At 38.9% G+C, this 108,756-nt stretch overlaps 3 protein-coding genes and 2 long non-coding RNA genes across 13 annotated transcripts; 2 read left to right on the top strand and 3 right to left on the bottom strand.

Moving 5' to 3' along the window:
- Positions 1 to 6,186: 6,186 nt before the first annotated feature.
- On the bottom strand, positions 6,187 to 8,785 carry LOC134494839 (uncharacterized). Its single transcript, XR_010067707.1, has 2 exons — positions 7,419 to 8,785; positions 6,187 to 6,597 (listed from the first exon to the last, which is right to left on the bottom strand). It is a non-coding gene; the product is annotated as an uncharacterized LOC134494839 (long non-coding RNA).
- Positions 8,786 to 11,797: 3,012 nt separating this feature from the next.
- C3H1orf116 (chromosome 3 C1orf116 homolog) lies at positions 11,798 to 25,993 on the bottom strand. 3 transcript variants are annotated; one of them, XM_063297467.1, is made up of 4 exons: positions 25,882 to 25,993; positions 16,533 to 16,687; positions 14,994 to 15,168; positions 11,798 to 14,094 (listed from the first exon to the last, which is right to left on the bottom strand). In XM_063297467.1, exons 2-4 carry the CDS (start codon positions 16,644 to 16,646, stop codon positions 12,638 to 12,640), a joined length of 1,746 nt encoding a protein of 581 aa, XP_063153537.1. In that variant the 5' UTR covers positions 16,647 to 16,687; positions 25,882 to 25,993; the 3' UTR covers positions 11,798 to 12,637. The 3 variants fall into 3 exon arrangements, with proteins under 3 accessions (XP_063153537.1, XP_063153540.1, XP_063153538.1); XM_063297470.1 differs by lacking the exon at positions 25,882 to 25,993 and adding an exon at positions 25,737 to 25,758; XM_063297468.1 differs by lacking the exon at positions 25,882 to 25,993 and adding an exon at positions 17,892 to 17,948.
- Positions 25,994 to 37,724: 11,731 nt separating this feature from the next.
- YOD1 (YOD1 deubiquitinase) lies at positions 37,725 to 45,427 on the bottom strand. The gene is made up of 2 exons (XM_063297463.1): positions 44,884 to 45,427; positions 37,725 to 43,683 (listed from the first exon to the last, which is right to left on the bottom strand). Exons 1-2 carry the CDS (start codon positions 45,089 to 45,091, stop codon positions 42,977 to 42,979), a joined length of 915 nt encoding a protein of 304 aa, XP_063153533.1. The 5' UTR covers positions 45,092 to 45,427; the 3' UTR covers positions 37,725 to 42,976.
- A 593-nt stretch (positions 45,428 to 46,020) lies between these two features.
- Positions 46,021 to 85,492, top strand: PFKFB2 (6-phosphofructo-2-kinase/fructose-2,6-biphosphatase 2). 5 transcript variants are annotated; one of them, XR_010067558.1, is made up of 16 exons: positions 46,155 to 46,291; positions 46,770 to 46,912; positions 50,177 to 50,302; positions 51,702 to 51,798; positions 57,000 to 57,066; positions 57,500 to 57,574; positions 58,098 to 58,154; positions 60,283 to 60,407; positions 62,099 to 62,306; positions 63,675 to 63,821; positions 64,202 to 64,306; positions 64,901 to 65,030; positions 66,824 to 66,886; positions 67,370 to 67,440; positions 69,272 to 69,406; positions 74,254 to 74,439. XR_010067558.1 is itself a non-coding variant. In XM_063297458.1 (16 exons), exons 2-16 carry the CDS (start codon positions 46,813 to 46,815, stop codon positions 82,172 to 82,174), a joined length of 1,581 nt encoding a protein of 526 aa, XP_063153528.1. In that variant the 5' UTR covers positions 46,155 to 46,291; positions 46,770 to 46,812; the 3' UTR covers positions 82,175 to 85,492. The 5 variants fall into 5 exon arrangements, 4 of the variants coding, with proteins under 4 accessions (XP_063153532.1, XP_063153528.1, XP_063153531.1 ...); XM_063297458.1 differs by lacking the exon at positions 69,272 to 69,406 and adding an exon at positions 82,151 to 85,492; XM_063297462.1 differs by lacking the exons at positions 46,770 to 46,912; positions 69,272 to 69,406 and adding an exon at positions 82,151 to 85,492 and having other exon boundaries at positions 46,021 to 46,291.
- A 7,653-nt stretch (positions 85,493 to 93,145) lies between these two features.
- On the top strand, positions 93,146 to 107,917 carry LOC134493153 (uncharacterized). Of its 3 annotated transcripts, none has more exons than XR_010067556.1 (6): positions 93,146 to 93,288; positions 98,832 to 99,003; positions 104,086 to 104,868; positions 105,028 to 105,229; positions 105,364 to 105,477; positions 105,612 to 107,917. It is a non-coding gene; the product is annotated as an uncharacterized LOC134493153 (long non-coding RNA). The 3 variants fall into 3 exon arrangements; XR_010067557.1 differs by having other exon boundaries at positions 105,364 to 106,326; positions 106,771 to 107,917; XR_010067555.1 differs by having other exon boundaries at positions 105,364 to 107,917.
- The last annotated feature ends 839 nt before the right edge of the window (positions 107,918 to 108,756 follow it).

Genomic DNA, 108,756 nt, shown 5'->3' with positions numbered 1-108,756 from the left:
GGCTTTTGCTGTAAAAACTGCTTTAGAGACTTGGCGACACTTATTAAAAGGGACTTCAAACCCTTTTGAAGTCTGGACTGACCATAAGAACCTGGAGGCACTAAGCACCAGTCGTAAACTCAGCCCCAAACAGCTTCGCTGGGCTGAGTTTTTCAGCCGCTTTGACTTCACCCTTAAATTCATACCAGGCAAGAAAAACTTCTTAGCTGATGCGCTCTCCCGCCGACCCCAAGATGCTGGCCCAGGGCCAACAATCCAAGGTACCGTCTGGACCGAAAAACAATTGAGTTTGGCAGCGGTGACGTGCAGCCAGGCGCAAGTGCATCAAACGCAAACTCCAGCCGCCCCGCCTCCCAGCCGCTCGCCGCGCTTGCCAGTTCCATCCGATTTGCAACAACAGTTGCTCCTCCACCTTAAAACTGACACTTGGTTACAAACAAATCAAAACATTGTAACTTTCACCGACGATTTTGCTTGGCACAACGATCGTCTCTATGTGCCTGAGGCTTTGCGTAAAACAATCCTCCAGCGCTGCCACGATGACAAACTGGCTGGACATTTCGGTTACTTAAAGACACTCCACCTCGTGCAGCGGCAATTCTGGTGGCCAACATTGCTCAAAGACCTTAAAGCCTATGTCACAGCATGCCCTGTTTGTGCAGCAACTAAGCGCAAACCAGGCAAACCTCAGGGTCTCCTTCAACTTGTCGCCACCCCATCAGTCCCCTGGCAAGACATATCCATGGACTTTATCGTTGACCTACCCCCCAGTCAACGAAAAACCGTCATTTGGGTGGTCAAAGATTTTTTCTCGAAACAAGCCCATTTCATTCCATGCGCTTCTATCCCCACCGCGCAACAACTGGCACGCCTCTTCCTCGTTCACGTGTACTGCCTTCACGGTATCCCCGCCCATTTGGTGAGTGACAGAGGCACACAATTTACGTCACAATTTTGGCAGGCATTTTTAAAACTACTGGGCACCAAGCAAGCCCTCTCCACCGCGTGGCATCCGCAGACGGACGGCTCTACAGAGGCGATTAATTCTACACTGGAACAATACTTGTGAGCTTTTGTCAATTACCAACAAGACAACTGGGTCGACCTACTTCCTTTTGCAGAAGTCGCTTATAATAATGCCTTACATCAGAGCACTGGCCAGGTTCCTTTTAAAACTGTCTTCGGTCGGGACTTCGTCCCAATCCCTGAACTCCCTCATCCACAACCCCTACCAGCCTCCCTCACTGACTGGGCTGACTCTCTCAAAGACTCATGGCTAAACATTCAGCAAGCTCTGCTCCATGCCCAAACCACTTACAAACGTCATGCTGATGCAAAGCGCTCATCTGAACCTGCTTTTACTGTAGGGGACAAAGTCTACTTGTCCACCAAGTTTATCAAGTCACCACAACCTTCCAAGAAACTTGGCCCTAAGTTTGTGAGTCCTTTTCCTATTGTGGCACAAATTAACCCTGTTACTTTTAAACTTGACTTGCCCCACAACCTAAAACGTTTACATCCTGTTTTCCATTGTAGTTTACTCAAGCCCTACCTGCCATCGGACCGCTGGCATCCCCAACCCATTCCACCACCTCCTCTCATGATTGACAACCAGCAACACTTCGAGGTGACAGACGTCCTGGACTCTCGCCGCCAGCGCTCCACTTTACAGTACCTCGTTCATTGGAAGCATTTCCCTCATCCTGAATGGGTGGCTGCCCCTGATGTAAGCTCCCCTCGTCTAGTGGCACACTTTCACTCTGCTTACCCCGACAAACCGGCTCCATAGCATTGCTTTGGGGGGGGGCGATATGTCATGTTTCCCATTTCAATGTTCTGTTAACATTGTAATGTTTCACATGTCAACTCCTTTCCCGTGTTCATTCGCCCATTCAGGCTTTTTCCATTCCTCCGCCCTCCGTTGTTTTGGAGCCTTGGAATGTGTGTTTGGGTTTGCGCTCCTGTTCAAGGTTACTTTCCCAGGCGCATGTAACGGTTCCTAGCACCTGGGAGGGGGTGCGCACTGACGGGTGATTGGGGCGGGACTGGCTCACAGGCAAACCTTTAAGTTTGTAATTGGCGCGCTTTTGCTCATTCTCAGCTTTCTCTGTATTTGCATACTATTCCTTTAATAAATCAGTTATCTTTAAGCCCGAGCTTGTGAGACTGAGTATTTGGGATTAGGCAACCATTACAATAGCTCCTTCCAATTCTATAATTCTACATAGTTTTTCCTTACATCACATTCAAAGCTACCATTTGACAACAACTTTTGGAGGTTTCTAGAACCACACCCAAGGGTTTCAGCCTACATGCAGCTTCCGGGCCTCAGATTTCAAGCAGGTACCTTTCCAGCATAATCAAGGATGACAGGCATGGAAACTGTCATGCAAAGCAGTTTTCTATATTCATACCTATGAATAGATATTATTCTTTGTTTGATTGATATCTACTTTTCCACTCAAGAGGGTATTCAATTTTTTTAAAATGTTGAAGTTAATCCTAAAGTTAATTAACAACTAAAAACTTGGCCAAAACAAGTGTCTTTACACATCTCTAAGCATGAAGAGAATGGAGCCAAAAGCAACTCACAAGGAATTGCAATGTATAACCTGAGTGCAGCCCAGCAAGCATTGTCTCATGTGCTGGATAGATTGTCATCTCCAAAAAGATCTCTCCTACAGATCTTAATTGCCAGACAAGTTCATAATGGCAGAGGCGCTTATGAATTATAAATTATTATATGAATTATAAAAAGCTATGAATTTTTATGGTCTTGTATTTGCCTTATGTATCTATGATACCGAGCTATCCGCAACTATTATAGAGAGTGAATGAAGTAATGAGTGGAAACTTTATAAAATGGATAAAGCAAATATTTTCCATAAAAACATGAGTAGCAGTAAAGTCTCCACAGGAGTCTGATAAATACAAAGACTGGGAAAGAGACTTCCAGATAAATGGGGATGTGCCACATGGAATGACAACAAACAGAAATTGTCTTAGACCGCTGTGAGAAACTGATACTACTTGGAATGGACCTGGATACATTGCAAAGAAGATGGCAGGGTTCTTGTAACAAAGATGAGTCTCAGTGCTCTAAAACAAAGTTCCTTTCACATCATCACTAGGTTCCTGGAAATCTGCTAACCAACTGATTGACCAGAAGACAAGAGAGAGAGAGACAGTGAACAAGCTGGAGAAGAATGGCATTTTTCAAAGCTAGAAGCTGTAAGATAAGATAGATGAGACCTCCGTATCTGGGAGCTGACCCACAGCAAACGAAACCACCTACTGTAGATATAGCTGAACAACAGCATGGTTCCCTATCTCCTCTTTTCTTCAAAAAACACCTTTTGTGCAGGATGTCTTATTCTTTTCTTTCCCAGTTCAATTTCCCATTCTCCATTTCCATTCAATTGTTCCTCCCCTTTCCTTCCTTTCCTTTCTTCATATCCCATTTCTATCCTTCTTTTAAAAAAAATGTGTTGAAGATAAAATCAATTAAATAAAACTGTATCTCTCTTCCCTAGGTACATAACATGGTACCACACTGTCAGACTCTAAAGCTAAATATAGGGCTTTATATAGTTAATATCAGAATCTTAAATTGTGTCCTGTAAGCAACTGGCAATAATTCAGAATTTTCACGGCAGACATCACCTTGACCAGTTAACAGCCTAGTTGTTTTATGTCGTGTCAGTTGCAATTTTTCATTACACATCAAGGGTATCCCAGGTAGAACATTTAACAACTGAGCTACAACTGTTTCCCACAGACAAAAAAAGGTGACCTGGTAAGTTTTGAACTCACAGCCTTGAGGTTAATAAAAAAACACACTTATCCACTGACTGAACTGTCTACATTATGTTTCATTTTAATTATACTAGGTAAAGGTAAAGGTTTCCCTTGACGTAAAGTCCAGTCGTGTCCGACTCTAGGGGGCGGTGCTCATCTCCATTTCTAAGCCGTTAGAGCCGGCGTCCGTAGACCCGTCCATGGTCATGTGGCCGGCATGACGACACAAAACGCCGTTACCTTCCCGCCGAAGCGGTACCTATTGATCTACTCACATTTGCATGTTTTCGAACTGCTAGGTTGGCAGGAGCTGGGACTAGCAACGGGAGCTCACCCCGTCGCGCGGATTCAAACCGCCGACCTTCCGATCAGCAAGCTCAGCAGCACAGCGGTTTAACCCGCAGCGCCACCGCGTCCCTTAATTATACTAGCATTAGAAATATGTTTCTCTTTCATCATTTTCATTAAAAGTGAATCTTTTTAAATACTTTCTAAACATATTTAATGTTTGCTGCTGTCCTGGTTGTTCCTGTGCCCAAAAAGTCTAGCTATCAATATTTGTTTTCAGAGAAAGCACAGATGATAAACTTTTGTACACTCTAATGCTCTCCTTCTTCCCTCCCCTGTTTCTCTCTTGAAACTAAAATTAAGAAATTCAAGGAGACTTTCTCCCTCTTGAAAGAGAGTGTCCTTGAATTTCTGAAATTTGTTTTATTTTTTGGAAAAATGACCTGTGGGTATGTAAAGGTAGAAATAGCTTCAGAAATCAACCAAAAATGTAGACCTTTGCCTTCACCTTAGAAATAATAGTTCCATTCAACTTCAAACACTCTTGTTTTATGTCCATACTACTACCATTAAATTACTAGGGTTTTTTTTCCTGGTAAGACTCCTATCAAATGAGCATTCAACTGGAATAGCTTTCCATTGTATGGAAGTTCAGTGAAAGAAAAAATAGTTTTGTTATGCAGTTATTAAAGTTATAGATGAAAGTGAATCAGAAAAAAGGCACTTATACCTGGTACAAGTCTAAGACTTCAGTTCTTTGGTTCTAAGAGGCATAAACTCAACGGATTTATGCAACATTTTTTAAAATCAAGACAGACAATTGAGAAGTTTGACACTTTGGTTTTGAAGAAATGCTTGATTTCATTGTATTATCTTTGCTGGCGGTTAATTTATCTGCAATCAATTTCAATAAAAGAAATATGGGTTGGTTTAACTGACCACTTTCCAGCAAGAAATAATGCCTTTGTTCTGCCAGACCACTTACGTCCAGTTTCTTGACAGAATTTTAATTCCACAGTCTGATTAAATGACCTAAAAGAGTTACTGAGCTGATATTAAGAGGTTTATGTTAGATTAAATTCTAAATGCTGAAATATATAAATGCAATGCATTGATAGCAACCAAAGTCGTATTTCTCCTTTTCACACAGACACACATATATACATAGTGTTTTTCCCCCCACAACAAACCTAAAAGACAGGATTAGGTTGAAAACAAGTCATTGCAAAGCAAAGCTCTTGGCTGAGTATGCATTTAAAGCTGGCTCAAATTAGACATTAATGAAATAACAGCTCTAAGGATGTAAGAAACCTGAAGTATAAATCACTGTGCAGCCATTCAACTCACTGATCAGCATTCCTAAAAGTGTTGCAAGATTAAAACTCTGAAATCATCGAAGGGAGGGTTGCATATTAGAAAATGGAACACACCTAAACACTTTATCTTATCATGCTGTTTGAAACCTAGGAAGTAGTAAGACTAAGATTTCATGAAAAGTCCAGTCACTGTCGAAACAATCCCCCACTGGATAATTATAGCTGCCTGGAAACAAATGCAATAGTAATTTTGATCACATCACTGTTATTTCAGAAAAACCAAAGAGGTACTTGATCAAGCACAGCTAGATTTATTTTCTGTGTAATTCTCCTGCCCCAGCCTAACACCCTCACAACACAAGCATGGAGAATTCAGAAATTAAGATTGGAGGATCTCTAGACTAAGGGCGCTTGTGGATTCTCTCCACCCACATAAACAGGTCCCTGTAGGCCAGGCTTGTGAGGTAACATACCACACGTGCTTCAGTTTAAGACTCTACACAACCCAACCTTGTTCCATAAAGTATGTTGGCGGGTGCATTCCTTCTGACAAGTGAAGGTAGCTCAAGTTGCAAATTATGCCAGCTCATTTTAAAAGTATTATTTCATCAGATGGGAGTAACTTCCCTAACAGTCCATGTCCTACACACATTATTCTGATACAGGCAGACTCCAGATTTAGCCTCAAATGAATGATGGTGTGCTCAACACAGTCTGAATCACAAGAGGGATGGCATTTAGATGTTGAAGAAGTAAAAAAAAGGGAGTTTAAAAAAAGCATAGGTCCAGAAATAGCTAGTTTATTTTCAATGAGAACACATTGCCTTGTTTCAATTATATCATACGCCCAAGTGTGACTAAAGGAGGAACATATGAAAGATGACATTGCACATTCAAATACAGGATATACTAGACATTAATTTTATGGTTAACAACAACATCAGGCTTTAGGGCTTCCATAAATGAATAAAATCACTGAGCACCTAACAAGAGAATTATTTCCCCACAGGACCCACTAGTACTGCTCCTTCTTCAGGATTCGTTGCTTGTTCATCTGGTGTTTGGAACATGTGATTATGATGAGGCCAAGTATGTCAAACTCTCAAGTTAAGCTGCTTCCATCTTGACTCATCCTTAGAATCTTCTCAAAATAATGACAGTTTGATTCTGATGGGTGAATTAAGCACATCATGGCCTGTGAAATAATGAATTCATTATAATTAATGGGACTGCCATAGATTTTTATTTATTTGATTTACATCCTATCTTTCTACTCCATTATGTACTCAAGGGAGCTAATAAACATTAAAATATAAATGCAAAATAAAGATTTTAGAGACCTAAAATTAATACTGATATTAATTAACACTTAAAAGCCTGGCAAAAGAAAAGAACCTTTGCTACTCTTGTCGAGGCCGAACACAATTTTCTTGGAAGACATTCTTCAGCCTGAAGGTGACATTGGAGAAACTCATGCTCTATATGCCAGTTAAAGGAGTAGGAGAATCTTTAAAAAGGCCTCCCTTGCATGAGTTATCTAAAAAATAATAAAGGCAGGATAAAAATTAATTAATTAATTAATGATCATATAGACTTGTAAGAGGAAAGGTATGCCTGAGATAGATGCACTCTAAATAGTTTAATTTTTTACAGTTAACAGCAACATCATAAATTACGTTTGATAAACAATTGTCAACCAGTGCAGCTCTTTCAGTATAAGCATTGTATCTTGAAGAAATATATAACTTTAACTTCTATTATTGTATCAACTGCAGCTTCTGGGCAATCCAGGAATGGTTTTCTAAGGATTGTTTGGCGAATAGTATAAATGTGTCTTCAAGTAAGCAATTATCATTGTTAGTCATGGGTTGTATAACCCTCCATACATAGCCATGTATTTTAACATCAATGGAAATTTTAGTCATAGCTTCATTAAATCACACTTACTTTGGAGACCATGCCCAGCCCATTCAGGTCAAAGTAGGAGCTTCACATATTTTCCCTCCCTTCCATTACTTTGATGATGTAACTAAATCAGTTTAACTGCTCACTGAAACATCCTGTGTCACATCAAACAATCATCATCATCATTTTTTTCCTCTTCCTCTGTTGCTTGGTAGCAGAGAATCAGCATTTGTCCCATCCTCCATTCTTTTTCTTTTCTTTCAAATTTCATACTCTTTCTCTTGCTCCAATGACCCAATTCTTGAAGGATGATTAGACATGCAGTTCCTTTTTTTGGCCTTGGTCTTGGTTGCGTTCTACCCTGCCTGGAGAAGGTTACAAGTCTCATATTTTCTCCTATTTTAGCACAGCACAAATGAGCCAAGAATGATGTGAAGTCATAAGTGAAGTGAGACTTGAAGGAACCTTTATTTTTTTTTACTGACGGATGAAAAACTAGGATCAGAACCTTTGTATGTCCTGTTTCCATCTCTTGTTCCAAGTAATTATTAGAGGTCTGGGATAAACCCAGTTATCATAAGACTTTAGCTTCCTTCATAAATTCAGCTGGTGAAGTGCAAGAGGACAGTAGTAGATAGAACTGAACTGTGAATTAAAACTAATAATGTTGAAAATAGTAATATCCAAATGGTGTTATTTCCAGTTTTTTTTATTTAAAGCACTGCTACTAATACAAGAAAAGGTTAGTGAACTGCCACATTTAGACAGAGAAATCAAAACTTTTTTTTTACACAAAATAAAAAAAAATAGATGTGATATGATTCATATATTTAAAATTAATATGGGACTAAAAATCTGTCCGTTGGATGTTTTGATTCAGAACTGTTTAGATCCAGTAAGTCTTTTAATGACATTTGTGTTGTCTCACATCATACCTAAGCCAAGAATAAGTTGTGCCATGTTAAAGAAAACCTCTGTACTAGAAAGTCACATGCATGGGCCTGTCACAATCCAGACTTCAGAATGAGGTGGCTGCATCTACTTGCAAAGCTGATCCATTATTTTTCATCTACTTTTTTGCATAGTAAATGCAAAAATGTGACATTCAAGTGGAAGTGATTCAAATAAAAACCTTGCTTGCGTTTTGTACAGAAAGGTTATGTACAGCTGAATTGGTAATTTTGATTAATAAAAGGATGAAAGAAAAATTTAATTTAAACTAATGTTTACCCGACCCAATCCATTATAGAGATCTGCATGAGACTTGCACTCATATATCACTTGTTGAATCAGGAACTCTTGAAAATGAGCATCCAAGCATAGATGTGTTTAATCAAGTCTACATGGGTGTTCCCACAAAAGCAGTCTCTCACAAATTTAATAGGAATGAACGTTATTTAGAACACGAAAGAAGGCAAAATTCTCTACAACTAGTTTCTGTAATTCTTTAATCCAGAGACACAGAAGCCTATTTACAATTTGAAATACTATGGCTAGAAACAGCTAGCACTAGGTATAGCATCCATTTGTTTAAACCTCTTCCTTTATTGAAACTTCATCATGAAGGAGTACCCCTTTTGGAAGGTACATCGTTCAGTGACAAGTTATATTATTTTACATTGCAGAAAGTCCCAGGAGGTGCAGATAGGAAAGCTTCCATCTGAAATTCCAGAGAGTTCCTACAAATTAGTACATGTATGGAGCTGGATGAACCAAAGGCTTCACTTGGTGTAGAGGAGATTCCTATATTGCACAGACTCTACAGATTATTTTCCAATTGAATTAAAACTTCCAGGCTTAATGCAATAGATTTTGCATGCACTTGAGCAAATTCACTTATAATTTGTCATTTCTATAATGATATCATGATATGAATTATGTCATTGTTTCAATGATGTACTCTTCCATTTGTTGTATTTTGGGAATAATGCAAACCTCTCCTTCAAATCAGTCCATTAATATGAGTTTTCACCATAGCAATTTTGTACCCTAATTATTGAAAAATATCTTTCGGTTTCCTCTGTCATTTATTTACAGTTATTATATTTGGAGTAGGGATCTTCATCAAAAGCATTTAATAATATTGCATAAATTAGATTGCTGGAATGGCAGAAAAATCCACTTTCCTTCTGGACACTATAAATCTAATAGTACTAATTTAAATGACGTAATTATCAGCTAACCATTGTCACTGTTCCTTCAAAGGGAATGTGGCCATCTATATATATAATTGGGGAGGGGGGATTATTGGAAAAAATGTAACATGTATTAACTTAATAGCCATATCCTAACTTTTCAATAACTTTTCTAAGGTAAAGCAATGAATTATTTTAATGAACTATTAAAAGAAGCCTACATGCAAGAATTAAGTAAGCAAATTCAGCTGCAATTGGATTGTGTTGTCAGTTCCTAATAGGAACCATTCCCTGAGTTCCATTTGAAATGGGTTTTACTCTCTTTAAGGTTAAAAATTATTCGGTACTAGTACACTGTTTGTATTTGCTTTTCCATAGGAAAATACCAGAATGCAATAGAAAAAAAACAAATCTAAAACCCATTAACTGACATCTGTTAAATTAGTCTTCTGAGCTCACACAGGCAAGCAATACATTTATTTATGCTGGACCTAAGAATACCAGTGGGTACTAAACTTAATTGAGACACATGGCTGGTAAAATTCCTCTCCAATGAAGTTCTAGTAAAAATTTGTCTCTAACCTAGAAATGATTGAACAGATTAAAAAAAAAATCATAGACTCAGTATCAATTGTAAACAATTTTACTCACATTTTTTTCTAACTGATTTAGAAAAGTGGACTTCGAACTTAAGATAAATTAGCCATTTCACTTTTGACAGACATCAATCTGGACCCAGATTTACTCATATGTAAATTATTGAGAAAAAAATGGGCCATATATATTTATCTATATTTATCTATAAAAATATATAAAAATATAAAAACCCAAGTCCAGATACAACCCATGGTATGTGTATTTACTGAGATTGGGTGGTCCCTCCACTCCTAATTCAGAAATACATTCGTAGTCATGAATTTGATCCAAAACCTCATGGACAATAGGATAATTTGGGGGTGATTAAAACTTATTTGAGGCCTGACAGACTCACCATGTTTTGACTGAAAATCTCCATGGTGCTCAGTATGTTAGAAAATTGTGTGCCAAAAAGTTAGATTCTTAAAAACCATGCATATAGCAAAGATATAGCAAAGAGAAGCCTCATGGAGTGCAGAGTGGTAGGTGGCAGTATTGCAACCAAAACTCTCCCCACGACCCGAGTTCCATCCCAGCAGAAGCTGAATTCTCAGGTAGCTGGCTCAGGTCGACTCAGCCTTCCATCCTTCCGAGGTCAGTAAAATGAGTACCCAGCTTGCTGGGGAAGGTGACAACTGGGGAAGGCAATGGCAAACCACCCCTCTATTGTCTGCCAAGAAAACATCGCGAAAGCAGCATCCCCCCAAAAGGGTCAGACATAACTCGCTGCTTGCACAGGGGACCTTTCACTTCTTTTTTTCATAGCAAAGATATACTTCACTTCCATGTACTGTCAAGATATAAATGTTTAGAAATTAAGAAAAATCACCCATTTTTTAAAAGAAAGATTTGAGCTAGACATATTGCAGACTTACGGTTTTTCTTCTACTCTTTTGGGACAGATTGCTACCCAAACAATGCTACACCAAATTCTTAGATTTCAGAATTGTGGTGTTCTTCTTGCTCTTGAATAGTAATTGAGGTAGTAATCAATTCACACTAGGAAAGATTTTTAAAAAGCTTCCTTTCTTTAGACAGTGTGTAGATCATAGTTAGAGCTGTTATTCATTGGCTAAAAACACTGAAGATAGGATCAGATTTTTCTTACAATATAGGCAGCATAATAGCCCCAGGTTGTCTTGTAGGGTGGCTTTTAGAAAGGCTAGAACAGTGTTTCTCAACCTTGGCAACTTTAAGAAGTGTGGACTTCAACTCCCAGAATTCCCTAGCCTGCATGGCTGGCTGGGGAATTCTGGGAGTTGAAGTCCACACATCTTAAAGTTTATTTATTTATTTTTCAAATTTCTATTACCGCCCATCTCTCCCAAAAAGTTGCTAAGGTTGAGAAACACTGGGCTAGAAAGTAAAAAAAAATGAAGGCTGGAATTCTGGGGATTGTAGCTCCTGAAAGGGTGGGGTGCTGAACTTTTGCTGTCCCACTCTTCCCTTCCTGCTGTCAATGCCCATGTCCAGAATTCTATGCAAGGCTTTGGAGGACAAACTTCCATAGCAGCTGAATGAAGGAAAAATACGGCAATTCCGTTGCAGGATATCTAATATTTAATCTTAGTCTTTTAACATAACTGCCACCACTTTCATAGGAAAAGGAAAGGTTGAGTTACAAAGCTTTATACTAAGATTTTTGTAGCTTATATCCCCTGACATATTTGTATTTCATTCTTGCAAGAAGATATTTTACTAACCAGATAGAAGCCGAACCTTTTTCCATGTAAAAGTTTATTACTCAATCTTTTAAAAGCATGCACACATACTTCCATTCTATACAGCTGCATGATTTTAAATTGGAATATGGCAATAATTGATTCATATAAAATAGGTGCAGCAAACTAAAGTGGATCAAATCAACTTTACTTCTAGCATCTATATTTTATCAATTGTTAATCCAGAATTTGAAGCCAAATTATAGATGAATTGTCAAATTCTTCATTTTTCACATTTATATCCAATGTATTCTTTATTCATTTATTAAGCAGACACTGAATGATCTACATATACCAGTCATACTGTTTTTGCTGGTTTCACTGTATGTGAGAAGTTATATCAGGCACAGTCATTTAAAAGGGAACAAATATACTATTATTGCAACTCAATATTGACTAAAGATTTCTAGCCATACCGCTATTGTCATGATACAAGTCTGTACAATAGTTCCAAAGGTCATGGTTTGCCCCATGCAGTTACACTAAAAGCTTAGATTATCCCTTCTGATCAAACATACTTACCACATACAGTTACATATTTACACATTACAACACTCATATCTTTGCACATATTTACAGAAATGCATTCTATACAGGTAGAATGGAGGACTTCTTAGTTGATGGGAAGTGTACTGTACAGTAAATGGCAGAATGGAAGGAAACTTTTGATCCAGATGCTAATCCACCCATCAATAACCACACGTAAGACAAAATCTTGATAGACATAATGTAAGCTTCAATTTCTCCATTTGGATGAAGAAGAGAGAAAAGTATGCAAGTGAGTATATTAACCAAAACTGAACATACAGTTTATGCATTATGCCAGCTATTATTCAGTTTATTCCTTCAACAGGCCAAGCTTTTTTAACGCTTCCCTTCTGTGCTCTTCTGTGGCCCCTTTAGGGGTGATTTTTACACTAACACATGGTGGCCTAGGAAGCTTGGAGGGGTGCTGAAGTGGGTAAGATCTTCGCTCATAATTTTTGTCCTGCTCAACATTATGTAGTTTGTTTTCCTTCAGATCAACAAAGTCTTTTCCCGTGCCAAGAGAAGCTGGGCGCATCCGGTTATTCCTGAGAAAATTTGGAGTGATCTTGTTGAGAAAAGATGTTTTGTTGTTCTTAAAGTTCTGTCCCTCACTTCCGGAAGAGATGTAACTACTCAGACCCACACCTGATCGTTCCAGTGTGTTGGATTTGAAATTTGCCTGTTTGACACTTGGGATGCTGATCTCAGTTGGTTGAACTTCTTTGCCATCAATTTGGTCAGATTGCTGGACAGATTTCTTATTAAGGGTAATGTCATCCATGTTTAAATTTTCCCTACTGCCAGTGCAGGAAGTCTCTCTTGGTTTTGAGTAAATAGAAGTTTTGATCACTTGGTCATCTGGATTTATCTCACTATCCAAAGGGAGTCCCAGTTTTGCAAGAGCCTCCCTCCTTGCCCTCCCTTGTTCTTTTTGGAGGGCATATGATTTCTCCATGGAAAAGTCACCAGTTGCAGCTCTAGGCCTCCCACTGGATGGCAGTGATACTTTTATCTTATGGATTGGATCTACATTGAGTGACACAACATTACTTTTGCTGGTTTTGAGGATGATATTGGGGGGCAATTTTCTGGGCTTTGGGGCAGTAGGAGGGCCTTGCTTGAAACTGGAATCTAATTGAGATTCTTCCAGTATATGTTTATGATCAGTTTCTTGATGACTAATAATTTGTTCAGAACTTTTCTTGTTACATTTAGGAGAGAAAGATTTCAAAAAGGATTCCTTTCCAGTTGCTGTCTCCACTGCCTCTGGTGAGAGTTCTTGCTGGAGAGCTCTTGCCTCATAGTCTTCCATTATACCTCGGTTCCTCTTAAATTCATAATGAGATGTTGCCCCACTTTCAGCATGTCTCCAAGAATCAGTAAGCATTGGGTCATGTCCTATTATGAGATGGCTCTGCCTCTGGTCTTGGAATGGTTCAGGGGGTGGAATTACTACTGATTCCAACTCAGGGACCCTTCCCTGAGTACTTATCTCAGGCAGCTTATTCGGTATGTCCAATGTCCCATGCTTAGAAGACCCCCATGAAGTTGGATGTAATTGAGAAAGAGTTTTTAGATCATCAGCATTAGTCTCTGCTGCTTCAGCAACAAAGATCTTGGAAGCCTGGACAGTATTTTTTGCAGTAATATTTTTTGGAAGGCTGTGATGGCCTGGACTTAAGGTGACAGCAGGTATTGAACCAGACAGAGATGTGTTGGCTTTTGTGTCAGTTTGCTTATGCTTTCCAAGATATTCAGGATTCAGTTCTGCAACAATGAAAAAATAAGGGTGGGAGAAAGAGAAGATAATAAGTAATATATCTTATTTTTTGAGCAAGGAGAAAAGTGGTACCCAAACAAGAGGAAGGAAAGTGGTCAGCAGAGGAAATGTAAGCTAAGGAGGAACAGAAGCAAATATTCATTCTGATATTGCACAATCATTACATTAATTTGATAATCTTTCAATGAAATAATAAAACATGAATAAGAGATGAGTGAGTTTGAACACATTCTCCAAGAGCTTGAACATTTCCTCAGAGAGATGTAGCTGAGAGAAACTATACAAATGCTGGTTTACTAGAGCAAATTCAAGTGCTTATATTGTTCAGTCATAGAATACCATCTTTATGCAGGAATATATGTTCAAAGTGCAACTGTATAAAAAAGCTATTGCAAATTTTCCAGGTGTATATTAAGCATATTTTTAAAAAATGAGAACCAGGTCTGATTAGACAGATTAGATATTTTTGAGTGAAGAGCTAAAGAGTGTAACCTGCCTTATTTTGATGATGTGAATTTTGACTAAAGAATCTGCTTCCTGAAACTTAATTCTTTACATGTTAAATCAACATATAATTTTATCTCAATGCATTTTATTTTGTAAATTATCAGAACTAAAGACATTATTCAAGATCATTTGTACTATATTAGAGCCTTTTCAGATACTCTGGATGGCAGACTAAGAAGATCAACTATTTTGTGACCTTATTCATACTTAATATTGAGGGTTTGTATGTACAGTTCTATAATACAGAAGGAATGTTTCTACTAACAGGAAACTAAACCTGTATCTTGTTTCCTCAAAACTGCTTACACTGAGCCAAGAATTACTGTTCAGCCAAAGTATTCCCACTGCAAATCACTTACAGAACAATTCACAAACTTACCTTTGGGAACATCTCTTGTAGGCCATGTCCTTGGAAGTTTGGAAGGCTCAACAGCTTCGGCCTCATCAACAGAAATTCCACTGTCTGCTTCAGTGTCTAAAGAATGTAATGTTTCTTCAAGAAACATAAGACATTCTTTTTCTTCCACTGACAGATAATCATAGCCACTGTCGCTCTTCAAGACAAAAACAAAGAACAAAAAACTCCTGAGCAAAGAAGGAGTCATAAAAGCTTGCTGTTAAGAACAGTGAATTTCATTTCTTGTCTTCCATTCAAACCTACCTAGGCAATTCCTGAGAAACATTTCCCAATCTTTCTAACCAAGGTCAATAAAACCTCTAACCTTTTGTCAAAACAGAACTTTATTTATTTTTGTTTGTTTATTTCCTGCCACCACCATTGCTGAAAATATTTCAATTAGACAAACTACAAATTGATTGAAACAAAATGATTAAGTGTCAATTCTGGTTTGATCTAGATTGGTTCAGTTCTGTAGTTGAAACTGATTCAGAAATTACATCTGAGGGTCAACAATAAACAAAAACCCCACATTTATATACAACTCATTAATTTTAATTTTAATACAGGATTGTAAGAAAGCACCAACAGATACAGTACATCACATATTTCTGACAGTCATTCCTTAACATCTGGAATAATATTACTTTTCTAATTTCTCAGTATGATCCTTTTAGCCCCTCCCCCCTCCCCCATGCTCAATACAACCATTATTTATTTATTTATTTATCAAATTTGTCACCACCCATCTCCTCTGACTGGAGGGACTCTGGGCGGTTTAATTCCTGATAAACAGTCAGATTCCAAACTTTTGGCATGCAGTTTAACATCGCATTAACATCTCTAACATTTAAAGATTTTCCCATAAATCTACTTATATACTTTAACACATTATTCCAAAAAGATATCAAATGATCACATGACCATATCATATGGGTCAGTGAACCCTCAAATTTTTTACATCTCCAACATAGAAAATGTGATATCCATCCTTTCAAATACATTCTTTGGGGAGTCCAATACTCCCTAAATACATTTTTTTTCATGAATCATCTTTAATCACAGGTCTGTAGATACTATTTTAACATTTTTAAGGATATGAATCCATTGATGGGGCATTATTGGTTATTCCAATTCTTAGTCCATGTTTAAAATATCCAAGAAATGTCCACTTTAAAAATATTATTGACCTTTTGATAGATATATGTTACAGGTAAGTATTATTTCAATGGGCTAGAAACCAGGAGATTGAGAGTTCTAGTCCCGCCTTAGGCATGAAAGCTGGCTGAGTGACCTTGGGCCAGTCACTCTCTCTCAGCCCAACTCACCTCACAGGGTGGTTGTTGTGGGGAAAAGAGGAGGAGGAAGGAGTATTAGGTATGTTCGCTGCTTTGAGTTATTCATAAAAATAATAAAGGTGGGATAGAAAAATAAATAAATAAATAAAGTTGCCCACTGCCATTAAAGGATTAGGTAGCACACAAATTTTCAAAATTAATACATAAATCAATAAAATGATACCATTTCCGAAGAACTGGAGTTGTTGCTGATCACACTGTCACAGCTGCTTGCACTGTCAACAATTGGTGTGGGATCTGGCTCAGCTATCCCTACCCATAAATCCTTTTTAGGCATATCAAGTTAGAAAAGAGAGCAATTCATATGATTCAAGAGCCCTGGGATAGAAAGAAAACAAAATCATAAATATTCTGCAATTTCAAAACATATTCAGGACAAGGTTAAAAAATATTAAATGCTTTATTTTTTACAAAAAATCTTCATTTTTGGATAACTTTTTTTAAAAAAATACTTACTGAATACATTTATACAATGCCTGTTTTCTTCTTGCAGCTGCTCATAACTATGTATACCATGGTGTCCAAATTCACACCACTGAAATTCTCTGGAATTATGGGTATGTTCTCTTCATCATGATTATATAATTAATAAAGATTTCCTTAACTTGAAAGCATTTACTCCTACAAACCTCATTCATATGGTGTGTTGAAGGTCATTATGCACCATAAAATTAGTGTCCACTCTTAGCAACCACACAGATACACCTTCTCCAGTATGATCTGTCCCTGACCTGGTCCTTCATGTCTTCCAATCACCACTGTAATTGAATCTACCCACCTTTCTGCTAGCCATCTTCTTAACTTTTCTTCCACCTTTCCCAACATTATAGATTTCTCAAGAGAGCTAGGCCTTCACATTATGTGTTCAGAATATGACAATTTGAGACTGATCATTTGTGCCTCAAGTGATAACTCTGAATTAATTTGTTCTATGATCCATTTGATTGCTTTCTTGGCTATACATGGTATTCTTAGGAGTCAACCAACAACAAAGTTCAAAGGCATTAATACTCTTTCTATCCTTCTTCGAAGTCCAACTTTTGCTTCCATAGAGTGTCATAAGGAAAACCATGGCTTGCATGACTCTCATCTTTCTAGGTCACGGCATCTGAATAACTTTCCAAGGCTTCATTGCTACCAAGTGCTAGTCTTCAGTGTATTTCTTGATTTTTGGCTCCTTTACTGTTGGTAATCAATCCTAAAAGGCAGAAGTTATCCACCATTTCAATATCTCTATTCTCAAATGTTGAAGGTATTTGCAAAATCATCTAAACATTATTTTCTACAATTTTACTATTAGATGTAATACTACCCTGTGAAGTCAGATATGGAGGTTAGAATGCAGCAGTACCCAGTATTTGTAAGCGTATTTCTTTGATAAAAGGAGTTTATCATATATGTTACGTATTTCCACACAGGTAAATTTTTAAGCATTTCATTCCCTAAATTTGAACACCACCCCACAAAATAACATATAAATGTATGGCAACTCCATTCTTGTCATTGCTAAATTATAAATCACCTGGAGAAATTGAGACATCATCAAATCACAGAAGGCAGTAGCTTACTCTTTCATGCACTCTGGCTCTATTTTTTCCAAAATATAGTCTGATTCTAGCAATATTTCAAAATACCATATTAAAGGTTATTACATCTCCCGGATGCAGTTTCAGTGTCTGGGAGCAGTTTCAGTTCAGAAACAAGTCAGTCATGGAAGAAATAACTTCCTTTGGACTGCTGAGGAAGATCCACATGAAACTGCCTCACCAGCAATCTTTGAAGCAAGTTTCACTTTTTAGCACATTACTGGATATAATCAGTATCTGCATCTGCAACAGCTACAAAGAGAGAGGAAGGGAGATTTTAGTGGTCTCAGTCAAAACAGAAGATCTAGTCATTCAAAAGCCATTAACCAGGACCAATATTCCAAACTATCCATTAGCTATTCCAAACCTGGTGCTCTCCAGGTATGTTGAAAATTGTAAGCCATTTCCCACAACTTCCAATAGGCATGACCAATCCCTTATCTTTTTATGAACAGTTGGCCATGCTGTCTGAGGATTATGTCCAAAGGGCACCAGGTTAATGAATACTGCTATAGACTTTGACCCGATTTCATTGCTGTAAAGATAAAGTTTCCAAGGAGAGTTCAACCCTGGGCACTTCATAAGCATGCTGATGCGGTTTTCTTGGAAAAACCATGGAAGCAATTCTTCCAAGATATTTCATGATTTCCCAGTTCAGCTCATAGCCCTGGTATTTGCTGGTGGTCTCCCAACCAAGTACTAACCAGATTTGACTCTGCTTAGCCTCTGAGCCAGGGTCAGTCAGGTGCTAAGTCTTAATCAGTGCGGTGAAAATCTTTAATTATTGTTTACTTCTCCAAGATGACTGAAGGTCATTGTTAAATGGAAAAATGTATAAGAGAAGCACATTTTATTTTGCTTTGTGAAGACAATGGGTTTTTTCCCACATAAAACCATAGGCAAGGAACATGAGAGTGGTCTCTCATAAGAATGTATTGCTTTATTAAATAATAGTTATAATACCTATTCGCTAACAATACTGAAGAAATGAAGATTAGCATTAACTAATTCAAAGTTGTCAGCAGTCATAGGTAATGTACCTATTTACTTAGGGCAGAGGCCAGGGTGTGTGTTTACCTGGTACATACTTAACATTCCTTACAGAAGGAGAATGCCTTAAAGAGACAGGGAAACACACAATGCAGCCACTTTTAACAACAGAAGCCTTTTAAACTGGGGTCATCTAGATAGTGCCATCTTTCTATTGTGAATAGCATGTAATTTTTCTTGGAGGAAAGAGGTGTCTTTCATTCTACACACACTACAAATAAACCAGGGGATTAGTGAGGAGTGAAATGAATTGCAGTCCAGATTACGAAGAGGAAATTCTAAAATATTATGCTTGAAAGACTAGAATGTTGCCATATAGAGAAATGCTAGACTTAATGGCAAGAGAAAATTCAGACTAGACTCCATCAGGGTCTAAAACAACAACAGAGTCAGACCGGGCCTTTTGCTAAGGAGAATCCTCTTTATAATAATCCTGACCCTGCACCTCCTGCATTACCAGTTAGGAAAATTTTATTTATATCCCAATTTTCTTTGAAGGACCTTAGGCAGGATATATGTAGTATCCTCTTTTACTTTGAGTAAATCTGGTTGAGAGCTAGTCATTCATCTCAGGGCACTTGGTAAACTTTGTGCTTGAATGGAATTTAACCCCTCACAGGGGTATTGTTGTGGGGAAAATAGGAGGCAGGAACATTAGGTATGTTTGCCACCTTGAGTTATATATAAAAAGGCACAATAATAATAATACAATATTATTAATAATAATTTATTATTTATTGTTAAATATATTAATAATGATATAATAAAATAATAAGAATAATAATTTATTAATTATTGTAATATATATTAACAACAGCAAAAACAACAACAACTTAAACCTGTCCATCACTGTCCCTAATCACTGTGTCATGACAGTATGCTTTCCCTTATTTTAGTAGATTTGTCTGGACTGAAAATTATGTAACAGAATATAAAGAAATTAATATATTTTATCCCCAAGGCACCTGTTGTCACTTCCTTGAAAAGCAGGAACCTTTGGAGGCTATCTGCTAATATTCAATTTTCACATAATACACTAGCAAAACTCTGAGGAAGGCTGAATGGCTGAATCTAGTTGCCATCCTAAATTTCCCATAAGGTTCCAGAATGTGATAGGTCTAGCACCAGCATGGAAAAATCTATAAAAGAGAGCACAGGTTAGGTCCCAATAGAACACCATGTCAAGGTCTTGGCAGCTATTCAAAGGTGCTAAATACCTGCCAGTCCTGATTTACAAGTGGCTGCCTAGGTCCAGGTTCAACACAGCATCTTTATCAATACTAATCCCGATTCCTCTTGTCATAGACAGGCAGCTGTCCGATCAAGTTACTTGTCTTGGGTTACAACATTCAATAGTTACAATAGAGAAGTTGAGTAACACAACTTGCCATCAGTTTTGGATCTCTAATGTATGAAAAGGCCAGACACAGATAATTTAGATTTAGAGAAGAGTGTGTCAACCATAACATTAGTTTAGATTGATTTGGAGCCTGCCCACCCTCATCTTAACTTTAGTTCAGAAATCCAGATCTCTTTGCCTCCTGCCCTATCGAGTATAATTGGAAATCAACAAATGGCTTTAACTGTGTTTCTGTTTCAGAGAACAGAATGAAATCTCAAGAATTATAGTGTTATGTAAGGTACCAGATCTTTTTTTAAAAGTGCAGGGTTTTTGCATTAGGCATCTTCAAAATATGTGGGTGTAGTTTTTTGTTTTGTTTTCTTTTTAATTCAGTTTAGGCACTGGCCAACTCCAAATCAACTCTGGGTGGCTCACAATATAATAAAAAATAAAAACATAATACAGAATTTAAAAAATGGGATCCTGTCACTCTGTACAAAAACAGACAAAAAACATATCCAACTTTCATTTTTCATTAATAAAGGAACTACCAAAAACATTTTATTTCATGCAGGAATTACAGCTGTTTGTACAGGTTGGGGACCTGTTTTTCAAAAGGAGACTTATTCCCATCATGTTGGGGTGGGGTAAAATTGTTACGAAAATTACATACGGTACATCCCTAGTTCTAACCATACCAAGGGGAAGAGGCCCAGCATAGGGGTTATAATGAGGAAAAAAAAGCTGTTTAAGGCTGTTGTGTGTTTTTCTGAATTGCAATAGAGATAGAAGGTAGAGCACCTAATGGCAGAAGGATATGAACAACAAGCATTTTGCATATACACACCCAACATTCCACCTTTCAAGCACCCACAGACTCTACCAAGCTTTTTTTTTTTTTAGTATTTTTGCTTCTGGGAATGATAATTAATAAACATTGAACTATGCTATATTACATTAGTTCAACATCGCTTCCCATAGCATTTTGCCTCGAAGCCCAATTAAAACCATTCCCTGCATTTCAAAATTTTAAACTTCAATAAACTAAAAAATTGAGATATCCCTCAATTTTTGTAGATCTGTGCTGTCTTTGAACCTTCATGATCCTTCTTTGGTAATTCAGAATCACAAATCACAAATACCTCTGTAATATTCAGGAGCAAATTTCAGTGTTTGTGTTTATTTATGGATGATTTATGAACACCTTACATTTGCCTTAATGTAATACGAAACCATGACTCTCATAACTGAATATTCTCTATCTTGATCATCAGTGATACAGAATACTATCATTAACTGGAAGGAAGGAAGCAGAGATGACTTTGTAGATTTACAAAGCCTTTGTGTTAGGAAGTACTCCAAAATAATGTGAACTCACCACACAGTATAATTACAATGAATTTGATCGGTAAAACAGTCATCTCACACTTAAAACTCTAAATGTGTAAAGGTAAAGCTCTTGAATTGTATCCTGGGTGACCATAAGTGTTTTTTCCTCTCTAAAATCTTTCCTCAAACTCTTAAAGGAGGCATGACAGGAGTCAGATTGGGAAGCATTGAAGACTGAAAGTTCCCATCCATCCATCACACTTCTATATGGAACAAACATTTTGACAAGCTACAGAGTTGGCCTAAATGCTTTCCCATTACGTACTGGGAACAAGTTAGTATGTTATGAGGATGGGGGTGATGACTACTAAAAGCTTCTTTCCATCAAGTTAACCAGGCCAGCAAAGAGATCCTGTCTTCACTACTGTGACTTGAACACTTCCTGGCATAGTCCTTGTTTACTTAAGAATGCCTTTGGCCTCCTTTCCTTTATTGTATTTATCAGGTATTCAGTTTCAGTGCATAAGTTCAGAATAACTTTTTAATATATACAGACTAGTATTCCTGCAGGGTCTTGATGCAGAACGCTTTCTTGCACTCCATTAACTTCATGACAACTGGTTCCTAGAGCTGATTGCAAAGATAGAGTTTCTTTATCATTTGTTTATTGTAAAAATCTCTATCGTGTCCTTCTAAAGCATACACAACCACAAGTAAGACATAGATAGAGCAACCTAGTGGTGCAACGCCTGTGCAGATCATGAATGAATACAACAGTATAAAGTGAGCTCTAATCTTCCTTTTCCAGAGCTTAGTTTTTTTTAAAAAAAAGTTTTAATAAGATACAGCAGAGAAATGAAGAGTAAAAGAAGCAACTGAGTATAATTCTTTTCTCTGAAATAGCCATAGTGCAGGCTTGCACACACACTTTGAACTCAGGATCTTAAATTGGCTTGCCTCGTTTTATTTTTCTCTGCAATGGGGTTTGTGTCATTCAATTGCCAGAATAAAAATATTTGCATCCAAATAATGCTTTTGAATCTGTGGGTCACCCAAGTCTGCATTTTTAGTGCCATGTATAGTTGCTGTGGATCCAAATTGCTTTCTGTACTGAGTTGTTCTGTCTCCCAAAAAGATTTGATTTGCTCCAAATACCAACAACTCTAAACAGCTTTTTCAAGACTGAGTTTTATGGAGAGGTCAAAGTCCAGTGTCTGAACAAGCTATGTTTGAGAAAAATTCTGAGTTCAAATTCCCTTTTTTAAGAACAGTGAAGCTCAAAGGTTAGGGCAGCAGGCTGCAGGGTGTGACAAAGGCCACACCCTTGTTTTCAGTGCATTGAATATGTGTGACTACACTTAACTTTAATGGACTGTTAGTGTGGCACTATTCCTCTGCTTAATTAAATTCATTCCACTTCACTTAATTGCTTAAAGATCCTTAGGAGTTTTCAAAAGAAAGATGAGAGATAACTACTGTAGATCTAGCTGACTCTTAGTGTGACCCCTTTATTCTGCTGAGTATTTGCTGCTGCCTACCTTATCAGACCCTGAATGGGAGAGATTATTTCTCCAGAAAAAAGAAAGGGAGGGTGAATTTAATATTGTTACTTCAGGCTCCCACCCCAACAGGTCCTTCTTACCAGCAGGGTATTTGGAGAGATCAGACAGCTTGCTATCATAGTGCTATAACCAGCTAATAGGATTGCTCTATCCAAACAGAAATATGCCTTAGAAAAGAGTGTGATAGTTTGATTGCAATTTTCTCTAACATGTGCAAGACATGGCATTATTATGGTGGCAAGGTTATAAAAATCAGTTTCACTTGTAAAGAAATTTGAACGGCACAGAATTCTGAGTTAACAAAAGTAGTTATTTATAGCTCTAAAATCAGATATACTGTATTAAATATTAACTAATATCCTTGAATACTTGGTCTCAGAGTATCAAACTGTGAACACAGGACACAGCTGTAATTTTTTTTCTGGATACATATTTGAGGAAATGAAACTAGGTGTGCCCACACTTAAGGTATCAACACTACATACGTGAGCTAACCGAAGGAGGGAAGTGTTATCAGTCCTTCTCATGTGACCTTCATACATGGGCTAACATTTTTAAATAGTGAATTGTAAAGCAGAGCCATAGGAGACATATCATATCACCTGAGGAAATCCTATCACTCATGGAACTATCGTTTATCCTCCATGCCATTTTATTTTAACATAAGACATTTGCAGAGTTGCCTTTTATATAAATTTGCTTTTAATTGTTGTGCAGCTATACATTCAAACTTTTATAATTAGAATTAGCTTGTTTTACAGCAAACCATTTTATTGCAGATTTTTAAACAAATTGCTTTATTAATGATGGCTCAGTGTCCTACAGAATGAAACATTAGTAATGTAGAAAAAGAACAATAAAATAATCACCAAAAGGTTTCATAAATATATTCATAATCTCTAGTGAAACTAAATGCAAGCTTAGATATATTTGGAGAAATAGATTTATATACTAATTGCAGAACTATAAGATGGCAGTAAGTGTGGCAGTTGTCCTCAAATTTTCACTTATTTATTTGCCATTCAATTTAATTTGAATGCTTATATCCAATCTTTCCTTGAAGATATCCCTGAATGAACATTTAAATCTATGTTTCTATAGTTCCTAGTGAAATACCAACTTTATCACCAACACCAACTGTATTGAAATTTAAGCAAATTAAAGAAAAAGTTTACCAATAATTTAAATTATCAACAATTCTTTCATAGGAAGTTGGAAGCTCATATGAGTAATTAAGCCTTGTTCCTCCAATAATGGTTTCTAATAATTAGCTAAGCAAATCAGTCAGAGACCTGCCTTATTTCTGACCCACCCAAATGAACATAGCCAGCAGCAGCTTGATATCACTCTTATTTTTATTGTGTGTTAAAAAAAATAAAAAGTTGGCAATCCAAGTTAAAAAGACTATATTCAGCTCATTCTGCAGTAAGTTGTAGAAGGCTGTTCTACCATCAACTACCCTTCTGCTATACTTCCCAATAATTTGAGTCATTATTATGAAGTCAGCATCTCTTGATTACATTATTTTGCTTATATGTAGTCTGTAATAATACAACATCTAGTGTCAGAAATATCTCATTTTGCTAGAATTTAGCATGCAAGAAGACAAACACCAAGAATCCTCCTATACTTTATTGTATAGTCCACTTGAAGTCCCATGAAGTCCCTTAGAACACCTTCTGCACTGAATTTCAGTCACATGGTTTCTTGCTATTTTGAAGCACAAAAGACACATACATTCTAAAAGACACTGAACAACAGTTAAGAATATAATTTCCAAAATACTGAGAAAAATGGTAAATCCTATGCAACTCTGCCCATTCGCATCATTTCCCTTCTCACTACAATACCTACTAAAAAATTTTTTGCCTGTCCCTGAAATAGAATGAAAGCTGAGAATAGACTTTTGAGTGCATCTATACTGCTGAATTGTATTTCATGTTTGCTGAACCACCCCAGAACAAGACAGAGTTCCAACATGTATGCACAAGTCTTTTGACCCTATACGCACAAAAGACATGTCTCTAATCATCACCCAATTACAGCTGCATATCTGCACAGTCCCAAATATCTAATATCTAATTAAAATCATTCACAGTTCCACTTGTTTAATTACATTCAACTTACAAATTGTAAATTTCCTCCCTCATGCCATGTTAAAAATAAATTCAGTCAAATCTCTTCTAATTACAGCTGAATTAATATAACCTTTGTTTGCTATTGCTGATACAATAAATAGCTATTTTATAGCAAAAAAGCCTTTCTACTCAGCTCCATCTTTTTTAAACTAATACCTGTTCTTCTTAGTATAGAAGTGATTTCCATTGTTTTGTAATTTTGAGTAGTAAGCATAAGAAAGTCTTAGTTATTCCGTATACAGTATGTAGTTCTAGAGACGGGAATCAGCTTAATGCAGTAAGAATTGTTCTCGTAATGCTATCAGCACAATTATCTCTAGTTTCTGTAAAGAAAAGTTTGTAGTACTGGGTATGACTTACATTCATAAGGAGAAGTTAGCCTTTCCACAATCGTTTAGTAGCAACTCAAAGGTATAAGTGAGAATAAAACCAAGAATGAACAAATAAATCTAGTAATGCTCCTTATCCTTTTAAGCAAACATAGTTTAGTTAGAGTTTAACTCACCTTCACTGGGAAACGAAAACAATTCCACGTACTCTGCTATTCACTAACACATCAAACAGGCTATACCACCTCCTCTGTTCTGTTCTTGACCTCCCACTGACTTACCTAGACAGGTAAATTCCTCCTTTGTCTTTCTTCTCTCCACCCTGAAGCTGACTCCTCCCCTAAGCTCTTCATTCCAGCTGTTTCCTAAAGGAAGGGGAGGCAGGATTACAGAGTTCTTGGCTAACCACATTTTTTTTTTCTGTTCTAAACTGTAGCACCCAGAAATGAAGCAAAACAGCTGAACATTTCTTAAAAACTGAGTGTTATTAAGGTTAAATGATTTGGAACTAAAATGTTGCTTAGGGCTGAGTGGGAAATGCAGGAAATAGGTGAAATTTTTTTCCCCCAATTTTGGGAGCAAGGGGTAGAACAAAAAGGAAACCATGAAAGGTTAAATCTACATGTGGTAAAATCCATTAAAGTATATTATATTAATCATAACTTAAGTTCCATTGATGTCAGTAGATCTAAGTTAGCAATAAATGTGCATGGATCCAATCCTATTTACCTGGCACAGGAAGATGGAAAAAGTGCAAGTATTTATATTCATATCTGTGGCTTTTTTGGTAAAAAAAAATAATTTGAATCCAGTCAATAAATAATAAATCATAACCACTGATACATAGTGCTTTATTCTCTACAGAATAGGCAATCTGTAATCTCCAGATGTTTTGGACATGTTAAATGGAGTTGACTCAACTTGAAGATCAAAGAGCAAGTGGCAGCTGTGGCCAGGTGGGCCTTTCCTTACGTTCATCTTGTGCGCCAGTTGCATGCTTTCCTCAATTGGGAGGCCCTTCAGACAGTTACTCATACCATGGTTACCTCCCAATTGGATTATTGCAATGTGCTCTCCATCAGGCTGCTCTTGAAGAACACCCAGAAGTTACAGCTGATTCAAAATACAGTGGTGTGAGCAGTAATGGCACCTTTTGGTATGCCCATGTGTCACCACTGCTACACAGGCTGCATTGATTGCCAGTCAGCTTCCAAGTGCAATTCAAGGTGCAGGTTATTACCTATGAAGCTCTGTATGGCAATAGGCCTGCATATCTGAGGGAGGGCTTGTCACCAGTTGTTTCTGCCCTCCTGGTACATTCCAGCAGAGGGGGTACACTCCAGGTCCCCTTCTATTAAATGTTGTCATCTTATGGGGCTTTGGAAACATGCTGTAATGATTGCCTTACTCAAATAAAATGCTCAGACTCCAAATCTAGGTTTAAGGTCTGGTTTTATTTAGAATAAAGTGCAAACAGAGAGAAAGCTGAGAATGAGAAAAGCGCGCCTAAACTCAAACTAAATAGCTCCGTTTCCAACAACGACCCCCCCCCCTTGCATACAGAACAATCCCACATTCCCAGGTGCTCCTAACGAGCTCTGCTGATCGACGAGCAAAAAGACCTTGACATTTAAGAGATAACCCAAACACATTCCTTCCTGGCACAGCCCCACACATCTCCCCATACAAGGTTTATCAGCAGCACCCTCCCAGCCAGGAACATGCATCAACACTCTGGCATGCGAACCGTTATGATGGAGCGAATATCGCAATGGTGACCATGACATACTGCCCCCCCAACAAAAATTATGCAGAAGGCTTAGAAGGATAGGCAACATGAAAATCGTGGATCAAATCAGAAGCCAGGACATCGTGCGCAGCGACCCATTCAGGATGGGGAAAATGCTTCCAGCGAACTAAATATTGAAGAGACCTCCGAAGCCTGTGAGAGTTGAGAATCTCCTTGACCTCAAAGTGCTGCTGGCCATCAATCATGACAGGCGGAGGGGGAGGAGGCCGTGGATGCCAACGAGAGGAGTCATGGGCAGGCTTGGGCAAGCTGCAGTGAAAAACAGGGTGCAAACGCTTCAAATTATGAGGCAGATCCAAACAGACAGTGACAGGATTCACAACAGCAGTAACAGGAAAGGGGCCAATAAACTTAGGGGCCAGCTTCTTGGAAGGCTGAGGAGACTTGATAAATCTGGTAGAGAGATAGACCAAGTCCCCAACGCGAAAAGACGGTTGTTAGCGCCGATGCCTGTCAGCATGGAGCTTACAGGAAGCCTGAACTTCCTTGAGAGCGGTCTTAATGACGGGCCAGGAATCAGCGAGCTTAGAACCCCAATCACAGGCCGCCACAGCCGGGGCAGGAGGTTGGGGAAACTCAGGGATGGGAACAAAATCCCGACCCGAAACAACCCGAAAGGGGTTTTGACCAGTGCTTTGGTGCACCTCATTATTGTAAGTGACCTCAGCAAAAGGGAGCAAATCAACCCAGTCATCCTGGTGATAATTGATGTAAGATCTAAGAAATTGTTCCAGGGTGGCATTAAGGACCTCAGTAGATCTGTCAGTCTGGGGATGCCAAGAGGTTGACAATGCCTGTTTGGTGCCAATGAGCTTCAAAAAAGCCCACCAAAATCGTGAGGTAAATTGTGTGCCCCTATCGGTCACCAAACGAGAGGGGCAGCCATGGGGGTGGTACACGTGCACCAAAAAGAGTTTTGCCAGCTGCTGTGCCAATGGAATGGACGCACAGGGAACAAAATGGGCCTGCTTAGAAAAATAGTCTTTGACCACCCAAATGACAGTTTTCTTTTGACTGGGGGGCAAGTCAACAATAAAATCCATGGTGATTTCTTCCCAAGGGCGAGAAGGGTCAGCCACAGGCTGCAAAAGCCCCTGAGGTTTACCTGACGGTCGCTTAGCCATAGCACAGACAGGGCAGGAAGCGACATAAGCCTTGACATCCTTTCTCAATGAGGGCCACCAAAATTGTTGCCGAAGCAAATGGAGGGATTTGAGAAAACCAAAATGACCAGCTTGCTTGCTGTCATGAGAATGGGCAAGTATTGTAGCTCGTTGAGAGTCAGGCATGTATAAACGCCCCCCCACCCAAGCCAGGTCGTGCTCAAGCGAAACCTTGTCAGGGTTAGCCAGGAGCCAGGGATCAGATTTCAAAGCTGAGACAAAATCTGCATGCAACCCACCAGGCATTTGCGGTTGCCTGCGGGCACGAGAGCGTTGTACCGGAGCCGTTTGCGAGGGGGGGGGAGGCTGCCCCCGAGCGCGGCTCTGGGTGACAGCGACCAAACCTAATTGTGGCTCTGTTAGCACAGTCCCAATAACATCGGAGATAGGCTCCACGTCTTGTGGCAATTGGGAAAGTGCATCAGCCAAAAAATTCTTTTTCCCTGGGATAAACTTAAGTTGGAAATTAAAACGGCTAAAAAACTGAGCCCAGTGTATCTGCTTTGGGCTGAGACGCCTGGGCGTGCGGAGTGCCTCTAGGTTGCGGTGATCCGTCCAAACCTCAAAAGGGCAAGTAGCCCCCTCCAAAAGGTGACGCCAAGCCTCCAACGCAGCCTTAACCTCAAAAGCCTCCTTTTCCCAAACATGCCAGCGCCTCTCCGTTTCAGAAAACTTTCAGGAGAGATACGCACAAGGCTTTAAAAGCCCAGCAGAATCTCTTTGCAACAAAATAGCTCCAATAGAAAAATCAGATGCATCAACCTGAACAACAAAAGGCCATTCAGAGTCAGGGTGGGATAAAATGGGCTCCGCTGTAAAAAGGGTTTTCAATTGATCAAAGGCAGCCTGACAGGCAGGAGTCCAATTGAGCACGGCCCCCAGGTTTTTTACTTTGCGCATCTCCCCGACCCCCTTGGTCAGGGGCAGAGCAATCTCCGCGAACCCCTGGACAAAGGACCTGTAAAAGTTAGCGAACCCCAAAAAACTTTGAAGTTGGCGACAGGTGCGCGGGCGCTCCCAGTTGAAAACTGCCTGAACCTTCACAGAATCCATTTCAATGCCTTTGTCAGAAACCCTGTAGCCCAAGTAATCTAAGCGAGACTTATGGAATTCACACTTAGAAAGTTTAGCGTAAAGCTTAGCTTTCCTGAGCTTGGTGAGAACCTGTGTAACGAGCCTTTCATGCTCCTTCTCAGTTTTGGTATAGATGAAAACATCATCCAAATAAACCAAACCCCCCTTAAACAAATGTTCATGTAACACCTCATTGATCAGCTGCATGAAAACCCCTGGGGCTCCTGCTAGGCCAAAAGGAAGAACCGTATATTGAAACGAACCCAAGGGGCAATTAAAAGCCATTTTCCATTCATCCCCCTCCCAGATGCAAATGCGATAGTATGCTTCACGAAGGTCCAGCTTGGAAAAAATCCCACCAGTGGACAAATGAGCTAACATGTCTTTTACGAGAGGCAGAGGGTATTTGTTCAAAAGTGAGGCGGAATTTAACCCCCGATAGTCCGTGCACAGTCTTAGGGTGCCATCCTTTTTCTCACGGAATAAAACGGGAGCCCCAACCGGGGAGTTTGCCGGTTCAATGAAACCCCTAGCCAGGTTTTTATCAATGAACTCCCCGCAACGCCTCTAGTTCTTCCTTGGTCGTAGGATAAATCTTCGGCTTGGGCAAGGGAACGTCTGGAAGAAGCTCAATGGCACAGTCAGTCTTGCGATGGGGGGGTAATTGGTCAGCCTCCACCTCCCCGAAGACGTCAGCAAAGTCAGAGTACCTTGCTGGCGGCCTGTCCATGGGAAGAGTGGGAGCTCAAGGGTTGACAATTTCAGCCCTCCCTGCAGCCAAAGTGAGGGATCTTCCCACAACAGGAGCCTGGTAGAACCCATCCTCAAACGTTAGAGTAGGGTTTTCCAATTGATGTATGGGTTGTGCCCGGTTAGCCAGGGAATCCTCAAAACCACCAAAGGATTGCCCACTGGGGTAACTATGAACTGGATCAGTTCAATGTGCATGCCCATTCGCAATGTAACCTCCCCAGTAAACTGAGTGGCCGGACCCCCTCCCACCGTGGAACCATCGAGCTGCTGAAAAATCAGCGGTTTTGGGAGAGGGAAGCAGGGCAAGTCCAAAGCAGCGACCAGGTCGGGATGGATCAAACATCTGGAACACCCTGAATCGATCAAAGCCCAGACGTCGACGGTCTTGGATCGGCAGGCCAACTGGATCTTTACAGCTAGGATGGGGCAATCAGCACTCACCATGTTGGTATCGCACCCATTCTCCACCACCTGCCCAGCAGCGCTGTTTAAGGCAGGTGGAAGGCGTTTCCCGCCGGCTGCTCCAGGGCGGCCAAAGCGTCTCCTGTAAGGTATACATCATCCTCTTCATCTGCGGTCGCCAGCGCCCCCACCAGCCGGCGAGGAGGGTTAGGTGCCTTTTGTGGTATCTTTTGGGTTGGTTTAGAGGGGCGATCCGCCATCTTAGCTCTTTGACATTCCGCTGCGCAGTGACCCGCTTTGCCACACTTGATGCACTGGCCCCAGGCGAAACGGCGTTGCCTTTCCTCAGCCCAGCTTGAGTCAGACCGCATCCTCGGCCCCTTCCCAATGGAGGGGGGCTTGTCTCCTTTTGTAGCTTGCATAAAGGTGTGCTGGGCACGCTCAGCCTTCCCAGCCAGACAGATCCAATCATGCAGTGAATCTGGATCATCTCTGCACAGCACCCACCGCAACACCTCCCAATTGAGGCCATCCTTAAATCTATCAATCAAGGTAGCCTCCGACCATTCAGGAACTTTCCCTGCCAAAACTTTGAATTCTAGGGCATAATCAGCAACCAACTTTTGTCCCTGAACCAGTTCCTTCAGAGCATCTTTAGCCCTTTCCTTAGCAAGGGGATCCTCAAAATACCGTTTCAAATGGCTAGAAAGGTATCGAAGGCAGCCAGCGCTGGGGCTCTTGATTCGGATAACTGTACATACCAGTCAGCAGCTCTGCCCTTCAGTTTTGTGGCAATAGCCGTGATTTTAGCCCCTTCCGAGGTAAAACAATGTCCATATTGTTGCATATAATTCGTCGCGTTGGTAAGGAAGAATGACAAGTTTGTGGAGTCGCCATCAAACTTCACTGAAAAGTCTTTAGCTACCCTGCCACTCGGAGGTGCCCCAACTGGTGGATGAGCCAGGGTAACTACCACTGGAGGGGAACCATGGAGAGCCGGGGAAAAGTCCCGTGCCCGGCCCCTTCCCCTCGAAGCCAGCGATGGAGTAGGTGGGATGCTGGGACCTCCTGCTGCCCCCGGACCAGTAACAACCTTTACCAGGTCACTCACTGCAGTTGAAAGGGAGCGTAGCATGTACTCCATGGATTCGATTTTGGACTCAAGGACTCTGATCCTATCCGGCATGGTGGAGTCCTCCAGCCCTGGCACTTCAGGTTGCTGACTCCCCGACACTTTTATGGACTCTCTCTCGGGAGTCTGTGGGCATCGTAGTTTCCATTATGTCATAGTGTTATATGTAAACTAGGACGCTATGGCTTATTCAACAAATACATGCTACTAGAATGCTTTTAATAAACTTGAAGGGGGTGAATCCAAGTGTCTAGAATTAAAGCCTGGCCATTTAAACAGGCCATGGGGTCTGACTGTGATTTTTTTCTCCCTCAAGTTATTGAAGTAAATTGTTTTGCTGTTTGTGCTTCATGCCTAAGTCTTATATAGATGATTTTTATTGATTATGTTAAATGATGGCATTTTTCTTCCGTATCTTTTTATCCCACCTTACAGAAGGTCAATAGTATGCTGCTCAGAGTCACTACTTAACTTAGGCAGGGGACTTAACAGAACAAAAGTGAATGACCTTTTTCTCAATCAAATCTATCGAAAATCTAGTAAACTTTAACCTAACCTAAAATATGAATCAAACAGAAATTTGAAAAAGTCCAATAATGATCTATTGGGAATATTCATTAAACACAACACTGTTCCTTTTGCCTAAAAACAAAATATATGCAGATGTCAAATGTGGAGATCAGACCAAAGCAAACCCATTATCCTGTTTGCCTGAGAGAATCCAGACATTTGCCTGGTTGTAAATAAATAGAATGTTGGTTAGAAAATACAGCTTTGCCTTCATTCAGCAATATTTTTTTGCAAAAAAGGTACCCAGCTACAGTAGATGGAACTACTTTAAAAAGTTGATTACATATCCATGTTTTTTCTTCTTTCATTCTGTCACTTTCTTCCATTCTCTCTACCATACAGCCCAAATGAATCATTCCCATCAACTGAAGATCAATGGAGTAACAAAAAGGAAGTTCCTCCTTACACTCCAGCTTTTAACAAGATACCATCCTGCCCATTTTTCCAATTGTAAAAGTATGTATTTTTTCTTAAGATGTCTCATAAGCATTAGCAGGCACCACCTTCATTTGGCATGTTGTTCTTCTGCATAGTTTGCTAGTGATATCTTCAAAGGAGAAACCCACAGCGTTGACTCCAATATGTTCCTGCCTATTAAGCTGTTCTTTCTAGCATGTGGTTTGGAATATATATGAGTTCATCACAGATTCACTATTCTAGGTGACTAACATACCATGCTTTAAAGATCAGGGGGTGGCAGAGGTTGATTTTTTTTCCTCTCCACTAAAACATTCAGAATAGTCACAAATGCATTTGGCATTACTAACTCAATCCCAAAATAAATCGTATATAGAATTTCAACTTCAGCAAACAGGATGTACAAAACATACTGTCATCCTTCAAGGTGGTGTCTAATGGTTTTATTAACATTATATAGTGAAATTATAACTCTTGCCTGAGCTATATACTTTTTAAAAAAGAATATGGTAACTGTTAGAAAATTTATATCTATTTTATTGAATTTAACAAATTGATAAAGATTGCAATTTTATGATGTTCTATTAGGATTCCAATAGATTTATTCCAATTTGGAACATTATAGAACAAAGATCAAGCAATCTGCACTGTTATCTGGGGAAGTGGACTTTCTCTACTTAATTTCACTATGATTTCTGTTTTATTCCACATAAGGGCTTACATATTCTCAAAACAAAATTGAATGTGATTGCTATGAATCTTTGAGTATATTTGGTATGTTATGCTGACCATGGGTTTTATAGACTTATCTTACTTGTTCAGTCCAATCCTTCCACTTCCAGATATAAAATACAATCTACCAATACCTTGTCCTATGCAAGTCCCACTTAATGAATGGGAACAGATCAAGATTATGTTTGCGTATTGTGTTTTCTGAGACAACTGCAAATGGTAAAAGGGAAATCATGTCACTAGCTGTTAACAGGAATATTTAGCAAACATTTCAGTGTTAACACAAGGAAATTTCTTTTAGAATTTTTAAAAAAAAAATCTCTGTACCATCTTGTCCTTTCCAGTTCACTGAAGTAATATTGTCTTGGCAGAGAGATGTCATTACTGCATGCTGCCAAGTTTAGCATTCCATTCTCTTAACAATTAACTAAAAATTGCCTTGACTGGTTGGGGAGGGGACGCTGACAAGTTTTGGCATCAGACCAATACATTACTGAGTGCAATAGGTTACCAAACATGAATGAGGAGCATTCAAATATTTGAATCAATGCATCTCTTGGGCAAGGTACTTTTGTGCCATTAACTATTTTTTTCTGTCCTGTCAGAAAGTCATACCTTCTCCAGACTTATGCAACTTCAATAGCTTTTGACGTTTTGTAATTCAAACAATGTATTTAGGTCAGAGCCCTGTTTTGTAAAACTCAGTGCACACCAATAATGCTAAGATCCAACTTAAATAATCCATACCAAGTCACTGTTATTATTTTCTTTACACTATTTGCTGCTTTGAAAGGACATTTGGACATTCAGTTGGAATTGTCACTAAAATGTACAATCGTTATATAAGTGCATCCACGAAATGTATGTTGCAAAGACATACATGGCTTTATTTATATATTTTACAGCACGCCAAATGTGAGAAGACTGCAGCATTTAAAAGACACAAGCAATATTGACGAATGTAAAACTTCTGTCCAACTCCAAAGCTACAGTGGTACTTAAAAATTTGTGAACCCTTTTGAATTTTCAGTATTTCTGCATGAATATGACCTAAAAGATCTGTTCTCCACACAAGTCCTAAAACTAGGTACAGGTACTCCTCATTTAGCAACTACAATTGGGACCAGCAACTAGGTTGCTAACTGATGCAGTTGCTAAGTATAAAATCATGAGACTGTCAACGTACTTATGATTTTACTTCAGCATCCCCTTTTCTCCACTCCTCTGGCTGTTGGGATAGTTAGCAAGAAGGGAATTAATGTTTGTACTTACGTTCATTGGAGAGGAAGGGATTACAAGAGAATAAGCAGGCACACAGTGGGAAATACACATGGAAAGGAATGCACTAGCACTGGCTGTTTGCCTACTGTGCCCCTGGCTCCCAGCCCCTGTAGCTTTGGATCATTTTCCTCAATAAATCAAATTACAAGTATAATGCTTTGGCTCATGTATTTAATTGAGTTCTCTTTATCTAGTTTTAGGACTTGTGTGAACAGATGTTTTAGGTCATATTTATCCAGAAAAATTGAAAATTAAAAGGGTTCACAAATTTTTAAGCACTACTGTATAGTCACCCAGACATCTGCACAGCCTGTCACCTTTGTAGCCTAAGGGCTAATCAGGGTAATAATGTTTCTAATTTTAGATAAATGGTAGTTGCATTACACGTAGGACTCTTTATCAATCACTCTCTGCAGAGATACAAAAGAGATATAGAAAGACAGAAGATTAATGTATAGTACTACTGACTATACATTTATATCAAGATGCAAAAAGCAGGGCATGAGCTAAAAGCCTGGAATTCCAAATGTAACTGAACTTAAACAACTTACTGCTTTCTTGTACAGAGGCTTGATTTAGCAAGTGGTGCTAGTGAATGGCTATGTGTATTCTATTTCTTTTTCTACCTTTTCTACTTTTTTCACTATTCACTATTTTTATTATTTTTATTTTATGGTTATTTTGCTAAAATTTTCTTCAATAAAAATATTATATATATACTGTATATGAATGAAACCATTTTATTTCTATTTAATTAAATCCAATTTTAAAGTTCTGTAAAATAACAAATACAATAAAAGTAAAACAGTATCTATAACGAACACTTAGTGTCTCATTTTGAAAAGGAAATTTTTAGTTCTTTTCTGAACAAATAGGTAATTACAACATGGCTGTTTCAGGAGAGGAACTCCAACAACAAAATGCCTCATTCGTATAAGCTCCACCTATTGCCCTGCGCTTTCTCAGATAATATTCGAAACAGGCCTCTTCTGAAGATTAAAATGCACCATTGAGTTGATTTAAGGACCTCCCCTTTCAAAAATGGGGTTTAGTCGTGCTTATGAAATCAGAGCATATGCTCAGGATCTCATAAAACTTAAAATTTCTGTTAAGTGATTCCAAATATCAACTGTTTAAGATAAAGACCATACTGAACCAAACCAAAATTCTTACTTTTTCTCCCAAGAATCCCTACTATCAATAGCTGCTGTATGTCATCTATAAAGAGGCCTTTTACACATTGATTTGCCATAACGTAAAAGGGAACTTCATCTCATGACACTTGGCTATTTATTACTTTACCCACATCTATAGACACGTTAAACATAAGGAGGAGAGCCAGTTGGGTGTAGTGGTTAAGGCACCAGGCTAGAAACTGGGAGACCTAGTCCTGCCTGAGGCACAAAGCCAGCTGGGTAACCTTGAGCCAGTCACTCTCCCCAAGCCCTAGGAAGGAAAATGGCAAACCACTTCTGAAAAACCTTGGCAAGAAAGCTGCTGGGACTTGTCCAGGCAGTCTCCAAGAATCAGACACGATCAAACGGATTAAAAAAAAACACAAGGAAAACAATCAACAGGCATAAAAGAAAGACTGCATGGCTGCATTTGCTCAGTGATAAAAAATGAATCTGATCTGCAGATCAAATTGATGCAAAAAAGAAGCTGTTGCCTTTGAAACCAACGTGTATATTTTTCTACCATTCAGTTCTTCAAAATGAGGATATGTATGGACATCACATACATCCTCACTTTATTTTGTGCACAAAATACTCCATTATTACATCTAAAATCTAAAGAGCAACTTCCCATAAAATGCAAATGATACTGGATTTAGGATACAAGATTGCTTTCAGTAAGATTTTTAAGTTACATGGAAAATATCATTTTTACCAGTTAAATTACATACAGTTGAAAGCTGTACAATGCAGATGAATTCTAGATAAATGCAATCTGACTAGATGTTGATAATTGAAAAATATATGCCCTGGGTATCTGAGTGAGTTGAAAATAGAGAGTTAAGAAAAAGTTCAAATATCTTATAGGCAGATTTATTTTGAGAGAAGTAACCAGACTTTAGATACTAAAGTTAATGATCTTCCACATTTTCAGACCAATAGCTCTCCCATCAGTCAATTGGATCCAAAATTAGCTCCATAAAAGATGACCCACTGAAATAAATGAGACCTCACTTAAGTGTATGAGTAACACCATCCCACTGATTTTAATGAATATATACCAAATGTAGCTAATTCTCAATCTAAACTTTTAGCTAGTTTATCTCTTTTCTAAAACTAATTACTTTTAAATACTTTATAATGTTTTACTATTACATTGTGGTCATCCATTCCTGCACATTATACAAGCATGCCACATTCTATTAATATGGTTGATGCCCTTTTGCTCAGAGACCATAGATCATGGTGGTTGACTGTATGCTTTGAATGCAGAAGATCCAGGCTCAATCCTTTTCACTGGAGAAACCCGATGGGAACAACCTCTGCCTGAGACTTCAGAGGAGCAGAGTACATGGTCAGAAGAGCAGAGACAATACAAAGCAGTTTCATCATGTTCAAACCAATTTAAATCCATAGACAACTCAAAAACTAAACAAGTATACAGTCCAGTTCCATCAGAAGAGAAACTGAGTTTTTAGTAGTAAGAATTTGTAATACATTTTGCAATAGCTCTTATACTTTATGTATATGTTCCAGCATCAATTTTTATTAAAGATAGAAAGCAGAAGTACAAGCGAATACAATGTGGGACATATATGCATAATGTTACATTTTAGTGCTGCTATAATTAAACTCAAGAGAATATATTAAACAGAAGATATCTATATCTATATCTATATATAGATATATAGATATACATACACATACACATACATACATACACACACACATACATACTTCTATGAAATAGCAATATGTGGTATCACCAAAAAATACTATATTAAATGTTTTAAAAATGTGATATGCCAGTTTACAAACAAACAAACAAAAATTCATAATGCACTCATTCTAACTCCTTGGCAAATCACACTAAACGGATAAAACCGTGATTGACAAGCTTTTAAAGTGCTGTACTTGATACACTGATCTCATCTAAAAGTGTGCAAAAGGCCATCTGCTTAAGTATACATAAAGTCCCTTCACACTTTTGAATTTTAACGCTGGTGATATTGCCAGGTATGCCAATTTTGGAACAGATCTTCCAGTCAAGTAATACTACAGAACTAAGTTTCATTATCATTTAAGTATTCAGTCTTCAAATTGCACTCTGGTCTCAATATATACTGAGAATTTTAAAGTCAGTGATAGTTTTAAGGATATTAAAATGTATCAGATTACAGTTATGTTGCAATGTAGAGAAATTGGCACTAGAACAAAAAATGAAGATGATATTCATCTACTCCGATTGAAGGAGTCCATATGAATTATTTCTGTATCCATAAAAAGGAGGGTGCAAATAATAGCTTTTAAAGATAATGCAAACATAGATTCTTTTACAAAGTAAGTGATGTTAATTTGCCATAGGAAAGTTCATCTCCAGGCTGACTGTAGATATGAAGGACTAGAGGTTTTTTTCTTACAAGGAAAATATTAATTTTAGCACTGTCTAGAAAAAAACTAAAAAGTGACATGAGAGATTGTTCGGATTATGACACATGGCTCTTTTAGCTGTCATCCAATGTAGTTTTATAGCCACTTTAAAACAGGAGAGAAAACCATAATGTTTAAGTATTAGAACCACTACTGCAAAGTATGTTTACCAGTTTAGAGGACATTTTTTTTTTCTAGCTATCAATGATGAAAAGTAATCCAAGTCTTCAAGTACATGGCAAAATCTCTCATACCCAGATGCTTGAACAAAAGGAGATAATAATCTTTATGTCCAAATTTACAAGCTTTCAGATTCTAATAACCACCAATTAGATAAAACAAATATCAGGTTACATTTGTTTTCTTCTGAATCCACAAGATAGTTTTTATTTTATTTTATATATTTTAACTCTCAAATGCACTGACCTGCAACTAATGTTTTGTGTGTGTGTGTGTGTGTGTGTGGACATACTTATAACATAACAATAGTTCAATAAAAACAAGTTCTGTATTTTTAAAATTATATTAAAAATTATAATACTGATAGTAAACTAGGTCTGCTGTGATTTAAACCCATGTCAAGTTTCTCCAGACAAACCTTAAAGTAAAAATGCAAAATGTACATACTCTAAAATTAAAAATATTTAATAGAAAACAATATACAAAATAAGCTTCCCTTAGCACCTTTGTTTAAATGGAATATAATAGGTCAGCTTCTCATCATCTGTATGATAGGTGCATTTAATCAATTCTAAAGCAAACAAAGTGAGATTAGTATTTAGGTTTGTCTGTAATCTCGGCCAGTCTGTGAACAAATATGATCCTTCTCCCAAAGCACAAGGTTTAAAGGCTTTAACTGTATTTAATTAATATATTAAAGTCTGAGAATAGTTTACAACTTTTCTTCAAAGTCATCTGAAAGTCTTACTAATTTTAATTATCTGTTTTTCCAAGTAAATTTAGATACATGGTTACAGCTTAAATGCTTAATATATTACACTTCCATATTTTGTATAAATTGCACCCTATTTTTCGAACCATTTTTGGCAAATGAGCCTGTAAAAAAATTACTGGAAGAGGTTTAACAAAAAGTATCTTAAACGGCTTAACTAACATATAGAGAGAGAGAAACAGAAAGACAAGTAATCTCCAGTGTCTACTTATGTCCAAGTATGTATGTATAGGATTTTAAGATCAACTAATCTGACTTTAAAGAGATCAGTACCAATATTAATTGTAAAATATTTTCATTTGCTATACTCTTAATTTCCATTATTTAAAACAGAACTTTAAATAATTCACTATAATTTGATATTATCTAATGTCCCTTTTGGCCAATAAAAGCATGCAGCTTAGTGAGTTTGGTAACACTTTTCCTATAAGTACAATTGCAGTTGGTCTGTTTAAGGCTTTTGGCAAAAGTATCATGTTATAAGTCTTAACTGAGTTACCCTTAATAACTCTAAACTAGCTAGAGTTAGTTGTGACTTGGGTTGCAACCTAACACACTTCCATGGGAGTCCACTCTTTTGGGATTAACTTCTGAGCAGACATGCATAAGATTGCCTTTCATGTCCTATGAACTTAAAATCAACAGCACTTAAGTTAGTAATTAATGTTTTCCATTTGTTTAAGACCCACAACTATCTTTAGCTAGATTATTTTAGCCCACCAAATATGGGGCAATGATTGCAGATCTCTTTGATGTTTCTAGATTTGAGAACTTTCACTTCAATATATACAAGCAGAAACTGTGAAGAAATACAACTCAAAAATATCTGACTCAAATATGAAAAAAGTCTTTGAACTAAATTGAGTCAGTGTTACAAGTCACTGAAGAAATCTAAAACACCCCAAGTACAGCATGCCAGTCTTTGTCAGTTGCAAGTAAGGATATACAAATCATTCTTGATTCAATTCAAATCTCTGAATGATTTTAAAAAGTGCATTTTCACACTAACTGTCAGCTCTCTGAATTGGATCCAAATCTTTTAACATTTCAAATCAATCTGGAACTTCAAATCAAATCTGAATATTGAAAATTTACATAGCCTAGCTGTAATCACATTAAATTATCTTAGCCTTCCTGACCCATCTATGTTTCACATCTTTAAAAAGCTATTTTTTTAAATGGGAGCCTGACATACTGCAAAGCAATATGCCGTTATAAGCTTTCTTAAAATTTTATTTAAAATAATGTGCTGCTGCAGCCTAGATCCTACTTTGGAAGGATGTCTATCTGCCTAGAAAAAAACCACAAACAATTTAAGCACATATTACATGGAATATTGTTTGGGGGGAGGACTGGTGTACGTGTGTGTCAGTTAACTCAGGTAAACTGGTGCTTTGTAACAAGTTATATTCCCCATAGCTACCATTCTGTAAATTGGAGACCCCTCCCTGGCAGCCATTTTCCAAATGTACCAACATGTTCTCAAGATTCCAAATACATCCATAAGCCCCACAGAGTTGGGGATCCCTGCACTAAGGCATAACTTAGTTGAGATATGTCACCCAGCCTATGCCTGCTTGAAATTTCATAGGTCACATTTCTTTAAAAATAAATGGGGAAAGCAATTAACCATGCATACATTTGGGACCTTAAAAAGGTACAAACAAGTCCTTTGGGGCAAGGAAAATTAGATGTTTACACCCAAATTACTGTGCCTGCTCAACTGTGGTTGCACAATATTACTCATTTCCTAATACCTATCTCATTAATGGCCACTAATACTGCTATACCACTGCCATTTTCTGACAACTTGAGTTATTTCTAAGTCAGAACGCATAAAGTCAGTTTTGATCACCACACACCAACATTACCATCTCACACATCAATTATATTTCCCCCTTTCTCTCAAACGCTAAACCCTTTTCTTTTAAATTTACTTGTAAGTTACTGTTAATTCAGATAGCCCCAAAATAAATTTTCTACTGCCTACAAAGGCCCCTCAGATTAAGTATAACTTCTCTACCACCACATGCAAACCATGATTATTCATGAAACATGTCTTATTAGCAAACAGTATTTGAGTAAACAAATGTATTTAGCCTGCCAAAACATAACACTTGTGTCAATACCAAAGCAGCTCCCCAAAACCCTTTTTAATATACACGTATATAAAGCTTGTAAGAGCTTCAGCAGTGAAAGGATGTGTCACTTAAGCTATGTGATGAATCAAGCATTATATTAGAGTGCAATGCTTTCCAATAGCAACCACTTATTTATAGTTCGTGATTTCGATGCAGGTCACTAAGTTTTGTTCTTAACGTGAAGCACCAGCCCATTTGGCAGCAATGTACAGTAAGAACAGCCTAGCTTCTCCTCCCTTCCTCTTCCTCCAACATATCCACATCTGAGGGCTTTTTTCTATGTTAAATGTACTGCTTTCAAGGGGACTCAACTGACAGTTTTCAAGGACAGTGCCATACTTAAGAAAAGTGGATAATTTAGAAACTTACCACTCAGTCCCCCCCTCCAAGGTTTGACATTAAATATAACAATTTGATGTTATGAAACAGCCTCCCCTTGAAATATTACAGCTGAGTATATTATTTATCCATATGATGAAGGTACTGATTCATACTGCTGGAATTTCTAATTCTGAAGGTCCTATTACTTATGCATATCAACACCCCAACAGATCACACCTTTTAAAAATATAATTAATGTATACTGATATATTAGGCACTATGGAAATATGCAAACTTATTAGTAGCTTTACCTTCTAAGGCTACTGAAGATGAAACCAGCATCCCTTATTTTTACACATATGGTTTTTCAAATCAGCAATTTCAAATAAAACAGCTTTGGGATTACTGCTTTAAGTTACAAAAACATACACAACATTTCAAATGAAAAAAACTGAGATGGAGGTAATCTTGCCAGATTTGAATGGAACCAACTTAACTATTTGATAGATTCCAGAATCAAGAATCCAGTAATGGAGCTGAGATTTTTATTCCATCAGTGATTCTAAAATCCTACATGCAGGTCTAGCTAGCTACAGCAATGTATATATTCAGTTGTGTTAGAGGGATTCCTTCAGCAGCTGCTCAGATTTTTTTCAAGAGTTGATACAGCTGTTGGTATCAGTTGCTATCTCTAGTTCTTAGATGTGCAAAAGAATACTCCAAGATCCTTGGAAAACATGACACCACTCTTGTAAACATTTTACACTATCAACTGCAAACCTGTGCATATCAGCCATAATTAAATTTAGGGCTTTCAAACTTTGAATGGATCTATAACATTACATATAGCTTATTTAAAAACCTGGAGGCTTGTTCTGGATCAGTGAGGTAGTAGATATGACCAACCTCACAGAAAATTCACACTTCTCCAAAGTTGGTGTGTCCCGTCTCCTTGGCATGTTCTCTGGCTTCCACTTGCCCTGTTAATCCTTTCTGACAAACCATACATCTCAATGTAAACCGATTTACATCAGTAAACTGTCTTTTTCTTCTGGCTTCATCTGCTAACTCCAAAGCCTGTGCAAGGACAACGTCATCAGTTGTGGAAAAAATTGTCTGGGGAGGAATGTCTGAGCTGGGTATTTTACGCTCAAGTGGATCATAGTGAATACCATCATAAATTAAAAGCACCCGTTTAGCATAGCCAGCATCTTCCCCAAAACGATCAATTCTGACTGTCTGAGTGTCAACTACACAAATTTCACACTGATAGAATTTAGACAAAATAGAAACCTCAATTGCACCTCCCCATGTATCTTCTCTTCTGATCCATTCACAGTATTCCTGATTACTTTTCCCTAGGACTGCCTCACTATAGGATTCCAAGTCACTTGCTACAATTTGGGCAATGAGATTTCTCATTTCTGGGGCACAGCCTGGATCATAAACCCCACCTTCTACTACATAATATATGCTAGTAAAAAGACATGAGTTGTCGGCTGGAACAACCTTTCGGGCAAGCACAGGGACAGCTTCTCTAACTGAATTAGAAACAGTTCGTTTTGTAACTATAGATGAATCAGTCTTGGGCTTGGTTGCATCTTCTTCAACTATTAGTGTATCACCTGTCAAGAAAAAAACAGAACAAAGCAATAACATGAATATTTAGCACAGCAGTAAAAAACATATCACAGCTCAATCATGGTTCTTTCAGATACCTCTCTTCCCCAGTATGTCATAGAGCTATAATATTCCCTTTGCTGCAGTGGTAAGTTCACTCCTCAAAGAAAATACTATGAAATTGTTCATACATAACTAGATGTAATTCAGGTGTGATTATTAAAATAAATTAGAGATAGCTGGAGCCAAACAATAGAAAAATTCTTTGTAAGGATTCCAGAAGGAAGAAAAAAACAGCTAATGAGTAATTATTCTTATATATTTCCTTCCGTAGCCAATAGATGTATTGTGAATAAGGAATACATCTTACAGAATTTCAAAACACAACAAATTTCTTTACCAAATTCTATGTAGCCCATTCCATCATGAAAAAAATACCTGTGACATGAACAAGAAGTTATTCAGTTAATCTAGACAGCATATTTTCCATATTAAAAATTTCACATTCATTAGAAACATGCAGGAGACTAGAAGTTACACCAATCCCCTTATCTCAAAGACAGGGAAGCCATATTTCACACAAAAGCAAAATTTCAAAATGTAATTGATGGGTGCTGCCAAATGTAGGCAATTACAGGATGTCAAAACATTTGTGTCATGGCTTTGCAATTTCCTGTTCTAATGAGGAGAAAACATGCAACGTTGAAAATAGCTTTCCTCTTGAGAAGCACATCTTTAAATATATCTGTAAAAAAGAGGATTACTACCAAGCAGGAGGACTTTTTCTAAGGGAAAAGATAATCGGCATCAATTATCATTACCAGTCCTGAGCCTGCATTCAATGCGTATCAACTGCAAGTAGCATAAGCAAGGAAGAAGAGATTTCTACTGACTTAAAATAGCTTCTTCTTACCTCTTATGTGTTTTACATTTTTCTCCTTTTTTATTTTAAGGTCACCACTCACTCCCATGCCTTTCATCCAGAAAACACCGACCAGTAAGCTGGACTGAAAGGATTTCATCCCATGACTGTCTTGTAAGTGGCGAACTAGTTCGACTCCCAAAAGCACAACAGCAGCGCCACAGGCCGAGCAGGACCCGAAGCCATTTCCAAATCTCCCCACTAGAGAGGCATCCTGATGGGAATGCAGGCCCAGCACTCACCGGGAGCGGCCTAGGCGCCCCGGACAAGCCCCTTCGCTTACCCGAATGAATGCCCAGCTCTCCGAGGCGCTGCTCTCCATCGCTGAGGTCAAGGCCCGAGGGGGGGAAGCCGAGCAGCAGGCGCTGGGCCTGGATGGGGACACCGGTGAGGGCAGCGATCACGGCCTGGAGTTCGTGCAGACGGGAATGTGCCGTGAGGCCGGGAAGCGGAAAAGAGCCACTCCGCGCTTTACAACGCAGCCGCAACATGATCGCCGCCCGATCTGTGGGAGTCCTCCCGGCGGCGGCGTCCGGGTTTCATTTAACAGCCCCCCCACTCCCGGCAGCAAAATGGCTGCAACTACCGGCAGCCAAGCAACCCTCGCATCCCTTCCCTTTGGCCTTCCTATTGGTCGCTTCCACATCTTCCTGACATGCACAATTGGCAGAGTGGCCAATCAGAACCGTGGGCGGACTCTCAAAGCAAGATCAGGAAAAACATCCGTTCGGGCCGCTCTAACCCCCTTTTCTCAGTGCGCTTGCGCGGGAAACTGGCGGTAGTGCTGTGACGCCGTCTTGGCTCCGTCTCTGCCCACCCACTTTCCTGAAGCTTTCCTGTTGGGATCTATAGCTGCTGCTGAGAGGCGAACCTCTTTGCGCATGCGTAAAATTAAAGCCTTCTTCCAATGGCACTTGACTTCTGATGGCTGCATCGGAACATTTCTCTTGGCAGTAGTACGGAAGTACTTCGCAATTGCCTTCTTCCGGGGTGTTTTCGCAACTTCCCAGCCTAGTCGACCGCTTTGAGTTTTTCTGGTGGTCTCCTATCCAAGGACAACGAAACAATGTCGCTTTGACTTTGCGTTTCTAAGCATTCAAACTCATGAATAATGTACCTGTCCATATCTGCCTACTGTCTCCACTGATCGGTTTTTCAGTTCAAACTAGGAAGCGAATATTACCGAAGGGTGCAAGAGGCGTCAGTGTCGCATAGTCAATTAGCGCCAATGCGTCACACGCGCGCGCGCGCACACACACACACACACACACACCTGTATGCTTAAACCCTGCGCGGGGGGTGGGGAGGTGGCTTCTCCCGTACAGAATTTCCCTCGGAAATACATTTGCAATCTGCGTTCACGCAACCTTGAATATGAATCTGGTTCCCATTGACCTAGGATTCTTTCCCCTTTTTCTGAGTTCCTTTGCGTCACTTGTTCGAATCGCATCTTGGCGTATCCGGCATTGTTCTGTTTGGCCTTCACGCCACTGGGCATAGCCGCATCTCCGGAGAACTGCCATCCTCTTCCCGCCCACCACCTGGGAGGAGACAAGGTCACCTGTGCCCGGGTACCTGGCCGTGGCTGGGCTGCGCTCTCTGGAGGGATCTTTTGCGGACTGCGTCGGCTCCGCTCGCGCGCCAGGACTCTGGCCTTGCTGTCCCCGGCGCGGGCGTGCTGAATTCCGCGGGTATGCCTGCAGGGGCGGGGAGAAAGGGCTGGAGCCGAACTGACCGAAGGGTGGGTGGCGATCTCGCTCAACAGCCTCCGTGGCATCTCCGCTGCGGTCCTTCGTGTCGAGTTTGAAGGGGAACATCCCCCCCGCCCAAGAGAATAAGCCTGAAAACGATGTAGGGCATCATTATTCATCCCCTTTGAGGACGGCATGCTTCTTGCTTTTCTTATTTAGGAATTTTGCTTCATGTTCATATTAATATTCATGCAAAATTATATATTGCTTTGTGGGGAAATAATAATAATAATTAATAATAATAATAGAAGATTCTCTCTTGTGTTGACCTTGAACTTTTTCATAGCTTCCTTTCTTTTCCCCAGCCCCAAATCCAGCCAGAAGGAACCTCACAGACCATGCCTATTTCTTCTTTTCTCTCTTGAAGAGAGTTTAGCATTTCACAACCTCCTCTTTTTTTTCTGTGTGTCTTTGGAAGGAATTTGGCAATCCAAAATTGAGGAATTGTGTGCCTTGCAGCAATGTCAGCAGATGCTGTTGCCATCCCAGAGCATATAAATGGTAACAATTACAGCCAAGATAGCAAGCCTTCAAATCTACGAGTTTCAGAGAAGAAGTGTTGTGAGTATTTGTGATGCTTTTGTGATGTTATTTGGAAGAGAGAAAGATTGACAGAGGATCAGTTTGATCACAGCGTTGAACAGAGGGGTAATTTCTTTTCTGAGACAAAACTATTGATATCTGGAGACTATGGTACATGGTATATTTAAATCCTGGTTCAGTACCCAAAACCTTTTGGTCTGGATGCATTCCATTTTACAAAAGGCTCATGCAGAATAAAGGTTTACTATATTAAAACTGGGAGATCCTGGTTTGAATCCTCATATAGAGTTGGCTCCCACTGAGTGACTTTCAGCAAGTCATTCATTTAAGCTCGCCTATTTCTTGGAGTTGATCTGAGAATGAAAGCATCATAGATGGGATAAGACTCATATAGGCTGCTGGATGGACAGCAAGTTTGGTGTAGTGGCTATGGCACCAGGCTAGAAACCAGGAGACGGTGAGTTCTATTCCCGCTTTAGGCATGAAAGCCGGCTGGGTGACCTTGGGCCAGTCACTCTCAGCCCTAGGAAGGAGGCAAGGGCAAACCACTTCCGAAAACCCTTGCCAAGAAAACTGCAGGGACTAGTCCAGGTAGTCACCAGGAGTCAAAAACTGACTTGAAGGGACTTGAAGGGACACACAGTCAGGCTGCTGGGTATGCCATGAAAAAGAAAATGTTACCAGGTTAATATGTACAGATTCACTGGTAGCATTTTGAAGGAATTATGAAGTGGAAACAGAGTGGGAAACATTTACTTGTGAAGCTGCGTGTCTGTAGAAATTGTTAGAGCCTTCCTCCCTACTTTGAAGAGTCAATACCTGCCAAAGGCTTTTTAATATGCTGTGGAGCTAAAACATCCAGGAGATTTTTAATGATTGTGACAAACACTTGGATAGTACTTTGATGAAAAAGTATGAATAGCCTCAGTGTCAGGATTCTTTAACTTAGATTTTTTCAGGATTTTAATATGTCTTAATTGCCGTAGGTCCTCTTGGAAAGAACTAGGGAAGAAGTAATGTGCTGGACGCACATAAACCATAATGATTTATTAAACAGTTTATTAAACCCAGCTAATGTCACGGGGAATGTCTTCAATTAATTATCTTGTTAACCAAATGCATAGCAGTCTTGTGATTAGATGAAATGCTCACATCTCTCATTGGTAGATTTTTCTGTATTTGGGAGGATTATTAGTTTATATGTCAATAGTTGGAAATAGTTTTACTGGTTAGCACACATGTTGTTTTTGCTAGATAGCAATAGTTTTACCAAATTATATCTTGGATGCTCTTTCTCAAAGAATTTAAATGCCACTGGCTTGTTTTATTTGAAGAATCCTATCTTATTCTTGCAGAGTTATGGTGAAAACAGATGCTAAATGAAATACATATTGAATGGACTATTGAAGGAGTTAATCAAAGAAGGTCAACATCTTGAGTAGCAAAACAATATGGAGAGTGACTGCCTGATTTCTTTTACCTGGGCTGTATTTGCCCCCCTCTCCTTGCTGCTATCACTTCCCAATGGTGAAAAGATGTAGATAATCTGAATTCCCACTCCTCCAACATCAGCACCAGTAGAATAGATACCTCCCCTTCCCCTCCAAAGAAAAGCAATTTTTGCTTTCCTCCTATTTTCTCATCACAGGAGATACAGGAGAGGATAAGGACCTCTCTTCTCCTTCCACTCCTTTCTCCTCCCTTCTTTTCCCCATTCCAAATCTATTTACCATCTATAACTTTGTTTTTCTTCTTTACTTTTAAGGGAAGAGACTTATATCTTTCCTGGAATATAATGTAGCTCTTAGTTGCTAAGATGTTTGTATTGTGTTCTGCTGCACAATGTCTATCTTACGTTGCACAGTACTGAGAATATCAGGCCTAATAGTGAACTTCCATAGTGTCTCCTTTTTGTGAGCTCTGGCTTTTATTGTTACCTTGTTTCAGTATTTTGAAGGCTGAATTTAGAAACTACAGTTCCCTTTTCAACAAAGCATCCATTTCGGCTAAGCTGTATTCTTCTTCCTCAGTTGGTTACTTGTGGCTAGATAGTGTCCTATTGTCTTTAATATTTTAGAACTTTAGCACTAAAGCTAAAATTTGATTCACTGATCATCCAAATAAGCCTTTAATAAATCTATTGTTTCTGACAGTTCCTTGCTCATTTTCTTAGTCTACTGATTTTTTACATCAGACATAGGGAAGTTCTTTTGCTGAAGCATGAGTGAAAGGAGGACAGATTTCCCAACAAGATTTCCTTTCTTGCAACTTTCATTACATTTTGGCTTTCATGTAGCTCACAATATAATGTATCTATTTTTTATGTTACTGTCCAATTTCTTTAACCTTGGGAAAATGTTACCATGTCAAATAATTGCTGTTTAGAGAAGAATTTATAAAATGAACAAGCTTACAGGCAACATCTTATTTTGAGAGACCCAGCTGAACTTCAGGAACCAATAAATCAGCTTTAGGTTTTAGTCAGAAATGGATTTAACCATATTATATCTGTAGAATGTCAGCAGCTATGTGATTCAGTCCCTGTGAACTACAGCAGGAATGGGCAACCCAGCAGCTTTTGTGTCAGTCTCTCCAAATAATCAGGTCAGATCTCTAGCAAGCTTGCTGGGCTGCAAAAAAAGGGGATTTGGCAGTGGGTGGATCAAAAAGGAGATGTCAGAGTATGCCTGGCCCTTCACAGTAATACAGTACATATACATACATAATGTATTACATACATAATAATACATCAATACATGTCATACAGTTTTCCTAATTTTGCATATGTTTGTGAGAGTGTAAACCAATTTGTTCTATCACATCCATAGACTGCTTATAGCTAAAGAAAAATAGTGTGTCTTAATATAAATTATACATTTCTCTAAGGGAACGGGAATAAAAGTTAGTTTAACAACCATCTAAGGGAGATAAAATATTAGTTCACTTTTCCACATTTGCGTTTTCAGGAGAGATGTCATCCTTTTTCAATCAAGTTTGAAAAATGTATTTCTTTAATTGAAAAATATTTTAAGGCAAAATGCTATATCTATATTTGAAGCACTTCCTCATTGGCTATTTTTATTTGGTTAGCCAACTTCATTAGCAAGCACTTGAGACTATAATGACATAATCTATTGATTGATTCTGGGAAAGGAGCATAATGTCCTTGTCTGTGACTGAAATGGACAGAAAACGGAATGTGAAAATGATCAAGAATTTACTTTTTTTCATCTTTTAGAAACCACTGATTTGCCTCTCCTCTTTTTTTCTTCTTTTTAATAGCATGGGCCTCTTATATGACTAACTCCCCAACTCTGATTGTAATGATTGGTCTTCCTGCAAGAGGCAAGACTTATGTGTCCAAGAAATTAACTCGCTACCTCAACTGGATTGGCGTGCCTACCAAAGGTTCCTGTAGATGATTGTTGTTATTGTTGCACTTGATATTTATAATATATTGATTGAATAAATTAGAAAAATCTGATTCTATCTTTAGTATGCAACTTGGATAAGCTATATATCTGTAGGTGGCTGACAAAGCTGTGGTCAGAAAGTCAGAGGAATCCAATCTTGGTTGATTGAATATAACTAAAAGCTATTACCCATTGAGCTTTTCCCAGGGTTTGCTGATCGTTCTGGACTAACTACCTTTTCAGCAACAATGTCACAATTTTAGCAGCATTGGTACTAGACCAAACCAAGAGGTTTTAATTAATGCCACTTCAGAAACTCAATTTCAGTAGATGCCAAATTTCTTTTTCTCAGTGTGACCCTTAAGGTATTCTTTGAGAATCCCATTGGGGACAACATGTCTCTGTGTCAGTTCCTCATTTGGAATATATAATTAATACGACTATCCTTGCTTTTTATTCATAAGCTTCCAAGAAGCACAATATGAATTATGTTCAGATAATGCAGCATTAGTTATTTTAATAGATGAGTTTTTAATCTTATTCTCCAAGTAGTGGCTCTAGAAAAAAAAAGTAAAGTGGGGATTTAAATGATTAGCAGTTAGATACAAAATTAACTCTCATTTTATTGTTGTAGACCTTTAGATTAAGATTAAATATGTACATTTCATTTCCTGCAGAGTACCCCCACAGAACATAGTAAGGCTTTTCAGATTCTGTTGCTTAATTGGAATCTTGCAGGTTTCTACTGATATAAGTTTAAGGTATAAAATGAGCTATAATTTAAAGCACGCTTCCTGTTGAATTATAGTTTAAAGTATAGCACACTTTATAAATCAAGTTAAACATTCTTATTTTTCCCATTTGATATCAAACAATTTTAAATACTGAATTTTTCCTGCATCATGCCCTTTACAGTGAGAGATGAGTCATCACTCTGCCCATTTTATAGATGGGGAACTGAAGCTGAGATAAAATAGTATGGCTGAGAACACACAATGAATTCTTGAAAACATGAATCCGGGTTTCCAATTCCAACGTTGATGTTCTTTCCACTGAAAAGATTTAGCACATATATATTATTGGCAAAACTACATTCTTATTTTTAGGTTCATTTGAGATGCACTGAAATTAAATATTCTGGTAAATACTCTAAAAAACTGTCCTTGCACAACTTAAATAATACTGCAACTTTTTATTGTAAATTCCAATTAAAGTAATGAGATCTAAATTGGAATAATTATAATTATAGTGCAGACATTAACTTACTGCATACAGTCTTAAAACATACATATTTTTATTTGTACAATTCAAATCATGCAACAAATATATTTGTTCAATGATATAATGCTTACTACTGAACATTACTAACTAAATTTCATAATTTGTTTTTGAAGTTTTTAATTTAGGGGTTTATCGTCGTGAGGCAGTTAAGTCATATAAATCATATGATTTCTTCAGACATGATAACGAAGAAGCGATGAAGATTAGAAAGTAAGTTAATATTAATTTCATGTTAAGTGGTTGCTAAATATAAATATGTTTGAACCAATTACTATTGCTAACTATAGAATTCACTAAGATAACCTCAAAACTTGATGAAGGTGGAAATTCTGTGCCCACCTTCCTAAAGATAACCCCACTGAATATTGTGGGTAAATAGGAATAGGTTTGCATTATGATTATAATTTTTAAATATTTTAAAACTTTGAAAAATAAGAGGCAAAAGGATTAAGGGGGAAAAAAACCAAAATAAGGGATAAAATAAAAATATTCCAGAAAAAGGGAAGAAAACTTTCCAAATGCTGAACTTTTTGATTAAAAAAGTGTCAACGTTCACATGTAAAATATAATATTCATTATTTTATTTCTAATTTGGTGCTTCCAACTAAGAATAAACTTTTCTAGTACTATTTGAAGTTATTTATACTTAGTTATAAATCCTGTGTTATTTTGTTAGCATGAACTTACTAGGCTGTTTGGTTTGAAAAGCCTAGTAAGTTCATGCTAACAATGTTTCAGGAGCAACCTTTTATTTATTTATTTTCAATTATTTATATGCTGTGTACTTGAGTGATTCTAGATGGCTTACAATAGTAGGTCAAAAACAGTTTAATTAAGTCTCTTGTACTTGATGAATAACAGGCTTTAGATTTTTACAGCTAGGCTTAAAAGCATAGGTACACTGAGGAAACTGATTTATTTTCCTTCCCTCCCTCCCTCCTTTTTGAGAAAAGCAGCTCCTGGTAGGAATAATGGAGTATTCTGAACCCAGAGGAGAAGAAAAGATGTAGAAAGAGTAGGCAGTTTGAATTATCTTGAAAAATAGAGCTTCAGTGGATCACTACTCAGGACTAGATTCAGTATTTGGAGGTTATTCTTTGTTAAGATTTATTTTTATTTTATTTTTAGATTTTTTTTATCCCACCTTTATTATTTTTTTAAATAACTGGGTTCTCAAACAGTGGGTCATGACCTCTTCAAACTAGGAGTCACAGTGAAGTTGGGCAGCAGAGTCACAAGTTTTGTTTAAAGCTAAACAGGTTTGTGCACTATCAAAAACTCACACTGCCAAAACTCACTGACACTCTGTGCACAGAGGAAACAATGAGCAAAGTCTCGAGTACTGCAGATGTTGCATTAGCTTCCAGAAGATTTCTGATTACAATTCAAAGGACTGGTTTTAAGCAATAATCCCCTTTATGGCTTGGTAATTACAGTAGGTACCTGCAGGACCCCTTACTTCAGGTGGAACCAACCCTTCCAGTTTGATTGTCCCAAGTAGGGATGTTGATAGCATTCCCTATGTGAGATGATGTGGCAGGGGAGAAATAATGTACGTATGTTTCAGGAACATGGAACAACCTACCTCTGGAGATCCAAATGACACCTTCCCTGCCAGCTTTGCAGAGGGAAGTTAAGACTTAGCTCTTCTGTAGAGCTTTTAATGGGCGAGGGAGCAAGGGTTTGGGAGGTGTGGATTTGGTTTATTGTGTTTATGGACTATGGAGCATTTTATAAACTGCTGAAAGTCCATGTGGAATTGGTATAGAAATGCTATAAACAAATCATCTACCAATCTCAACAGTGTTATTTACTGTTTAGTTCTATTTGTGAGGGGGATCATGAATTGATTTATCATTTTAGGGGATTGTAGTATTGAAAAGATTGAGAACCTCTGGATTAAATTCTCACTTGAGCCTTCACTCAGGAAAACCTGGATATTGGATGTTTTGGTAGCAGCTCTTCAAATTAACAAGCAACCATACATCAACAAGGTGACAGCAACACAGATAATGTCACAAAGGCATTCTTCACTTTAGGGTTCTTCCCAGATTTAGGTGTGAGAAAGTCCTTTGGCCTCACAGTTCAGAGATGAATAGGATCTATTGCTAACAGGGCCTTCTTTAAAAAAGGGAGGGGTTGCATCTGAAATAGCATTTAATATTTGAAATACAGTAGACTCTCAGTTAACCAGCACCCATGGGGATTGGTAGATGCCAGATAAATGTAGTTTCTGGTTGCTTGAGAGTTACTATTAAACCCTAATGCCCACTAGATGGCAGCAGTGAGATACAGATTTTTTTGCTGGTTGCTTGAGAGTGCCAGTTTTTGTTTTTTTTAATCTGGTTGCTTGAGAGTGCCAGTTGCTTGAGTTCCGGTTAACTGAGAGTCTACTGTACTTCAATGGATCAATATTTTTTATATATGGCAGAACTATTAATCACTTGAGATATAATGACAAGAATTATTTCATTTTCTGTTGTTGATTTCAGAACAGACAAGAAACAATGGAGAAAAAAATTACATTGACTTAGATTGCAGCAAGAAGAAAGTAGGATGGGAGGAGTTCAAATGAACATTTTTCCCCAGGCCTCTCAGATGCTTAAAAGGGCTGTGCTTGCTGGGTACTTTTAGATGCAGAAATCTGTAAGCATTGCAATATATCCAATTACAGCGCAGGCCAGTAGAAACTGGGTATGTTAGAAAGCATCCTGTTCCAGCAGTGAGAGAAGCAAATGGAGTGTGTGGTAATATGGAAGGCCACAATGGAAATGTTCTGTGGTTCCTTTTGGTCCGTGCAGCTCCAAGTCAAACGGGATCACTAAACCTGATCCAAACCACTACCATAACTCAAAATCTCCTAATCAGTTCAGGCCAGAAATGATGAGCTCATGTATTTCTAGGGGGGTAGCTGTGATGGCTTGCTGCAGAAAAATAATAGTCTTGCAGCAAATTAAACTAATATATTAATCACAGCACAAGCTTTCATGGACCATAGTCCACTTTTGTTGTCTATTATGCTGAAATAGTTGTTGGATATGCCACGGATTGTGTTGTATTGGGAAAATGATTAATGATTTATCTTTAATTCTTTAGAGGTAGTGCTAAACCTAGCTCAGCTGTGACAATGAAATCACTCTATGTAATTTTTTGCTTAGAATGGCCACTCTGAGGTTAGTGACACAGTAGGCAAACCTAGAGGATAGGACAGGGGTCTCCAACCTTTCAGGACTGGTAGGCACAATTTGGAATTTTGAGAACATTTATGGGACAATGGAGAGCCAGGGCATTTGCAGAATACCCATTTCCCTAAAGGTAATCTAATGAAGTTACTTTCCAGCACCTACTTCTTTGATTTCTCTACAATGTCAGCTTATTTTTTCTTATTTTGGGAATTTTTAACTTCTAAAAATTCCTCTGGAGTCCATATGAACTCAGAGGCATTCTTAGAAGTCAGGATAATGCTGGAGCCTAGTATTTTGTTCCACAGCATCCTAGCTTTCCATTTATTATTCTTTTAATCAAAATAATATTTAAAATAAAATAAAATTGGGCATGGATCTTGGTGAATATCAAGGGAGTGGTTGATTGGTGTGTTGATTCCCAAGGGTGCCACACTGGGGAGCCTATAACAAAGTTTAACGATGATCTCTTTCAAGAATTCAGAATTAGGAATAGTTTACCTTTCATGAGAGTTTTCAGCAGTAGGACCTAATATGATTAGTCAACTCCTTAATCTTCATGCCATGAAGGAAAAGTTATCAATCTCAGTCTCTCCTGGAAGAATGCTGCATCTTTTCTTCTCATTTGCCGCATGAGCTCAAGATGTTCCACCATCCAAACTTCTATTTATAAATTGTGTTATTAGTATATTCTGGTATTACCATAAATTGTACTCCTCACCTACAGAAAACCTTTAAGTCCAACTAAAGTGTTGAATCTCTTCTGAAAGCATGATAGCTGGCTGTAAGCCAGATCTACAGTAACTCTTGTATTGGATGAAACATAAAATTTCCTGTTTGTTCAGAAAACAGAAGAGAAATGTGATGGCTCCTGTGTTACCAAAACTAGGAATAAATGTGATAGACCAAAAGAGAAAGAGAGAGAGAGAGAGAAAGAGAGATCCATTTGAAACCTGGTGAGATGACATAGTTGGTATCTTCAAAGTGCAAAATCCAAATGGTAAAAAATCCTTGTCTTTCAGTTCAAGATTGGGGAGCCTCAATGCTTTGGGTTTCAGCCTGGGGAGCCTGGAGCAAAGTCCTTCCCCCTCCTTGAACATCTGCCGTCCATCCAACTGTTAGCCACAGTTGTTCTTCAGCTGCATCCACTAGACTTGTCTGTATCTCACCTTTTGTCTTCAGAGGGGAAGGGCCAGCTATGGGCAAAATAATGCTGCTCCGCACTTGCAGTTATCTCTTTGAAGGAAACTGGGAAGCACAGAGGAAATGAATGATGTCAAGGGATGTGGCTCCTGATCAGGAGGTGGTCTTTTTCTTTCAAAGGCTGCCTTTGTCATCAGCACAGCTGATTAATATTTTTATTTTATTTTATTTTACCTTTGAGTCAGTGTTGACTCCTGGTGACTGCCTGGACAAGTCCCTGCAGTTTTCTTGGCAAGTTTTTTCAGAAATTGTTTGCCATTGCCTTCTTCCTAGGGCTGAGAGAGAGTGACTGGCCCAAGGTCACCCAGCTGGCTTCGTGCCTAAGGCGGGACTAGAACTCACAGTCTCCCAGTTTCTAGCTTGGTGCCTTAACCACTACACCAAACTGGCTGTCTTTAATACCTTTATTAGAAGCAACCAAAATGCCAGAGAAAGACTTCATCAATATTCATCCATAACATGGTATAAAAGGCACAGAAGCTGCTGCTGAAGACCTCTTAAACATAGTATCTAGCCTGTTTCCCACTATCCTACTAGTCCTAATAGATTGTGAAGAATTTGAAAACTTGCAGATATTCTTGTTCATTATTATGGAGCAATATTAACCACAAGTTAATTTGGTTTTTTTTCCACAATTTTTATTCTTTATGTTCATTTAGATTACTTATTGCCTGTTTCCACCACTAGGTGGCATAAATTCTTTTCTTTGCTGTTCAATATTAAGGTTTTTCATGTATTTCCAACTGGAAAATCTTGAATGGTCTCTAAATTGTGAATTAGACAGTTTAGAAATTCCATTGGCACTGTTTGCGTTTTGTCAGGCTTAGGGGAATCTTAATTTCAACAGTGTTGTACATGAGCAAGATCATCACTATAAAATTATAGCTATAAAACTGAACGATTACTTTGGATGATTTGAATTCTCATTACCTTTTCTTTCTTTCTTTCTTTCTTTCTTTCTTTCTTTCTTTCTTTCTTTCTTTCTTTCTTTCTTTCTTTCTTTCTTTCTTTCTCCATTTTTTGCAGACAATGTGCCTTGGTGGCCCTTGAGGATGTGAAAGTTTATCTCATGGAAGAGTCTGGCCAGATTGCTGTAGGTGCACATCAGATCACTGGGACATAATGCTGCAAGGATAGGAAAACTGGCCTTCCAGATGCTGTTAAATTACAGCTCCCAACACCCTCAACTTTGGCCATGCTGGCTGATTTATAATTCAGCAACATCTGGAGGGCCCAGATGAAATGCTCAGAGCACTAAGCCTAATTTTTTAGAAGAGGCATTGGCCTGGCATCAGCAATGGGTTTGCTGGGATGGTGGGACCTGGAATTGCACAGGTATGCCAGATGCTGAAGTCAGACTTAATTATGGAATACTCTCTCCTTGTAGGCATAACAGCTATCCTATTTTATGCACTAGGCAAAAACTTCCTTATTCTATTATTTACTAAAATCATTTAACTGACTTGATTCCATGCTAGGCCTTGCTATTTAACATGATCCATCTCTCTTTTCTGCTTTTTGTTCAGGTCTTTGATGCAACCAACACAACACGAGAAAGACGGGATATGATTTTAGCTTTTGCCAAAGAAAATTCTTTTAAGGTGATAATTTTGTTGCAGCTTTGCTCCAGTACAAAGTCAGAGACAAATGACTATTTGTCTTTTTTTTGTACTGAGATTTGCCAAATGAAAAGGTATTGTCACCCCAGGCAATCCATTTGATGACACTGCATTACAGCAGAGGTGGGGATCCTCGACCTGTAGGCAAAGGTAGCCTTTGGCTCAGTTTCAAAAACCCATTGCAAGCAACCAGTTCATATAATCTGTCCCTTTTCTTGCAGCCTGCAAGGCGGAAGAGAGGGAAAAGAGGATGATAGAGAAATAAGAGAGAGAGAAGATAGTACCTACCATAAAGATAGAACATAGTGACACCACCCATTTGGGGTTCAGGTTCCACCCACAATTTCCTTCAGCCTCCCTCATCATTGGTATGCAATGCAGCCATGAACAAGTTACTTCTGCACAGATGTACTGTAGTTCTTGACAAGAAAAAACAAATTGCTTATCCTGGCTCCAGAGTTTTAGTATTTTACAAAATAAATTTCCTTTGTTTTTTCTTTTGTAGGTTTTTTTTGTGGAGTCTGTCTGTGATGATCCGGAAGTCATTGCTGCCAATATATTGGTTAGTATTTTACATCCTCTGGCTTTGTTTTGCTCAGTCCTTCCTGCTGAGGAAAGAATTAGCATCAGTGAAGCATTTCTAAGCTTAGGTTCTACAGCCAGAGTTAGAACAGGCCCAACTCAAACCAGTCAGCAATCGTCTTTTCAAAGTAGGAAGAACACATGGCTGCACAGCACCATGGAGAGCTCAAAATAGGAAGATAGACTAGGGCTGGTAGAAGCTTGAACTGAGCACTGAGTATTGGCTTGCTAAGGTTGTTAGCTCTGTCCTACTCTGCACAAGACTTTATCCCTTAAGGAATTTTGTTTTGCTGAGGGTATATTGCCCTAAAGTGGCTGCAGCAGATTAGAAATTCAGTGCTAGAGTCCTTAGTGTTTGTTTCCTTATACTGTAATAGAGATTTATAAGGCTGCCCAACTCAGCACTGGCTCTGGGTGGCATACACATTAAAACAGATACAGTACAGTGCCTAAAAACAAAACGAAAAGTAACATAAAAGTAAATATAATGCTGGGGAGACATATGCCCTAACTGAAACAGGGACTGTATATCAAATGGACACACCCTGACCCATCTTATAACCTGGGGAAAAAACAGGTTTTCAGAGATCATATAAAGGCTTGTAGAGTTGGGGCTATCCCAACGGCTGTGGGGATTGGTATTCCAAAGCGCAGGTGTCACAATAGCGATGGTGCGCATCCTAGGTCTCATCAGATAACTTTGCTCTATTGGATCTAATGGGGAGTGCAGAAATTATGGGAGAGAGGTGGTCCTTTAATAGTCAGGCTGTATGCCATGAAGAGCTTGATAGGTGATAATCAGCATCTTGAAATGCACCCAGTAGCATATTAGTAACCATATAGCAGAGCTGTTACATAGACACACTGAGATGCACCCATAACTGCTCACACTGTTGCATTCTGGACCAGATGCAGCTTCTGAGTGGTCTTCAGGTGCTACCTTATTTAGAGCCCATTGCAGTAGTCTACTCACAAGGTGACTTAAGCATGCTTTGGCCTAGGAATGGCCCCAGGGATGGGATGTATGCCATAATCTCTTGACAGACTGTAGTTTCTTTAGGAGTGATATGAGCTCTGGTGTCAGATTATATAGCCACCATATATCCCAATCTGATTGCACCAATTCCAGAAATATTAGGGCATCTAGAGTTGTCTGATTTGTGTATTTTAGATAGCAGGTAGATGATACTTGTCTGAGGAGTTATAAGGATTGCTTATTAATTGTTTTTCTTATATTTTCTTAGAAGGCTTTACACTATTCCCAAGAATTAAACAGGTTAAGATCTCTTTCCTTACTGTAAGAGTTAATAAATTTACCAGTAGAAAAGTGTCTGTGTCAAACCCAGCAACCAATAATGATCATTCTTTTCATTATCTACACCTCTTGATTTTATTTCCCTCTGAGCGTTCTTTTCATTTTGCACCCAAAACTACACACCTCTCTTTATCTCAGCATAATGATCCATCTATCTGATCTACTAGATTGTAGGTTACATAAATTTGTTATTTACAGTGCTGTATGACTATGCTATTTTTGTTGCAGCAGATTAACACAGATTCCTCTGTAAACTGTTTCATGTGAAGGATACTGTATGCATAAATGCTAGAGCAAATATTTTATATTTAAAAGTATCAGTTTCTGTTGTGTTAGGGCTTGAAAAATACTGCTGACACAAACAATAATGCTTTCCCAAGTATTAGGTGCAACTATTTTTGAAACTATATTCATTAGATGTATTTATAAGATAAATAGATTATAAGATAAAAAGAATATCTTAAGAAAATTTATTCAGGCATCAGACTCTGAGAAAAAGATATCTGGTTACATGAATTACATCAACATTTGGAAGCTGGTTATTAAACTTGGAAGGGATATCTGTGTATTGGAATCAGTTGAATTTTTTAAAAAATTCAGCCCTGTGATTCTATTCCAAAATTATCAAAACTATCTGTTATTTGTTTCTTGTTAGAAGATAATCTTTATTAAAAAATATTTGTTTATTACAAAACTTAAGGTTGTTATCGCCACCATTTATTTTTGTATGTATATAAGGTTTCTGTATAGATACAGAGTTTATCTTTCAAAAAGTTTCTTTTGGTTGCATCAGGAAGTTAAAGTCTCCAGTCCAGATTATCCAGAAAGAAACCGAGAGAATGTGATGGATGATTTTCTGAAGAGAATAGAATGCTATAAAGTCACCTATCAACCTCTTGATCCAGTTGATTATGACAAGTAAGATGCACAGCAAAGGAATCATGGGAATTCTTGATGATAGACTTGGATCCCGGACACACCAATGAAGAGGTGACTTTTCTGAAGAGCCTCCCTGAAAAGCCTCTTCCTGAGTGGGGTTGGGCTGTGGCAGGGGAAGATAAGGTAGATAACTTGATGGAATTCAAATGGAGGATCATTCTGGGATCAGAATGCTCCACCCAGTTTTTCAGTAATATTTATTTCACTCTAACCTCCCTGTGCCTTAGTCCACCCTAAAAGATTACCCCAAACTTCAGGAGAGACTGCTCAGTGAGGCTGCCAGGGAAGGAGGAGTTGAAAAGTCACCTTCTACCACACCTCATTCCATTAACACATCTCTGGATCACAGTTACTGCATGTGTTTGGAGTAGAAATGGAGTGGAAGAGCAGATGGGAAGATTTCATGATTTCTGGAAGGATATTGTAGAAAATGGAGCAAATAGTGGAGAGTTCAGAGAATTTATGCATGCAAGGGAAGAGGAAGTTCAAGTTACCAGAACTACTCTCTCTTAATTATTAAAAACAGAAAGAATTGCTAGTACAAGAATCGTGTTTTATAACATCCGATTTTGGTTTGGGACTGGTCCAAGAATCACTTCTACTTTTTAGCAATATTTAGAAATAGTTTTTAAAAACATCGGAATATTTTGAATATGTAGAATACTTTTAAAAGTATTTCAATAGCTAGATCTATCCTTATGCAGTATGTCTGAGAACAGTTGCTAAAATATTTTGAAGGTGTTTTTTTTCCTCATGACTTCACAGAAATAAACTTTTAACTTTCTAACTCTGCTTTCCAGCTATCCTTCTACTACAGCTGAACCTTGCCACTTCTGATTCACAGATATAGCATCAGAGTAGTGTTTGTGTGTGTATGCATGTATTTCTGCATTTCAGATTTGATCTCCAGAAGGTGCTTTGGACTCGTAGAGAAGTGCAGATGTAGCAGTGACATCTTTTCCTAGGATTGCACAACTACGTTCTGCAACTGTTGTGCAATTCCAGTGCTGCAGGCAGGGGCTATATTCATTCTCCAGCACCTCTGAAACATCTTTTGGAGACTGAATCCTAAGTACTGCCCATCTCTAATATATAATTAGAAACTGGATCTCTGTAATGACTGTATTACTCAACCTGCCATTAAATTTGATTCATATGCGACTATAGTAGAAATCCCTTTAATGGAGAGTAGCATACAGAACAGTGAAAAAGTTGCGAATGAAAGTTCCTGCATTTTCCCCAAGTTGAACAACCCAATGAGTTCAAACCCCCTCCATTTCTCAGGCATGCAGGCCCCCTCTTTGTGCCATTCAGTTCAGCGCCATGCAGATGTCTCCAACGGCTCAGCATCTTGACCTTGGATGCCAGACATAGTCCAAACAAGATGCTTTCACACTCCTGGTGTGTTCCCCCTCCCAATTCTGCTGACCCACAAGTCCCAACACATGTTAACTCCATTCATGCATGCAAATTCAATCAGGTGTTCTGGGAACGTTTGATTGGGGACCATGACATTCTCATATTAAAATAACCAGGTTCAGCTGTTCTGCACATCAGGCTTTCTCCCTTTTTTTTTTTTTGGTGCACTCTCTCTTAGTTACACAAACACACATTGAGTAATTGTGTCATGATTTAATACCTATTAATTTCTGGTATTTTCTTAATTCCAGAGACCTTTCTTTCATTAAAGTTATCAACGTTGGGCAGCGCTTTCTTGTCAACCGGGTCCAAGACTACATCCAAAGTAAAATTGTCTATTATCTGATGAATATTCACATTCAGCCACGCACAATCTATCTCTGTAGACATGGAGAAAGTGAGTGCAACCTTGTTAGAAAGATAGGTGGAGATTCAGGCCTGTCAACACATGGGAAGCAGGTATGGTCTAACTCATGGGAAGTTTGCATATTTTGCAGGGCTATATTGTGTTTCAGATTCAAGGCAAAGAGGTCTTCAGAGCACACACATTCCATTTGTCAGTAACTGCTTAAACAAAACTCATATTTTCTTGCACGTACATTGCTTTAAGGAATTACAGATGGGTGCTACATGAATTTGCATACTAACAGCTAAATTAAGACTTAGATTTCCTGCCCACATTACTTTCAGTTCAGCCAAAGAGCAGAAATATGTAGTCAAAACAATAGACATTAGATTCTAAATGTACTTTACTACTTTTTGCTGGAAGAATAGTTCATTTTACTATATTAAATAGTGTTCTGAGAATACCTGCAGATGTCATCACCTTTCATTACTAAAAATATTTTTATCCCAAGATAAAAATGTATTTTAAATAAAATGAATGAAATTTTAATAATAAAGGATTTGATTAACATTTATATCTCAAATTTCCTCTGTGATATCCTCCATCCCTAGTCATTTTAGCCTAAAAGATTGTGATTACTCAAAGTAACTAATATTCTAAATATTACACTACTTTTTAGTAAATCAGAATACATCATTATCACAGAAACTCTGCAAGTTGGATGGAACCATTTACGTAGAAAGATTATTACATGTAACTGTCTGTATAGTATGTAATTTTTACATAATGGATTACAGTCAAATTACCTTTCCTTGATGGAAGGTTTTTTTTAATGTCCCGTCACAGCCCATTGTACTTTTCTAAATCTGGCCTGTAACATTGGAGAATCCTTCACAGTACTGATTGAAGCTTCTTTTGGGTCAAAAAACTTTCTGTTATAGACAGAATTGTAGCACAGCAATTGGAAACAAAAAAGGGATATAACCATTGGATAAAATACAAGAAAGATGCCAAATTCTAAAGATGCCAAGTTTGTGATTATAATTTTTTAGCTATGTATTACTTGAGGAGAAGTTTTTATTTTATTTTATTTTATCCCGCCTTTATTATTTTTATAAATAACTCAAGGTGGTGAACATACCTAATACTCCTTCCTCCTCCTGTTTTCCCCATAACAACAACCCTGTGAGGTGGGTTGGGCTGCCAGAGAGTGACTGGCCCAAGGTCACCCAGTCAGCTTTCTTGCCTAAGGTGGGACTAGAACTTACAGCCTCCTGGTTTTTAGCCCAGCACCTTAACCACTAGACCAAACTGGTTTTGCTTTCTGAGGGACCAATATCATCTACAGCTTCCAAATTTGTATTCCCAGTGCCACCTTAGCAATTTTCCTTGATAATTTAAGCAGCACCAATGCTAAATTGTTGTCCTCAACTTCATAATATGGAAGGGAGAAATCTTAATCGTAGTGTATTGTTTTCTAGTTTGCTCAAGCATTGAAAAGGTTTATCAAAGAGCAAGAGATTATGGATCTGAAAGTTTGGACTAGCCAGTTGAAAAGAACAATCCAAACAGCAGAAGCCCTAGGAGTGCCATATGAGCAGTGGAAGATACTGAATGAAATTGATGCAGTAAGTAGAATGGCAGAAAAGTTAAACTCTGGTCTCAGGATAGTGGTGAAGTGGTTTCAAGCAATCTGCATTGACAAAAAGATAATCTGCATACAATGTCTGTCTGTCTGTCTGTCTGTGTGTGTGTATGTATATATATATATTTTAAATTCATAATTTAAATTCAAAAATAAATCCCAATTCAATAGGACAGTTATGGCTGCAGTCACTAACCATTCTTTATCAATACTTCAGGTCCAGTGTTGTAAAGCCCCTCCTTGTTCTGAAATAATAGTTGATATAATATATCTGCTGTCATGTTTTGAGAAATGTAAGTTTTTAAAAAACAAAACTGTTTAAATTCAATTAAGTTCAATTGAGTTCAGTTCCTAATTTTCTAGGGGGTATGTGAAGAAATGACATATGAAGAGATTCAGAGAAAATATCCAGAAGAGTTTGCGCTTCGAGATCAAGAGAAATACCTTTACCGCTATCCTGGAGGAGAAGTGCAGTTTTTTTTATCATTGCTATATTAAACTAAATATTACCACTTTCATTTGATAGATTTTGAAATATTCAGTGCCTTGCAGCAATAATATCTTTGAGCAATAATCCTTAAATTTAATTTAAAAAGAACTGTAGTAAAAAACTCTTGTTGAGCTGGTTGGGGAATGGCATAATAAACAAGCTTTATCATTCTGAGGCAGAAACACAGCAAGTCTTAGTCTCCCATGATTCCTTCCAGAAATTCTGATTCTTATCTTCAAAATCTCAACTTTTAATACATTGTTAGATTTTGAAATTTGAAATGCTATCAGAGCCTTCTGGCCTACCTCAAATTATACCCATTGACAGATTTTCAGGAGTTACAGTGATGCCAATAAAGAATAAGGAAATTCTTGATTTAAAAGTCTTGCCTCCCCTCCCCCAAATCAGAATAATTCATGTAAACCATGTTAAATTTTCTAAGGAAGACCCAAGATATAATATAGTAGCTAAAATATAATAGCCAGCTAGGTTAGAAAAATATTTGGATGATTTAAAACCACATTTGTTGGGCAACTTCCCTTTTTCTGATTAAAAATTTTCTTGTTTTTTAGTCTTACCAAGACTTGGTCCAGCGCTTGGAACCTGTAATTATGGAACTGGAACGTCAAGAGAATGTTCTAGTTATTTCTCACCAGGCAGTCATGAGATGCCTACTGGCCTATTTTCTTGATAAGAGTGCAGGTAATTTTTTCTTTTCTTTTTACAGTATATGGAAAATATCCTCTATCTAGGATAGAGGTGAGCAGTCCATATGTAGCTCACACAGTGCCTTCTCTGGGCTTTAGACCCCCAATCCACATCACTGAAGTTGATCATCATGGCTTGCCGTGAAAGTCCAGCCTATAGTTCTTTCCTTTGGTGCTTTTCAAATAGTAACTCCTTGAGGGAGCTTTTTTCAGATGCTGAGTTTTTAATGTTAGATTTTCTGACCTGCGTCTTTAACACGGCCCCACCTACTTTTACATCACAGCCCCAACCACCATGGCTACGCTGCCTTCATCTAGCAAAAACAGACTTTATATGGCCTTCAGCTAAATTTCTCACCCTTAGTAGGAAATAATCTAGAATCAAACTACATATGACAATAAATGCATAATTAGTAACCCTGTAAGTTTAATAAATGACAGTATTGATAGCAGCCATGAGAATGGGTTTCATTCAGAAGTGCAGTGGGTAAGGAAGGGAGATTTCCCTTTCTTGCCTGTTTTAGTCCAGATGAAACTCAGTCTTCACATTCACATACACTCTCCCTCTTATTCTCCTGAGTTTTTAAGACAGCCGTAGTTATTAAAAATAGATTCAGTTTCATATTGATTATTTCCCAGAGTGGATATGCCTGTCCTGTTACTGATCTGATGGGCTTATTTCCAAACATACCGTACATATGCGCATTCAATGGCTTTTACTGATATTGGAACCAGTAATGTTTATGAGTGGAGGTGAGGGTGTGATTATGTAATAAATGTGCAGTAAAAACAAGAGTGAAATTATTGTTTGATCAGGATTTATTGCAATTTTGTTTTGTTTTGTTTTTAATTTCTATTTTCTCTCTGGCTATGTTCTTTAAATATTACTCAGTATTATTGTGTTAATATATTTGCTACATTGACCTTCCCCAGTATGGTATCATGTAGATATGTTGAACTAACATTTCCAGAATTCTCAGCTATCATGCTAAGTGACTTCTGTAGGTGGGGTGTTTGTGTCAAAATCTGCATGGTCGTAGGTGTGGCATCATTATCTAAAGCCCATCCTCTTTTGAATGTACATCAATATTGCATGCATAACTGAGAATGTCAGAGCTGTGATCACGATGCCATACCTCTTGCAGATTTTGACACATACACACAAACACCCATGGATGCTCATGCATCTGGAGGATATCCAGTTGAGATCTTTACCTGTGCTACCAGGTAAAGATCCATGTACTACAGCATATCTTCTTAGGAGGTAGTACCTCCTGGCCAATGTTGTCTGGATCAGGCCTGATCAATACTTCAATATGAGACCTCCATGGAATATCAGGACTGTAGGTGACACCAGGAAATTTAAAAATAATCCCAGAAGAAGGCAACGGCAAACCACTTCCATATTGCCACCAGCAAAGCTACCTGGATATGTCCATGAAGCTACTATGAGTCGAGCTTGACTTGAAGGAGACTTTTCCTTACATATTATCAGAGAATTAATATTATATAACAAGTTTACGGTGACTAAGTTGAGTTCTATGTTGAATGTGTTAAGTTTCTGCACAGCAGAATATTTAGAATACACAAACTGTGTGAGAATATAGTTGTATTGCCTGTATTTTATACCTCAGTTCTAATTCTAAGGTTTTCTGTGTCTGCAGGTTTGTTCATTAAAATGTATTAAGTTCCTGCTGAATCAAAGCAGCACTGAGAATGTCATGAATATGCTGTGTATTTTAGATCTGTGTCCAGCACATCTGTTTAACTTCTGTTGCTTCCTCTTAGATGAATTGCCTTATTTAAGATGTCCTCTTCATACCATCTTTAAGCTCACACCAGTTGCTTATGGTAAATATTTATTTATTTATGTGGGAACATGGGAGAGAGAAGCAGTAATGCAAATATCTATTTAGCTTATTACGTGTTTCATTAGATCAGGTACCTTCTATTCCATGAATTAAGAAAACATACTTAACAGTGCAGTTATATGTTATTTTTAGGTACATGTGTGGCTTTAACCCCACCTCAGTTTCCCACTGTAAATCTCGATACTCTTCCTTATGAAACATGATAAAGTAAATCAATGATTAGCTAAATTAAATGTGATTTTGTGGGGAAGAACTGATTAGATAATTACAGTGAGATCTATGCCTTCCATGTCTTTCTAACTCTTGCCTACTTTGGCATAGTTCCTCTTCAGTGTGGTGCTCACATATTTCAGGTTTTTTCCTTAATGTACATTGCTTTTAATTTCTCTGATGATATTATAATACTTTAGCTCCAAAAATGATGCCTCATTATAAAGTCCCTTACATTTTCAATTTTATGAAGGCTGTAAATTAGAAATGATATCTCTGAATGTTGAAGCTGTAGACACTCACCGGGACAAGCCATTCACAGCGGTATGTACTAAATTCTTTCTTCTTCTTCTAGAACTCCTCTGTCTTCTACTTATCTCTTCTATATTCCATTTCTCACCTAGTCATAGTCAATCTTAGGTAATTCTCAAGAAAGGGAAGACTAATGGGCACAGTATTGTATTTATAATGTGTTTTTCATTACTTCTGTTCTCCCCCAAATCTTTGGGAAAAGCAGGTTCTTATGAATACAGAAGGAAACCATAAAATAAATGTATAAAATTTATTTTATACTGATAAATGTTTGGGGACAGTTTGTGGACAGCTACATTGGGCAAACTAAATGCTCCACAAAATGCAGACTTAAAAAACATGAAAGCAATATTAGAAGAATCCGCCTTGGCTGAAGACTAGTCACAAGGGGCAAATTAGAAAAATAGATTCAGAGAATGTCAGCATTGTGGTACAATATAACAGATAATTCCCAGAATTATTAGAAAGGCAGTAGAAATCTATAAACATAATTTAAATATGGAAGAAGACTATCAGCTGTCACCTATGTTAACAATCAGTGAATGATTGAGGGCACTGCACTGCATTGAACATGGGCAGTTTATAAAGATACAACATCTGTGTCCAAGTTTAATGTCAGGTCTACTCTGAAGAACCATATAGCATCATTAGTAAAACATCCGCTTATATCCATTCTCTCGTGTGGAAGGATTTCTCTCATGTGAAATTACTCAGAAGTAATTTCACCAAGACTATTTCATTTATCAGCTAAAGTTGTCCAGCAAATGAAATGACAAGCTATAATAATAAAAGGAATCTAAGGGAAGAGAAAGGAATGGTAATTGCTTATGTCACCCTGTGTATATCTCTTGAGAAGTAAATAATACATTGCAATACAAATAGCCAGCCTGATTTTCTGCTTAAGTCCTGAGTTACAAACCTTGTACTACAGGTTTAAACAATTTCTCATCTTATTTCATTCAATAACCTGGCTACAAAGTTCAGCCGATCTTATGTAAAGATATTAAAGATATTTTTTTCTTTTTGCATGGACTCTTCTTCCAGTGAAGGAAAGGTTCTTGGGATCTGCTTAGACCTGCTTTCTGCATATAGGTAGTCCTCATTTAGTGACTGCTTTGTTTAGTGACTATAGTTACAACAGCGATGAAAGAGTAACTTTACAACCAATCCTCACATTTACGACCTTTGCAGGTCTGTAAAGCAAAGGAAAGCTGAAGTAAGATCATAAGCATAGTTATGGTTTCACTTAGAGACCACTCCACTTAACAACTGAGTTGCCAGTTCCTATTGTCACTAAACGAGGACTACCTATATTCTAGATCTGAGCCCAAGAGACTCCTAAGTGAAACTCAGTCTTGACATAAACTAAGTTACAGAGAGAAGGGGAGTTTGCTCAGCAAGGAGATAATAGGGGAAAGTGAAGAAGCAATATCAAAGCATCTTTTTTATAAAGAGTTGCTAGTGAAAAGAAAGCAGAAGAGGTATGGCTACATATCTGCTCATAGGGTGTTATGCAAAAATATTCTAAGTGAGAAGGGATTTCTCTGAGAAGGGACTGCTAAGGTTTTATTTGGTTTGGCAAATGTTAGGCTTGTGCAGAGCTTCAAAACAGTCCTTTGTGATGATGAAGGTTCATATGAAGCAACCTTCAAGATGCTGTCTGAAACAGTGGCCCTTCCTCCAAGAAAGAGCCATGTTGCTTCACTTCACATTAGGAGCCAAAAGAAGTGTCTGTGCATGTGCTATACTTGTACAGAAGTCTTTCTGACTCTTCTATTAATCTACTGGAAGCACCAGAAGAGGCTTCTGCACAGGGTCAACACATGGTAGAAACTTCTTTGAGTTACCAGAACTTCCACATGGGACCTTGTGGGGATGCAAAGTGCCTCAACAAAGGGAATTACAGGTGCTTTGTCAGTGAGAAGGACAGTCACTTCATCCAGGCTTGGCAAATATGTCATTTCACACACACAGTAAGGTAGAATATGCTTCATTTAGTTTTTGTTGTTGTGATGGTGCTTTCCAGAGATGCCTCTTCCCAGGCTCTGGTTTCACTTCTTCATATGCTTTGAGTTCTTGTCCAGGATTGCATCTCCTGGCAGCACTTATGAATTACGTTCCTATATGCCAGGTCAGAAATCCTGTAACATAGTATTTCTCTGGCTTTGTTTACATTATTATCAGCATGAACTCTTCTGTTTTTTGAGACAGATAGTGAAAGTTTAGAAAGACACAGTTGCTTTGACCCTCCCAGCAAATGTAATATTCTAACTTTTGCCAAAGCATGAGTACAGTACACAATATCAGGAGAGGGAAAAATAGATTCCAGCTTTAGGTTCATGACATTGCTCCTATTGTTACTAATAAGCATATCCTAAAATATTAATATTTATATCTTAATACTTCACTATTAAATATAGAAACAATATTGACATTCTGTTTAAACATAATTGCCTATTGTCTGGTCAGGCCTTTAAGAACCCATATACAGGCACCATCACAACAGTGATGTGTGGCTTGTTCAATGAACCAAAGTTAAAACAAACTGTGGCTTAGTGCAATGTGTAAATATATGGAGAGGAGGCTGTAACTTGGTGGTCAGAGAAAATCATTCTCAGATTCTTAGAGATACTTTTATTTAAATGAATGCCACCAATTTTTAAACTTGCAAATATGCATTTAAATTAACTCATGCAAATTGGCATCTCAAGTTTGTGCCTTGAATCTTTTTCAAGTAATTGGTAATGTCCTAGGTGGCGGCATTTATATGTCCTTGGTAGATTGTCAAAAAGCAAAATCAGTGCTGGTTAGTACTTGGATGGGACAGCAGGGAAATACCAGGCTGCAAGTTAAATAGCAATTTGAAGGGGAAAAAAATCCCGAAGAAGGCCAGAGCAACCCACTTCTATATCGTTGCCAGGAAAACAAAGTCCATACAGTCTCCAGTGGTCAAGGTCAACTGAAAGAAGATTCTTCCAGTTTAATACCCTTGGTTAGACATTCCCTTTCCCACACATTTTGTTTGTACATTTCAAGGCTTTAAACTCTGTCATATAATGTTATTTATAGAAAAAGAATAGCCTTGCATATTATCATAATCCAGGAGAAAGTCTGTTGACTTCAGAGTTAAACTGCAAAAATATGAAAACCACAACAATAATAACTTTAAAAGCTGGACTGAAATTTCTATTTTAAAAGCTGGACTGAAGTTTCTTAGTCATAAGATATATCCATGGAAAATATTTGTGTTCTTGTCAAAGAACCACTGGGGAAACTTCTTCTATCCATACTGTCATAGGGTGTGGAGGACTTAGTCATGCATCTTACCCAGTCAGAAATCTGGTGGACCAGAGGAAGCAGTAAAATATCACTTCAGTCTTCTAACATAGAAGTTATCTCTTCACAGTCTGCTAAAGTAGAGACTGGTACAAATTCTTATGTAATACCAGCATATTCTTGTCCTGTATTAGAAAAGAATCTAAAATAGGAGCCCTAAACGTCTCTGGTGTATGTGAACACCCATTCTACTGAGTTGAAGTGGGCATTGCATAACAATCTTATATCAGAAATTATATACAAAACAATGGTGTTGATGAGAAAGGTTTACACTGACAGAAGTGGGAAAAGGAAGATTCTCCTTCCTATCGGTAGTCCCCATGTACCTTTAAAATCTGCTCCAGCTATCTCCCAGCTCACAGAACAGCTGTTAATGGTACATAACAGAGGGAAAGAAAGAAATCTGCTGATGCATCCTTGAATTTCACCCAAAATCTTTGCATGTTGCTGGTATTACTTTATAATATAGCATGAAATACACATCCTGTAACAGTACTCTATCTCCAATTCCTTATCATTTCTCTGAACTGCACAAAAGCTGACTTGGAGCAAGAAAATGCTTCATGATAGCTTGTCAGGTATGATCATGAGAACAACCAGAGTAGCACATTCAGAAATATTTATGTTTTGTAACGCTGAAAGAACAACCCCTCTCCCCAGTTTTGCTCCTGCAGGAAAAGTAACGAATGGACATGACTTTGTTCACTATTTTAAAAACATATATTTCCACCCAAAGCACCATGTAACAACATTTAAAGCTGCTAAAATGATAAAATCCTATTAAAATTAGTTAAATGTCATGGTAAATAGGTACGTTTGGTGTAATGATGGGCCTGAAAGCTATTACTCAAAAGCTATTACTTGAAAGAGAGTTCCAAAAGCTACTTTTGAGAAGGCCCTGTCCATCATACCTGCCAAGCTATTTGCTTTTAAATGTAGGCAAGACCTTCAGCACTGATAGAGTGTAGGCAGATTAGTGCTGATGAAGGTGCACCTTCCAGTAACCTGGATCCAGACCATATAGTGCTTTAAGTACCAAAGCTGACAATGTAAGTTGTACCTGAAAGCATACTTGTGGCCAATACAAGTGATATAATATAGATACCACATAGTTCAAGTCCACTCTAAAAATGATCAAATGTGTACCAGTTGAAGTGTCTGAATGATCATTATAGTAATCCAGTGTCAATGCTACTAGAGCATGGATTATTGAAGCAAGATTCCAGTGGTGTCACAGTTGCCTTAGTTATGCAAATCAAACAGTTTATGTTTAAAACAAAAGCTGAAATCATACAATTTATGAGGAAAAATTATTTTCTAACTATTGAGACACTGTACAAGCAGCAGTTAATATTTAAGTTGCCTTTAGTCATGCTTAATGCTTTTTTTTCTGCTGCAGTCATTTATCAGAAACAACTTCCCCAGTCATTTTTTTTTCTGTGTTAAAAAAATGAATTTCTTGCTGAACGTCATGCTTTATTAGTTTGGGTTCTGTTGACAAAGACAGGATCTTTACTCAGTTTAATTGCAATGAAGATATAGGTAAAATAAGATGCTTTCTATTTTTTTTTAATATGCTGCTTCAGAATCTTTTAAATTAGGAACAGGGAAAGTTAGCGCCTTACTCTATGATGATTTCCCCTTTGGTTTACTGAAGAGGTGAGTAACTGTCACTTCTTTAAAATTCAGCTTCTGAAGGCCCTAGAGATTGTAGCAGTGACATTATCAGAAAAGGAAGGAAGGATTTGGAAAGGTTAAGTTGGCAGAACAGGAACCATTTTTAGCCAGGCAGAATGTTTATGTAAAAGAGGAAAAATATACCCTGCTCTCAAGGCTGGGGAAAGAATGATGAGAAATCCATTAACTCAAAAGGGCAGAGGAAAAGGCCTACTAGCTATGCAGTACACCTTTTTTTTTAATATGCTGTCACGTGAGACAGTTTTGTGGTTTTTATTGGTCTGGGCCTTGTGCTAGAGGCCTCAAGATTGCTTCCCCTTGGTGGGGTGGGTCTTATATAGTTTTAGATGTTACATTAGCTGCTGACCAGTAGGAGGCACTATGTGACTGGGCGAAGCTGGTCATGTAGCGCTTCCTACTGGTCAGTAGCTAATATGACATCTAAAGGCCTAACATTTAAACCCAGGGTTGACATATAATAGACTACAGGAATCTACTACAGGAATCAATATCTGTCATGAGTAAGGATGGCGAGCAGGGGACTCCCATCCAGACTGTTAAGCGCATGCGTAGCACTGAGGATTTGGGCAGCCATTCAAAGAGACACAGATCGGGACCGCCTTAACCTTTGGGGTTTATATGTCTGGGTTTTTCCCACACTTCTTCAGTTTGTTAGGATTCCTGTTATCTACAAGCAATAAAACATTAGAGACCAGTTCCTTGTCTCAGCGTGGTTCCTGGCTGTTAGGACAATATCTGCATATTATTACTTGTGCAGTAAATCAACTTACCTAGCCATACTGAGTCCGGGAAACCTCTGAGTGTGGGAATGTTGTTTCTAGAGAGTTGATATTTACTGCTGGATCTAGGATGAAGTTTGACGGGACTGTACTTTTTGCCCCAAGTATGCTTGGGGGAGGGTAAATAAAACATTGCTGTGTGATTCCTGTGAAAGGTGAAAGGTCCCCTGTGCAAGCCTGACCCTTTGGGGGGACGCCGCTTTTGCTATGTTTTCTTGGCAGACTATAGCGGGGTGGTTTGCCATTGCCTTCCCCAGTTGTCACCTTCCCCAGCAAGCTGGGTACTCATTTTACCGACCTCAGAAGGATGGAAGGATGAGTCGACCTGAGCCAGCTACCCAAGAATCCAGCTTCCGCTGGGATCGAACTTGGGTCGTGGGGGGAGTTTTCGGTTGCAATACTGCCACCTACCACTGTGCACCACACAAGGCTGTTGTGTGATTCCTATCAGAGGCTTAAAAATTAATTCTTATTTTGCTTCTTATTTGAATAAGAAGAAAAATCACATCATTGCATTTTGGTAGTGTGGCCTAAGGTGGTTCAGGAGCTGATAGATTGCTCATCTTTAGTGAAATACATGGCTAAATCAATTTGGCCCTTGAAGACATGGATAAAATTGGATTGTATCCAATGGTGGCTCATGCACCAAATCTTTGCATATTCCTTTTGCCTCCTGCAGTCACCTGTTGCTATTCCTTCAGATCAGCTATCTGGGGCTGGGCATGGGGAATGCAGTGGATAATGGGGTGAGCTCAGCAAAACTCCACTGCCTTACCTCGCTCAAGCAGAGGTATTTCCTGCTCATATATCAGCACTGTTGGATACTACTCATATTCACATTTCTTAGATGTCCTAGCAAGCAGCATTTTAACTATCATCTTGTGTATTGTGGGGGGTGGGCTGTGGGGGAAGAGAGCTGGATGGATAGCCTGGTATCAGAAACAGTCAGTGGCACTGATTTTGCTTTGTGGCTCAGTTTCTCATTCTTATGGTATCCTCCATTTTCAATCAGAATAACCTTCCAAAGAGCCAAACCCCTGTAAGGATGAGAAGGAACAGCTTTACACCACTAGCCAGTCCGGACACAGTAAAACGTCCTCGCAATTACAGTGTTGGGAGCAAGCCTCTCAATCCGGCAGAATCCCTGCTGTTCCTGGAGGCTCAAGATCAACAAAAGCTTCAAGACAGTGTTCAGGCGGTAATATCCTAAATCTCTACTCCAATTCATACCACTACCAAAGCAAACAAGAAAAAGAAAGGCAACTGTTGAAAGCTACTAAAAGATGGAGCAGCTGACTATAAATCATGCAACAAAATTAGGGGATTTCCAGTCCAAGTCACTTGAAGTCTACAAAGTTAGAGAAAGCTGGACTGAAGCTGCTACGATAGGCTAGGCTCCAGTGAACAGATATGTGATTATCTATCTATCTATCTATCTATCTATCTATCTATCTATCTATCTATCTATCATCTCCAAAGGCATGCTGCCAATATCCCTTTCTAGCTGCATCTGTACATCAGATGGATGTTCTTCTGGAAGCCTTTTTATAGTGTAACTTAATAAAGTGTGATTTTGTAAGAGGGAATAGATGTTAAAAAGTTGATATAGAGGAATGAATGGGGCTGGGGCTGTTTTTATTTGGAAAAAGGCTATTTTCCTTTTTTAAATTTTTCAGCCTTGAGGATTACTGTTGAGGATCACTCTTTTGTAAGAATTTAAGTTTGGCAGTAAATATAACAATAGTAAGAATTATGATTATTCTTATTATTTTTCCCAGTTACTTTTCTCCTTCTTCATTTTTAAATCAAAGAGAAAATGTGTTAAAGTGAATCTGTGATTGAGTGCGTTGGGTCAATACATAATACCTAAGTAGGGCATTCTGCACAATATGAAATACACTGAATGTTGCCAAAACAGCATTTTGCAGTCATTCTGGGTGTAAGGGGATGGTTTTCATTCTCTTTCCATATGCTATTCTCCTTTTTTGGCTTGTTCTGTCTTCCCTGAACTGAAGTGTGAGCTTCTCCTGTGCTATTTTCTTTCTTTGCAGCTTCAGATGGGAAGTCCTTGCGTGTGAGTATCCTTGAGAACAGCTTGCATGTCTTATATGTTTTTGATTAATAGCCATTTTCCAAAAGACAAATAGTTGTCTTTTTAGAAGAGAAAAGTACATAAAGAGAAAGTATCAAAGTATCTTACTGAAAATTAAAATCTATTTTGGATGGGTGAAATATGGTATGATCATAGATAACATTTATTTCACATGAGTGTGATTAATCAGATACAACAAAAAAAGATCAAATGTAACTCTATCTTTGTTGTCTATTCTGAGCACATGTGAAGGACATGCTACTGTAAATGTTTCCAGTCAGCTAATGTGAATCAATGCAGTACCATCTTACTCACATTACACACGACTCCTAAAGAACAGCTGCTGGTTTTCATGAGGTTAAGTGTGTTGGCAGGAGCCAAGGTAGTTACCATTTTCCACATAATACTAGCCAGCATTTGATACCAACATGGACTGAGACATCGTTCACATAACCAACCAATTGCTTTGCCATGTCATGCAAGCGTACCCTCTCTCCTTTGAAGACCACCTTGCACATTCCTTTCTGTATATACCATTCATATTTTTATTTGCAAGAGTAAAGCCTAAATGCAGCAAATAAGCATTTGCAAATCTATATACTGTATTTTCAAGGAAGGAAAAGGAAAGAAGATGACCTTGAATTGAAAATAATCCATTCCGAAGGGGAGAGTGGATATTAAAGAAAAAAATTATTAAAAGTTAAAGTATTTCCAAAACAGGGCAGGGCCAGAAGGAAAAAAACAACATTAATTGGATCAATTGGATAAATAACAACTGATTGAAATTAGTTGCCTATAAAATTCAATACCCTTTTATAAAATTGATCCCCATCTGTTCTTTCTTGCACAAATCAGTCTCCTACACAGAAAATTAGACACATACACACACACTCCCCTCCCTCCTTTCAGAAGAAGCAAAAAAGAATTTTAAAAAATAGGAAAGAAATAAGGGGAGGAAAGCAATATTGCACAGAGAAGGGAAGGGAAGGGAAGAGAAAGTTGGATGGGGACTGGGTGGAGATAAGGTGAGAAGATGACAAACTGGCAAGGAAGAAAAGATAAAAAGTTTAGTGTTACAAAACAAGCTAATATTTAGAAATGCATGGGTGAGTCAGGTGAGGCTCACAGCATCCTTATCAGCTCTCTCAGCATCAACTCCTACTTAGTTATTCAATAACATTTTCTGTTCTCAGCAAATGGAAGAAGCACCCTCCCCTCACACCCATTTCTATGTAACTATCAGGGAGGGATCCTCCCAATTTGACAAATAAAGTATAAAATAAAATGTATAAATCAACAACAGCCAATTAGGCAGTTTAAAAAATCTAATTTAGAGTTGTCTACTGCATTTAGTAGCAACTCTCTAACCACTCACAGAATTTTCCAAGTCCTTCTGCCTCTGATTATTCTCAACTAGAGACACCATGTATTGAGAGCATTATAAAAGCAAACCCTGCCCTGTTTTTATAGATCCCATATACAAACACATACCAGAAAGTAAACTCATTTGTGGGTTCTATGACAGAGTCATAAAAAACAGGATTCACAATTATTTCCGGGCAACTTTTGCTTTGCCATCAAGTCTAGATAATGATAAATTAAAAACTGAACACTTCGATACAGACCAGTGTTTCACAACCTCAGCAACTTTAAGATGTGTGGACTTCAACTCCCAGAATTCCCCAACCAGCATGCCAGGGAATTCTGGAAATTGGCATGCTGACTGGGGAATTCTTGGAGTTAAAGTCCTAACACTGATACAGACAACTTCTAAATGTTGATGCCTGCTTTGGCACAGATTTTGAGAATCAGTTTATAAAAAAATTGTCAAGTTTCTCTTCCCTGCCAATGCATTCTTGGAAAATTAAGCTGCCTGTACCAGGAAATTGTTGAGATTATTAGTAAGAGGAGTAAAGTAATCACATTCCAGTTCCAGGACAAAGAAGGTCAGAACAGTAAAAGTTATTGCTCAGAAAAAAAACATTTCAGGAGTGGCCTGGCACCTGTGAATTCTCAGTCACTATATATTGTTTAGTCTTCAGTTTTCACTTACATTTCTGTAGTGCTTATGTTTTTGTCATTTTAGCCAGTTTATAAAGAAAATGAATCAATTAAAAGCAACTGAAACAATGCTAAAGTAGTTTTAAAAAGCAACTAGAATTAAATAGTTCTAAAAAGCAGTTAGAACATCAGCTAAAAGCCTACCTGTTTCTTAAAAACAGCAAGTTTGTTAGATTTTTTAGCTCAGCTGGAAATGTGTCCCAAAGCTCCAATGCAGCTGTCCTGGAGTTACAAATTCCCACCTGAGCATCTCCTTTCAAGGGAGTGCTGAATAAAAAAATTATTCTTTGCCCATATGAACAAACAACTCCTATCAGAAACTACCACATCTACATCTAAATTAATTTGGATGTTTCAAGCACATACAGGTTATCTTGATAGCTTTGTCATTCTTTTAAAGAAGTGTATTTGACTTGATACAACTGATTGGATGCTGCTGCTGCTTTATATATATATATATATATATATATATATATATATATATATATACATACACACACATACATACATACATACATACATACACACACATACACACACACACATACATACACATACACACACACATACATACACACACACACATATATACACACACATACATATACACACATACATGCACACACACACACACATGACATGCCTTAAACCAATGCTAACTAGGTGAGTGCCGCATGTACTTTGCCAGTTGTCCCAGAGAAGCAGAAATGGAAGGGTTGGAAAATCCTGTGCGGTTTCTTTTTCACCCAGTAATGAGAGAGGTTATGTCAATGGTTTGTTATTCCCCTTTCTATAGGGAGAAATCAGATGCGATCCCCTGTGAGCCCCTGGTATCTGTCTCCACTCCCAAGTGAGACTGACGGTGAAAGAAGCAGTTGCTCCAAACCTGGGTTCAGAGTGGCCAGCCGGTTATGCTTCATTCTTTGTTTCGCAATGACGCCTCCTTCCCTTCGCTGGCAAATTTGTCTTGATATGCTAGCTTTCACGTGCTGTTCCATGAAACTGTGTATATATGTGAATGTGACTTTTTGTTTGTTGATGTTATGTTTGCTTTGTTTGTGACGTTTTGTATGTCGAGTGAAGAAGCTTTCATTTTTTATATAGAGCTGATAGTGAATACTGCCTGGTAAACATCTGTCAGGAATGCTTTGAGTTTTACAGATGGATGACAGTTAATTTATTGTAGTCACAGGCTCTTTGCAGATGCAATTCAATCATCTTGGAATGCAGAAGTATTTTTAATTATTTGTCCCTGTTGAGAAATGTACGTTGGGATATGCTTTGGATATTTGGTACTAGACCCATGCTTCGCCTTAAATGGAAACACTCTAAAGCTAATTTGAAAATCATTTTCCTGCACAGTTTGCTTTTATTATTTACCTGGAACATTCGTTTTGTCCATGACTTTCTTGAGATTATTTTCATATATTTCCCAGACACAAGCGCTTACATTTTACAGATAGGGTTTTTTTATACCACCACAAATTAAACTGCTGCTGTCTGTTGTTAATTTATTCTTGTACTACAGAAGTTTTCATGCAGAAGTTAGAGATGGAAAGGGAAATAATTGCTACAATTTATATACAACATTAAGAATGGATGCTAGAACATTGTGAATGAAATAGTAGATGTTCAACTGTGGCCCAATTACAGAAACAGTCAGTCTGAACATGTAGTGTGATATTGCTTGACTGAACTGATTTTCAGATTTGAAAGGAGAGAACCTCTATAGATGCTAATTAAGGGTAGATCAGTCTAGAACAGCAGCCTTAAACATTAGCCAACCATAGAAGGACCCAACTTCAACTTAAACTGCCACCAACCCAGATTTTGTTTTCTCATCATGTAAGATTCTCTTTCCTTTCTTTCTATCTCCCTTTCTCCTTTTCTGTCCCACTTTTCTCTTTCTCTCTCCTGTATTCCTTCACTTCTAAATAGGAAACATCCTAAACAAAACATCAAAAATGGTGTCCTATTTCTACAATTACTTACAACCTTCTACTTGAACTCCAATAGTCCAGAAGACAGTAAAAATGGCACTGTTTTATGACAAGGTTGAGTCACTTGGATTCCCCTTTAATATGTTTATCCCAAATACAAAGAAGTTCAGGTAGTTTATTTCAGTAAACTGTTTCCTAGCATTTATACGATCTTTGTTCTCTTTTCTCCTTTTCTGCATAATGTCCCCTAGGAATTTAAGATTCTACTTTGAATAGTTCTGGGAAGTATGAATTTGGAGCTTGGTGAATCCATGGAGAATCACTTAAACATTTTTAATCATGTTTATTCATCTGTCAGTTTATAGAAAGCATTTCAATGGGCTTCTTGGGCCAAATGATTGTGATTCAAATTAGAGGGCAATGTGTCTTGCTTTCTTTCACTCTCTAATGGTAGACTTGAAAAAAAAAAGACTATAGCAAGCATCTTATGATTTATGTATTTCTAATTATTTATTTGTACAACTAGAAGCAATATTTCCATATAGTTCCTTATTTTTTCAATAATTAAAATTAGATAGTTATTTTCTATCACACACACACACAAATATATATGTATGAATGTTTTGCATATTATCACTTTCTTATGTCACATAAGAAAGCGATGAGAACTTTTTGGAGGTCTTCCACCTACATAAGTTTAATTGTAGGTCACACATATTTTCCAGTCCCAGAAAAAGGATACCATTCTTACTAGACCTATGCAAAATATTCAGAATGGGCACTCTGCAAAGCATGGGGGTGTGAACAGAGCAACCCTCCTCAAAGCATTAAAGCACCTGCATCCTCTGAAAGGCTTGGCGTAGCTGTTCTGACAGTTCTGTATCTGTGTGCATGCAGAGACAACACTTCTGCTGAGACTGTCACTGGATCAGAAGGTTCTTCCAAACTCACCACTTGAAGCATTGACGTTTGGCATCCTCTTAAAAGTGTGGCTGGTTCAAAGGTCTTACCATGTTGTCTGAGCATGCAGGTGTGCATACACTGCTGAGGTTTCTACCTGTGAAGCTTCACTTTGGTGAAGCAAAGTGGCATTCATCCTAGAATGAAGTATCTGTTCATACCATGCATGTTCCGACAACATAGGAAGAGTAGCCTTACTTAAAGTAGCCTTACTGAACTTTTGAGAGGACATAATGATTTGAGTATCACCCCTCTGGATGGTTTTGTACAGCCCTAATGGTTATATCCCATTTTGATCTGTTATGTGAGAATCCAAATGCTAACTATATTAATTGTAGCTGAAATGAAGCACAAGATAACTGTGAAGTCCTTTGAACCAGTTTGTGTGGTGTGCCTTTAGAACAACAGCCATATTTAGACTGATGGGTAGAAGCTGCTATTTATATTACAATAGCTGTGTTTCATTTTTCTAAATACTACTGTAGTTTGCTCAAAGCAAGAATGTGTTGCTCCGTTAATCTATGAAAGATGTATTCTGGTTTAGTAAAGTAGCTGTTTCTTTTGAGAATTGTTATTTTTAATGGATATTACAAATCTATTATAACTAAGCATTGGGATCACAGATATTGCTTTCAAATATCTAGAAAGAAGAATGTAAAGGATGTAAATCCATGATGTCTAAAATGAATGTCCAGAATTAAAAAAAAACATAATAAGCCCTTTAATAAGCCCTTTGTACATGCTTGTATTTCATATATGAAGCCCCATTTTCTTCATAATCCAAAAGAGATTTATGCAGGATTTGAGATTAGAAAGTAAAATAGCATATGGCTTATGTTCAGATGTGTTTCAGTTTGGGGAACTGTAGGCCCAATTCATGTACTTGTGTAAAGACCTTCACACTGCTGCATAACTTTGTGGCAGATAAAACTATTATAGTTTTTTTATGGCTAGTTGAATTTGAAATGTGTGAAGCCTGAATAGAATTATTCTGTGGAAAGATAATGATATTGCAATGGGTGCAGGGATATTAGAAGGATAAACCATATAGCTCCCTGAATGCAGTATGTTCTGTCTTGAATTCAGTAGGAATAGTCTTTAGTCTGCTCTTTCTCAAGCTGGAAAAATGGTTGTCAGGGCCCATCAAAGATATTTTGCTGCCTGAAACAAAGAATAAATGAGTGCCCTTCCCGTCTTCAATGTTCAAAGCCAACTGATGACAAAATACCCTCTATCATACATGAAGGTTGCAGGGCAGTTTGGAGGCTACAGGCAAGCTATAAGCCAACAACTACTTGCTGTTCCCTTTTCCACAACAACTTGGTGCTGGAGACAGCAATCACACTCCAGCTAATCAAAGGGTTGACCTTGATGACTGCAAGATGCTTTTATGTGCCACTGCAGTAATAGGATCTATAAAACTGGCATATTAAAAAAAACACATTCTGTGTTACTCCAACTTAGTTATAATGGAAATTTTTGGGGGAAAAGAGAGACATGTTTCAAGTCCCAGATAATTACAGGCCTGGCTCCATTAGAATAAAATGGCACGAGGAAAAAGAACATGTGTACAAGAGGTACAGCAGATATGCAGGAGAGAGGAGAAATCCATAAGTAGCTGAATATATAAGAATGGAAATGTCCACATGACCCAGCCTCTTCTTGTCTTTTAAAGAACAGTTTTTAATGTTTTGAGACTGCTGTTTTAAATTTAACAATGTAATGCAATATAACATCACATGTAATCAGTGATTAACTTAGATTTAAAAGAAAATGAGAAGCATGGTTCCTAATGAGATTGCTTCAGATATAAGTTTTCATTCTTCTAATTTTCATATTTGGTTTCTCCTTTCTAGAAAAAAGCTGGCTTAGCAATGTAGAAGTATTCCATTTGTGTCATAGAAAAACTTCATGGATGTCTCTGAAAAAATTCACCTTCAACTGGAACCACTTGAAAGGTTGTTTGATGAAGCTGCTGCTGTCTCAGGGGCTTTAAAGCATGGTGGATTGCCTCATTTTCTGGACTTCTCTAGTGTCTCTGGAAATGGAGTAGTGAACACTTTCTTTATAATAGATATTATATGAACATTTGAACTTAGAAGAAACTTGCTTTAAAGCTCTTAAGGCCTAATGATGCACTTGTTGGATGTCTATAAATCATATCTTTCTGAAACTTAAAACACATCTACATTCACATTATGAACCAATTTCATACCTATTTAACTGTCATGGCTCCCAACTAAAAACCATAAGAAATAACGTTCTTGTAAAATGTTTGTAGAAAAGCCATAACAGCTAAATTACATTCAAATGGGTTGAGATTTGTTGTACGGATGTGACCCATAAGAAGTTGGGATTTATTGCCTCTCTAATACACATATACAAATCTGATTTTGTTTCTTTCTTCATTTAACTATTTTATGCAAATTGCACTGTGTGACCTAACAGAGTTCTTCCTTATAGAAAAATAACTGCATAAGAGCCTATAGTACTTCTCAAATATGTCTTAGCTAATTCAAAGGAAACTTTTTCTTAGTCTTCTGACTTGAATTTATACTGTTATACTGGCAGTAGCATTCATCCTGGGCACAAATTTACAATCAAGAATCTATACAGAACATTTTGTTGAACAGGTAGTGACACGAATGTCCATTTAAATCCCCTTAAATGTGGCCCACAGTCTTAGGAGGCTGTCTGTCTCGGTTCGGCAGGAGCTATGAAGCGGTTTCTTTCTTTCAAGGGTATTTAATCTTGAATTCTAGTCTTCAATCGTTCTTCAGTGGCTATCTCAGGTACTCATCCTCATTGTGGGATTTGATGAACATTGAGTTTTTAAATGCACATTCCAGGGTATAAACGTCTTAGCCAAAATGATAGCAATAAGGTCTCCAATAGCAAAGGCAAAATCAGTTTGGCTTTGCTATTTCCTTACTCATTTCAGGAGAAAAGCCAAAAGTCAACAAATACTAGAAGCAGATTAGACCATTGCTTGCTAACCATTCTGAAACAACTACCTTCCCATTTTGATAGGGATAATTCTAAGTAAAATGTGCCATTGATGTAAGGATGTAAGGCAATTATTAATAATAATTATTCCTTCTAATGTATAATAAACGTAGCAGAAGCACACCAGTCAGGCATATCATAGTATTTTTCCAAAAGTGCCATCTATATGAACTAATTGGAATTGTTAATGTTGTAATGTTAATGTGTATAAATCCAAATTAGGAAAATCTGGGTTTCTAGAAAGTCTGCTTGCCATATTTTAAAGGTGTTTTTTCTCTCTCTTAAGATAATTGCTGCTCTGTACTTCATGATCCTTACCTCTTTGCTGAAAGGGGTGTTATGGCCAACCACGTTGGCAGTGGAGGGGGGTCAAAATCTACAAGATGGCGGCTGTGGTGTCATGACTGAAGCCACATTCCTTCTGTATCTGTGACAGTAAATTGTGAAGCTGTGCCCACTATCTTGCCAATTTTGACTTCCCCATGGACCTATATGGCAGTGGCCAAACTAGCCATGACATTAAATGTCTGTTTGCTTTTGCTTTTGCAAATTCTTTCAAACCTAAGTCTACAATTTGCATTTTAAAAGCTCACATGAAACGCTAAGATACATTTGATATCAGAACTGAGTTCTGTGCTTGATGCACAATAATTAATTATTGACCTTGGAAAGATCTTTAAAGCATAACTTCTATCCTCCAGTTTTGGTCTCTAACGTTTAAAGTTTGCCTTATTTCTGGTAGAAGGCATCTTGTATTTTAAATAATTTGGGCATGCAAAAATAACACAAAACCCACTGTGCACTTTTCCCTCTGAATCTTGAATAGAAATAGCACATCAAGTAAGTTAAAGTAGTATGTTTGAAAGATTTATATAACTGGATATATATCTTTTTGTTCATTAAGACCATATTAAAAACAAGTTAGTGGCAGTGTTTTGAATTACTTCTGTTTGCAAATGAGGCAGGAGATTTCTAAGCAGAGCAAAATATGAATAAAAGGAATCAATTCCCCCCTAAATGTGGTATAGTAACGTTACCTTGTCAGTGGTGACTTTTCCCTTTTCTTCTTTTTTAAATTTAAAAATGCATCCCTCTCATACTTGGTGGAGCGATTTTTCCACATTTTCTTTATTCTTACAATGATTACCTCCAAATGCATGTGTGGAGCTTTCTTTCATCTAGTTTTTTTTCCTTCTGACAGAGAACACATAATCATAAATAGGTAGGTGACCATTGTGCAATCATATGATCATTGTTAGAAGGGAATAGGTGGAGGAAGAACCCTCACCCTACTCTCATTGTTGACTAGGAGCTTTAAAAAAAATAAAATGGGGAAAAAACCACACTCCTCCCAAATTTATCCCAGGAACTGGTGCAGTCCATGTGAAAGAGGCAGGGGAAAAATTGCCTCTTTTGCAGGGACTAGTGACTCCTATGAATGCCAGAGTTTCAATTTGATTGGCACTGGCTTATGCAGGCAATTCTAGCCATTATTACTCAGAAGTAAGTACCATAGTCATAGGATTTTAACCTCGGTGTTACAATTTCAGCGTAAAGGGTAAAATTAGAGTAGCCTGCAAAATAAAGACATTACCAGGACATTTCATTTAGTGCACCAGTGCCACATTCCAGTATTATTTTATCTAAATGCATAGTACGGATTAATTTTAAAAAATCTGCACATACTGTACCTCTTTAATACAGATACGCACAACAGACCAATAAATATTTTGCACAAGTAATGAAAATGTTTCTCAGAGTGAACCCCTGATTATATCAAGAGATAAATAATATATATTTTTATGCTAGGACATAATGTAACTTGGGCAATGTTGTCACCTTAATTGATAATAATTGTTTCTCTAATACTAGCATTTGTACATGAAAGAAAGGTTCTGAATCTAAACTGATTGAACCTGTCAACATCCTAAGCCACCAAGAGCCTGTGATAGCCAAGATGCTTTCTGGTCAGGGAGATATGATTTCTTTTTTAAGTGTGTATAACTTAAAGTGATGTAAGTGATATACTGTTGCCTTAAGCTGAGAATGGGTTAGAAATATATGTGTATTTCTATTTTGAAGCATACCCATTTGTAATTAATGTTTTAAGTACAATACTGTGCTAATTGTAGTTCTTCACAATAGTATTCATGCTCAGTGCCTATATAATAAATTATGATGATGCTTAATAATCATGTGGTGTATACATATTACCATGCCTCATCATCCTTTCACACAATTTACTTTTTACAAAGCCCTTGTAGACTCTGTGTTAATATGAGAATGAATAGATTCTAATATACCTCCACATGTCATAGTTGAACAAGAGTTGATATATAGCTTAGTCTGAAATCAAGGCACGGTTCAGAAATTCCTAATCTGTCTCTCCTTATGCAAAAGACTAGCCAAGACTAGATACAAAACATACAAGCTCTTTGCTGTCACAATCAAATAGCATATTGAATCTATTGAGGCTTCACTCTGTTTAGTGCCGGAATAGAGAATAATTCATTTCTACTACAGGAATAATTATTTAATTGATTGATTGATCAACTTATATGGCTACCCAATTCTTAAATTAAGATTCTGAGTGGCTTACTTAAGTTATCATCTAGAGAAGCTGTCAGTCCACTGCCCCTGATGCAGTTAGAATGATATTTTCCAGAATTTCCAGCCAGTGTGACCAAATCTATCTTGAATCTATCTACCTTTATTAGTTCAACTCAAAATACACAAGATTTTGAGATCTTAAGATCTCTTCATCAGGCAACTACAAAAGTCTATAGTGCCAGAGCAGTTTAGTCAAGGGACAAAGGTAAAACTGACATACAGCAATCTTAGCAAAGGTTGAGACTTAGCAGACCACTATGAAGGACCTGGAGTATAGGATGGGGAAATAGGAGAAGATTAAATCATAGTTTCTAATGTTGAAGTAGTTCCAGCTGTTCAACTTGGAGGAATCTGGTTGAGGCACCCGAGGAACCATTTTGTCCTTTGATTTAGTTATTTATTTAACTGTTTATGCAACGATCTACTTCCAAGGAATCAGGGTGGCTTACCATACAGTAAGAGTAAAACCTGAACAATCAGTAAGGAAAGATCAATGCCTTTAATGAGTTATAATGGCAGCCCAGGTCAACCATCCATACCAAAACCTCATAAAAATAAAATGGTTTCAATTGCCTTATGAAAGTCGAGTAAAGGGAGGGCAAGTATGGGGGCTGCTACCAAGAAGACACATTTGGTCTCCTCCTCCTTCCATCAAACAAGGCAAATGGTGACCTCAGCAGTTTCTCCTGGGATGAGTCTACAGCACAAGCTGAATCTGAGTAGGTGAGAGAATCCTATCAGTACACTGGTGTTGAGCCATGTAGGCCTTTATAGATTAAAAGCAGCATCTTAAATTGGATCCAGAAGTCTATCAGCAGTCAATGCAGCAACTGAAGCACTGGTGTGATGCTGTTACATTGTCTCACTGTTAGTAGATGGCCACTGAATTTAGCACTAAGTGTAGCTTCCAAATTGTTCTTAAGAGCAGCCTCAGGTAAAGTGCATTGCAGTTGTTTAAATGTTAGATGATGAAGACATGACTCACTGTCATAAGAGTGACCTGGTTTGAAAGACTTGCAACTGGCTCAATGGCCAGTGGTGCCTGCTGGCAAAGACCCTCCTAGATATAACCTCCACCTGATACTCAGGAAGGAACCATGAGTTTTGGATAATCGTTAAGTTGTGGATCTGCTTCCTTAAGGAAAGAGCAACCATAACCAGAGCAAGCCTCAGAACTGGATCAAGCCAGATCAATTACCCATGAAAAGCAGCTCCATAAGGCAGGGATTTAATCTCAGCTTATTTTGTTCCATACAGATTTTCATAGCTTCCAGGCACTGGGTCAGGACCTCCATAGCATCTCTGGCTTGGCAATAGCGTATAGAGGATACTCATCCTGAACTGAAAGATAACCTTCCCCAGCAGTGTCATGTTGATGTTGAATTCCTGTGGCAACCTATATTAGAATCACTTCCTGCATCCACACCAACTGGAACTTGCAACTTAGGAAAGAGTGGAATCATGTAAAAACATGTTCCCAACACCCAGTCCTTACAGATAGTCCAGAAGAATAGCATAGTTGATGGTATCAAACATTGCTGAGGGATCAGAAGTGGGGCATTCCTACTGTCTGGGTTGCAACGTAAGTCATCAATCAAAGAGACCAGTGCTGTTTCTATCCCATGATCAGGAATGAAATATATATATACTATCATATCCCTTCTTCAGCAAGGCATCAGTGCCTTTCCTGTCCTAGGCTTCTAAATAGAAAATGCTGACTCAACTGCAGAAGATAGAACTGTAGTTTTTGAAACTCACTTAAGTTTTGTTGAGTATTTGGGGGAGTGTGAATCTGTCTATCCTACACAACACACTGGTGGAAGCAGGTGGGGGGATGAAAATGCTGAGATCATGTTAACCAATATGGTAACAGAAATAAAAGTATCCTTAACTGTCTTTATGGCAGCTGGGTAGCTTGCCAAGAACAAGTTCACCTATAATTATACCATCACTAGTGGCTGATCAAAATTTTCTGATTTGCTGATCAGAAAATCCCCCACAATTGTAAGGAGAGACTGGGACCAGCATATGATTATTTATTTATTTATTTTATTTTATTTATCCAATTTGTCCCTGCCCATCTCCTCCCTTTGGGGACTCTGGGTGGTTTACAGTAATCAGTTAAAACGACAATTATAAAATCCACAGATTGACTACATCCTTTGCAGCCAAAGGTGGCAGACATCTGTACAGTTGGTAAAAACAAGACCTGGAGCTGACTGTAGTTCAGATCACGAACTTCTTACTGCACAATTTAGGATCAGACTAAAGAGATTAGGGAAGACCCACAGATCAGCTAGATATGAGCTCACTAATATTCCTAAGGAATATGCAGTGGAGGTGAAGAATCGATTTAAGGGACTGGACTTAGTAGATAGGGTCCCGGAAGAACTCTGGACAGAAGTTGGCAGCATTGTTCAGGAGGTGGCAACAAAATACATCCCAAAGAAAGAGAAAACCAAGAAAGCAAAGTGGCTGTCTGCTGAGACACTAGAAGTAGCCCAAGAAAGAATGAAAGCAAAAGGCAACAGTGATAGGGGGAGACATGCCCAATTAAATGCAAAATTCCCCCATATCTCCCTGACCAGAAGAGATAAGGAATTATTTTTAAACGAGCAATGCGCGGAAGTGGAAGAAGACAACAGAATAGGAAGGACAAGAGACCTCTTCCAGAAAATTAGAAACATCGGAGGTAAATTCCAGGCAAAAATGGGTATGATCAAAAACAAAGATGGCAAGGACCTAACAGAAGAAGAAGAGATCAAGAAAAGGTGGCAAGAATATACAGAAGACCTGTATAGGAAGGATAACAATATCGGGGATAGCTTTGACGGTGTGGTCAGTGAGCTAGAGCCAGACATCCTGAAGAGTGAGGTTGAATGGGCCTTAAGAAGCATTGCTAATAACAAGGCAGCAGGAGATGACGGCATCCCAGCTGAACTGTTCAAAATCTTGCAAGATCAAGGTAATGCACGCTATATGCCAGCAAATTTGGAAAACACAAGAATGGCCATCAGATTGGAAAAATCAACTTATATCCCCATACCAAAAAAGGGGAACACTAAAGAATGTTCAAACTATCGAACAGTGGCACTCATCTCACATGCCAGTAAGGTAATGCTCAAGATCCTGCAAGGTAGACTTCAGCAGTTCATGGAGCGAGAATTGCCAGATGTACAAGCTGGGTTTAGAAAAGGCAGAGGAACTAGAGACCAAATTGCCAATATCCGCTGGATAATGGAAAAAGCCAGGGAGTTTCAGAAAAACATCTATTTCTGTTTTATTGACTATTCTAAAGCCTTTGACTGTATGGACCATAACAAATTGTGGCAAGTTCTTAGTGGTATGGGGATACCAAGTCATCTTGTCTGCCTCCTGAAGAATCTGTATAACGACCAAGTAGCAACAGTAAGAACAGACCACGGAACAACAGACTGGTTTAAGATTGGGAAATGAGTATGGCAGGGCTGTATACTCTCACCCTACCTATTCAACTTGTACGCAGAACACATCATGCGACATGCTGGGCTTGAGGAATCCAAGGCTGGAGTTAAAATCTCTGGAAGAAACATTAACTATCTCAGATATGCAGATGATACCACTTTGATGGCTGAAAGTGAAGAGAAACTGAGGAGCCTTATGATAAAGGTGAAAGAAGAAAGTGCAAAAGCTGGCTTGCAGCTAAACCTCAAAAAAACCAAGATTATGGCAACCAGCTTGATCGATAACTGGCAAATAGAGGGAGAAAATGTAGAAGCAGTGAAAGACTTTGTATTCCTAGGTGCAAAGATTACTGCAGATGCTGACTGCAGTCAGGAAATCAGAAGACGCTTAATCCTTGGGAGAAGAGCAATGACAAATCTCGATAAAATAGTTAAGAGCAGAGACATCACACTGACAACAAAGGCCGGCATAGTTAAAGCAATGGTGTTCCCCGTAGTAACATGTGGCTGCGAGAGCTGGACCATAAGGAAGGCTGAGAGAAGGAAGATCGATGCTTTTGAACTGTGGTGTTGGAGGAAAATTCTGAGAGTGCCTTGGACTGCAAGAAGATCAAACCAGTCCATCCTCCAGGAAATAAAGCCAGACTGCTCACTTGAGGGAATGATATTAAAGGCAAAACTGAAATACTTTGGCCACATAATGAGAAGGCAGGACACCCTGGAGAAGATGCTGATGCTAGGGAGAGTGGAGGGCAAAAGGAAGAGGGGCCGACCAAGGGCAAGATGGATGGATGATATTCTAGAGGTGACGGACTCGTCCCTGGGGGAGCTGGGGGTGTTGACGACTGACAGGAAGCTCTGGCGTGGGCTGGTTCATGAAGCCATGAAGAGTCGGAAGCTACTAAACGAATAAACAACAACAACAGGGAGTTGGGGGTGGGCACCATGGTCTTGCACTGGTTCACCTCCTTCCTCCAGGGCCGGTCCCAGTCGGTGGTGATAGGGAGCGAGAGGTCTGACCCTTGGCCTCTTCTTTGTGGGGTGCCGCAGGGTTCGGTACTCTCTCTGCTCCTTTTCAACATCTATATGAAACCGCTCGGTGATATCATCCGTCACCACGGGGTGAGGTATCATCAATATGCTGATATTAATCAATTGTACATCTCCATCCTGGGTGATGTAAGTAATGCTGTGACTGTCCTCTCATGGTGTCTGGGGGCTGTAGGGGTCTGGATGGGGAAAAACAGGCTGCAACTGAACCCTGGTAAGATGGAGTGGCTGTGGGTTAATGGTTCTTCCGTATCAGGAACATTGTCATCTCTGGTTCTGGATGGGGTTGCACTGCCCCAGAGAGACCCGGTGCGTAATCTGGGGGTCCTCCTGGACTCACGGCTCCTGCTTGAAGAGCAGGTGGCAGCCGTGGCCAGGTGTCATGAGTACTGATGGCGAGCAGGAGGGGGCCTCTGTCCAGGGCGGAAAACGCATGCGTAGTACTGAGGAATTAAGCAGCCATTCAAAGAGACACAGATCAGACCCGCCTTGACTTTTGGGGTTTATCTGTCTGGGTTTTTCCCATGCTTCTTCAGTTTATTAGGATTCTGTTTTATGTAGCACTAATAAACACCAGAGACCTACTCCTCGTCTCAGCGTGATTTCTGACTGTTAGGACACCAGGAGAGCCTTTGCGAAGCTACATGCTGTGTACCAGTTACACCCTTTCCTAGATCGGGAGGCCCTTCGAACAGTCACTCACACCCTTGTTATCTCTCATATAGACTATTGCAATGCACTCTACATGTCTATCTTTAATCTTGACATCTCACCAATAACCACGTCCAGTTTGCCCTGGCTCATAGATCTTACATTCCAGGTTCCAGTGGTGTGTTGATCCTTAGAACATCAGATTCGCCGTTCACCAGCACCGTTGGCTGCTAGCTGTCCTTTCGGCTTTGAGCTAGCTGCGTCATCACGTCTGGGGCTAGTTGAACTCATCCTCTGTTCCTCCCCAGTAGCATTTTGACCATCTTCCGACCTGGGGGTCTCATCTTCCAATGGTATACTGACATATCTCTGGTTGTACTGATCCATTTAGTTTTCACTGCAAGAATACTGGGGTGGGTTGCCATTACCTTCCCCATGGATCGCATTGAGTCTGACCTCTCTGTCATGACCTTCCTGTCTTGGGTGGCCCTTCATGGTTTAGCTCATGGCATCATTGAGGTGCTCAAGATCCAGCACCACGACAAGGTAATGATCCTTTGCTGAAGCCAACTCCCTGAGCCAACCCAAAAGGATATCATGGTCGATGGTATTGAAAGCCGCTGAGAGATCAAGGAGAGCAAGGATGGATGCACTGCCACCATCCCACTCCCACCAGAGATCATCCATAAGTACAACCAATGCTGGTTCTGTTCCATAACCGGGCCTGAAACCTGACTGAAAGGGGTCCAGATAATCCGTTTCCTCCAGGACCCTCTGGAGCTGCAAAGCTACCACTTTCTCAACCACCTTTCCCACAAAGGGAAGGTGGGAGACCGAACAAAAATTGTCCAGAACAGTAGGGTCCAGCAATGGCTTCTTGAGGAGGGGGTGCACCAGTGCCTCTTTAAAGGTAGCCGGGAACACCCCATCTCCCAAGGATGTATTAACCATTGCGTGGACCCAACCACATGTCACCTCGTGGACTGCTTTTACCAGCCAGGAGGGGCATGGGTCTAGATGACATGTGGTGGCATTTACTGTCTGTAGGTTATCCTGTCCACTTCCTCAGGTCCAACAGGATTAAACTGCTCCCAGATAACTGGGTAAGCCTGTTCCCCTGTTATCTTTCCAGACCAAGCTTCGCACCTGGAGTCTAACTTGGAGCAGATCCGAGCAATTTTGTCCTGCAGATGCTCAGCAAATTCCTCTGCACTGCCCTATAGTTGGGTCACTGAACCCACCCTCCCCAAAAGGGATCGAGTGATCTTAAACAGGGCCGTCGGGCGGCATTCTGCAGATGCAATAAGAGCCGAGAAGTATTGACACTTCGCTACTTCTATCGCCACAAGGTAGGCCTTAATAGCGGCTGTAACCTGTGTTCGGTCGAATTCAGTCTTTAGCATATGAAGCTCTAATTTTTTCTTTGCACTGGCATGGTCAATTAAGTTTTGTGTTTCAGGTTTTATGCTTCTCTGCAATAAAGATTCTAAACCTGCCTGACTGTATAAATGAGCCAAGTCTAGACAAGACCTGAACTAAGGGTTAAGTATCTTAAAATCTATGGTTTACTGTCCACATTGTGTGAAAGTTCCTCATGCCACCTTTGCTTTGGATTTAACTGAAATGGATTTGAAAGATGATTATATAGTGAAAAACAGGATGTTCTCACCTCTCAGTGATAAATGAGAGTTTGATTTAAATTTTATCTATCTACATGTATATCTATATCTATCATCTCTATCTATCATCTATCTATTTCTACCTATCTACCTATCTTCATTCCTTTAAAATGGAATGGTGGAAAAAATATAGAAGCAGTTTTCAGCATAGTATAAGCCTCAGATAATTCAACCCAGTTGTTCAAAATGTTATATTTCTTTTCAGTGAAAAAAAAGGTTTTGGCAGAAAATACACAAATCAAACAATTACAACATTAAGGGAATTACTGCATTTTCATTTCAAACAAAAGCTGGCCAGATATTTTCTTATCCAAATTTAAAAGAGGAAGTTAATAATTTATCCTTTATCTTCCTATCCCCTAGAAACTCTTTATCATTTTTCTGAGAATTTTATAATTACTCAACACTTTTATACAGAGAGGTTAATAATTTGAGCTCCATACCATTATAACTTTTAGATCCTTCTTCATCAATACATTAAACAGGAAAAAGATTTTTCTCTCTTGCTGTTGGGAAGTGAATTACATTGAGATCTTTGGCACATATATGCTAATGGTAAGTTTTGCACAATTCAATTATTTCAATTTAACATTCTGAAGAAAAGTGTTGGACATTGGCATGTTAGGAAACTAATAATTAACTAAAGAGCAGTCTATTCAAACCAATATTCCAATGCACAAAAGGGCAAAACAAAGCATATTAATGGAAAGGAAATGAGGAATTCCAGAAATTGGTGGAAAAAGTTCTTTGTTACAGAAATCTGTTGTTTATTTCTCATAAGAATTCATTACCAAAAGACATCATGTTTCTGTTTAGTAGCTATACCATTATCAGTAGGGTATTCAGCTGTTTGTAAAGAAACAGGCTATTGGCGTGCATTCCAATTATATTTTTATTTTTTGTGCCTTTGAGTCAGCATTGACTCCCGGCAACTGCCTAGCAAGTCCCTGCAGATTTCTTGGAAAGATTTCAGAAGTGGTTTGCCATTGCCTTTTTCCCAGGGCTGAGAGAGGGTGACTGGCCCAAGGTTACCAGCAGCTTTGTACCTAAGAGGGGACTAGAACTCACGGTCTTCCAGTTTCTGGCCTGGTGCCTTAACCACTACACCAAACTGGCTCTATATTCCAAATTCAAAGGCCTGTTATTTTGGTTATAACAATGTTACTCAGGGCATATCCACACTTACTGTTTAAACTGTTCCTGTCCTGTGTGTCTTGTCAGCTTAACTTTTAGCCAGTTTAAGAAAACTCTGACTGGATTAAGACTCTTTGGAACAGATTGCAAAGAATTCAGTCCAGACAGCAGGCTACCACATTTTCTAATTGGACAATTCTCCTGCTGTGCTCTCACCTATGTCAGAGAAGATATAGATTCTTATTATGCTATAGATTCTTATTATGATGGTTTGTCTTCTGGATGCATATCATCTGTACTTCTCTTTTTATTGTTTCTTGGTTTATTAAGTGAAACCAACCAGAACTGTTTAGCGTTAGACAGCATCTTGTTGTTTATTCGTTTAGTTGCTTCCAACTCTTTGTGACTTCATGGACCAGCCCACGCCAGAGCTTCCTGTCAGTCGTCAACACCCCCAGCTCCCCCAGGGATGAGTCCGTCACCTCTAGAATATCATCCATCCACCATGCCCTTGGTCGGCCCCTCTTCCTTTTGCCCTCCACTCTCCCTAGCATCAGCATCTTCTCCAGGGTGTCCTGTCTTCTCATTATGTGGCCAAAGTATTTCAGTTTTGCCTTTAATATCGTTCCCTCAAGTGAGCAGTCTGGCTTTATTTCCTGGAGGATGGACTGGTTGGATCTTCTTGCAGTCCAAGGCACTCTCAGAATTTTCCTCCAACACCACAGTTCAAAAGCATCTATCTTCCTTCTCTCAGCCTTCCTTATGGTCCAGCTCTCGCAGCCATATGTTACTACGGGGAACACCATTGCTTTAACTATGCGGGCCTTTGTTGTCAGTGTGATGTCTCTGCTCTTAACTATTTTATCAAGATTTGTCATTGCTCTTCTCCCAAGGATTAAGCGTCTTCTGATTTCCTGACTGCAGTCAGCATCTGCAGTAATCTTTGCACCTAGAAATACAAAGTCTTTCGCTGCTTCTACATTTTCTCCCTCTATTTGCCAGTTATCGATCAAGCTGGTTGCCATAATCTTGGTTTTTTTGAGGTTTAGCTGCAAGCCAGCTTTTGCACTTTCTTCTTTCACCTTTATCATAAGGCTCCTCAGTTCCTCTTCGCTTTCAGCCATCAAAGTGGTATCATCTGCATATCTGAGATTGTTAATGTTTCTTCCAGAGATTTTAACTCCAGCCTTGGATTCCTCAAGCCCAGCATGTCGCATGATGTGTTCTGCGTACAAGTTGAATAGGTAGGGTGAGAGTATACAGCCCTGCCTTACTCATTTCCCAATCTTAAACCAGTCCGTTGTTCCGTGGTCTGTTCTTACTGTTGCTACTTGGTCGTTATACAGATTCTTCAGGAGGCAGACAAGTTGACTTAGTATCCCCATACCACTAAGAATTTGCCACAATTTGTTATGGTCCACACAGTCAAAGGCTTTAGAATAGTCAATAAAACAGAAATAGATGTTTTTCTGAAACTCCCTGGCTTTTTCCATTATCCAGCGGATATTGGCAATTTGGTCCCTAGTTTCTCTGCCTTTTCTAAACCCAGCTTGTGCATCTGGCAATTCTCGCTCCATGAATTGCTGAAGTCTACCTTGCAGGATCTTGAGCATTACCTTACTGGCATGTGAAATGAGTGCCACTGTTCGATAGTTTGAACATTCTTTAGTGTTCCCCTTTTTGGTATGGGGATATAAGTTGATTTTTTCCAATCTGATGGCCATTCTTGTGTTTTCCAAATTTGCTGGCATATAGCATGCATTACCTTGACAGCACCATCTTGCAAGATTTTGAACAGTTCAGCTGGGATGCCATCGTCTCCTGTTGCCTTGTTATTAGCAATGCTTCTTAAGGCCCACTCAACCTCACTCTTCAGGATGTCTGGCTCTAGCTCACTGACCACACCATCAAAGCTATCCCCGATATTGTTATCCTTCCTATACAGGTCTTCTGTATATTCTTGCCACCTTTTCTTGATCTCTTCTTCTTCTGTTAGGTCCTTGCCATCTTTGTTTTTGATCATACCCATTTTGGCCTGGAATTTACCTCCAATGTTTCTAATTTTCTGGAAGAGGTCTCTTGTCCTTCCTATTCTATTGTCGTCTTCCACTTCCATGCATTGCTTGTTTAAAAATAATTCCTTATCTCTTCTGGCTAACCTCTGGAATTTTGCATTTAATTGGGCATATGTCCCCCTATCACTGTTGCCTTTTGTTTTCCTTCTTTCTTGGGCTACTTCTAGTGTCTCAGCAGACAGCCATTTGCCTTCTTGGTTTTCTCTTTCTTTGGGATGTATTTTGTTGCCCCCTCCTGAACTATGTTGCGAACCTCTGTCCAGAGTTCTTCCGGGACCCTATCTACTAAGTCCAGTCCCTTAAATCGATTCTTCACCTCCACTGCATATTCCTTAGGGATACTAGTGAGCTCATATCTAGCTGATCTGTTGGTCTTCCCTAATCTCTTTAGTCTGATCCTAAATTGTGCAGTAAGAAGTTCGTGATCGGAACTACAGTCAGCTCCAGGTCTTGTTTTTACCGACTGTACAGATGTCCGCCACCTTTGGCTGCAAAGGATGTAGTCAATCTGATTTCGGTGTTGTCCATCTGGTGAAGTCCATGTATAAAGCCATCTCTTAGGTTGTTGGAAGAGCGTGTTTGTTATGCAGAGTGAGTTGTCTTGGCAAAATTCTATCAGCCTATGTCCTGCTTCATTTTGTTCTCCCAGGCCATGCTTACCTGTAATTCCAGGTGTCATTTGACTGCCCACCTTAGCATTCCAGTCTCCCGTGATGAAAATAACATCTCTTTTAGGCGTGTTGTCCAGTAGGTGCTGCAGATCCTCATAGAACTGCTCTACTTCAGCTTCTTCAGCATTTGTGGTTGGGGCGTATATTTGGATCACTGTGATGTTAGATGGCTTGCCCTGAATTCGAATTGAGATCATTCTATCGTTTTTTGGATTGTATCCAAGCACTGCTTTAGGTACTTTACTATTAATTATGAAGGCTACTTCATTTCTTCTGTGGTCCTCTTGTCCACAGTAGTAGATTGGATGGTCATTTGATGTGAAGTGGCCCATTCCAGTCCATTTCAGTTCACTGATAGGATTGTCTTTTTGACAACTGACAAGAAAATCAGGAATGAGTTTCTCTCTATCTCTATGTTTATGTTATTTGTTTATTTATTTAAAATATTTATATGGCCACCTATCTTAATCAACTCTGGGTGGCTCACAACAGCAAATCTCTCTCTCTATCTCTATCTCTATGAATAGCTCCATTTAGCCTTATGGAAATTCAATTAATTCACCCTGGGTTATAAAAAAGAGGCCCAATTTTTAGATACCTTACTGACTGTACCCTACAACACTTCACCACATAAAGAGATTAGAAGCTACTGAGGACATACATTTCAACTGGCATCCAGGATCTGGTGTGAAACAACAATATTGCTGACACAAATGGAAGCAGTGACCAGAGTTGTATTAGATACTCTACCTATGTCAAAATAGAGAGATACAATTCAACAGTGATTCAGTCAGATTAATTACCACTAAATTGATTAGATAATTTAGATACTTCTGAATACGTACAAAAATAAGGTAAAGGTAAAGGTAAAGGTTTCCCTTGACGTAAAGTCCAGTCGAGTCCGACTCTAGGGGGCGGTGCTCATCTCCGTTTCTAAGCCTTGGAGCCGGCGTTGTCCATAGGACACTTCCGGGTCATGTGGCCAGCATGACTCACGGAATGCCGTTACCTTCCCGCCAAAGCGGTACCTATTGATCTACTCACATTTGTATGTTTTCGAACTGCTAGGTGAGCAGGAGCTGGGATTAACAATGGGAGCTCACCCCGCCGCGCGGTTTCGAACCGCCAACCTTCCGATCGACAGCTCAGCGGTTTAACCCGCAGCACCACAGCTTTTCCCAAAATGATTCAGTTAAACAATTTGAGCATCCAAACCAAATTGGATCAATTCTACAAATAGAATCAGTGATTCAAGTCAGATTTTACTTGGCTTGCACAGGCCTATCAGTTATCTTATCTTTAATCTTATCTATCTCATCTATCTCATCTCATCTTAACTTTACACTCACAAAGAGAGAGCTTTCAATCAAGTCTGGAAATGTTGGTTAAAGGAGAATTAAAACTGCCAAAAGAAATGCAAGTATTCAATATGACAAGCAAAAAAATATATGTGAAAATCATATTCTTAAGAACCATGAGATCAATACATTCTTTTAGAAAAGCACAGCTGAAACACAAAACCTGCAAGGGGAATATGAATGACAGCTACGAACAGGAAGCTCCATGGCTCGCCAACAAAAAATAGTAAAATAAAATAAATATGCCTGTTGAATGAGAAAAGAGTGACACTCCTTTTCTTGTCAGTTTATCACATTTGATCCTATCTAGGGTTATCAGATATTTGGCAAAAAGAGGACATGTCCTCATGTCCTCCATCTGATAGGCATTGTCCAGCTTTTTGAATATCTTGATTTTTTTGAGAGGGGTGTTTTCACAGCAGTAGTCATTCAAACTTTTGCGGATTGTGATCTTGTAAATTGTCTGCTTCTTTCTTCTTCTCATCTGTTGGTAGCGTCAACAGCCTAGATTTACATTATTTAATTTATTTCCTGATTCCAGCAATCAGCTTCAATCCAGCCCCTTCCAATCTATAATCACTGTAGTCTGCAGATCACATGACTTGTCATATGTTTCTATGATGAAATTTGAAAAGCATGTTGTTGATTCTATCTGGAAAAAGTGATTTCATATACATGTAGCCCTAAGTATATGTTTATTTTTTGCAGATTTTTGCTGTAATTTTTGTTGTAGATGCCAAGAAACTGAAACAGTTACTGTATCCTCCTCCCCCCCCCCGCCCTTCGTCCACCTTTCCAATTGTCCGTGTCCTCCTTTGCCTGCTCAGATATCTGGTAACCTTAACCCTATCTGGTTTCAGGCTGTGGAAGTGCTGGCTCTGTCCTAAGCCGATATTCCTCTGGGGTCTCTTCCAAAGGCTGGAGTTTTCCTCACTGCCGCTGCAATGGTGGCATTTCCTTGCAGCCAGGCTGGGCTCCTAACATGGATGTTGCTGCTGCCACTGCTGCTGTTGTCCTCATCTGAAGTTCAAAGTAAGGAATGAAGGCTTTTGGGAGCTTGCCTTTGGTTTCTGGAAGAAAAGGGGCTGAGGCTCAGTCTGGGCTGGAAGACCTGGCTTCACCGAGCCTAACTGCTTTCTGAGAGAGAACCGAGGCTTCCACGAGCCAGAGTCCCGCTTCTCTGAAAGCTGGGTGAGGGAGTGTTGACAGAATGCCTTTTTAAAATTTTGCTTCGCTTTATGCCTGCCAAAGCTCTTTTGGAGGGCAAGGCTAACATTGCTTGGGGCTTCATCCATTATCTCTCTTCTTAATTCCTTCCAGTGTGGGCAGCTTTAAGGTTGTGCTCTCTTGTGCTAAAGGGGATCTTATTTCTATGCTGGTCCTGCCAATATAATTGGGAGCTCGGCTCTCAGCATTTTGAAGGTGAGTCCAAAGCTGATCAGTCCAGGGCAGAATCATGGGCCAGACCTGACTTCTGAATGCGGTATGAAGTCATTTGAGGGTGGGTGAATTGGGGCCAGACTAACACAGGTATTGGCCTAAATATTTATTGCTTTTAAGAAGAGGGGGGTGGTAATGTGGCTCCTTTCTCATGGGCCAGCCTTTTCCCTGTGGCACTGTATCTCATTGTGCCTGCCTACTTCTTCTACTTCTACTTCTACTTCTACTTCGTAACTAACATAGAATATTCTCAATACAGGTAGTCCTCACTTAACAACCACTCATTTAGTGACAGTTCAGACTTACAGACTTTTTCAATATTGTTGAAAAAAGCTGACTTGCAACGAGTCCTCACACTTATGTCCGTTGCTACCTCCCCGCAGTCACATGATCACGATTTGGGCGCTTGGCAACTGGTTTGCATTTATGACTGTTGCACCATTCCATGGTCAGGTGATTGCCATTTTTAACCTTCTTGGCCAGCATCTGGCAAGCAAAAACAATGGGGAACTGCATGATTTGCTTAATGACTACTTAATGCCACTTCACTTGGGAACCAAAATTCCAGTCCCAATTGTGGTCGTTAAGTGAGGACTACATGTAAGCCACAGATCTGACACAACCAAGTCCTGCTGGGATGACATTCAGCTTTGCCACTTTGCCCTGTCCAGATTAGCAGTTGTTGAACCAGTGATGGAGGATTCATTCCCAGGAGGGCCAAGCTTGCCAAGTATTTGTACAAACCCTCCTGGCATCCCAGAAGCTTCACTGCATAAGGGCAAGTCAGTGGGCACTCTTCAGTGTCATGCCAAGCCTGGCACTACAGAAAGGGAGGTGGAAAACTAACAGTTTACTTTCAAACAATTTTACCCACATTACTCCCTTGGAATCTTTTGTGTGTTGTGCTACAGTTTTAAGAAGTAGGGCTTTTATCTAGATCCACTTATAGCACTGTCTTTGATAAATGTAGACAATCAGGAAACAAACACACAAATGGATCATAGAACAAATTAGCCAGAATTCTTACTCAGAGCAACAATGATGAGGCCCTATCACATTTTGGAGCCATCATGCTGAAATGTAGTTCCCTTGAGAAGTCCACCATGCTTGGAAAATTGATGGCAAGAGAGGAAGAGGACAGCCAGTGGCCAGGTGGACAGATTTGACTGTAATAGTAATCAATGCTCCATTCAGAGTGTTAAAAGGCCAAACTGAAAACAGATTATTCTGGGGAGAATCTAACCATGTGGTTGCTCAGACTTGATACTACTTTGATGGTAACTAATCAATCTATCAATCATGTCTTAACTGAGGCATTTTTTTCTTAAAAACAATCATAGTTACTACTCATATTGGAAGCCAAAGTTGTGTCCAAACATATTTCATGATGCAGCACAGAAGCAGAGATCATGAAACATGTTCTTTGGTTTTCGCTAACTGACTTGTTCACTTGACCATTTCTCCAATAACCGGTTGTCATGTTCACTGTTTCAATGTATAGTATACATTGTAACATTTCACATGCCATGGTGCTGACGCGCGTTTCTGTTTGGGAGGGAGCTGCTGTGAAACCTTGTACCAAGCTCTGTATCTGCGTTCATTACAATGGAATGTGTTTGGGTTATGTTCTCTGTTCAAGGACTTTTCCCGCAGACCATCAGAAACCGTTAGGAGCGCCTGGGATTGTGAACTTGGGAAGATTCTACGGGGGGAGGGATCTCATTTACACTGAGGGTTTTTAGTTTGCATTTGGCGCGCTTTTATAATTCTCAGCTTTCTCTGTGATCCTGCATACTAATCTTTAATAAATCAGATATCTTTGCATTCCTGCTCATGAGTCTGATAGTGTTTTAGAATAGGCAACCATTACACCAGTTTCTAGAAAAACAGATTGTAAACACCAACTGAAAGCCAAGAGGGTAAAGTCCTGTTTGACAACATGAAACCTGAACTCTGAAAACAAGAACCAGGGGAGATTATTTATTTATGTGTTTATTTAAAAGACTTTAAGTCACTGTGTAGAGCTATGTGCACACAGAACATTGGCTCCACATTCAGCTAAGGCAACATCCACAGATATAATAGCTGTGGTACAAGGTTTATAGAATCATTTTAGATACTGCCTTAAAATGTAGTTTCATTTCAAGGTTTTTAAGGCAAGCCCATAAAGAATGTGTGAAGTGTAAGTCAGCTTGGCTTGGAGTTCCATGGCTTTGAACCTCTTACTGGTGGAAAGGGCCTAATTCAATTTAACTTGCTTCACAGAGTTGTTGCTATGCCAAAAAATAGGGGGAGGGAATGCTATGTATGCCACCTTGAGCACTCTTTGCAATCTAGTTAATAAAATAAATATGTGGGTACTCAAGCACAATGCGTCCCTCTGCTTTCCTTGTGGTGCATGCTCTGCCTCTTTGCAGCATGCAGGGAATGTCACAACACATGAAGAAAAGGGGCAGAGCTTGCACCACAGCTTTTATCAGTTTGACCCTCACCTTGGCCCCTGCCTCCAGTCATTGCTGCTCAAGAAGTATTTATGAGGCAAAACTCAGACAAGGGACAGGATTGGAAGGAGTTTTCAAATAATCTGCTCCAGGTCATTAAAGTCTGTGCTACACAACGTAAGGCCCAGAGACGCACATGCATGTCATGGATGCATTCCAGAGCCCCTGCCAAAATTACCACCAAATTGTATTTTTAATACTAAAAAGGGAAAAGTAGTCAGAAATCCTTTCAACTGTATTCATTCAGTTGGTTTTTGCTTAAATCAGGTTTTATTTCGGCCTTGGCTATTTTGTGTGTGGCCCTCTGCATGAAAAAAATTGTGAAGATTCAAGTTTTAAAGGTTAAGAGCAGACAGGTCAATTGAGTTTCAAATTGTATGGGCAGCCATTGTGACTGGCACAAAATTGGATTTTAATTTTCAAACATTCTGCTTCAACCACCATCAGACCAGACCTGCTAAATTTCTAACAGCTGCAGATCCTAGATCATCTGAAGCATCCCTGCACTATTAAGTGTACCAGAGTATTCCAGTTTTGTGAAGATTCATGTACGGGGTAACCAGTGTCTGATCCAGCTACTGCGTGGAAGGCTGTGTGTGGTATGCAGTGGTGGTATCAGTCATTACAGGTAGTCCTCACTTACTGACTGTGATTGCAACCAGCAACTCCATTGCTAAGCGATGCAGTCATAAAGCGCGATGTCATGTGACCATGCTGATTTATAACAGCAGTTGTGGCAGTTCCAGTTACCATCATTAAGTGATTCCCACATAATCGTTAGTTGTGATGTCACGTGATTGCCATTTGCAACCTCCTGCACCCAAATTGCAATCACATGACCACACAGATGCTGTGACAGCCGGAACGACGAGGATCAGTCGTAAGTCTCCCCGTGCAGCACCATTGTAACTTCGAATAGTCACTGAATGAGTAGACGTTAAGCAAAGACTACCTGTACTGTACTTAGTGTTTGCCCATCCGGTGGCCTGCAGGCCCAGATAGAGAAAGAGGTTACCCTTGGCAGAGGCCTGAATAAATTGCAGATTCAGGATGACATGGGGTGGGGTCCACTTTTAGAACAGAATCTCAGCCGCTGGCCAGCTCACCTGACTGTAAAATTGGGGACCGCTCTATATAACAGAGAGGTTTTTAAAAATACCTTGGTTTGGGCAATAGTTACATGAATCGACCTTTTACTTTTACTTTTGCCCCTCCTTCAAACAGTAAGCTGAAGAATACCAAAAATAAGTCAGTAACAAACTATGCATGATGGGAGACATTGGGAGCATTTACTCACTGATGATGAGCCAATAATCCTGTGAGGTGGGTTGGGCTAAGAGAGGGCGACTAGTCCAAAGTCCTATGGTGGTTTTGCCTGGCTAACAATAGACCTGAGCCTATGCCTCCCCAGTCCTTGCCTAACACCTTCTAAAAAAAGCTAAGTCAGGTTTCTCTTTTCCTGTGATATGATACACTGAAACGCCATTGCGTTCTGTCAAATGTAGAAGTTTCTGACCTGAAATGGATCATTCGAACCTCCATCTCACAGTCCAAATGTTCTGCTTTGAGATCAAAACACTTCCAATAACGTTGGAATGGGATATTCAGCCTTGTGTTTTTGCACATCTTGTTTCTTTTCTTGCTGAAACTAAAGGGGTCCAAAACAGGAGAGAGGATTCTGTATACTTGCTGGTAACTGTGCCACAGTTTGAAGGAGTACATGATAATTAGACAATGTTTTAAAATCAGAAGGCATTTTCTCTTCATTCTCTGAAAACTTTGTCATAAGAATTTGGAAAACTCATTTTCCCTAGACTTCCAATCTTTTTTTAAAATTTTTTTCCCATGCCTTTATATTTCTACTGATGCTCCCTTCTCCAGTATTGGCAAAACATTTGTAGAAAAGGTTTGTCTGAAATAATATATAATGTATTGAGGAGCAGATGCCAGGTTTTCTTTGGTCATTTGACTCATTGGATGCCTTTGGACCGGTAATTATTCTCAGCTAGCCTGTCAAGCAAAGCAGTGGTGGCAGAATACTATCCTCAGACTGCAAGTCCTTTCCAAGAGGTGTTTGGCAACATGTGGGAAGATGCGCAAAATGCCTCTCTTAGCTGGCTCTTTTTCTAACCCATGCAGCTGCTTCATAAGCTGCTCTTGGTTGTCTCCACAGACAAGGACAAGCCCAGCTGGTGAAGGGGAACAGGCATGTACAGACAGCTGGGAACAGCTCACAAAGCAGCTGTACACTGCACAGCAACTCTTTGAAGGATTTACACAGCCCTATAATGGAGATAGGGGATGCGGTGGCGCTGCGGGTTAAACCGCTGAGCTTGCCGATCGGAAGGTCGGCAGTTCGAATCCGCATGACGGGGTGAGCTCCCATTGCTAGTCCCAGCTCCTGCCAACCAAGCAGTTCGAAAACATGCAAATGTGAGTAGATTGATAGGTACCGCTTCAACGGGCAGGTAACGGCGTCCGTTTAGTCATGCCGGCCACATGACCACGGAAGTTGTTGAGGTTTTCCTACTAACGATTAAGACTGCTATTGTACCTAATCATTTTGGCCGGGTGAAGAGGTTGTATTTGATTGTCTCCTTTCACGTGCTTCATGCAAATCGCCTGGGGAGAGGATCCTGCCCAGACTTGTTTCTTACTTCCTCTTTTTCTCTCTGCTGATATGTAGCAAGCCAGGAGAGCTAAGTCCTTTAAATATGTTTTGCTTTTTGTAAATAAATTATTTTTATAGATATGCCTGGTGTGTGTGACTTTTCTGATCTCTCCTGGGCTAAAGGCTTTCCCAGCATTCTGCCAACAGAAGTGTCTACGGACAAACGCCGGCTCTTCGGCTTTGAAACAGAGATGAGCACCACCCCCTAGAGTCAGACACAACTGGACTTAATGTCAAGGGAAACCTTTACCTTTACCTACAATGGAGATGGAGAGAGATAATGCTGTAAGTTCCTTGGTAGCAACATGAGATAAAACTGCAGTCCCTCCACCTGTGCAATTTGCAGCACATTAACTCAGAGGCATAGAAGAACTGTCCCCATCCACTTTGACTATCTCCCCCAGCACGAAAGTTTCTTTCACACTGAGGATTTTCTGCCCACAGATTTCATTTGCAGACCTACGATTAGACTAGGAAGTCATTCCCATCCAAGATGGGAGAGTGGAAGATGTGTTTCAAGCTTCGTATCCGTATAACAGTCGCATATCATTTCGGTGCAATTCTGGCTACACTTTGGTAGGGGCTGCTTTTGTTAAATGTGATGCTGATAGTACATGGAATCCTCCTGTTCCAAGCTGTGTTGAACGTAAGTATATAATTTTTCTTAAATCTTTGTTGAACTTCAGTGCTGAACTGAACTAAAGTTGCAAACTTTAACTTCGGGCATCATGGATCGGTGGAGAAAACTACATAAACATTTTTCCCTCTCTTTTTGGCTAGGTGTAGCCCCCACCCCTACCAAACCAGCCAGACCCCCCACACCTGCTGTTCCTCCTACCCCCCCAATTCCCCCTATGCCTGGCACTGTTCCTCCAGAAGACGATGAGGCTAAAGGTGAGTCATAACGTGATTGGACAGCTAACCGCAGCCCCGTTTCAGGGTTCAGGGGATTTGGCCTTGAAGGAAAGACGCTGGTGCCCTGCAGCCACGTCCACGTTTTCTAACTGCTTTCCGTCCTTTTCTTCTAGTGCAGCTTTCGTACAGAATGGCTTGCAGCTGTGAGGTTGTGGGTCCATGAGGAATAGCTTTCATTTCCTTTAACAACAGACTATCATGTGGTATTTCTTTGCATTTTGAAAGAGGTATGACATGAGTTGATGTCTGAGGAATGCAGATGTAAATCTCCCTTTTGCCCGTGGAACAAATATGGCCCCCTGCGAAACACTGAGTGTAACGAAATTATCCCGCAGCGCTATTGAATCCAGTTTACTATCACCATGGTTGTAAGTGCAGTGTGCAATTTTTAAAAGAGAAGTTCTTGGTTCATGCATCTTTTTTCTAGATTTAGATGGTATGGGATTTAAAAATACTCATTTTGTGATATCATTTGCACTAGTGCAGAAAGGCACTAGTCTGACTAGAAAATTTAAGTATATCCCAAATAATTCTTATTTAAGAAAGCAAGTTCTTCTTGCTTGAGGTTTGTGAAAAACTTTGAAAGTTTTTAGGGAGTATCTGCGGAAATGTTGGGAGTCAAATAGAATCCTTGAAAGAATTTCTGGTGAAGAACCCTTTAATGAGATACATTTTTGAGTATACATGTATGATATCCAGAAATAGGAATAGTTTATGTTAAAGTGAATATATGTGTCTTTTACAATGTGCATAACAGATACTGAATGATATTCTCAGTCTGTGGGCATGCCTAGAGTGAGCCAATACTATTTAGAGCAGATATCTCAGGTAACCACATAGGATTTTATAACCAGCAGCTTTTATATCTTGTATAGATGTTGACAAATCCTGAATGTTACCCAGAGGTACAAATGGGTTAACCAATCCCTGCCTCCTACAATGTACTCCACCTCCTAAAGCCCAAATTCTAAGAGTGTTTCTCAAAGTTAAGTACAAGAGGAATGGAAATTGGAGAAGAGCAAATATAAATCTTTATTTTGGCAATGGAACAAGCACAAATTCGAGATACTTCTGAGATACAGGCTCAGCTAATTTGAGCCAGGAATATGACATTCCTTACCTTATGACAAATAAAAGACATTTTATTTGTTTGTTTCTTTATAATTTCAATTTATATGGCTGCCCCAATTCAAAAATGTTCCACTGTTTAGTTAGAGTTGTGCACTATGTTGTCTTTCTAAGTGATCAAATATTATTTCCTTTTTTAAACAGAAAAGCCCCTTGAAGATCGGTTGGATAAGATTGAAAAAACACTGGATTTAATTCTGCAGAAACTCATCCTGCAACTAATGGGATAGAGAGTTGGCTAATGATGGTTGCCACAGAACATTATTTCTTTAATATTCTCTAAATGTAGGCTTAGATATGTAATCCAGGGGGTTGCAATGAGATTGGGAAAATGATCACCCTTTAAAAAAAATGTTAGCACAGAAGACAAAATAAACCTAGCACATATACCAAATTGCTTAAACTAATATTCATGCCAGATTCACAAATAAACCATCATCTTATCAACGTAGATCTTTACTGCAGGCTAGAGGAAACCATGCAAAATAATTGATTGCCCACTGCTAGTGAGAATGCACAAATTACTTTTAATATCCACTGTATTTTAACTCATTTTTTTCCTTTTGCCCTTCCATGAATAGATAGAGCCTTTATGCAATGTTTGGTAACTTTGAGACCAAGCGGTTACAGATAGTCCTCGTGTAATGACGGAAATTGGTTCCAGCAAAATGGCTGCTGAGTGAAGCACATGACTGAGAGAGACACTCTGAAGATCGCTGGTTGCTGCCATCTTATTCAGATAAAGTTGTCTTGTACAGTGTCCTGTGCCTGACCCATTTCCCCCCCCCCCCATTTTTGCCCTTTTGCAGGTGGAGAGATTGCCTAAACAAGCTATCTCTTCCTGCACTGCTTTTCTCTGCAGTGCAGCAGGTCCCTAAAAAGTGCTAACCGCAAGTTAACAAGCTCTGTGACCTTAATTAGTTGATTAGAACCCTCCTGAACTGCTTCCTGAAAACTGACCAGACCTTAACTGGTTTCACACCAAAGTCTTTTGTTGTCATAAATATGTGCATTGGTTGGCAAATGAATTTTTGTTTCCATTTATTACCATCATATTGTGGTGGACTTTGGCAGTGCCGCTGGTTCTCAGGAAGAAGGGAACACATTCCAAGGAGGTGGAGGAGATAAGCGGAGGCACAGCCCAGGAGGCAATGGTGGGCAAACGAAGAGGTCCAGAACAGCCCCGCCCTAGAGCCTTCCCAGGTTATTTCCCCTTAGGTTAGGTAGAGTAGCTTTTGTCTGGCAAGATTCTGTCTATACAGTATAAGCAAATAAAGAACCAAAGTCTGAATGGACTGATTCTTAGTTGTTATTGAGCTGGGCCTGACACGTATTTTGGAACAGTCACTATCCAAGGTAGTTTCTAAATGAAGACTACCTGAATTACACCTTTACATAACTGCCATTACTGGCTTAAGAAACATGGGTTACATCTGTTCTTGTAATGGTATGTGGGAATGATCTTGGGAGATAGGAGGAAAAGCCTCAGATTAGGCAACAGTCAGATAAGAGACAGCTGAGCCTGCAGTAGGAATGTGGGCATGGCAAACATCTCAGAAGGGACTCTTCCTAGTTTCTTGGACTGTCAAGGTGAGGAGAAGAGAGATGTATTTTCAGACTTGCAAGATTCTGTTAATGTAACCTTACAATAAAGGTAGAGCTGCTACTCCTAGGTGTGCTTCTTGTCTGGACAACCTCAAAGGGCTAACAGTTCTACTCAGCACTGCCAAAAGTCATGGATAAGGAGATAGGTGGCTTGAAATATATCAAATGCCCAGATGCCTGACTGTCATGGGAGAGTTCCAACAATTTATCCCTCAAGGAAGGAGGAATGTGTAACTGGTTGATGTGTGCACTTCTCCCTGTTCTCAGGACATGGGGAAGAAGATGGCAAAGCGTTTCCCTGAAGGTCATCTATCTGAGTCTGCACCTAAGGGTCCTGCTTTTGCTGAGCAGAGATTCAGTTAGTTGAGGCAGAAGTCTCCCTTCCAGCTCTTAGAGTCTTACAGGGTAGACCAGGTGCTGGAGGAAAGGGTAAAAAATTTCAGAGCAGAGAATGAGGGCTGGAAAAGAGTCATAAGCTCAGAAGTATTCTGATTTATGCAATAAGGCATCAGCCTATTTGTTGTG

This window comes from Candoia aspera, chromosome 3, assembly GCF_035149785.1.
Source record: "Candoia aspera isolate rCanAsp1 chromosome 3, rCanAsp1.hap2, whole genome shotgun sequence".
Taxonomy (NCBI): domain Eukaryota; kingdom Metazoa; phylum Chordata; class Lepidosauria; order Squamata; family Boidae; genus Candoia; species Candoia aspera.
This window is presented reverse-complemented; position numbering and strand designations above follow the sequence as displayed.

Bases quoted from the DNA above. Each gene is read 5' to 3' on its own strand.
- C3H1orf116 (XM_063297467.1), bottom strand. From the start codon at position 16,646: ATGCCTAAAAAGGATTTATGGGTAGGGATAGCTGAGCCAGATCCCACA. The intron at 15,169-16,532 runs GTATCATTTTAT...TTTGTCTTGAAG, and splicing joins ACTCCAGTTCTTCGGAAATG to AGCGACAGTGGCTATGATTA. The intron at 14,095-14,993 runs GTAAGTTTGTGA...TCATTGTTGCAG, and splicing joins TACAAGAGATGTTCCCAAAG to AACTGAATCCTGAATATCTT.
- YOD1 (XM_063297463.1), bottom strand. From the start codon at position 45,091: ATGTTGCGGCTGCGTTGTAAAGCGCGGAGTGGCTCTTTTCCGCTTCCC. The intron at 43,684-44,883 runs GTAAGCGAAGGG...TTTTCTTGACAG, and splicing joins AGAGCTGGGCATTCATTCGG to GTGATACACTAATAGTTGAA.
- PFKFB2 (XM_063297458.1), top strand. From the start codon at position 46,813: ATGTCAGCAGATGCTGTTGCCATCCCAGAGCATATAAATGGTAACAAT. The intron at 66,887-67,369 runs GTAAATATTTAT...AATTTTATGAAG, and splicing joins GCTCACACCAGTTGCTTATG to GCTGTAAATTAGAAATGATA. The intron at 74,440-82,150 runs GTAATATCCTAA...TCTCCTTTCTAG, and splicing joins TTCAAGACAGTGTTCAGGCG to AAAAAAGCTGGCTTAGCAAT.